At 43.4% G+C, this 134194-nt stretch overlaps 2 protein-coding genes and 1 long non-coding RNA gene across 8 annotated transcripts; all 3 read left to right on the top strand.

Annotated features, from left to right (window-relative positions):
- Positions 1-976: 976 nt before the first annotated feature.
- On the top strand, positions 977-58026 carry PLEKHA1 (pleckstrin homology domain containing A1). Of its 6 annotated transcripts, none has more exons than XM_068548693.1 (13): positions 979-1226; positions 14639-14799; positions 26073-26129; positions 28362-28407; positions 34458-34555; positions 40382-40507; positions 45212-45355; positions 46913-46981; positions 50461-50525; positions 51134-51197; positions 52872-52961; positions 54203-54273; positions 55575-58026. In XM_068548693.1, exons 2-13 carry the CDS (start codon positions 14659-14661, stop codon positions 55783-55785), a joined length of 1182 nt encoding a protein of 393 aa, XP_068404794.1. In that variant the 5' UTR covers positions 979-1226; positions 14639-14658; the 3' UTR covers positions 55786-58026. The 6 variants fall into 6 exon arrangements, with proteins under 6 accessions (XP_068404799.1, XP_068404794.1, XP_068404797.1 ...); XM_068548696.1 differs by lacking the exon at positions 55575-58026 and adding an exon at positions 55499-55520 and having other exon boundaries at positions 981-1226; XM_068548694.1 differs by having other exon boundaries at positions 982-1226; positions 54203-54243.
- Positions 58027-76586: 18560 nt separating this feature from the next.
- Positions 76587-133286, top strand: HTRA1 (HtrA serine peptidase 1). The gene is made up of 9 exons (XM_068548699.1): positions 76587-77172; positions 108614-108713; positions 109127-109331; positions 126140-126334; positions 127484-127516; positions 128892-129006; positions 129620-129677; positions 131159-131254; positions 132572-133286. Exons 1-9 carry the CDS (start codon positions 76602-76604, stop codon positions 132738-132740), a joined length of 1542 nt encoding a protein of 513 aa, XP_068404800.1. The 5' UTR covers positions 76587-76601; the 3' UTR covers positions 132741-133286.
- On the top strand, positions 77216-91043 carry LOC137767515 (uncharacterized). The gene is made up of 3 exons (XR_011074533.1): positions 77216-79935; positions 89232-89367; positions 90909-91043. It is a non-coding gene; the product is annotated as an uncharacterized lncRNA (long non-coding RNA).
- Positions 133287-134194: the final 908 nt, after the last annotated feature.

Consider the following 134194-nt stretch of genomic DNA (forward strand, 5'->3'; position numbering starts at 1 on the left):
TCCTAAAGATTTTGTTGGAGAAGGAAAGGAAGAAGGACACAAACGGAACAAATATTTATTGCGAGCCTAGTGTGCGCCATGCACTGTCCAACTCGTGGCATATAGTCCTTTCCCAGCTCTTTGTGTACCTGAATGATTCTTTTTTTCAGGCTTCAGCTCAAAAATCACTTCGTCAGACTGCCTTCCCTGACGACCCTCTCTAAAGAGCCCCTCCTCCCCCACTATCTCTTTAACTTGCTTAGTTTCTCCATTGCATTAAAATCTGTGTTTATCTTGCTAGTTTAAGGACTAGCTCCCACTACAGACTGCAGACTCCATGAGGTCAGGACGGCATCTATCTTGTTCTCAAGTGTGTGTCTAGTGCCTCTTAACGGGATTTGGCATGGCACGTGCTCAACAAACAGGTTAAATATTTATGAGTAAATATTCATGATAATACATATTTATGTTCCAGCCTTTCGACTAATCGAATACCGACTAATCATTCTTTAAGTTTCTCTAAGCCTCGTGTCCTATTAAGTAGGAGGTGCAGATACAGTTCTAGGGAGAGAGAAATTGTTAGAAGAATTGGCGCGAAGAGCTGTAGAGCGTTTTTCCCCAGGTCACACAGCAGCCTGTGAATTTATACTTCCTGGACTGATTATGGGACAGCTTGCAAACAAATTATCTGCAAACGAATGAAGGCTATTTTTAAAGATCCCTGTGCCTGGAAGTTCTAGGCGGTGACACAAGAGAACCCCGAGTTCCAACCCCGAGCCAAGCCCCGTGGTCCTCGAAAACTACGAATCCCAGGATGCACCGCAGCGCAAGGGCCCAGCGCTCCGCGCGCGGTTCCCCCAGACGCGCCCGAGGCCGCCGCCCCTGAACCAGGAAGACGCCCCCTAACCCGGCCCGCCACGCCTCCTGGACCCGCGCGGGGCCTGCCGGGACTTGTAGTCTCCTCGGGTTGGGAGTGCCCGCTCTGGAATCTCTGCCGCCGTCTGGGGGCTGAGGCAGCGCGGGCACGCGTGCGCAGTGCGCGGGTGGGCCGTCGTGGGCGCCGCTCCCGGCAGCTCGGTGCCTGTGGGACCAGGGGCCGCGGCGGCGCCGGTGCTCCGGGGCGAGGGCCGCCGTGAAGTTCGGCGTGAGGAGCGCGGCCGCGCCGGGGCGGGGTGAGCGGGGCCGGGCTCCGGGAGCGCGGCGCCGGCTGAAGCGAGCTGGGAGGCTCGAGGGACCGGCGGGCGCTGGTAAGTGCGGGCCCGCGGGCAGTGGGGGCGCGGGGTTGCGGGCTGCGCCCCCGAGGCCTCTCTCCTGGCGGGTCGGCCCGCGCGGCTGCACCTGGTAGAGGCCGCGGGGCCGGCTCACCTGCGCGCGCCGAGTTCTGGGTGGCGGGAGGGGGCGGCGGCGGCGTCTTCCCGCGGCTCCTTCCTTTATTGTTTTCCTGACCTCGGTCCTCGGCGGCGTCCGGCCGAGGAGGGTGGGGAGCCCGGCGGCGGTCGCCGTCGCCGAGGAGCCGTGCGGTGGCTCTGCTAAAAAGTACCGTCGCGCCCTCCTCCCGGACGCGCGGCCGGCCAGCTGTCGGGGGATTCCCGGCGGGCGACGCCTGTCGAATGGCTCGACTTCAGGGCTGAGCTCACGGGGGCTCAGCTGCCTAGGGCATCGTCTTGTATTATTTTAATGCGCTTTCACTTTAGGACTCGCCGAGTCAGAAGTCGACTCCGCCCTGTGCCCTAGCATCCTGCAGTATTAGTGCTTTACCCTCGCACCTTAATGGTGCAGTGACCAGTGCGAAAGTTGGAAGTGACTTGTCCAGGGTCACGCAGGTAGGACCAAGGAGGCGACCAGAACCCAGGTCTTTAAGCTTAGAGGCCAGCTGCCAGTCTCACCGCTTTGGGACTATGTTGAGTGGTTTGTGGTTTATTTCAGATGCTTTCTATTGACTCTCCTGGATAGTCCATCAGAGGGGAAAGTGTTGTCATAATGAAAGTCGTGTTTACTCTTTGGTAGAATTCTAGTTATGCTGTGCCCAACAGCAGAGCATTTGCCCCCGGCTGGGCACCTAAATAATGAAACTCGATCGCTCTGTTGGGGGCAGGTCCAAGAGGAGCTTATAGAAGATATAGTCAGGCAATTTGGGCCATTTTTTTCCCCCTCCGATTTCACCTTACAATCCTATAATGCTTGTTTTCTTATTTTATGATTGATCGTTGTTGGTTTTGATAAGATTTTCTTTGCTGTAACGGAGTCGTTTCCGTTTGTCAATTCGTTTTTTTAGCTAGAAAATCTTATTTCCTGTGTGCTTAACGACTGGAACCAATAGCGCACTATGCGGTTTATACCATAGTCTTTTATCCAAGAACTACTGATCTGTCTGCTTTATTTCCCCCCAGGCACTCAACTTACACACTTTCTATGTTAGTTTAATGCCATTGAAACTCTCTACAGCAAAATTGGGGTAAGCTTTATATGATTCGGAGAAAAACTTGAAAAAATCATTTTGTAAAACTAAATGTTTTTTTCACAGAAGAACTTGAAGAATTGTTATTTAAAAAATAGTAAGGTTCATTCTGACTAAAAAGCCTATTGCTTTTCATACTCAAAATTTCATATTAACACATTTGTGGCAAAAGATATTTCCCCAGGTAGAGTTAGTTTAAATCCTTAACTTGGCCATGTCTTCCCAGGGGAAATTACATTTTAGAATATTTATGTATTTAAACAAGAGTATTTAAGCTTAGCAGAATTTGAGTTAATAGTTAATTTATTTTATAGCGCTGTAAACCCTGCAGTGTATCCATTGACAGGATTCTCTTGAAGAGTGTACCTGTATCAAAGGATATGGCCATGCATTTGTCCTTTGTGGTAAGCAGAGGATAACTTGGTGACGTTAAGGATATGTGATTTATATGTATTGAAACTGCTTCATACCTCATTTTATCTTGTTAATTAGTATTTTTATTGTTGCTTTTGAGAAAGGGGGGGAAGTAGCAGGTTTGTATCCCCCTCCCCCCTAGTTTTAGCAATGTAGCAAAATAGGAAAGAGGTGGTGTGTAAATGTGAGTTTGTCATAGACTAGGAGAGACAGTAAAACAGGATAAGTATACAATTGTTAGGAAACTGCCATGAGTTCATAAGCCGGAAGGACTGTTTTAGAATTGTTTAAGGACATGAAGAATAGCACAGAGTTATTTTCTTTAAAAAGTCACTGTGGGCAATACTCACATGTCGGTTGTTAATATATAGGTTGTGATATTGAAAACTCCTAGGAGAATAACTTGGGAAAGATGGAAACATTTTATATTTTTATAGGGCTTTTTCTCAAAAAACATTTAATGCAGCTTTAAAAAAAAGACTTTTATTTAAGCCTGAAAGTTCTTACATTCCTACTGCAAAACCCACAGTTACTTCTACTGATGATAGTTTGTAATCCAGAATGAAATCCATGAAGTAATTTATTAGCATAATTTAAGTCGGGCTTTGACATTGAAGTACTGTTTGATGTTAAATAATTGTTCTTGTTTAAATAACTGTCATTTAAGAATGAGGAAGATAAATAGTTTTCTGAATAAAATGTAGTTAATTATTCAGATGTGACAGTAGTTACTCACACTGCCTTCATTAGACAGAAAATTTCAAGTTCTATAGCAGTAACTACCTCAGCTTTATTACTTTTTCACATGCTTGAGCGTTTTGCTTTTGATAATATTAAAATTAGATTTTAAATTTCAAGGTGATTCTCTCATTTAGCTCTGCAATGACACAATAAAATGGCTTTATTAGGAGATAAATATTAACATTTAGTTTTAATTCTTTTGACCATTTGTAAGTACCTAGCATTTGGAAATTTATTGACGGGTATCAGAAAAGAGTTCTTAGGGTAGAAACTTTCGGTAGCTTTAGATGCTTGTCTGCAATGCTTAATTATTTTTAGAAACATAAATGTATGGAATTTTTTTAATTTAAAAATAAAAATTGTTGGTATTTGTTGCAGCAATAGGATTTTGTTACGCTTAATGAGTGACATTAAACCATTTGAACTCTGAGTGATATTTTTTCCCAGTAGTTGCTGTATGATAAAGAACACGTGAGTTTGTAATTCCTAGAAGATATTTAAGCAAACATGTGCTTGCTGTTTATTTTGGTAAGCCTCTGATTAGTTGAATTGCTTTGATTCAGGAAGATGGTATTTTGAGGATTTTAAATCATAAACATTCTTTGAACTGGAATTTCTGTTGAATGTAAAAGAAAAATCAAAGTCATTTAGGATTTTTTTTAACACTTAAGTCTTTAGAGTCTTAAAAATATTGAAGTCTTAAATACTTTTTCCTACATGGAACCCTTATCAGACTTATCAGTCTGATAATTTTATTCTTCAGAAAGTTGTGGGTTTACTCCTTCGGGTAGCCTAGCCTTTAATAGTTTAACCCTTGAAATCTGGATTCTGGATTCAGTTTAACCTCTTCTTGAAGAAAGGACAATCACAGGCACTTAGAACTGGAAGTGGTCTCAGAGGACTTGTAATGTAGCATCTTGCTGGGTACAGTAAATCCCCCATGGGAATTTCCACATCAGGTGTTCCTCTCATTACTGAGGGCAGTAATGCTGTTCCTTATGTCAGGTTATTGAGCAGTCTGAGCTTGGTGAGAACAAACTTAAGACAGTTATATTTTTCAACATTGACTGCTTTCAACTATGCTTTGTTGGATCTTCCCTCTCTCTGCTTCCTCATGATTTCATGGGCAAATGGTAGCTTTTCTATCATTTACAGCGATTAAAAGCTCCAGTCTAATCTATTTCAGTTTAAACCTTCAATCTCCTATTAAAGCTCCACTCCTCCTTTAACCCAGTATCTGGCCACTTATTCCCTGAAGCACTTGGAGTGGGGAGGGATTGTGGTATGCTCCCTGGATACCTCTTTCTTTTCCCTCTTTGTGGATGTATTTGAACAGAGACTAGTTAGAAGAGGCAACTATTTCTTACCTGTTGTTATTAAAGCCTTTTCTTGATTAACAGTGGCGAGCCATTAATGTCTAGTGGTAGGCTTCCAAACTGGAATTTTTGGTGAGATCTTGCAGGGAGACTCCCCACTGCGCAGTCCCTGGATATGAAATTTGCTGTGGGTAAACCTTTACCAACCTACACTCCCTCCCTCCTCCTCATTTCTGTCCTCTCAGTCTACTTGCTGGTTCCTATGAATGTTTGGGGGTAAGGTGGGTTTCTCTCTGCAGCCAGATTTTTTGATAACAGCAAAACAGCTCAAGTCCAGCTACCTTCTGTAATTTACACTTAATCCACTGGAAACTTACTTCCTTTTGCTGTCAGATGGTGGCCTGCAGCCTGCTTAAGTCTGCTCCCTTTCTGTGCCCTGCCATTTCTCATCAATTCTCTTTGTCCCCCTTGCTCAAATAGGCACAGGGTCAGTCACTCAGTCTGCTTCATAAGCAGACATTGAACTGGAGAAAGAGGTGACAATTTCTCCTTCTTGTAGGCACTTCTGATCTTGGTGAATGATTCTCTTGGGGCCCCCTACCACTGCTTTTGGGTGACCATCACCTTCCTTCTCCCTGAACACTTGGAATACTTGTCGTTTTTTCCCCTCTCTTCTGTCAGCTGCTCGTGTAGAGTGGAATGACGGTAAGACGTTGGTTAGAGTACCCTAGCCCTGAGGTGTGTGTGGGGTGTTGGGGCCAGACTCCACAGATGTTTGATCCTTGATGTCTGTATATCTTAAGCTTTGTGTTTGTTGACAATTTTGGGACAAGACTAGTCTCGTTCAGCGTCTAATCAGGACTTCAGTAGTGAAGTCCTGTGGGCCTAATGAAGTCTCACTGTGCAGAATTTAATTTTTCTTTTTCTTTTGTCTCTTTCTGATTTTTGTTTTGTTTTTATTTTTTTGACTTACTTCATGGTTCCTGACTGATGAAGTGTTAACTGTGTGTGTTAATTTATGAATGTTTGTATGATCTAACTGCCCCCTTAGAGCACAAGTAAAGCTGAAGGATAGATTTTGTGGAGGTTTTAATTACACAGTTTTATCTGTTCTTACCTCATACTAGCTTTACTGAAAGTATAAATCCAAACAGAAATATAGTAGCGAACCTTTTTCCTTCCATCATCTAAGCAAACCAGTCGATTAAATCGTTTGCTAGGCCATTTCTCATCAGATGAGGCAAAAGCGGCTTTCTGTCTGGAAACTTAAACATTAATATTTGATGCAATAATTATGGGTCCCTTAATTTTTCATTCAACAAATTGTTACTGAGTCCCTTCCATGTTCCAGCCACTGTCTTAGGCACTGGAGAAACAACAGTAAATAGAAAAAAAATCCCTGCTCTCATGGAGCCTACATTCCAGTGTGGGGAAACAGACAAGAAATAGGTAAATAAGTAAATGATATTGTTTGTTAGCAATAAATACTAAGGAGAAAAATGAAGTGGGGAAGGGAGATGGGAAGTGGCAGGACAGTTTGGAGCATTTGCAGTTTTAGATGGGACGTCAAGAAGGCTTCCCTGAGAAAGTGACATTTGAGTTAAAAGGCTCCGAGTGGGGAGCTTGTCTAGTGTAGTCGGAGTCAGTGGCTAGATGAGTAATCAGGCGGGGGAACTGGGACAGGTTGGGGTGGGGGGTAGGTGAAGCCTGTATGTCTTTGTAAGAGCTTTGGTTTTTACTTTGAATGAGATGGGGTTGCATTAAAACAGTGGTTCTTAACCTTGGCTGAATGTGGGAATTATTGGGGGAGCTTTAAAAATGTACTGATGCTTAGATCCCATCTCCAGAGTTTCTGATTTAATTGGTCTGGATGCTCTAATCTAGGCATCAGGATTTTCAAAAAACTCCCAGGTAATTTTAATAAGCAGCCAAAGTTGAAGAGATTTGAGCAGAGTGACATTTTATAGTACTGGAGAGCATGGGCTTTAGAGCCAGATTCCCCTGGTTTGGATCCTGGCTCTGCCACTTCCTAATCATGTGACCTTGGACAAGTTATTTTTAAAATCTTCTGTGCTTTGGTTTTCTCATCTGTAAAATTGTTGTTATAAGGATTAAATTAATTTTAAATATTTGCTTGGCAAATATTGAATAAACACTCGAACATACGTTTTAATGAGATCACTCTGACAGCTGTATTGAAAATGGAGTGAAGGGGGCAGGGAAGCCCTTGCAATAATCCAGCTAAGAGGTGATGGTGGCTTGGACCAGAGTGGCAGCAATGCAAATGGTGGGATTCTGGATATATTTAGAAGATGGAGCCAGTAGGATTTGCTTATGGACTGGACATGGAATGAGAGAAAGAAGTCTTGATCAAGTGTGACTCCAGATTTTGCCTGAACAGCTGGAAGAAGGGAGTGACTGTTTACTGAGATGGGAAGGACAGAGGGGAACAGATTGCTGAGGGGGTATATCTGGGCTCAGTTTGCTAAGTGTGAGAGGCCTGTTAGGTAAGTAAGTAGATCCGTAGAGTTGGCAGTTGTATACATGAGTCTGGAGTCCAGCAGAGTGTCCAGGGCTGGAGATAGCAGTATTTAGACCTATGTGAATGAGTGAGCTCACCAAGAGACTGAGTGTAAATAGAGAAGACCATCCCCTGGGACACTACAACATTCAGAGGTCTGGGAGCGGAAATGTTTTTTAAGGTTTCTGATGTGCTCTGGAATGAAAGATAAAAAACAATTATAATTCTTTTTTTTTTTTTTAAACAGCTTGGTTGAGGAATAATACACTCAAAGTGTGTAATTCAGTGGTGTTTAATATATTTGCAGAACTGTGCAACTGTTATCACAGTCAGTTTTAGAGTATTTTTATCACCTTAAAGAGAAACCCTGTACCCTCCCATCTCTAGGCAACTCTTCATTCCCTCCCATCCCCCATACTCCTAGGCAACTACTAATCTACTTTCTGTGTTCATAGATTTGCTCATTCTGGATATTTCAGATCAGTGGAATCATATAGTGTGTGGTCTATTTAGAGAGGAGAAGTGATATCCGTTAGTCCCTGGCTTCTAGATTCATTAGATGCTAAATCATTTGGTAAAGGTGGGGGCTGTAAGATGTCACCGCTGTGAAGATACATATACGTACATTTTCCTCTTTGTAATTGGTGAGAACACTGGGGTGAAATTTTGAGACTGAATATTCTGTTCCCTAACAACCTGTTCTCTAGTGGTATTAGTATTCATTGAAGACTCTTGCTTAAATCAGTGATTATATTGGAATTGCAAAGTGATGATTTTCTATTACTATCATATTTTCAAAGATCATGAGTTCATACTAACTCTAATTCAGATGCATTGTATAGAATTTTTCCTTTTGTTTTGTATTTGTACGTTTTTTCTCTTACTGTGAAAATCTAGGTTCCTAATAACAAAATTTGTTTTATTTTACTTTAAATATAATCATAGCATCAGTATGTTTACATTGTCCTATGATGCACCTGAAGTACTATCATTTACATAAAGTTGTTTCAGAATTACAGTAAGTAGGATTGCTGGTCATAGGGTAAATGCAAGTAGGATTGCTGGTCATAGGGTAAATGCACATGTTAAATAGTGCCAGATTCATCTCAGTAGGGTCTTACCATTCTGCATTCCCACCAGCAGTATAAGAGAGTTACTGTTTTCTTACAGCCTTACTAGTATTGTAGGTTGTTAAATTTTTGAATTTTTGCCAGTCTCATAGATGAGAAATGGTATCTCTGTGTAGTATAGACTCTTTTTGAACTTTTCTCATGAAAAAAAGTTCTTATTAACCTTTCTTTTTGTAATGAAGAATTGTGAACTTCCACAGAAGTAGACAGGATTGTATAACTACAGTACCCATCATCTAGCCCCGACAACTGCCCACCCAGGCCATCCCTCCTTCATCCAGCCCTCCTTCCAGAGTGTTCAGATAATGTTTTGCCTCTGTATGAATAAATACCTCTAAATGATGAGGATTCATTTTCTTAGTAACATAACCGCAATACCATCACCACGCTGAAAAAATATATATCTGTTTCCTTCATATCATGAGGCAGTATTCAAATTTTCAATTTCCTTAGATAACTCAGTGTTGTTGTTAACAAGATTTAAATAAGGCCCACATGTTGTGATTATGTCTTTTCAGGTCTTTTAACTTATAAGTTCTTCCTCCAGTTCCTTTCTCCCTGCTCCCTTGGAATTTATTTCTGAAGAAGCCATGTTGTTTGTCCTGAGAAACTAATTATAGTTTGAATTTTGCTATTTGAATCTCTGTGATATAGTTTAATGTGTTCTTTCTCTGTCTTCTCTATTTCCTATAAATTGGTAGTTAGATCTAGATTCAGGTATTTGTACATTTTTTTTTTTCATAAGTGTTTTATAGATGGTATAAATTCCACAAGGAGACACATGAAGTCTGGTTGTCTTTTTTTTTTTTGGTGTCGGTAGCAGTGCCTACTGTATTATATGTCATTTTGGGATTTTCTTATCATGAGTGAAGTTGAGCGTCTCAATCTGTTTGAGGGTCATTTTTATGTCTTTTTCTGTAGAATGTTCATGTCTTTTGCCCACTTTTCTATTGAAGTTTTTGATATATTTCCCTTGACATTTTTTGCAGACTCTTTAAATGTTAGGGAGATTAACCCTTTGTAATATAAGCTGCAAGTATTTTCTACTGGTTTTCACTTGCTGATCAGGATTTGCCATGCAAAATATTTTTTAAAAAGTTATTTGTAGTCAAATTTATTAATGAATTTTTTATTCTGCTGGATTTTTAAAACTTTTTCGAGTTTAAATTACATACAATAAACTGTATCCATTTAAACTTTACAATTTGATGAGTTTTGGCCATATTGTTGCATGCAGTAGGAATTCCTTTATATTGTAGACTGCTATTCCATTGTATAAACATACTACATTTTATTTATCTATTCACCTTTTGATAAAGGACATCTGGGTTGTTTCTAGTTTGTAGCTATTATGAATAAAGCTGCTACTAATAGTTGTGAATTAGTCTTTGCATGAATATATGTTTTCATTTCTCTTGAGTAAATACTTAGGAATAGAATGGCTGGGTCATAGGGTAGGTGTATGTTTGGTTTTATTGCCAGAACTTTTCCCATAGTGATTGTACCATCTTACATTCCCATCAACAGTACATAAATTCTGGAGGCACCACACCTCTGATAACATTTGGTGTTGTCAATCTGTTTTAATTTTAGCCATTCTGGTGAGTATATATGGCATCTTTTTTAAAAGAAATTTGGCATTATTGAGGTATAATTTTACATACAGTAAATTTTATCTCTTTTAGTGTATAGTTCTATGAGTTTTGACAGATACATGTAATTATATAAGCTCTACCACAATCAGGATATGCAATAGCTATGTTGCCAAAAAAAATTTCTCTCTTGTTCTTTCTCTCTTTTGTTGTTGTTCTCTCTTGTTCTTCTGTCGCAAGCCCTAGCAACTCTGATCTGTTTTTTATCACTGTAGTTTTTGTTTTTGTTTTTTTTAAATTTGTATGCAATACAGCTTACTCTGTGTGGTATTTGAGCCTATTTTTGATAAATGCATAGTTGTGTATCCGATTACAATCAAGATACAGAACAGTTCCATCACTCCATAAATTACCCTTTGAAGTCAGTCCCTCTCACTGATCTGTTCTCTGTCCCTATAGCCGTTTGGTCTGGCTTTTTTCATTTAACAAAATACCCATATTGTGTGTATCAATACTTTGTTCCTTTATCTTGCTAAGTAGTATTCCATTGTATTGGATGTACCACAGTTTCTTCATTTACCAGTTAAAGGACATTTGGTTTGTTTCTGCTTTTTGCCAATTATGAATAATGTTGCTTTAAACATTTGCATATAGGTTTTGTATAAACATAAGTTTTCAGTTCACTTGGATAAATACCTAGGAGTGGCATTGCTGGGTCATATTGTTAAGGGTACGTTTAACTTTCTAAGAAACTGCCAAACTGTCTTCCCAAGTTACTGTGCCGTTTTGCATTCCCACCAGCAATATGAGAGACTGGTCATTTGTTTCACATCCTTGCCAGCATTTGGTATTGTCAGGGTTTTATTTGTTTGTTTTTGTTTTAGCCATTCTAGTAGGTATGTAGTGATATCTCACAGTTTTTATTTGTATCATCTTCCTGACTAATGATGAGCATCTTTATGTGCTTATTTATTTTTTGTATGTCTTCCTTTTTCTTTCTTTTTTATTATTTTTAAAAAACTGTATCTTCTTTGTTGACTTGTCTGTTCAAATTTTTTTGCCTATTTTCCTATTTGGTTGTTTGTCTTATTGAATTGTAATAATTCCTTGCCTATTTTTGGATATCAGTTATTTGATAGATACATGTATACTGAATATTTTCTCCTGTTCTGTGGCTCATCTTTTGATTTCTTATTGGTGTCTTTCAAAGAGCAGTTTTTAATTTTGATTAAGTCCATTATATCAACCATTATATGGTTTAGGCTCTTTGTGTCTTATCTAAGAAATCTTTGTCTACCCCTAAAGTCATGAAGACTTTATTTATATGTATATATAAATGTCTTTAAAAGAATATATCAGTATATATATATGTGTGTGTGTGTATATATATATATATATATTTTTTTTTTTTCCAGAAGCTTAACTGTACATTAGGTTTCTGACCCATTTCAAGTTAATTTTTTTCCACATGCATAGTTAATTTTTCCAGCACCATTTGTTGAAAGACTATATTTGGAATTGATTTGACATCTTTGTTGAAAATTAACAGTATCTGTATGGGTCTGTTTCTGGATGCTGTTCTGTTCCATTGATTTATTATATCTTTTCACCAATCCTACACTATCTTTATTGCTGTAGCTCTGTTGTAAGTCTTGAAATCAAGTAATGTCAGTCTGTTCTTTAGGAAATAGATTTAGCTTTTAGCTTTTCTAGGTTATTTGCATTTCAGTATATATAATAGAACCACCTTGTCAGTTTTTATAAAATATCTTGGAATTTTGATTGGATATATTGTATCAGTAGTTCATTCCTTTCTGTATCTGGGTAATATTCCATTGTATGTATGTACATTTACCTGTTGATGGACATATGGGTTGTTTACAGTTTTTGGCTATTGTGAATAGTGCTGCTATGAACGTTCACGTATAAGTGTTTGAGTACCTGTTTTCAATTCTTTTGGATATATACCTAGGAGTGGACATGCTGAGTCATATGGTAATTCTATGTTTAACTTTTGAAGAACTACCAAACTGTTTTACACAGCTGTTGTACCATTTTACATTCCCACCAGCAATGTAGGTGGGTTCCAATTTCTACGCATCCTTGCCTATACTTATTATTTTCCTCTCTTAATTATATCCATCCAGGTGAGTGTGAAGTGGTATCTCACTGTGGTTTTGGATTACATTTCCCTAATGACAAATAATACTGGGCAACTTTTTGTGTTCTGGCTGGCCATTTGTTTTATCTTCTTTGAGAAATGTCTTTTCAAGTCCTTTGTCCATTTTTTAATTGGGTTTGTTTTTTCGTTGTTGAGTTGTAGGAGTTATTTGTATATTCTGGATATTAGACCCTTATTTGCAAATATTTCCTCCCATTCTGTAGGTTGTTGTTTCATTTTCTTGATGTCTTTTGATGCAAAAAAGTTTTTAATTTTTATGAAGTCCAATTTGTCTTATTTTTTCTTTTGTTGTTTGTGCTTTCAGTGTCACATCTAAGAATTCATTGCCAACTCCATGGCCATGAAGATTTTCCTCTACGTTTTCTTGAAGTTTTATAGTTCTAGCTCTTATATTTAGATTAATTCATTTTGAGTTACTTTTTGTATATGGTGTAAGATAGTGGTCCAGTTTAATTCTTCAGCACGTGGCTCTCCAGTTGTCCCATTACCGTTTGTTAAAGAGGCTATTCTTTCCCTATTGCATGATGTTGGCACTGTCGTTGAAAGTCAGTTAGCCATAGATGTATGGGTTTGTCTCTGGGCTCTCAATTCTATTCCTTTGGCCTGTGTCTTTCCTTATGGCATACCACACAAGTTGACAGTTTTTACCTGCAGTATGTGTTAGTATAGTGTATTAATTTTCCAAGTTTTGATTACATTTTAGAACTTTTTTAGAACTTTGGGTAAGTTCATTAAAAAATTATCTCCAAGTGCCAGATCTGTAATAACACACATGTACAAACTTAATTTATAATTTTGTTTAAAACTTTTTGGGGAACTTTCTTGGTGGTGCAGTGGTTAAGAATCCACCTGCGAATGCAGGGGACACGGGTTCGATCCCTGGTGCGGGAAGATCCCACATTCCGTGGAGCTAAGCCCGTGCACCACAACTACTGAGCCTGTGCTCTAGAGCCCACGAGCCACAACTACTGAGCCTGCATGCCACAACTACTGAAGCTCACGCACGTAGAGCCGTGCTCCGCAACGAGAAGCCACCTCAGTGAGAAGCCTGCGCACCGCAATGAAGAGCGGCCCCTGCACGCTGCAATTAGAGAAAGCCCATGTGCAGCAATGAAGAACCAATGCAGCCAAAAATAAATAAATAAATTAATTAAAGCAAACTTTTTGGCGTGTTTCACCATTTCTCTGGCTGCATACAGAGTAGCGATTTAGATAAGCAGTATATCAGGGTGTATTCTAATTGAATTTTCACTGTGAGTTAAACGAAAAAATAGTTACGTAAATAATTCAACCTGCCGAAAGATGTTGGCGCTGGCTGTAGAAGTACCTTTGGAGTAGGAATAGTCTGCAGATTTGCATCGCATCAGGAGGGAATCACATATCTACAGTTTTTAGAGAAAAATGGATGGAAACACTGCTTTTTATCCAAGCCATGGTTTTTAACTTTAATGAACATAACAAAAATTTCAGCCCTTCAGAATCAGAATATGATATGCCTCTGAAGTCTCCTTTAATCTGTGACTTCTCTTTCTCTCTCTCTCCTTTTTTTTTTTTTCCTGTAGTAATTTATTTGCTGAAGAAACTGGGCTTTTGGTCCTGATGTTTCCCACGGTCCACTTTTGCTGATTGAATACCTGTGGTGAAGTTTAATATGTTCTTCTGTGTTCTTTGTTTCCTGTGAACCGGAAGCTGGACTTAGGGAAATCTAGAAACTTGATCAGATTGAGATAAACCTTTTTTTTTTTTTTTTTTTGTTATATGCTCTTTATTGGTGATGTTTGTGTCTTCCATTCGGGGGCACATAATACCTGCTTATCTCTCTTTTCATGATGTTAGCTTACTTTATTTTGATTCATTTTGGTTTTAATAATACCAAGGGTTTTAGAGTGACAGGATGATGTAAACATTAAGATATAAGCTCTGGAGTCCAAGAATCTGGGTTCGTGTTTTGATTCATTACCTGCTAGTTCACTAATCTTGGAAAGGCACTTGCCCTTCTCAGTGTTACATTTCTTACCTGTGAAATGGGGATGATGATGCCTACTCATAGTGAGAAGTTAAGTAAGTTATTCAGCTGACATGAATAGCTGTCCTTCGTCCGCATCAGTTCTGTACAGCTGCATTTGGTAACCACTCACGATAAGCTTCATTTCAAGCGATTTTTGCCCATGATTTATGTATTCACATTAACCAGCCGCCACCTCATGTTGGAAAGTAGGCTCTTTGTTGAGTAAACCATACCATAGCACATTTTATGCTTGAGGTCCACTGAGAAGTACTTACTGTTAATGTTTTTATTTTACAGTGTAATGTTCAAGCACAGAAATGCCTTATGTGGATCGTCAGAATCGCATTTGTGGTTTTCTAGACATTGAAGAAAATGAAAACAGTGGGAAATTTCTTCGGAGGTACTTCATACTGGATACCAGAGAAGATAGTTTTGTATGGTACATGGATAATCCACAGGTTTGTAAAAATCCAAAGGGTTACCTCTTCAACAGCATACAAGAGTTTTAATTATGAAAGTATTTGATATACTATGGAGGTGTTAGGATTTGTCTTCCTAAACAAAATATGTTTAGATTTATTTCTACTGACTGTATTCTCCTTGCCCTGTACCCCCAACGCCTACTGTGTTAAATAAATTTCAGAAGATGAAACTCAGTTTATTTGATAAAAATTTACGCATGTATTTATGTTTTCCCTTCCTTGGGAGGGACAACTCTTAACTCTGGTAGAAAATTTTTGAATCGTTTAAATTTAAGATACTGTCTCTAAGATAGAGACTACTATCTTTTGGTAAATAAACTACTTAAACGAGTTGACACTCTTGCACATGTATAGTCCTTTTATCTTGTAGTGTCAGACTTGAGTGTTGGCCACTCGTGAATTTGATTTTATTGTTGCTTTGCAAATTATTGGAGGTAAATGTCATATATTAAAAATTAGAATCCCAGTTTTAAGATCTGTGAGTGGCCTTGGATTAGAGATCATCTGTTGAGTAGTTTTAAATTTTCTCTACCTGTGAAACTCTTTATTCAAATTGAGAAGTATGTTGCAAGGAAGCATGTGCAAAGCAAGAGGTGAGTCCCTAGCAAACTTCTAAGCTGATTTGGTCTAGTGGACGACCTGTGCAGGTGAGGAATGAAAAGTTGAGGAGGAGCAGGGACTGGTAGGAGGTTCCATTCTGTTTCACAGAGCAGGAACCAGATCCCCTAACAACTGGTCTGGTATTCTTTTCTCCCCAATACTGATTTTAGGTTAGACAAAATAAATATATGCTAATGCATTTATATTTGTTCATATAGAATTTGAGTTGTAAGGAACTATATTCAATATCCTGAGATAAACCATAATGGAAAAGAATATAAAAAAGAATGTGTATGTATATGTGTGTATATGGCATATAAGTATGCAGCGGAAATTAACACAACATTGTAAATCAACCGTATTTCAGTAAAAAAATTAAATAAAATAAAAAAGGAAAAAAAACAACTAGGATAAATACTAGACAGTTGAAAAAGTAATCAGTTGGCAATACCCTTGAAGGCCACAGGGTACTGAGTAACCCCCAGCAGGACTTTGTGAAAAGCAGGTCCAGTCAGGAAGCAAACATCCCCTCATCCTCTCCTTGGATCTTCTACTTATTGACCTACTTTTGCCCTCTGATTCTCTATAAATTTAGTCCTTGATCCACATGCAGCCTTTCAAATTTTGGAAGAGAATTTGTATTTTAATTCAGTTTATATTATTTGAGTGCTGACTTTGTATGAGACTTTCTTTGCTAGGAACTGTCTTTTCTCTCTCCTTATCCTTATTGAGCTTATTGACACCCTATTTTACTCCCTTATCTCTGGGTGTGACCAGCTTTCTTGGGTGATAGTAACCTGTCCATGCAACTGCATGATTAATACCTTTATTTACTTGACCAGAGTCACTGGGAGAAGCAACAAGTCAGCAGAAATCAAAAGTTCATGTTTACCTTCTTTTTCCTCTTTTTAAAACATAAATCCAGTTCCTCCCTTTTACTACCCATCCCTTTATCTGTGGCACAATCCCTTCCCAAACTCCTTTTCCCAAGGTGGAAAGTAACTTAGCCCCCCTTGACTCCCTCTGATTACAGTTTATTAGATTCCAGTTTCGGTTTTCCTCCCCCATGCAAACCATTGCTCAGTCCTGCCTGTGAGCTCTCCCTCATTTGTCTTCTTAAGGTCTGGCTGACTCGTATATAGTTTCTCCTGAATTTTATTTACAACTCCTTGATTGTTTTTCTGTCTTTATATATAATAGTCTTCTCCTTAGAATTTCTCCTTTTGTCAGTACTTCCCACTTAGAGCTAAAAAGAAGAAAAGTACAAAATAGAATATGTTTATTACACTGAAGGAACCATAAACTTGGATTTCAGAGGGAAGGTGTGATTATAGCTAGCAGAGGGAGTGAAAGTCTTGACAGAGGTGGTAACATTTGAAATTGATCTAGAAGAATGGGTATGATTTTGGCCAAGAGGTGGAGAAGTGGGTATTCTGGTGCTCAAAGAATAGCATGGGCAAGAAATCAAAGTAAGAAACCCTGTAGTGTATTTGGAAAATAGTTCACTTTGGCTATAGCAGGGAGGGTATATGTTAAAGTTTGGACTCAGCTAGATCTTTTTCACATGAACTCTTTTAAAGCCAGATTTCTGTGGTGTAATTAGCCCATTAGTGTTTTTGAATGTAGTATAGCATTTTAAATCTGTCTTTTTATTCAGTTCTTAATAATTTTATCTCTTCATTCCAACTGATAAGAATCTTTTACAGTCTGCATTCTACTGTCCAGTGTATTAGCCATCAATACCACCTTTGTGTCACTTTAAAATGTATTAAGGGACATCTCTTCATGAAAACTTTAGTAAAATGTCTTGATAAGATTATTGTGGTTGAACCACATGAAATTGCCAATATACCACCATTTTGATCTACTAAAAAATGGCAGTTTCATATGATTCAATCTGGTTGCTGTGTTACGTGCTGTAACACTGCTTTACTGATCATAGTAACCCTGATAATGAAAGAAATTAGTTTGGCTCACCTGTCCTTAGGGAGCCGTTCTTCCTCTGATCACTGCTTTCTTTACCACTAACCATTGGTTTAAAAATCCATTGTAGTGTATTACTAGGGATCAATTTGGGGCTTTCTGTGTTGTTGTTTTTTTTTAAATAAATTTATTTATTTATTTATTTTTAATTTATTTTTGGCTGTGTTGGGTCTTCGTTGCTGCACTCAGGCTTTCTCTAGTTGCGGCGGGCAGGGGCTACTCTTTGTTGCGGTGAGTGGGCTTCTCATTGCGGTGGCTTCTCTTGCTGTGGAGCATGGGCTCTAGGCGCTCAGGCTTCAGTAGTTGTGGCACATGGGCTCAGTAGTTGTGGCTCGCGGGCTCTAGAGCACAGGCTCAGTAGTTGTGGCGCACAGGCTTAGTTGCTCAGCGGCATGTGGGATCTTCCCGGACCAGGGCTCAAACCCGTGTCCCCTGCATTGGCAGGTGGATTCTTAACCACTGCGCCACCAGGGAAGTCCCGGGGCTTTCTGTATTTTGTTGAGGGAATGAGAAGTGGTGGAGAATTAATGACTAAGTAGCTTTATTAGGAAGTGAATTTGAGAAAACTTGAAAGAGTATTTTGGCAAAATGAGTACAGGAACTCATGAGAACAAATGGTTTCTTTCCCTTTTTATCTCAAATGTCATATTGGTTTATTATTTCTTGTTCATTGTCAAGTAACAAATTTTGAAACCCACATTTTTTCTGGTTGAACTTGGCAGTAATCGTACCAGTTCGTAGAAACTAGGTATTTTGAATATCATTTTATCTCCCAGCTACTTATATTTCTTTGTACTGTGCCACTATTTAATCTGTGACCCTTTATGTCATGCAGTGATGACATAGTTGCTCATTTCTCTTCCTCACACACGGGATTAGAGCTGTATTCAGCTAGTTCAAAAGAAAAATAATGATTTTGAATGGAAGGATAGCAGTGTTTGAAAAAAAAATCACTTTGGTAGTGGTTAGGAGATCTTGAAGATATTTTAACATTTCATTTTCTTATCCAAAATTTTAAAAAAAACCTTAAACATAAAACATTTTATATAAAAGCACAACCATTTAAAGGTATACATTAAAAATTATAATTTTATTTTATATACATATTTATGTAGATTTAAATTTGGAAGCTTGGACATAGTCTGTAGTTTAAAGCAGAACGTAATAGAGTTGTAGTTTACATAGAAACTACAGCTTTTGAAAAGACCTGTCCCTGTAAACAACAATCAGTTCATGTTTGGGAATCCTAAGTCTTTTAAATGTCTAGGTTTCCATAGAATTAACTGTTTCTGCTAAGCTTACAGAGGTTTGAGAAAGGTACCTCCTAATCATTCCTGAGAACAAGCCCATAGATTTTTTTTTTAATATTTATTTATTTGTGTGGCTGCATCGGGGTCTTAGATGCGGCATGCGGGATCTTTTGTTGCACATCTGGGCTTCTCTCTAGCTGTGGTGCATGGGCTCCAGAGGAGGGTTCCCTTTTCTCCACACCCTCTCCAGCACTTATTGTTTGTAGATTTTTTGATAATGGCCATTCTGCCGGTGTGAGGTGATACCCCATTGTAGTTTTGATTTGCATTTCTCTAATGATTAGTGATGCTGAACATCCTTCATGTGTTTGTTGGCAATCTGCATATCTTCTTTGTAGAAATGTGTATTTAGGTCTCCTGCCCATTTTTAGATTGGGTTGTTTGTTTTTTTGATATTGAGCTGCATGTGCTGCTTGTGTATTTTGGAGATTAATCCTTTGTCATTTGCTTCATTTGCAAATATTTTCTCCCATTCTGAGGGTTGTCTTTTTGTCTTGTTTATGGTTTCCTTTGCTGTGCAAAAGCTTTTAAGTTTCATTAGGTCCCATTTGTTTATTTTTGTTTTTATTTCCATTTCTCTAGGAGATGGGTCAAAAAGGATCTTGCTGTGATTTATGTCATAGAGTGTTCTGCCTACGTTACCCTCTAAGGGTTTTATAGTGTCTGGCCTTATATTTAGGTCTTTAATCCATTTTGAGTTTATTTTTGTGTATGGTGTTAGGGAGTGTTCTAATTTCATTCTTTTACATGTAGCTGTCCAGTTTTCCCAGCACCACTTATTGAAGAGGCTGCCTTTTCTCCATTGTATACTCTTGCCTCCTTTATCAAAGATAAGGTGACCATATGTGCATGGGTTTATCTCTGGGCTTTCGATCCTGTTCCATTGATATATATTTCTGTTTTTGTGCCAGTATCATACTGTCTTGATTACTGTAGTTTTGTAATATAGTCTGAAGTCAGGGAGCCTGATGCCTCCAGCTCCATTTTTCTTTCTCAAGATTGCTTTGGCTATTCGGGGTCTTTTGTGTTTCCATACAAATTGTGCGATTTTTTGTTCTAGTTCCGTGAAAAATGCCATTGGTAATTTGATAGGGATTGCATTGAATCTGTAGATTGCTTTGGGTAGTATAGTCATTTTCACAATGTCGATTCTTCCAATCCAAGAACTTGGTATATCTCTCCATCTGTTTGTATCATCTTTAATTTCTTTCATCAGTTTCTTATAGTTTTCTGCATACAGGTCTTTTGTCTCCTTAGGTAGGTTTATTCCTAGGTATTTTATTCTTTTTGTTGCAGTGGTAAATGGGAGTGTTTCCTTAATTTCTCTTTCAGATTTTTCATCATTAGTATATAGGAATGCAAGAGATTTCTGTGCATTAATTTTGTGTCCTGCTACTTTGCCAAATTCATTGATTATCTCTGGTAGTTTTCTGGTAGCATCTTTAGGATTCTCTATGTATAGTATCATGTCATCTGCAAACAGTGACAGCTTTACTTCTTCTTTTCCGATTTGGGTTCCTTTTATTTATTTTTCTTTTCTGATTACTGTGGCTAAAACTTCCAAAACTTTGTTGAATAATAGTGGTGAGTGTGGGCATCCTTGTCTTGTTCCTGATTTTAGAGGAAATGGTTTCAGTTTTTCACCATTGAGAATGATGTTGGCTGTGGATTTGTCATATATGGCCTTTATTATGTTGAGGTAAGTTCCCTCTGTGTCTACTTTCTGGAGGGTTTTTATCATAAATGGGTGTTGAATTTTGTTGAAAGCTTTTTCTGCATCTATTGAGATGATCATATGGTTTTTATCCTTCAATTTGTTAATATGGTGTATCACATTGATTGATTTGTGTATACTGAAGAGTTCTTGCATTCCTGGGATAAACCCCACTTGATCATGGTGTATGATCCTTTTAATGTGCTGTTGGATTCTCTTTTCTAGTGTCTTGTTGAGGATTTTTGCATCTATGTTCATCAGTGGTATTGGTCTGTAGTTTTCTTTTTTTGTGACATCTTTGTCTGGTTTTACTATCAGGGTGATGGTGGCCTCGCAGAGTGAGTTTGGGAGTGTTCCTCCCTCTGCTATATTTTGGAAGAGTTTGAGAAGGATAGGTGTTAGCTCTTCTCTAACTGTTTGACAGAATTCGCCTGTGAAGCCATCTGGTCCTGGGCTTTTTGTTTGTTGGAAGGTTTTTAATCACAGTTTCAATTTCAGTGCTTGTGACTGGTCTGTTTATATTTTCTATGTCTTCCTGGTTCAGTCTTGGAAGGTTGTGCTTTTCTAAGAATTTGTCCATTTCTTCCAGGTTGTCTGATTTATGGGCATATATAGTTGTTTGTAGTAATCTCTCATGATTCTTTGTATTTCTGCAGCATCAGTTGTTACTTCTCCTTTTTCATTTCTAATTCTGTTGATTTGAGTCTTCTCCCTTTTTTTCTTGATGAGTCTGGCTACTGGTTTCAATTTTGTTTATCTTCTTAAAGAACCAGCTTTTAGTTTTATTGATCCTTGCTATTGTTTCCTTCATTTTTTTCATTTATTTCTGATCTGATCTTTATGATTTCTTTCCTTCTGCTAACTTTGGGGGGGGGGTTTGTTCTTCTTTCTCTAATTGCTTTAGGTGTAAGGTTAGGTTGTTTATTTGAGATGTTTCTTGTTTCTTGAGGTAGGATTGTATTGTTGTAAACTTCCCTCTTAGAACTGCTTTTGCTGCATCCCATAGGTTTTGGGTCGTCATGTTTTCATTGTCATTTGTTTCTAGGTATTTGTTGATTTCCTCTTTGATTTCTTCCATGATCTCTTGGTTATTTAGTAGTGTATTGTTTAGCCTCCATGTGTTTGTATTTTTTACAGTTTTTTTCCCTGTGATCGATATGTAGTCTCATAGCGTTGTGGTTGGAAAAGATACTTGATATGATTTCAATTTTCTTAAATTTACCAAGGCTTGATTTGTGACCCAAGATATGATCTATCCTGGAGAATGTTCCATGAGCACTTGAGAAGAAAGTGTGTTCTGTTGCTTTTGGATGGAATGTCCTATAAATATCAATTAAGTCCATCTTGTCTAATGTGTCATTTAAAGCTTGTGTTTCCTTATTTATTTTCATTTTGGATGATCTGTCCATTGGTGAAAGTGCGGTATTAAAGTCCCCTACTATTGTGTTACTGTTGATTTCCCCTTTTATGGCTGTTAGCATTTGCCTTATGTATTGAGGTGCTCCTATGTTGGGTGCATAAATATTTACAGTTGTTATATCTTCTTCTTGGATTGATCCCTTGATCATTATGTAGTGTCCTTCTTTGTCTCTTGTAATGGTCTTTATTTTAAAGTCTGTTTTGTCTGATATGAGAATTGCTACTCCAGCTTTCTTTGGATTTCCATTTGCATGGAATACCTTTTTCCATCCCCTCACTTTCAGTCTGTATGTGTCCCTAGGTCTGAAGTGGGTCTCTTGTAGACAGGGTATATACGGGTCTTGTTTTCGTATCCATTCAGCCAGTCTATGTCTTTTGGTTGGAGCATTTAATCCATTTACACTTAAGGTAATTATCGATTTGTATGTTCCTATTACCATTTTCTCAATTGTTTTGGGTTTGTTTTTGTAGGTGTTTACCTTCTCTTGTGTTTCCTGCCTAGAGAAGTTCCTTTAGCATTTGTTGTAAAGCTGGTTTGGTGGTGCTGAAGTCCCTTAACTGTTGCTTGTCTGTAAAGGTTTTAATTTCTCCGTCGAATCTGAATGAGATCCTTGCTGGGTAGAGTAATCTTGGTTGTAGGTTTTTCGCTTTCATCGCTTTAAATATGTCCTGCCGCTCCCTTCTGGCTTTCAGAGTTTCTGCTGAAAGATCAGCTGTTAACCTTATGGGGATTCCCTTGTATGTTATTTGTTGCTTTTCCCTTGCTGCTTTTAATATTTTTTCTTTGTATTTAATTTTTGATAGTTTGATTAATACGTGTCTTGGTGTGTTTCTCCTTGGATTTATCCTGTATGGGACTCTCTGCGCTTCCTGGACTTGATTGACTGTTTCCTTTCCCATGTTAAGGAAGTTTACAACTATAATGTCTTCAAATATTTTCTCAGACCCTTTCTTTTTCTCTTCTTCTTCTGGGACCCCTATAAAAATGTTGGTGCGTTTAGTGTTGTCCCAGAGGTCTCTGAGACTGTCCTCAATTCTTTTCATTCTTTTTTCTTTATTCTGCTCTGTGGTAGTTATTTCCACTATTTTATCTTCCAGGTCACTTATCTGTTCTTCTGCCTCAGTTATTCTGCTATTGATTCCTTCTAGAGAATTTTTAATTTCATTTATTGTGTTGTTCATCATTGTTTGTTTGCTCTTTAGTTCTTCTAGGTCCTTCTTAAACGTTTCTTGAATTTCTCCATTCTATTTCCAAGATTTTGGATCATCTTCACTATCATTACTCTGAAATCTTTTCCGGGTAGACTGCCTATTTCATCTTCATTTGTTTGGTCTGGTGGGTTTTTATCTTGCTCCTTCATCTGCTGTGTATTTCTCTGTCTTCTCATGATAATAAACACTAAAAACTATACTAAGATAAACGTAAAAATCAGAAACAAGTCAGTCGTAGACCTCAAACCCCAAGTGTACAGTTGCTTCCAAAGTCCACTGCCTCAATTTTGGCTTGATTTGTTGTCTATTCAGGTATTCCACAGATGCAGGGTGCCTCAGGTTGATTGTGGGGATTTAATCCGCTGCTCCTGAGGCTGCACGGAGAAATTTCCCTTTTTCTTCTTTGTTCGCACAGCTCCTGAGGTTCAGCTTTGGTTTTGTCCCCACCTCTGCGTGTAGGTTGCCCTCAGCCTTCTATTCCTACCCAGACAGGACGGGGTTAAAGCAGCAGCTGATTAGGGGGCTCTGGCTCATTCAGGCCAGGGGGAAGGAGGGGTACGGTAGTTACAGTTGGAACATGGACGAGCCTGCGGCGGCAGAGGCTGGCGTGACGTTGCAACAGCCTCAGGCGCGCTGTGTGTTCTCCCAAGGAAGTTGTCCCTGGATCTTGGGACTCTGGCAGTGGCGGGCTGCAAAGGCTCCTGAGCGTGGGTGTGGATAGTGACCTGTGCTTGCACACAGGGTTCCTGGGGCTGCAGCATCAGCATTAGCGTTTCACGCCCGTCTCTGGGGTCTGAGCTGATAGCCGTGGCTCGCGCCTGTCTCTGGAGCTCGTTAAGGCGGTGCTCTGCCTTCTGTGGGCAGACAGGGAAGGATTCCCCTCTCCTCACACACCCTGAAACAATGGTCTCTTGCCTCTTAGGCAGGTCCAGACTTTTTCCCGGACTCCCTCCCGGCTAGCTGTGGCATACTAGCCCCCTTCAGGCTATGTTCACACAGCCAACCCCAGTCCTCTCTCTGGGATCTGACCTCTGAAGCCCGAGCCTCAGCTCCCAGCCCCGACCTGCCCCGGCGGGTGAGCAGACAAGCCTCTCGGGCTGGTGAGTGCTGGTCGGCACTGATCCTCTGTGCGGGAATCTCTCCGCTTTGCCCTCTACACCCCTGTTGCTGTGCTCTCCTCCGTGGCTCTGAAGCTTCCCCCCTGCCCACCCCCCTCCCACCCCCATCTCTGCCAGTGAAGGGACTTCCTAATGTGTGGAAACTTTTCCTCCTTCACAGCTCCTTCCCAGAGGTGCAGGTCCCATCCCTATTCTTTTGTCTCTGTTTTTTCTTTTTTCTTTTACTCTACCCAGATACGTGGGGAGTTTCTTGCCTTTTGGGAAGTCTGAGGTCTTCTGCTAGCATTCAGTTGGTATTCTGTAGTTGTTGTTCCACCTATAGATGTATTTTTGATGTATTTGTGGGGCGGAAGGTGATCTCCACGTCTTACTCCTCTGCCATCTTGAAGGTCCCAGAAGGTTGATTCTTAATCTACAGTGGAGGAAACTTTCAAAATCAAGATTGTTTTACTTTTACTTTTGAAATCTTATCAGTCTTTACGTTTATATTTATTACTTTTTTCCAGATTCTTTTATCTGATTTTCCCACCTCCATCTTCCGCCTTTATATAATCCATCCAGTTGTAAGATATATTAATTAGGGCTTCCCTGGTGGCACAGTGGTTGAGAATCTGCCTGCCAATGCAGGGGACACGGGTTCGGGCCCTGGTCTGGGAAGATCCCACATGCTGCAGAGCAACTGGGCCCGTGAGCCACAACTACTGAGCCTGCGCGTCTGGAGCCTGTGCTCCGCAACAAGAGAGGCCGCGATAGTGAGAGGCCTGCGCACTGCGATGAAGAGGGACCCCCGCTTGCCACAACTAGAGAAAGCCCTCGCACAGAGACGAAGACCCAACACAGCCAAAAATAAATAAATAAATAGGAAAAAAAAAGATATATTAATTAAAACACAGTTTGATTACAGAACTGCTCACAAAGCCTTCTTTCTTTAATGTTTTCAAATTCTTAACAGTATAAATTCCTTGCTACTTTTGTTTCTTATTTATGTCCTCTATAATTAGGTTCTTAGTTGAAGTTCCTAAACTGCTGTTTCTTTCTTCAGCCCTATATGACTCTATATTATGGCCCAACACAGCCTTTTTCCCATTTCAGTACAGAGCTTCTGGCCATCCTCATCTGCTTGCTGTAGCTCATCTGTTTTCTCTGCCTGGAGTATTCTCTCTCCTGCTTTTTGTGTTTCAGAATTTTTCTTTAATAAAGTCCAGCTTAAAAGCCTTTCATTCTTTCACTGAGTCTTTCCTGATAGCCTCAGCATGAAATGATTCTCCTTCTTCTTAATTTTACCCTTAGCTCTTTTAAGACACAAACTACATCCTAAACTTGTTAAGGGAAGAATAAAAATATTTTTTATGAAAGTGCCAATATATACATTCCCTGAATATGGTTTTAAAAGTATCAATAATTTTTTGGAAAAATGATATAAATGTAGATTAGTTATGGCATAATAAATACTAATATAATTTAAATGAGGGAAAATTCAGTCTTTTTCAAGAGATACATTTGATTTAAAAATTTTAATAAAACAAAGTAACATGTATACTCTTGAAATTTCTTACATTTGTGTTTGTTTTATGTCTAAATATTTTTCCCCATTGCTTTCTGGAACAAAATCTGATCTTGTTTATGAAAAAGAAAAGTTTAGATGCAGTGCTAACAAAATAGCCTTTTAGTTATAAAATGCATTGTGGTGGAACAGACTAGAGTTCAGTTTTGTTATCCATGTTGTCCACTTGATTTCAGACTTAGTAAATACTTGAACTGAAAAGTTAATTTGTAAAGTGTGACATTTAAAAATATCTGATTTCTTAACTTTTTTTAGTGTGTGTAGAACATTTTATATGAAATTAATTTGTAATGTTGGATAATAATTATATATTAATAATCTGTTTATAGAACCTGCCGTCTGGATCATCACGTGTTGGAGCCATTAAACTTACCTACATTTCAAAGGTAGTCTCTCTGTATTGTCTTACATTCATGCATGAATTAAAATCCCTTAGAATGAGAGTGTGAATAAAAGGAGCCATCTCCTCTCTTTGTCATTTAAGATGATGTTCTGGTTCATATTACATTGAAAACAGTACCTGATTACTATGTTTAGGAAGTTCTTTGATAAAATTAGGAAGAATATGGAGTTAAATTACAGGATGTGGCAAATTGAAAAGTTAACATTAACTTTTATGATCAGCTGTATGAACGTCAGAAGGGGAGATTCATCTGTTAACAATTAGGTTCTGTCTTTGGGAAATCTGGAGAAGATTTTTCTAAGTCTGTATTTATTTAAACTGTAATTTTTAATCTCATTACCTTTGTTTGTTCCTTTATGTTTTACTCTCAGGAAAATATGAACCATCTTCATGATAAAAGATGGGGTTTTTTCCCTCATTTGACTTTGTCTCTACTAGCTTGTTTTCTTGTTTGTTGATTTTTCTGGAATTTTTGCAATACTGTTTTTCTTTTCAGAAATTTAGATTTGGTATTAGGTAGTTTTTTCCCTCTTATTGTCTTTTCTTTGTGTTTTGGGAACTGAGATAGATGCTGAGGAACTACTTTTGTTTTACACAAAGTAATAAGCTCGATGATGACTTAAGATGAGATATGAAAAGTAGCAACTCAGTATGATTAATATGCATATACATACTATTATGCATACACTGAGATTTGTTAGCAAAGGTCTTCAACAGAAGAACAATTTACAAGTGTGCCTCTATTTAAAAGAAAGATATTTTGATAAATAAAAAGCTTTGTTATCAGCATCATAATAGAGCTATTCATTCTCATTGACCAAAAAAATTACATATTTAAAGAGAACCATTTTATGTTAAAGCCATATTATGTAAATTTGCAAAAGACAAATATTGTTCAAGTATATCTCAAGTGTTCCTGTAAATTTAAGACATTTAGTAATACTTCAGGGTATCTTACAGCCTAAATTCTATAGAGACTGTCATTAGGAAGCAAGTGTAGAATTCCATTGTAGAATAAATTGTAGATAATTCCGGCCCCCACCTCCCCCTTTACTTGATTGCCTACAGTAAAGGTATACTACAATGTAAATATGCTGCCAGGGATCTTTGACTCTTAATGAAGTGATGTGGAAAGGCCTGTTTTATTGGAATAGGCAGTTGAGGTAGAAATTGCCCATGTGCCTGTATCTTTGCAATTGCTTGTTGCCTGGTCTTTTTAAAAATTAAGGTATTAACTCAGCAAAGAAGGCAGACTGACTGGCCAGCTGCATTCCCCTCCTCCATTGCTTCCTTTTTAAAATATAACCTTCCCTGTGTAGTTCTGTTAGGTTTCATCTCTGTCCCACAACTTACTGAAGTTTGAATTGTACAGCTTGTACTCTACTTTAGACATGCCACTTTTTCCCCAGAATTTATTCCTGGAACAAATTTCATTGTGACTCAGTGCTCAATTTGTAGTTGAGATCAGTCAGGAACCCCAGACTTAGAATTCCTTCTGAAGGTACAGAACAGATGCTGCAGTTGTAAGTTCTAACACTGGGCAACAGCATGGCAACAGTCATGAATGGGCTTCCATGTGAGCTACTTGATTTAAAGGGCCAGCAGCAACCAGGTGCAACTAGTTGCTTCACATTCTAAACGGAACCACGTGCTGCTTTTAGTAAAGGGCGGCCCCATTATCCTAGGGTATTTTAATGTACAAGTGGGGATCCAGTGCCATTTGGATTTCCTCATTGCAGGTTAATGCCTTCTGGATTTTTGGACTTTATTAAATATACAATCTCCCCCTTACCCACTGCCATTTCCTCATGCAGTTCACAGCTAATTTAGAAATACGCAATTTGGGAAGAATTCATAGTTTCTGTGGAGTATTCATTGAGGGTATTTTGAAAATTACATTAAACCAAAAATACGTGTATGTGTGACATAAAACTTAATGGTTTATTTTCAATTTCTTTGCACTACCTTTGAAGAAAAAACAATTTTGTTCAAAGAGAGCATGGAAGTATCATTTGTTCTAAACATCTTAAAGTTGGGACCCATATTCTAAATTTAATTTACAGTTCTTTTTCAGTTGCCTTAAAGTTTAATTTTAGATCTGTGTGCTAAATGTGTATGATTACTGGGAAATCATACATGTGGAATTCACATAGTGTTTAAGGTTGGTTATAGTAGCACATGAAGAAGTGAGTGATTCATCTCTCTTTCTTGTTAGGTTAGCGATGCAACTAAGCTAAGGCCAAAGGCTGAGTTCTGTTTTGGTGAGTAGCCATATTTTATACGTTAGTTATTTTAAGTTAGACTAATATAATTTCATCATATTGTAAGAAAAAACAGTCACAGAAAACCACACAACACAATCCTATAGGGTAATGAATTATTCTAAGGCAAATTCCCTTGAAACTATCATCTGGTGAAGAAATAAAACTGCTCCCCAACCCCTGAAGCCCCTTTCCTGTGTCCCATCCCAGTCACAACCTCCTCCCACTCAGCCCATGTGTAATCATTATCTAGACATTTATAGTGATCACATCCAGCGAGATTCATTTTAAACGCTCTACCTGATATTATTGGATATTCAATACTTAAATAATAGAAAGGATTTAGTTTGCAGCTTATGAGTAATGAGGCGCTTACAGTTTGGGGGTAGGGGTAGTTGAGGGTATTTGATTAAGTGCTCAGTGAACATTTAATGAATGTCTGGTATATGCACTGTGCTTGCCATGGGGCTATGAGGTAATAAGAAGCAATTGCTGCCCTTAAGAATCTCACAGGCTGGCTGTCTCACAGACAGATACAGTACCAGGGAGTTATCATTGCATTTATCACAGGCGGTAGATAAAGCGATGTACGGTCTATTCAAGGAAGAGCTTCAGATCCTTTTTGGGGATCTTGGGAGTGAAGGGAGCCACACTGGATGAGACTAACCTGATCATCCTTTATCACTGGGGAGAAAAGATGGGAGGACCACTGGACAGAGGCGTGCAGGGGAGAAGAACAAGGTGTGTGCAGAGAACTGAACACTCAGTAAAGCTGGAGAGAATGGTGAGAGACTGAAAAGTAAAAAGACAGGAGTCGGGGTGTAATGTGTTGACAAGCGATTTTTTTTTGTTTTATTTTCTGGAAAACGAGAGAAGAGAAATTAGAGAGCATCTAGAAAGTAGATATAAGGTGAAGGAAGTGTTTTTTTTTTTTGTATAGATAGGAGAGCTTGATGCAAGTACATTAGTTAAGTGGCTTTTGAACTGCTGTTCCTAACATAGAGCCTGCATTAGGGGGAAAGAGGAGGGATGAAGAACATCAAAAGGAAAAGCACAAGGACTCGGTGACTGGATATGTGGGAGTTGAAGGGAAGAGAGAGGTGTCAGGTAGGTTTGCTTCAAGGAAAGAAATGAGGGATCCAGGAGAGCAGGTTAGATAGGGTGAAATGTTCGGTAAGGTGTTTGAATGGTGGGGAAACGTCCAAATGGAAATATTCTGGTGACAGTAATTGAGGACTGGATGGAACTTGAAGATCAAGAATGGAGAACTTTAGAATCTGTTAAAATAGTGGGTGTACTTGAAGCTGGGAGAATCGATATGCTGTTAGAGAGTATGTTAGTGGACATTAGCGATGAAAGGGATGAAAATTAAGAGTTTCCAGCTGACATCAATAGGGACTATTTTACATTAAAGTAAAAAAGATACTTCCTGGGGTAGAATTGATGTTAAATTTCTTTGTTTTCTTTTGCTTGAAAAGGGCAGGTTTCTTCTGTAGGCAGTATGTTAGGGGTAGCATCCGATGGCAATCATATATATCCAGTAAGAAAAATGTGATATGAGCAGGATGTAGTATATCTGTTCAGAGAATCCTCTATAATGCTTTTATCACCACTAAGAAACTAATAAAAAGTCATGTATTTATTACAAATTTATAATTTTTGGGTGCTAAATAGGAAAGTGCCTCAGAACCTTGTTGAATGGAAGGCTACTGGGGGCAAGTCAAGCGAGAGAGAACTTTATATTTTAGAGTGTATCATGTGTGTACTCTTGACAAGTCTTTAATGTAAAATCTCAAACATACAGTTTGAAGGGCTAGCAATATACAGTAAAAGATTTGATATTCAGTTATTGGGGTATTTAGAATGAGTGATTTTAGTTGAAACCAGAGATTAACATTAGTTATTTATTGGTCTGCCAACAGTTTATTGGTCCTTTACTATTAGAGGGAGTAAAGATTCATAAAATATTTGCCTTCAGAGAGAGGCACTGGCTTCTAAAATGGAACTACAGCTTCCATTCAAAATGGCAACATAAAGACTTTCGTTCCCTGTTTCCTCTCAGATTGCCCCCAAACAGTGAGAACAAGAAACATCCAAATCATCTTTGCTGAAACTAGCAGATTTCTATAATCCACAGTGTATAAAGATGGAAAGTGGATGGAGGAGGAGTAAATGACTTAACAGAGTAGAAGAGACCAGTGGAAGGTAGCTATTTCCACGTCCTGCCCCCACGCCAGCTCTGGATAGACTAGGTGTTGGCTCTGGTCTGGGGAAGCAGCAAGGAGGAGGGACCCAACACAGGGACTTTGTTTGAGTGTCCATGTAGAAGCAACCTCTGGTCCCTGCCTGCGTCTGGCTCTGGCAGGCAGCCACCCTTCCCCCATCCCAGCAAGGAACGGCATGTGTAGTATCTCCAGAAATAGAATCGGTGAGGCTGTGTGCGTGGGGACAGTAGTCTCAGAGAAGGGGGGGATGAGGCATGAAATGGAAAATGGGAGGATTAAATGAAAAAGTCTGCACACTGAATGCAACTCTTTCCTGTGTCCAGGCCCAGAGCACCAGGCAGCCAGGTGAAGGTGGGGCAAGAATCTGAACACCCCAGAGAAGAGAGCCAATAGGTACTGACAGCTGGGCATTTCTACCAGAGGAGCTTGCTGTACAGCCAAGCCCACCAGTCAGAAACCCTGCATACATTCAAGAGAGCTTCCAGTCTGTTTTTTGTTACCTTGTTTTTAAATATGGTACCAAAATGCAGTCCTGGTCTTGGCCAGCCCAGGATTGCATGACATTTGAGAAGGAAGAACTGTCAAATAGGAAAAAGAACATGAGACAATGCAAAACTCTGAAGAAAAAGTCAAAGAAAGCTAAAAATAAAACAAAGGTAGATAGTAGGAGAGAAATAAGAAAATTAAATTAGAGTTTCCATTAAGAAAGCCAACGTCTGACTAATAGAGAAGGAAAGGATAGAGAAAGAGTAGAGATAGAGAAAACGGGAGAAAATTGGCAAAGAAATATAATAAAACGTCTCATAACCATTTGATCCATAACCATATTTGAACCGTAACCAGTTGATCCTAGGTTGTGAAATGATTTTTGTTTGGAGTCAAGCTAATGTTTATGCTTCAGGTTTTATCCATTTGGTACATTCACTTTGATGGTAAAGACTTGAAATGAAATAAGGGAGTACTTAAGTGAAAAGATAGTAAGCACACAAGCCTCTGCTATGCATTCATTATACACAATGAAACCCTTGCTTTAAAAGCATGGAAACTTACAGGTTTCATACAGTTTATTATTATTATTATTATTAAAAGTTTTTTCCTTCCTTTCCCTGTCCACTGTTCTCCCAGCATTGCTAATATCAGTTTTTAGTAATTTGCTTTACATTTTCCACAATACTTCTTTACTTGGAAACCTCCAAGTGATGATGATGGTGATGATGATGATGATGAAGGTGATGAAGATGGTGAACAAGAATATCTGTTCTATCCCAGGCACTGTGCTAGTTTCTTTACACAGATCACCTCCACCCCCCCAAGGAAGGAATGGGTGGCATTCCACTTCATAGATGAGGAGAACAAGAGTCAGAGATTAAATTCATTTTACAAGATGGTATTGCTAGTAAGTGCATGAGCTAGTCAGGTCTGCCAACTCCAGGCTCTGATTTTCCCCCCTATCGTATCGCTGTGCCTCTTCCTCCCATGAAGTAATGCTTAAAGCACATGATGTTTTATTCAGACTGCAAAGTGTGCTGAGAGTCTTTTTAGAGGTATATTTGCCTCTCTTCTTTCCCTTCAGAGAGATCCTTATATAAATGTCATTTATTCAAAAATATGTGTATTAAGCACTTTATAGCAGGTGTAGTGTATTACCAAGAGCTTAGATTTTTAAAGTCTTGAGATGTTCTAGGTAGCTGCCCAAAACAACATTGAGGGGGAAAATAGCTGTTATGAGGAGAGCTCAGCTTCAGCCTGAGCTGGAAAAAGATTATGAAAGGATGCTTTACTGATTGTTAGAAATTAAAAACAGAAGCTATATATTGACATATATAATAGCCTAGTGAGTTACTAATTTATCTTAATTTATATTTATGACATTTATAATTTCTCCAATCTCTAGTAAGTGATAAAAGAACAGATTTATAGTGTGTTAAATTTCTTTAGGTCCAAACTAATTGATTTATAGCACTTCACAAGATAAGACTCTCATATCAATACAAGGAAGCTCTTGTTTAGTGTCTTGGTCTCAGTCTCAATTTCATAATCTTGTGTATTTGAGAAATAAGCTTTTTTCCCTTGAGGGTTTTCATTACCCCCGTCCCTTAGTCACATTCAACTGAGTGTTAGTATACCATTTAAAATTTTGATGGAGACTTTTGGAAGTTATTTGTATATTTCCAAAAAAAAAAATTGCAACACTGTAGCTATTCAGATGCCTTAGCTCCTAGAATAATGTTTGTTTTTAAAAATAAATCGTGTGATGTATAATTAATAAGCTTTAATTTGAACATTGACTAGGAGTTTGTCAACAACTGTATGCAAGTGTGCTTTGCTTTATAGAAGTCGGTAGTCACTAAAGGAGTATATGTAAATTAAATTGCATAAAAAGTTTCAAATGTATTAAGGTTATAAACATAAAGAAAATGCATAAGTGCTGGAAAAATAAAGCTGTTTATTTTTATAATCTTGAGTTGGAGAGACTTTCTTAATATGATGTGAAAGCTAGAATCATTAAAGGAGAAGGAAAAGAAAAAGATTGATAGACTGGTTCTGATTGATCAGAGATACCATGAACTAAGTGAAAAGACAAATGATAGACTGGGAAAAGTACTTGAGATAAAACAGAAAGGATTAATACTAAAGTTCTTATAAATCAGTAAAAAATAAATGAACAACTCGGGAGAAATTCGGGTAAATTCGGGTAATTCGGGTAAAGAAACAACTCAGAGAAATTCGGGTAAATTCGGGTAAAGAAACTCGGGTAAAGAAAATAAACAGCTCACAAAACAGATGCAGGTGGCCAATAAACATATAAAACTAATTTGTCTCAATAATCAGAGAAATTCATATTTAAACAAGGTATAAGTTTTCACCAGTTAGGTTGACAGAGAGTCAGGAAAACATACCACACTTGGCATTTCAAACCCAGGGCATTTGTTACAGGGAATTGGATAACCAGATGTTGAAAGGCTGAAGGAGCACAAAGGGAATGCTGAAGTAACCCACAAATTAGAACCTGCATGAAGCAGCTGCCATCCCCAGGGCTGGAGAGAGGAAAGTGAAGAGGTGGTCTTAGCAGCTCCTAGGACTTTGTGAGGGGACTGCAAGGCTGATAGAGGGAGCGAGCAGCAGAAGAGCCTGCAGCAGTGGCTGTTGTGTGTTGGCTGCTGCTGGAGGGAGACGAGCAAGGGCAGGACGCTGCATGGGAGTCCCCTCCGCCACCTCCCTCCCACCTTCCGGTCTCCCGCCAGGAGCTCCCATCGGCAGAACATGGCGCATGCTGGCAAGGAAGTCTAGGAAGTCATGTCACAGAGCCTTGGGGCTGAAAACAAGAGGTACTGGTGAGGACTGTTAGACAAGATAGGCCTTTGGATACACTACTGGTAGGAATGTAAATGGATTCAGCCTTTGGAGAAGACAATTTACTAACATCTATAAAAATGTTAAATTTTCTTTGACCCAATAAGCCTATGTTAAGAAATTTATCCTGTGCTAATGCTATCCCAAGTGTGGAGAAGTATATGTATATGTTTCATTGGGATATTTTATATAGTTTCAAAAATCAGAAATAGCCTAAATGTCCATCGATAGAGGATTGGCTAAATATATTGTGGTATTTTTACAGTTACTGAAAAACATGGCCATTAAAAATGAGAGTTCTACCTATGTTATTGAGTGATAAAAGCAGTATCATATATGGTCTAACATTTTGTCAAATTCAAGAGAGTCACAATACTGAAGCTAGCAAGGTTTTTCAGCTGCTGCAGACATAAATTTAGAGGTAACAAGTGCAAAATTTCATGTGTTGTAGTTTGTTTTGTCTCTCAACAGTTATGAATGCAGGGATGAGGAAATATTTCCTACAAGCCAATGATCAGCAGGACCTAGTAGAATGGGTAAATGTGTTGAACAAAGCTATAAAAATTACAGTAAGTATTTGTACTTTTTGTGTGAAAAAACTTTAATGTGTGGATGTGATCTTTACAGTTTGTAAAGATACCTACTGAGTGTCTTCAGCTTACCAGCAGTTTGTCCCAGAGTTACTCAAAGTTTGTTTAAAAGACAGGTTATAATGTGAATGCATTTTCTTGTACATGGTAACTATTGGCCCTTAAAATCAGCCCATAGATGCCTTTTTAACCATTGTGTACCTAATAAGGGTCTATATTACTGTAGATTTAAAAAAAAATTATTTATGATACTTCTATTATTATTTTTTTTAACTTTAAAAAAAAATTTATTTTTGGCTGCGTCGGGTCTTAGTTGCAGCACACCGGATCTTCGCTTAGGCATGCAGGATCTTTCCTTGCAGCGCACGGGCTTCTATCTAGTTGTGGCGTGAGGGTTTTTTCTCTCTAGTTGTGGCATGAGGGTTCCAGAGCACGTGGACTCTGTAGTTTGCGGCATGCAGGCTCTGTGGTTGAGGCACGCAAGTTCAGTAGTTGTGGCGCTTGGGCTTAGTTAACCCGCGTCATGTGGGACCTTAGTTCCCCGACCAGGGATCGAACCTGTGTCCCCTGCATTGGAAGGCAGATTCTTTACCACTGGACCACCAGGGAAGTCCCTTACTGTAGATTTTAACCACTCTTTACAGTAGTGTTTCTAGGGGAAAATGCATGTAGAGTTTTACCTTGAGGTTATGTTTTTGCCCCCAGGGAAGATTAAGAGACTTCTGCCACCTACCCAGGGAATAGGAGTGGCATTCCGTCTCTCCTCTAAGCCGTGACTGGGACTGGCGTTAGGTAGGTAGGAGTTGAAAATAGGAGCGGGACAAGGCAGGCGAAGGGCTTAGAAATGACATATGGGGATAGGGACTGATCTGGAGAGCTGTGGCAAGCAGAGGGTCCTGCCTGCGTGGTCCTTGAGGGGTTTGTCTCAGGCATCGCTTTTTTCCCTCCAGTTCCCGGGCACTTTTCTCCTGTGCTGTAGCTTCCTGCTTCCAACCTGGGCTTCTCTTCTTGGTTTTCTGATGAAATTAATATGTTTTGATTATTTATAGTGTGCCAGGCCTTGCACTGAAGGTTCTACATAAAGTATCTGGAAAAGTGAGACTTAGAAGGATTGAGTAACTTTTATGGGTTAAATGGCTGGTAAGTTGTGGAGCCAGGAGCCACCCCATCTGCTTGACTCTGGAACCTAACCCTGAAGTGCAGCACCTCACTACTTCCTGAAAAAAAGAGCCTCCTTCCTTACTCTTTGACCCTAAAGCAGAAAACAAACTTTGGGGAGAGTTTACTACTGCTGCTGATGAGCAAGTAGGCAGGAACTGTTCCCTGATGAAGCCTCTCCTTCCCTTTCTCCTCTTTACACACTAGTGGAGAAAACACACACAGCAGGCCCGCATGGGAAGTGTGGGCAAGGAGGTCCGGTGTGAGATTTGTGTAAATTGAAGTGTATTTTTACTAAAATGAGGTTATTTACTGACCCTAAACGACTTACTCTTTAAAAACATATTCCCTGACAGTCAGCATATGTTCGTTTCCATTTAAATAAATGATTCCGTATTTATAACACAGCACAATAAAGAGTTAATATAATTAAAGCTGTTCTCAGAGTTAAGTCGATTTTTTATCTTGCACCAGAACAGCTTGTTACCACATGACAGAAAACGGCCGCGCGCTGCGTCTGATCTGTACGTGGGGCAGCAGTTATTTTAGGTTCATGCCGTTTCAGGAAAGCAATTTTTTAAACTGATTCAGAAGTACATTTTCTTAAAAGGTTCTAACTGATTGTTTTTGACTCTTAATAAATAAATATTCCCTATTTGGAAAATTTCTTTAGAACGACAATATGTAGTAGCTTTACTGAATTAATCTGTTTTTTTACATTTGCAATGATAAGCAGCACTGGTTTCTTAGAGCTTTAAGAGAAAAAGTAGTGAATGGTCTCAGGCTTTTTACCATTTGGAAGGTTCTAGAATTGCTGTATCTAATTTATTAATGGTATGAAACCATCTTACACAAGTGACACTTTAAGCTTATTCAAATGCAAGGGAAACTGATTAGGAATTGGGTAATGTTTCAAAGTATGTGGACTTTTAAATAGCTTTTGTGGTCTTGCAGCTGTTACATGTTGAAATTTTTATAGTTTTTAAGATAAATCTGTTGATACTTGTGTTTTTATAATTCACATTTAGAAAATATAAATTTAAGATATAGAAATCCATAGCCAGTCAGCAAAGTGATTATAACTATATTAAAGTGAGTATAGAATTGATAGCACTTACTAAAAATCAGTTTTATATAGCTACACAGTAACTCATGGAATAGCAATGAAAGAATTTCCCATGCTTTAATAAGATACATTTTTAACTTTATTCTTCAAAAAATCTTACCAGTTTTAATTGCATATGCATTTTACACATTTAAGTGCAGAATCTTTAATTTGTCATACTTTACTATGGAAATTGCTGGTGATTTACATGTAGATTTCTTTGAATATTTCAAGTCTACATTTTAATATATGTGCAGTTTACCTTTCTGTGGAGTCACTCCAAATGACATTTTGGTGAGCCTAAGTAATTTAGTAGTCTGCTGAGTACAATGTAATATATAAACTCAAAAGTTTTGGAAATCCAAAATTAGATTTTGGAGGTATGTGGTTTCAGAATAGAGGTCATTAGAGGGCAGTGGGTAAGGGAATGGTGATTATTTATCTACTTACTAATTATAGTACCTTGCCATCTTAATGGACCATCATCCAACACCATAGTTTATGGCTTTCCTTACTTTCATGAAGTCTTTGTTGAGTGTGTGTTGGTGGCTACCATTAAAAAATTTTCCCCCTATTTAAAAAAAAGAGAGAGCAATAGTAGAGGAACGAACCCTGAAGGAAGTATTGATGACTAGAGTTTGGAAAATCAAATCTTTTTTTTTTTTTATAAATTTATTTATTTTATTTATTTATTTTTGGCCGCGTTGGGTCTTCGTTGCTGCGTGCGGGCTTTCTCTAGTTGCGGCGAGCGGGGGCTACTCTTCGTTGCGGTGCACGGGCTTCTCATTGCTGTGGCTTCTCTTGTTGCAGAGCACGGGCTCTAGGCACGCAGGCTTCAGTAGTTGTGGCTCGCGGGCTCAGTAGTTGTAGCTCATGGCTCTAGAGCGCAGGCTCAGTAGCTGTGGCACAGGGGCTTAACTACTCCGGGGCATGTGGGATCTTCCTGGACCAGGGCTCGAACCCGTGACCCCTGCATTGGCAGGTGGATTCTTAATCACTGTGCCACTAGGGAAGCCCTCAATATTAGATTTTAATCTAAAAATTAATGTTTTTAAATTACGGCCAAAATTCTACACTTTTTTTTTAATTGACAACTGGGAGTAGACAGAATAAGCTGAATACAGGACTTTAGTCTTAACAAAAGTATGTGGCCCAAAGTATAAGGCCTTATACTTGTGGTTTTCAGCCTGCAGGTCGTGGGTAGAGCCCTCAGAAAGATCCTAACACCCAAGAGTTTGTTCTTGAATGTTTTAGGTTTCAGTCTTTAAGCCTGCCATTATTCTCCATTTTGTTCATCTATTCTCTAGTCATCTTTACCTTTTCTTTTTCTGCTATTAGAATTTCCTACTGTTAGGATCATGTGCAAATGCTTGCCAAAAATACATTCAAATCTCTCACAAAACAACAATCAGAACAATAAAGGATAGGGAAGCAAGGGAGAGGGAAAAAAGGCAATAGGCAATGAAACCAAGCATGTTCAATGTCTTTGACATTTGCCATCTGTCTAGGGAGGTCACTTTTCTGATTCTCATTAAACAGTTGCCTGACTGGCTTTTTTGGTCCTGAAAATATGTTTATTTTAATGACTGTATTGAGACTAACTTTTCATTCAGAATTTTTAAGGGAGTTGCTATATTCATGGGTATTTTGCATATATTTTTCTTGTTCTTAGGGAATAAAATGTTTACAATTTAGATAATTTTTATTATAAAATGCAATTCTAAGTTAATTGTTGAACTGTAACATTGGAATTACGCTATACTTAGCATTTTATTTTATTATAAGGACAAATCAGAAGCAGTAGGTTTAACAGCATAGGCAAGGATTTGTAATATACTGTCATTTCTAGAAGAAAAATGGAAAAACCAATGTAAATTTTAGTATATTTTTAGGGTGATATTAAAGGTATTTTTTAGGATATTCTCGTGTATGATTAAATCCTCAACTTCTTGAGAGGGAATAGCCACTTTTTATATGGGTCACCTTTTAACAGCACATTTCAGCTAATACATAAGTTGAATAGATAATTCTGTCTCTGGTTTCAAATTCTTTTAATGCTGTTTTCTGTTCTTAAGGATAACTTGGCCACATTGTCAAAATAATTGAAATACATGATACTGTTCATTAGAAAACACTGGGACTTCCTTAGCAAATTGTTTCTGGGTGCAGTGAACTTTATAGCCCTTTCATTCTTAAGTATTTTTGCAAATCTCGTCAAGTAAAATTCTGTCCATTATCATATTGCCTTTAAAAAGCACTCCAAAATGAGCAACCTCTTAGAAAAAAACTCTTAGAAGAATTCAGGCTTTCCCCTCCAGAGTTCATTTCTCTTCTCTGCCTTTCTTGTTTCCTTCTTTCTTTTGTTACTTTTTTTTTTAAACTTAAAAAATTTTTTTTTATTTTGATTTATTTGTTTTTGGTTGCATTGTGTCTTCATTGCTGCACATGGGCTTTCTCTAGTTGCAGTGAGTGGGGGCTACTCTTAGTTGTGGTGCGTGAGCTTCTCATTGCGGTGGCTTCTCTTGTTGCAGAGCACGGGCTCTAGGCGTACAGGCTCAGTAGTTGTGGCGCACGGGCTTAGTCGCTCTGCGGCACGTGGGATCTTCCCGGACAAGGCCTCAAACCCATGTCCCCTGCATTGGCAGGCGGGTTCTTAACCCTGTGCCACGAGGGAAGCCCCCTTTCTTTTGTTTCTGCCCACGACTGGTATTGTAGTTTAAATATGGAGAGAGGGAGGAGGGTTGGCCTAAGGCCTGGGGAGAGAGTCATTAGGGGAAGCATCTAAAGGGACAGGATCCCCTGTCCTCAGGATGTTGCAAAATCTTGGGCAGGAATGGAGGAAAGGGAAAGGTAACAGCACAGAGATGTAATGCAATGTCAAGTGCTCTGATAAACTAGGGATGTAGTATAGTGGTTAAGTGTAGAAGAGAGTTACACAAACTTAGCTAGAACGTGGAACAGCCAGGATCTAAACTTAATGTTCCTGGAACTTCCCTGGTGACACAGTGGATGACACTCTGTACTCCCAATGCAGGGGCCTGGGTTCAATCCCTGGTCAGGGAATTAGATCCCACGTGCATGCCGCAAATAAGAGTTCGCATGCCACAACTAAGGAGCCCACGTGCTGCCACTAAAGAGCTGGCAAGCCGCAACTAAGGAGCCCACCTGCTGCAACCAAGACCCAGAGCAACCAAATTAATTGATAAAAAAAAAATTATGTTCCCTAATGCCCCTGAGCCTGTTTCCTTACTGCTGCGGTGGCGATGCTCCCCCTATGCATAGGGTTGACAGGAGGGTTAAATGGGAAAATATATGAAATAGTACCTGCCCAAGTAAGCACTCAGTAAATGATGGCTGGGTCATAAAGTAGTACTGTGAAAGAAAAATTAGTATGAGAACTTAAAGGGGTATATACATATACTAAAAATAATTTTTATATATGCCAATTATATATAAATTGATGATCAGTTGGAAATTCTGTGATAAAAAGGGTCTCATATATAATGCTTGTTGCAAAATGATTCATTGACTTATTATCTTAGGTACCAAAGCAGTCAGACTCACAACCTCATTCTGATAACCCAAGTCGCCAAGGTGAATGTGGGAAGAAGCAAGTGTCTTACAGAACTGACATTGTTGGTGGTGTGCCCATCATTACCCCAACTCAGGTAATAAATTAATTCTTCTATCGTGTGATGGTTTAACTACTGCATATTGATTTTTGTATTGCTATCAAAAGTCAAAGAGTACATCTTTACTGAATTAATGCAATAATTAATACAAAAATTTTATATTTATTTCTTATTTCAGAAGTATGTTTTTATTGTAAAATATCTGGAAAGCATAGATAAACAACATTCAACACTTTTCATGTTTTCTTCTGAGCCTTTCTTCTGTGTACTTTTGCCCCTAGAAATGGGGATACTTTGTAAACAGCTTTTTTCACTTACATCTCAAACATTTTCCAAGTCATCAAAAATTATTTCATGTCATTTTTCATGACTGTGTAGTAGTTTGGCCATGAATTTATTATAAATTACAAACCCTCTGTTGTTGGACAGAGTTCTTTTTCCTTTGTCTTTCCTTTTTTCTTTTACAAACAGTGTAAGTGTTGTAGGAAGGGGGACCCCTTCCAGGCCCCAAGAGTAGGCTCTTGTCTAACACCCAGAAATGAATTGTCTGAGGAGACACACGTGCTGACAAAGCAAGAAACTTTATTGGGAGGGGGCGCCCAGGCGGAGAGCGGCAGGGTAAGGCAACCCAGGAGAACTGCTCTGCCATGTGGCTCACAGTCTCGGGTTTTATGGTGATGGGGTTAGTTTCGGGGTTGTCTCTGGCCAATCACTCTGACTCAGGGTTCTTCCTGGTGGCGCGCGCATCGCTCAGCCAAGATGAATTCCAGTGAGAAGGATTCTGGCAGGTTGGTAGGGTATATGGACTGGCGTCTCCTCTCTCCTTTTGACATTTCCCGAATTCTTCTGGTTGGTGGTAGCTTGTTAGTTCTATGTTCCATACCAGGACCTCCTGTTGTAAGATAACTCATGCAAGTGGTTACTATCGTGCCTGGCCAAGGTGGGCGGTTTTGGTCAGTGGCTCCCCTAACATAAGTAGGAAAAACCCACTCTTCCTCCTGTGTTTCTCCTGTACTCTGACACTGCTACACTCACAACACTTCTGACACGAGATGAGTGGGTTTTTTCCCCTACACAAGCAATGCTGTGACACCAGCTGGGTGTCCGACAGTTTAACTCAATTCTGACACTGCCTATCTGGATCCCACAGGTGAAGGGCTCAGTCCCCCAAGACTGCCCCTCCACCCCCTTCAGGTGTCAGTCATAAGTCCACGTTGTTACCTGTGCTTCTGACCGATGGGCTATAAATTCGAGGTTCCTGTGGCCCCCTTATTGGGTTCAATTAGTTTGCTAAAGCAGCTCACAGAACTTAGGAAAACAGTTAAATTACTGTATACCTGTTTATTGTAAAAGGATATGATAAAGGATACAGATGAACATCCAGATAGAAGAGGTGTGTAGGGCAAGGTATGTGGGAAGGGGTGTGGAGCTTCCATGCCTTCTTTGGGTGCACCACTCTCCCAGTACCTCCATGAATTCACTAACACAGAAGCTTTCTGAATTCCATATTGTAGGGATTTTTATGGAGGCGTCATCACGTAGGCATGATTGTTCATCCACTCTGTTTCCAGCCCCTCTCCCCTCTCTAGAGAGTAGGGAATGGGGCTGAAAATTCCAAGCCTTTAATCATGACTTGGTCTATTTGGTGACCATCCCCCATTCAGGAGTCCACCAAGAGTCACCTTATTAGAACAAAAGACATGCTGTCACCCAGGAAGTTCCAAGGGATTTATGAACTCTTTGTCAGGAAGCAGGGTCGAAGACCAAATATTAGAACAAAAGATGCTTCTAGTGCTCTTGTCACTTAGGAAATTGCAAGGGTTTTAGGAGCTCTGTGCCAGGAAGGGTGGGGCAGGTGGGGGCAACGAGATATTTTCCATTATCTCGTAAATGCTTTGATGAACATGCTTGTAGCATAAACTTTAGAGCCATAGATAATATTTTTTAAAGGATAAACTCCTGGAGAGAAAATTGCCAAGTCAAAGTGTTTGTAAATACGTGTAATTTTTTAAACCTGTTTTTCTACAACCTGGCCTAGATGAACTAAACAGAGGACTGGAATTTTGAGTCAGTTCTATCCCCAAAGTACCGGTATGCTGAGTTAATTCTTACTCTTGGGTATTATGGAAAATATAAATTTATTTTAAAGTTTTTGATGAAATTAAAACTTGTATGCACTTAAATTTCTTGGGTTGCTATTAAGTGAATGAGTTTGTAATGCAAATTAAATTACTAGCAGTTGAGAAACTAAGAATTTTCAGGCAATTAATTGATATTGCCAATGTTAGGCATTTTCATTACCTGTGTGCCTTTTTGTACTTAGAAGACTTATTAGTTAATTAATTATTGAGTGCTTTCTTTATGCTAGGCGGAGGATATATGTATTAATGAGCAAAAATTCCCTGCCCTAATGGGAGGTTACATTTTTCACCAAAGTTGGATAAAAAATAAACTAGGAATTTGTGTGTGCGTGTATTTACTTTTTTAAAAAAGTGATGATTTTAACCTGTAAGACTTCTGGTTAAGATAGAGCTAGACTAAGCTGCTTTCACCTGTATTATGTCTTGTGTTGATAGAAGAGCTAAGACAATTTGTCTTTAGTTGTATTAAGATATTGTAGTTGTTTGTATCTGTGGCTGTCTTAATTTTGTATAGAATTAAGATTTGTGTTTTAATTTTGGTATCGATTATTCAGTAGGTTCTAAGAGTGTATGGCAGGTGCAATATTAAAAAGATCCCAAAGAATTATATTGCTTTATCATTTTACAATATAGTTTATTTAAAGTAGTATTTACTCATTATAAAAGCATTCAGATAACATTAACAAAATGACATCTCATTTGCATGATTAATTTATTCAGTAACTATTGGTTTAGCAGATTAAGTGCTAGGATTACAAAGTTAAGTACATAATTAGTGCTGTTGACCTGTCTAAATGTAGAACAGATTGAAAATTCCCTAAGATATGACTTGAGTACTTAGTTTTTCTCTCGAGATTTAGGAGTTCTTGAAAATACACCTTTGGTTGATTTGTAGAATAGATTATCACCTGTGTTGTACGTTATAAATAAACAGGAAGCTAATGCTTTGGGGAACATGAAAACCTGAGTATAGTTAGTTTTTTAAAAGCACTGCACTTAACTGTTAAAAAAAAAAATTAAAACTGCAAAACTTTCAGAAAATAGCAAAGGAGAAAATCTTGAGGATCTAGGACTAGGTGAAGAGTTTTTAGACTTGACATCAAAAGCACAATCTATATAAAAGGAAAAAATTGATAAATTGAACCTTATCAAAATTAAAAATGTTTTGTCTGTTGAGGATTAAAAGAAAAGCACCATGCTGGGAGAAAATATTTGCAAAACCGCATATACAACAAAACACTTGTATCTAGAATGTATAAAGAACTATCAAAACTCAATAGTAAAAATACCAAACAGTCCAATTAGAAAATGGGCAAAATTCATGAACAGAGATTTCATCAAAAGATAAAAGGTACCCAGGTGGCAAATAAGTGCTAGGAAGGATGTTCACCATCATTAGCCAGTAAGGAAATGCAAATTAAGACCACAATGAGATACCACCATGTACCTATCAGAATGACTCAACTAAAAATTAATGATAACACAAATGCTGACAAAGATGAGGAGAAACTGAATCACTCATACATAACTGGTGGGAATGTAAAATTGTATAGCCACTCTGAAAAGAATTTAGCAGTTTTTTATAAAAGTAAACTTGCAATCAGTATATTAACCTAGGATTTGCACTCCTAGACATTTATCCTAAAGAAATGAAGACTTATGTTCACACGGAAACAGCATGAACGTTCACACAGAAACAGTGTGAATGTTCACAGCAGCTTTATTCCTAATAGCCCAAATGTGGTAACAACCCAAGTGCCATTTAAGTGGGTGAATTAGCCAGTGGTACGTCCAAACCATGAATACTACTCTCAATGAGAAGGGTCAAACGGTTGGTACAAGGACCAACCTGGATGAATCTCCAGAGTGAATGCAGAGTGAAAAAAGACCATCTCAAAAGCTCACGTACTGTATGATTCCATTTATATTAAACTCTCTAAATGTCAAAATAATAAAGATGGAGAGCAAATTAGCGGCTGCCAAGGAACTGGGGATAGAAGCTCTAAAGGGGTAGCCCAGGGGAGCCTATCGTGAACACTCTGTACATTGGCGCTGGTGGTGGTTACACAGATCTGGCAATAAAATTGCATAGAATGTATATACAGAGACAAATGAATGCATGTAAAACGGGTGAGATATGAATAAGGTCTGCAAAACCTTATTCAGTGGTTTCAGTGTCAGTTTTGATAATGTGCTATAGTTATACAGTTTCCCTGTTGGGGGAAACCGGTTGAAGGGTACATAGGACCTCCTGTACATTGTTTTTTACAACTTCCTGTGAATCTTTATAATTATTTCAAAATTAAAAGTTATACCCCCCCATCCAACACCCCCCCCCAGCAAAACAAAAACCAAAAAACACTGGTGGCAGGACTTTTGCAGAAAAAGAGAAATAGAAATCTGTGGTTTAATCAGTGGTATTGAAAGTTATGATTAAGTATCTCAAATTAATTAGAAAACTCTTTACTCCAAGATCCGTGTTTCTAACTGAACTAAGATAGATTTTAAGATTTTTCTACTAGAATGACACTGTGAACTACAAGTATGCTTTGAAGGTAAACAAGCAAAAAAAGAATATCTTTATTTTGCTTCATTTTAGAAAGAAGAAGTAAATGAAGGTGGTGAAAGTATTGACAGAAATAATTTGAAGCGGTCACAAAGCCATCTTCCTTACTTTACTCCTAAACCGTCTTCAGATAGTGCAGTTATCAAAGCTGGATATTGTGTAAAACAAGGAGCAGTGGTGAGTAGTTTAACAAAATATGTGAAGTAATGAAAAATGAGTATATATTAGCAAACTCTCAACATGGGTTAGGGTTAGGGTTAGGGTTTGCTTTGTTTTGTGACAGATCCAAAGTGAAAGACCAGCTTACTGACCAGGAGTCATCGGATAGAATACGGGTTATTCTGTGTTCAAAACTCAGTGCTGTTATTTTCTTGGTCTGTGGGTGGCTGGATAAGTTAATGCTTATTACCACTAACCTTCAATTTTAAATGAGCTTCCTAACAGCTTAAATTTATTCCAGAAAGTTTTTCTGTTGATTTTTTTACCCCCTTGGGAATGAGTCAGGGAAAGGGAGCTTTAGTAGGGAGATTGGCAGGAAAGGGGAGACCAGGGGAGCAGGGTGTGGAAGGATCACTTACTTGATACAGGGTTGGGCCGACCCCAGTTGAAAACACTGAGACTTTGGGCTACTTACTTAACCTCTCAGGCTCTCAGTTTCTTTTTATGGAAAATTATATTGTAAAACCTACCATCCAGAGGTTTTTTTTGAAAGATGTAAATAGAAAGCACTTAGCATGGCACCTGGTCCTTAGTAAGAGCTATTACGTCTTGGCCCAGATATTCTCACACAACCAGATCCATAATGATGAATTATGGGAAGAGCAAGTAAATTTACCAGTATTTATGAATCCAGAATACCTTTCTAAAATGTGAACTAAATCTATAGACTTTCATGAGAAAATAAACTTCAAAGTTTAAAAATAAATTTTAAAAATTTCTGTGAGTAAAGAAGTACTTAAATGTCTACTGGCAGTTCTGCTTGACCTCACATCACTCCTGGCAAGTCTAATTAGCTTAGGTCAACCAGAGGAAGGTTCTTTCAGCTCTAATTGTTTGATCTTCTTTAGGCTAAGGGAAATGAAGGTAAGGGCTGAAGGTTTTTCATTCTAGCATGTCTACGGGTAAAATCAGAATTCTCATCAGGTCGAGTGTTAATTAGGGCTTTTAAAAAGACATTCCTTTCTTTTTGTTTTACTCTTAAATCCAAAATACTAACTAACCCTTAGAGATATTGAAGTGCTTTCACAAAAACTATACTTCACTGACAGAAAATATTTGTACAAAGCAGATTCACTTTATTAAATATGTGTTGCTTTCGTTCTTAGTATTATAAAGTACCTATAGAAGGATTCATACATTTTACAGATGAGAAGCTTGATGTGGTTTAATAACGTTTCCTGTGCTTGCTGTTGAACTCTTGGTAGCATTTACTTTGTGGGGGATGGGGAAGTGCTTTTTTTTTTTTTTTTAACTTTTAGAGCATGAAAAATATAAGACCGTGTTATAAAATCATACAGTAAGAGCTGAAAGCCAGCCACCAGAGTTGAATTAGGAGTTCAAGGCCTGAGTAGCAAAAGAGATGAAATTTCCTGTATCTCCTCACTAAGGGAGGGTAGTAAGGTTTTCCAGTGCTTGACATTTCTGATTTTGGGTTCATATCAGAATAATTAAGTTGTTACTAACATTTGCCATTCTTAGAAACAGAAGTTTTATATCTGTGTTCATCTCTGATAGATGAAAAACTGGAAGAGAAGATATTTTCAATTGGATGAAAACACAATAGGCTACTTCAAATCTGAACTGGTATGTTGCTGTGTCATAAATGTTGCTTTAAAAATGTTTTACGAGTGTTACGCTGTGGTGATTATATAATTTCTTGTCCTGTTTTCTATTTTTAAAATAATTAAATTCTGGTTTTGAGAGGTATATACAGTTCAGTTTATTTTGTTGTGATGCTTTTGGTTAATGGTATTTTTGCTAAATACATCTTAAATAAAAAGAGTGTATCTTCAAAGGCATTCTACCTTGAAAGAATTAAAAATATCAGAACCCCTCAGTCTACAGATTTCCTCTAAATGGGCATTGGAGGAGGTGGTAGAAAGAATTAAGTCTCTGAAAGTCAACATTTGACCTTCTGTATTTCTGCCTTCTCTTCCCTGCCCTCTCTTGATGTTTTCTTTTCCTATTTCAGATTGACTTTTAAGTTTCTTCATATAAGATATTTTTGTCCTATCTGAAGGTAGAATCAAAGATTGAAGGTCCGTCTTTCATTTGTTTGAGTAACATCCTTATTTAAAATACTCTTGTCATGTGACCTGAGTTCTGCAATAGATTGTTGGATAAATTGAGTGCGATTCTACCTCTTCTTTTTATGGGACATTTGAGGGGGGAACCATACATTTTATTTGAAGGACGGTACCAGAACAGCACTGTCCAGCTGTACTCTGCACTGATGGAAATGTTCCATTATCTGCGTTGGCCAGGTCTACTGGTTACATGCGGCTGTTGAGCACTGGAAATATGGCTAGTGTGACTGAGGAACCTGACCGTATTTAATTTTAAAATTAAAACCGGTTGTATTTAGTATTCATTAATATAAATTCAAATAGTTACACATAGCTAGTGGCTACTCTATTGGACAACAGAGCACTGGAGAATAGGAAGGGAATATTTTAAGATTCATCTCAGGTGTCTGTTCTTCTGGAAAGCTTTTGGACTCTGAATTTAGTGGCTTCTCTTTACATACATGGAACCTGATGCCCACTTCTGTCATAATACTTCCCACTGTGTTTTGTAATTGTTTGCATACTTGTCTTTACCAGTTAATTGCATGAGCTTCTTGAGAGCAAAGATTCTCTTTTGTACCCTTTTATGAACACAGCACCTGGTACTTAGAAAATAATCAATAAGTATTTTTGAATGAATAAAAAAATGACATAGCATAACAAGAATAACCATTTTAGAGTGGGACCCTTTCTTAGACTTCAAAACCTAAGAGCCTCAGTTGGAAGCAGTAGTTTCTTGGTTCAAAAAGTACCAGCCGTGGTGTCTCAGAAGCTACCCTTGTGCTTGGTTGGCAGGTTGATTCGTTGCTTTCAGTTAATGCCAGTCCTCTTGGGAGGAGTCCTTCCTGCACCAGACATTCACTGAGCTCTCCATGGCCCTGGTGCACTGGGAACTGAGAATAAAGAGGGCAGTCAGTGATGTTCTGGCCTTCAGGAGTTCAGTTTTACCAGAGAAATTGACATGTCCCCTTGTCATCCGCAGTAGTTATAATGAGACAAGAACTATTATAGAAATATTTACTATAATTTGAAAACCTGCATGTGGATATTATGCTGTAAAGTTTGAGATGAAAGAATACTTGAACTATCATAGGAGGTAGGGAAATTATATTATGTGTATTCAGGAATATGTTAAGTATTTAGCAAACACAGATAAAGCTGAACACTTTAAATATAATTATTGACCTTTATCAGTTACTAAGATGCACATCCCCTCCCCCCATTTTAACATTTCTGAAATCTTCAGGTCTCTTAGAGTTGCTGAAGGTGAGGGAGCCAGGCAGCAGCTGTGCTGTAGTTGTCATTGCCTGTGTGTGCACAGCACCTTTGAGTAAGATCAGAAGACACTAGCATCAAAACCTGCAGAAAAGGGTGCTGGCAGTTGCAAGAAAATCTCAGGGACACAGTGGGAGATTCTTAGGAAATGCTGTATTATCACCAGTGCTCTTTCTGGCCCAGAGAATAGTATGGAGTGAAAAACACTGACATTGATGGCTCCTAGTCAGAAAGTGAGCTGGGATCTGAATGTGAGGTTTTAAAAAAACCTTAACCCATTTATTTTGCCTATATATTTTTATATATGCTGAAGGATAATATATGATAAAAGTTGATGTTTAAAGTATAAAAGGGCTCTTTTACAAAACCTTTTGATCATGGAAAAGTTTGAACATAAAGTAAATAGATAGAATAGTATTCTGAACCCCTATATAGCCATCACCCAGATCTCATAATTATCAACGCATGACTAGTTTTGTTTCTTCTGTACCACCACCTACTTCCCCCTTCCTGTTTTGAAGCAAATATTAGGCATATCATTTCATCTGTAAATATTTTTGTATGTTTCTCTGAAAGATAAGAATTTAAAAGTTTCTTTCAGTAGCTTTAAAAGATTTCAGCAGACAAGAAAAACTGGAGAAAATATTTAATAACATGTATCGCAGATAAAACATTAATATCTGTAATATGTAAAGAACCTTAAAAATTGGGGGGATCCTTCGTCACCCTGTTTTCCCTCTTTTCCTCCCATCAGTTCCAAACAATTCAGATGTTAATTTTTTAGGCGAGGCAAATCAGTGTAGGTGTCCACGGTAGTGGTGCAGGAGCAGGGGTGTCTGGAGTAGCCCGGTGTGGGCAGTCGGAGCCCAAGCAGAGCGAAGAGGCCGTCCTAGAGGTTAGCTTAAAATGAGTTATTTTCTAAAACTTAAAAAAAAGATTTTGGTTTTAAAAAAGTGTTCAGCCATGGTTTAATTATTTTCTTAGTACTGCATAAAATAATGGTATGTCTTAAACTCATGGTGTCGTTTTCAGTGAAATACAGTATATAGTATTTCATGAAATGTTTACCATAAGTACTGTGCTAAATAGGAAGCTAGTTATATCTTACATTTGAATCTTATATCTAGTTTTGTAACCTTAGGTGAGGTACTTAATATGTCTAATCCTGTTTCCTCAGGTGAGTAATAGTGCATGTTTTCTAGGGTTGTGGAAAGTGAGATAACACATTTAAAACATAGTAGATGTCCTGGCACTTAGTAAATGTTTAATAAATTGTGCTTGTTAAAATGATGTATTCATATAAAAGTGATATTCCTAAAATGACAAATTTAACTCAAAGAAGCTGGGTATTCACTACTCTGGTACCCTCTGTATGAATATAACATTCCAAAATAGGAAGTACTCCACTTACTGGGTATATAGGGGTTCATCGAGGAAAAGTCTGATGGTTAATGGTTTTTAATAAGCTACACTGTCATTTAGCACATAAATTATGTGAACATGGGTTATATGCCAGTTTCCTTGTTTCAAATCACAGTGTGTATCAGGTTATAGTATTTGAGCTATTCTGTTGCTGGATGGTTCAAGAAGGTAGACTTATGTCTTAGATGTGCTTCAGGAAAGAAGCATGATTTTCGCATAGACCTCTACATAAAACAACTAATGCTTAAAAGGATTTTAAGAATATATGTCATGTATCTGTTTATTTGCTTTTTTTGACAGGAAAAGGAACCTCTCCGTGTAATACCACTTAAAGAGGTTCATAAAGTCCAGGAATGTAAGCAAAGGTAAGCACCACCTCTGACTTGGTGCCTGGCGCAACTTATTATTACACAATATATAGTTCCTTAGTTTAATTGATGTACTTACAGATGATATTTTTCTGTGTTATTGCTAGTGGGTTATGCTAAAACTTTCAAAACCTTCAGATTAAATAGAGTATTGAGATTTTTTTGTTTGAAAACTACAAATTAGGAAACAGTTCTTAAGCTTATTAATGGAAAGGACAAAATTTAATGTGAACAGCTATCATATTTGACAAATTGATGTATTATTAATTCTAGTATTTCAGGGTGCTGCAGAACAGAGCTTTATAAGAATGTTAACTGTGCCATTGTTTCTTTGAGCAAACTGATTTCTTCACAGTTGAAAACTTGGAATTTTAAAGTTGTTTTATGAACCTTTCTAAAAATACATACAACTATATAAAATATGTAAAATTTAATGCAAAAATAAATTGGAAAACGATCACTTAGTATTTCTCAATTAAATCAGTATTTTATCTCTAATATTTATTTTCTCATTGACACATATTTGGTACTGGGTAAAGAAGTGAAAGGAAAACTATCAAACAACTGCTATTTAAGTACAATTGGAAAATTTTTTTTGTTAACAGTGACATAATGATGAGAGACAACCTCTTTGAAATTGTAACATCGTCTCGAACTTTCTATGTGCAGGTAGGATACTTCTTTGGAGATTATAGATCCTCCTAACAAGAAATTAATAATTTTAGAGGTGAAATAAACATAAATAAATGTGTGTTGCTCATAAAAATAAGCAAAAAATATGACAAATATATTTGCCAATTTAATAAAAAATGTTATATATAACATTATTGGCAGGTCATATGTTCAGCAAATAGGGGTATTCTTTGCTGTAAGTCAAATGGAATTAAGTTTTATTTGGAGGAAGGGAAATGCTATTTAAGTTAGATGCTAAGTGTGTACTTTCAATTTGGATTATTTTTGCACATATTTTGGAATTTTAATTATATCACCTTTCGGTAATTTTATAAGAAGGGGGGCTCAAATATCCATAATAAAAGTGCACAGTGTATCTTATCATTTCACTAATGGTAGATAGTATCCTATGTTTAAGTTTAAAATACACTTTTTACTTAACACGTTTATTTAGATTAGAAGTTTTTTAAAAGAACATTTGGTTTTGTTTTATAAAAGTTATTACATATGCTTATTGCAGAAACTTTAGAAAATACAGAGAAATATGAAGAAAAAAGTGTTTTATAAAACATATAGAATTCCACATTCAGGCAACCATTTTTTTCTTTTTTTTTCCTTTATTAGAGCATATCTTTTTATAACAAATGGGATTATATGATATCAATATAGTGTTATATCCTATTTGTTTACTATATTATAGTCATTTTTTTCTACATCAAAAATTCTCTGAAAACCTTTTAGAACTATGCTCTCTTACATGAATGTTTCACAGTTAAACTTTCTCTACTGTACTGTTACTGATCACTCATTTACATAGTTTTTGTACATTTACTGTGATTTAATGTGGTAGTGAACATTTTGTGCATAAATTTGCCTGAATTTCTTACTTCTTTACAATACTAGATCGAGTTTCTAGATCAAGTATAACTATCAGAGCATGAACTTTTTTAAACCTCTTTATTTTGCCAAATTGACTTCTAGACTGGTGCTCCTGTTTGTAGTGAATGAAAGTATACTCTATCTTTGCCTACTTCGAGTTTTTCCTTTTAAAAACTCTTTGTTAATATCATTGGTTCAAAAATATTACTTGTATCTTTAAAAATTTTAAACTACTAGATAGTAGAATCCAGAAGTAAAGGGCAGTACCTCTCCACCCCTCTGAGGGCCTTGTTTAATTGGATTAAAGTCATAGTAAGGTTTTTAATTCACATTGGAAGTCATGGTCCTATCAAGGAAGATGATGCTTTGGAATATGACGACTTAGAGTACTGTTAGAAATTATTTTTAGAAAAATAACATATAAAATGATGTCACAGTGGTTTTTTAACTGCACAATTACATAAATATTCATCTTGAAAATTCAGACAATATAGCAGTAGAAATGAGAAGGTCTTTCTTTAACTTCTTCCTCTTCTTGTTTTCTCTCCAGAATTATTCATATTGACACTTTTTGATGTGTCTCATCTTAAAACATTACATGCCCAACTTACATCTCTGTAAGTTACCCAGCAAAACCTGGTTTAAAAAAGTGACTTCTAAAAGTTTTTGGAAACCATTGCCTTAGAATGATTTTGTTGTTGACACTGTTAATTACCAAAATGAATACATTGGATTTATAGACATAGGAGCTGATTTTGAGGAAAAATTGAATGAATCCTTCCTTCCCCTTAGGCTGATAGCCCTGAAGAGATGCACAGTTGGATTAAAGCAGTCTCTGGTGCCATTGTAGCACAGCGGGGACCTGGCAGATCAGCGTCTTCTGTATGTTTCCTGTTCTCTGGGGTGATACTCCCTTGGGTCCCCTGATCCTGTCAAGTTATTTTTCTTCCTCTCCCCCTAATCCTTTCAGTTTCTTTCTGTTTTGAGATTTATCTGCATGTTGACTTTCATACCAATTGGACTTGCAAAAAAATAATGCATTTCTAATTTAATGCTTCCTGTAGTGTTATGTATACATAACTTTCTGTGCATTGTATTGTCTTAAATGCACAAGCAGGGCAACTAAAGAATGAACGTTTCCTTGTTTTGTTTTAGGAGTTCTTACTTGTCAGTAGGTCCAGATTTGGTATAATTTTACCAATTCTTAGTATGGTATTTGGCCTAATCATTTAAGGCACCTTTAGTTGTAGCATTACACAATTTTGTGAAGGTCTCAATTTCCTTTTTACTTCCTATAATTTCAGTTTAGGTTTTTTGCCTTAATAGTGCTGTAAGACAGTTGAGCAGCTTGAACCTTAAATATAATCTAGTGTTCCCAGTCAGTATATTCCATTTCATTCTCATTTTTTACTAGGTTAATTTAAAAGGCTGCTTTTTACTATCTTAATTATCTTTTTGGTAGTATAATAATAAAATTAAAACAGCTAAACAGTCTCAGTAAGGAAAATGTCTTTACTTTTTAATTTGTCATGTACAAGTTCATCATAGGAATAAGATTTAGCTTTGGAATACTTTGGTCACTGATCTCTGATCTGAAAATACAAATTCTACTAAGGAATGAAAAACTTTCAAGCGTCTTGAAATGCAGCACATTGGTCTGCAGAAGGCGGTCTAATGTGGAGCATGACAGCCGCTATTATCTAGACTCACTGATGCTGATAGTCTGCACTTCCAGTATTTTCCTGCATTTCTACTATTGCAGTAATATTGTCTTTTAATCGTTTCTTGTTAGAAATGACTCTAGATCAGTAAATACAAATCCATTTTTCTCACTTTTAAAGTTATCCTTCTTATATCCTGTTTGGAATGTCTCAGAAATTATTTTCATAGGTGTTAATTTTGTAACTGCCTGTGTTTTATGTGACCTTTTCAGCAGTCAAGTATGAGACTCTCTGCAAAAACAATGTCTGTTGGGAAGAGGAAAAGTTGGAGAAGGGCGTTTGTGTTTTGTGCTTTGTGGTGGGGGCAGATTGGACTCTCTAAGCTGTAACTATCAGCGGAACTTTCTCTTCCCCCCCTCCAGTACAGGTTAACTCTAATCTTAGCTTTGCACTGTGTTCCAGATGCGGCAGGCCAGAAGGCTGTCGAATCCTTGTATACAGAGGTATACGTCCAGAACTGGGGAATGCAGCACGTATGTGGGCTCTCACGCAAACGTGCCTTCTTACTAGAGGGCCCGGACTTACTCACTACTTAACAACTGATTCTGGAAAGTTGAGTTAACCAAACTGCCTTCTGCAGTTATCATAACTGACTGTGTCAACACTAACGCAAACTATTTCACTACAGTCATCAGGTTGGATACGGATATTAAAAAATAAATAAACAATGAAAAAAAAGACAACTTTACTAGTTTAAAAAGTCATATCTACTAAAGCTTAATTTACTGAATTGCCACAAGAGTTTCAATTTCTGTATTTCGTGTATTTTGAAATTTTTTATACTACACCACTTAAAATGCACCTTTGTGCTAACAGTTTGCTCAAACTCACGGGTGCACATGCATTGGATAAACTCTACATTAGTATAGTGTGCATGGTATATTAAATCTCAGGTGAAATTTAGCCATCTAATGGGAATCTAGAGTGTTTTAGTGGTTTGTAGCACTTTGTTTTCAGAGCCACTAATGTCACAAGTGAACACAATATATTAGGAACTATATGGCAGTGCATTTGGAATGGTCATATTTCAGGCTATCTTCAGATTTGATTTAGTTAGAAGTGTATTGAAATTAATATTCACAACTGAAATTATTTCACCACAGTTTTAATAAATGCTTAAATATGTACCCTTCCCTGCCTTTAACATCTTAAGCCATATGAATGTATGCCATATGCAAAAATAAATAAATGCAATTAAATAAGAAGTGAAAAGACTATGATATTATTGGTTGCAGTGAAATTCAGGGAACCAAAAACTTAAGTTCGTGAGGCTGCCAGACAAAATAATAAGTTTGAAAAATGTTGAGTTCTGCTTATTAAAGAGATAATGGCCTTTTATTTTTATATTCTGCATTTTCATTTTTTAATCTTTCTAAAATGTGTGGAATAATTCCTAGTGTTTATTGAGAATAAACTCTTAAATAAAATGGTAAAGCTGGTAGGCCCCCTGTTAAACACAGTTCAGTTGCAGTTGGCACACTGCATTCCCGTTTAGGCTGACTGAGTCTTCAAAGTGTCAGAGCTACCGAGTTTGGCTTTGGTGGCAGAACTGGTTTCTTAGTGGGAATGGTTGTTGGCTGTCATCGCTCTAAACTCACTCCTAAAAATGCATTGCTTTGGGAAGGAACTTGCACCTGTATGCTGCATGGCTCATGCTTCTGCTCTGTGTGTGTGTGTTTTGTTCTGTTTGTTTTTCAGAGAATAAAGTCTCACACTGAGTTACTAGCCTTGCCGTTAATGATTGCCCGTGTCTGACCAGCACCCCTCTTTGCAGGAGCATTCCCGCTGTCCTTCCGAACCCAGACACGCGCTCCTCTCTGCCAGCGCCACAGCAGCCACCCCGCGACCCACAGCCTCTCGCAGCGACTCTCTGGTCTCAAGCTTTACCATGGAGAAGCGAGGATTTTACGAATCTCTTGCCAAGGTCAAGCCAGGGAACTTCAAGGTCCAGACTGTCTCTCCAAGAGAACCAGCTACCAAAGTGACTGAACAAGCTCTGCTAAAACCTCAAAGTAAAAATGGCCCTCAGGAACAAGATTGTGACCCCGTGGACTTGGATGACGCAAGCCTTCCAGTCAGTGATGTGTGAGATGGAAGCACGTGGAGCCTGACCCGCCTCATCCGCCCTCAGTGTCCTTTCAAGAGGCTTCTCGCCAAAGATGATAAAGGGGAAAGGGGCTTTAATGCATATAGTATACTGCTTCATCGATGTTCTCTTTATAAGCTGGTAAGCCAAGAAGCTAGGGCATGGCCAAACTAAATGCAATTTCTTTTAAAAAAAAAAAGAAAAAGAAAAAAGCCCTAAGTATCTCAGTATCAGCTGTCTGAAGCTTTGTTCTCATTGGGATGATAAAAGTGTGTGTGTGATATTTTTTCCAAGTGAATTTGACAATTTAAATGTTTCACAATTTAAAACATGAAAAATGCTTATTAATTATTTTGGTTGTTTTAAAAATGCTACTGTGACTTCCAATTAAATGTTCAATCTCTACACATTCTTACCAGTTAATATTATTGAATGAAATATTGCCAGACAAAAATATCTAAACTCATGACGTCTGTGGTGCTGTAAAATTTATAGTACAGTGTGGACAGTTTTGAAATGATAGCCATTTTTGATGCTCTGGATCTCACGGTGAGCGGTGAGTTTTGCATAGAGGATATTATTGGACTGTTAGTGAGGGTCGTGTGTTGTACTGGGGTGGGGAAAAGGGGAGAATTAGAATTCAAACAGCCTATCTCGGACATTTATTTGTAAAAGCTTAATCAAGACGTGCAGCAGTCATTGCTTTATTCAGTGAAAATTATTAGATATGAAATTTCTTGGAGATCTGATTTTCTTGTCAGAGTTTTGTAAAATAGTTCTTATTTCTATATTTGGATCAGTGAAAAAGACCTCAAGTTTATGTGTAAAGACATACTGCCCTTAGTCGTGCGATTGTAACCTCTGTGTTTTGTCACTAATAACCTGTATTCAAGTGCCTGTGTTTTTTCATCTTGTTTAGGAATATTTTGAGATTAATGTGCTCAAAACTCCTACATGATTGGTTTTAAACAATTAGGATAAAATTAATTTTCAGTAGCATAGGTTAATGTGCTAAATAACATACCATTTTGTGTTAGAGATACCAGAATGTTGTTGTTCTACTATCTGTGCAATATATGTTTTAAAACACATATTTGACTTTACATTTAATCATGGAGATATCATAAATATAAGCACCTCTCTAAAATATCGTTAGTTTCAGGTGTTGAGTAATAGACCAGTTTGACCAAGTACTGTTTTTACGGTTCAGTCTTAAACATTTGCTTTAAGAAAATAGTCTTGAATTTCACATGCTGCTATTTTTATGATATTTTGCCGTATTACAGTACTGTTTTGTTTTGAATTCATAAATGTCACTGTTTCTCCTTTTCATTTTCTAAGATGACTTCTTGTTTGAGAAAGAGAGGGGAGGGTGGATTTCTTATTACAGTGGTGGGGTCCAGAGGTTACTATCTATTATACTAGAATTATCATAGCATCACTTTAAAAATCCGAATGCATCAAGAATGCACCACTCAACATTTTTATTCATAAGCTAATATTTTTAGAAGTTATATTTAGGTTTTTCCTTTTTTGCAGCTACATTTGAGAATGATAGAATGAAAAGGTTTTAAGTAGTTATCACTTTCTCTGCAGATATATCCATTACAGCAGCTCTTTTAGAAAGCTCTTTTTTCATGAACACACCTAAGAAATCTTGTGTAGACAGTTGGCTATTTCAGGAGCCTAATGCTGTTTTCTTTGGTACAGCTTCTACATTGCATGTTCATTTTAATATTTTGGTATTGGTAATTTGATATATTCCATAGTGGCAAAATATTAGCTCTATTTTGGGACTTTTTATAGAACTACCCTTGTATAGAATAGCATAGGGAAATGGTCTTGTGATTGTCAGAGTCTCCTAATATTTATCTCAATACTTTTATAATTCTATGAAAATTATTTAATTATTTTAAAACTTATACTTTTCCTGTAAATATGTCCCATCTGAATTGTCAAAGAATTACTTTGAATACCTTAATATTTGCTGCATTTTTTTCTGTATATATAACATGTCTTCTTTCAGAATGAGAATATATGTGTGCTTCCCATTGTTTACTTTTATGTCTGATATCTTTATACATCAAACTGGTTGAACACTGTAATGACTTGAGAATAAACTGCTCAAAATTAATTCTAACTTATTTCTCATTTGGTCTGGTTCAGTTCTTGTGTGAACAAGTAAATAGAACAAGTACAAAATGTGTTTGGTTAATTGACTTGAATTTAAGGACAGACATTATTTGGTAGACTTGGAAGGGTATAACTTGATATGAAATTGCACAAGGAAACATGAGTCTTTTGGGGAAAAAGAGCTTATTTTGGTTAATTAGAAAACATGTTTCCAAAAGCAAAATCAATTATGCTGGCTTCAAAGCATCGTTTGAATCATCCAGGCTGCTTTTGCAGTGTTTGGTTATTGGTTAGATCGGTGTGACACGACTAAGGATGAGTGCAGAGGACATACTGATCCCCAGGTGAGCTGTAGACCTGCAGTCATAAAAATGCCCTGTTAAGTATTACAGGCTGCTTCTTGCAAACCCACTATTAGTAACAAATAGTTCACACTTGCTGTGTATCCAGCATCTAGTAATAATGCAACTGGATAAAGGATATCTGTCTTGGTAGTTTTTATTAACTGGTGCAACTTAATTTTCTTTCCCTGAAAAGTATTTTAAATGTTTTTATTTTTTTTTAAAAATGTGGAAGTTCTAAACTTTGTTGCTTTCACCAAAAAAAAAAAAAAAAAGATCCCTTTCTCAGCCATTTTTTTACTTCTAGTTAAAGTAGTGCTGTGTCTTTATCAGAAGTTCTAACAGTTGGTGAGGCAGGAAATGTTTGTGTAAAAATGGAATGACATACCAGCTTAGTACCAGACTTGGTAAGAATCTTCCTTGTCATGGGAGGTTTGACAGTCCACATATGACGCAGCGAAAAATACACTTAGATGGGTTCGTATTTTCCATTTGCAAACTTCCCTGTTAAGCAGATCCAGAATTGGTTATTTGTATATGTTGTTTATTTTTTAATGACTTAACGAAAATTGTATTTTTGTCAAACCTCACATAAGACATGTATTGAAAATAGTGCTGAATTGGAGTTAACATTTACAATTTTGACTGACAAAATCCTAGCGTTTTATTTTTATGACATAACGTGAATCGTGCCTTACTATGTTATATTCATGAAGTAATAGTGCCACCTTCTGGTTACATCATTGTTAAATTTGAAATCTCACTTTATTTCACTCACAGAAAATTAGAGAAGATATGTAATTGCCTAGGATAGTTTGGAAATTAATATAAAACTTAAATCAACATTTGTGAATGACTTCTTTAATAAACCTTTTATTTGGAGATAACTGTAGATTCCCGTGTAATTGTAAGAAATAATACAGGGCTCTTGTATACCCTTTACTCAGTTTTACCCAATGATAACATTGAAAAACTATAGTAAAATAATATAACCAGGATATTGATACTGATATGGTCAGGAAACAACAATTCCATCATCACAAGGATCTCTCATTGTGGCCCTTTTATAATCACATTTACCTCCCACTTTACAGGTTTGGAAATAAAAGTCACTTGTCTAAAATCACACTAGGTTTACAATCCAATCTTTTTTATTCCAAGGTCTGGGCTCTTAACCATTATGGTACTGCTGCCTCAGTAGAAGTCTTGAAAATCATTCTTTGTTTATATTGTACTATCTCCAAATTATTAAATGAGTTGAATTTCCATTCAATCTATTTTCAGTATTTTTCAGAACCATAATATTTTAAATGATAGATTCTTTATACATGCATTTAAATTTAACATTTGAGAATCGATAGTAGATAAATATCCTGATCACAACCTCCCTGAGAGATTTTTTAACCCTGACATTTTACATGTAAATTAATAAGGTTATCAGAATAAGGATTTTAAAATAGCTTTATTTTAGGATGCCAGATTCTGGAATTGGAAGGAGTTGCAGAAACTGGTTATAGCCACTGGGTATAGGGTAAGAGTGAGGTGTTTTTCCATGTGAAGAAACTTTTGACCTTCTGATGAGGTCTTGGGTCAAATGGGTGTCTTCAGTGTACAATATGCCGTGCACAGGAAACCTAAGAAAAAGACACCCACAAGGAGTTTGCTAAAAGAAATATAAAGTGTAATATGTGATCAAATCAGTCATGGAAAACTACACATCCAGAGACTGAGATGGTAATGGTGGAGTGGGTAATAAGAGAAGCATAGTGATGGAGGGGATTTGGAAAGGTCCCAGAAGAGAAAAAGGGCCTTATAAGTAAAAACTATGTGACATGACAATAAATTTGGAAATGATGATTTGGAATTTGAAGTATCCAAATTCGTGCATAAAATTTAAATTGTTCTCTTGAAGGTTCATTGCCTCTTTCTCCCTTCGAAATGACAGTACTTTTACCTGTCATACTGGTTTTCTTCAGCATTGGTCGGCGTTGGGGCAGGAGAGAATGAGTGGGTGGGAAATGCGGGGAACTTTCCATGATTTAGGAACTTAACCACATCAAAACTCACTTTTGCCTGGCTTTGGTACCGTCACGATGTGGACTTAATCTCTTCCCAGTGGAACCTTATTATTTCCAAATAGAGACCATTGGTCCCAGTGACATCTTTTCCTTTGTGACTTTCATATGCACCATGTTCCATGTCATGGTTCATGTTATCACTCGTGTTATCCTTTATTCGCACTCTCCTTTTGCCTGTCTGTATTTCCAAAGTGGAAGATTTCCTAATGGATTAGAAATGGCTAGTGAAGGGAAGTGATGCTTTAAGGATAACGGCAAGTTTTTTGGCCTGGACAACTGGAAGAACAGAGAGCCCTTGAGCTGAGGTGGCAAAGGTTGCAGGTAGAGCGGGTTTGAGGGCAAAGGTTGCGATTGCAGTACTGAGTGTGATGGTTTGAGATGCCTATTAGATACCAACGAGAAAGGTCAGGAAGGCAGTTGGATATACAAATTTGGAATTGAGAGAAATCTTTATTGGAGATAAAAATTGGAGAGCCTTCAACATACTAGGTGCTATTCAAAGCTATGAGGCTGGATTAGAGAGGTGAAGAAAGGAGAAAAGAGGACCAAGGAATGGACAGGGTGCTCCCACATTAAGAGCTCCGAAGAGGAACTGGCGGTGGAAAATGAGAAGTTGTGACTACAAGTCAATTGGAAGCCAAGGGCAGAAAATGAGTCAAGGAGGAGGGACTCAGATGTGTCAAATGATGCTCACAGGTCTAGTAAGAGGCCGTGGAACAGCTGAAAAAGACTTGGAATTATTCCTCTAAAGAGTTGGTGAACTTTCCCTGTGAAACCTGTCGGACCTGTTTTGCGGGGCTACATTTGACAGCTTCCTCATGTCCTCTATGAAAATTGATGCGCTTAGGTTTTCTATCTTTTCTGGAATCAGGTTTTTTTTTTAATTTTTAAAAATTATTTACTTATTTACGTATGTATATATTTATTTATTCATTTATTTATTTTTGACTGCGTTGGGTCTTCGTTGCTGCGCGCGGGCTTTCTCTCTAGTCGCAGCGAGTGGGGGCTACTCTTCGTTGCGGTGCATGGGCTTCTCATTGCGGTGGCTTCTCTTGTTGCAGAGCACGGGCTCTAGGTGCATGGGCTTCAGTAGTTGTGGCGTGTGGTCTCAGTAGCTGTGGCGCATGGCCTTAGTTACTCCGCGGCATGTGGGATCTTCCCGGACCAGGGCTTGAACCTGTGTCCCGTGCGTTGGCAGGAGAATTCTTAACCACTGTGCCACTAGGGAAGTCCCTGGAATCAGTTTTAATAAATTATATTCCTAGAAAAGTATACATTCTAAGTTTTCAAATGTATTTGCATGGAGCTGAGAAAAACACACAGTGTGAGAACTCACTTTGTCTTCAACTCGAACTAACATGAACACTTTGTTTATATGGCAAGTTGTGATATCATCTGATTTTTACTTGGCACCAAGGTGATTACAAGTGCAAACATGGGCACCAGAATAAAGTGGTGCTACTCAGGTATAAGGAGACCATCTAAATCAAATGTATGAGTTGTCTAAAAATTAAAATTCAAGTGTGACATATGTAATTTCTCATAAAGAATCAGTGATCCCAGGAGAACAAGTCTGGGTTTCCCATTTGAGAAACAGTCTCCTTATGGAAAGTGTTTAAACTTCTTAGCTTCAGGCGCTTACATTTCCACCTTCTCACACAGTGCTTCTTGTATATCCTACACGCCAGTTGACGGAACCATTCTTTGTTTCCTGATTTTCCTACCTCCCTGTCATTATTCGCGCTGGTCCTTCTGCCAGAATGCCACTTTCCTGATCCATTGTGCTGTTTAATCCCACTCATCCTTCCATTTCCGCTAAGATGCAACTTCCTCCTTGAGATGTTGGACTTGCTTTCTCAGCTTCCCCACGGCACAAGCCACGTTGGCCCCAAAATACCGGATTCCCTCTCCCTTCCTGTGCCAACATTCAACTCAGTTAATTGGAACTGGAATGCATTTTAAGATTTTGTGCTTGAACTCTGGGCTGACTGTATAGCTTTTACTCTCACCGCTGCAGTCTTTTCAAAACGCCAGTGACTTCAAAATTTGGAAGAGATTAGAAAGTGGAAACAGCCTCTGTCTAGCGGTTTGTGGATTAGATTGGCCCAAAAGAGAAGAACATAAGACAGAAAACAAAATTTAAACAGATCCTGGTAGTGTTGGCAGCTCTGTGAAAGTGCTGCGAGAATGCGTGGTCTCAGCAGTCACTCACACCTGTTGGAGGTCCAGGGTCCCTTTCACGCTCATCCCATTCGATTTTACATTGAAGTTTGGAGCACCCATAACCGCCCCATTGCTCTTCTGAGCCTGCAGTGGGAGAAAGTGAATTCTAGTTCCCGAAAGCAGTGGCTCTCAAAGTGTGGTCCGCAGACCAACAGTGTCACTGTCATCCGAGAACTTGTTAGACGTGCAAGTTATCGGCCCCTCCCCAGTGCTACTGAATCAGAGCCTCTGGGGATGGGACCAGCAACCTGTTTTAACGCCTCGTAAGTGATTCCGGTGCCCATAGAGTCTGAGGCCCGCTGCCCTAAAGCATCCATTGCGTGTCGTGAATTCTCTCCTAGGCATCTCCTTAGGAGAGCTGAGAAGATGGTCACCCGTATCACCATCTGTGTTCTGGGGTTCAGTTGAGGAACCCCACTGAGAAAGGCTGCCTGCGTCCACCTGCTTTGAGAGATTACACTCAGATGAGAATTAAAAGTTTTCTGTATTTGATATCTTCTATAGAGACAGAATTTTATCAGGAATCTAGGAAAGGTGCTTATACCATTTAACTCTGAGCCTCCTGGCAATGGAAGAAGCAGATGTTGAGTTCTGTAAGTCTGTTGTTTGATGCACAGAAGCATGTCACCTTTACTCAGCCAGAGAACCCTTTTTTTTTTTAAATTAATTAATTTATTTATATTTTATTTTTGGCTGTGTTGGGTCTTCGTTTCTGTGCGAGGGCTTTCTCTAGTTGCGGCAAGCGGGGGCCACTCTTCATCGCGGTGCGCGGGCCTCTCACTATCGCAGCCACTCTTGTTGCGGAGCACAGGCTCCAGACGTGCAGGCTCAGCAATTGTGGCTCACGGGCCTAGTTGCTCCGCGGCATGTGGGATCTTCCCGGACCAGGGCCCGAACCCGCGTCCCCTGCATTGGCAGGCAGACTCCTAACCACTGCGCCACCAGGGAAGTCCCCAGAGAACCTTTTTGGCATTGAATATTCAGAAGCTTCTGGATGGATGGATGTGTTACAAGGGACACTGAGTAAGATGGGATCAATGTCCTGAACACTAGCACAGGAGTCTGTCCAGTTTTCTCTAAGCTGTTAGTATTAAAAATCTATTTCTTCCCACTGACTTGAAATAAGACTTTTATCAGTGTCTTAGTCAGCTTGGGCTGCTACAACAGAATACCTTAGGCTGAGTGGCTTATAAACAACAGAAATTTCTTTCTCACCATTCTGGAGGCTGAGAAGTCCAAGATCAAGCTGTTTTAGTGTCTAGTGAGAACGCTTTTCCTGGTTCATAGGCAGCTGTCTTCTCGTTCTGTCCTCACGTGGCAGAGGGGCAAGGGAGCTCTCGGGAGTCTCTGATGGGGTGAGAGTGGAGCCCTCATGGCCTTATCACCTTGCAAAGGCCCCATCTCCCAGTACAATCACCTTGGGGGTTAGGTTTCAAGATATGAACTTGGGGGGGACACAGACATTCAGGTTATAGCACTCAGGCAGTAATCACTCAGAGTGGAGTCCATTTCTGAACTTCCTATAACATGAATATGGATATTTCTCTGCCAGAATCATACAATATGAGTAATTGTAGTTAACAATATATTTTAAGATCATAGAAATGTTTTTCTATTCAAGTTTTGAAACTCTGAATCTTTATCTTGGAGTTCCAAAATATCTTACTTTTTAAAAATTGGAATTACGTCAAGTTTGTAGTTTTGTGAGGTGCCCCTGTTACAACTGAGATGTGATAGTAGCTGTGTTGGGTGACTCTGTGGGCAGGGGGTCTCCCCACCGGGGATCTTCCTGGTAGCTGTTTGCATTTGGGGGAAGGAGGTTTGCGGAGAGGAGGCCATGTGCGTGCAGGGAGAGGAAGGCTGGGTGGAGGCTCTGGACACAGAGGAGCCTGTGAGTAACACGTGCCTTTGGAGACAGGATGATAAGAAGTGGCCCTTCTTCAGGACCAGGTGGCAGAGTGGGCACAGAGAAGGGTGTTCCCCCTGGTTCTGTGGAACCCGGTGTGGACACGAGCCGCAAACCTGACATCTGCCAGGCCATTGGTCACTTCAGTCGGTGAGGTGCTGGGGGCTGGCTCAGGAGAGCCAACTGTTGAATTTTGGGGAATTATGCAAGCTGGTTGTCAAACAGCCATTATTGAAAATTAGACATAAACTTACAATTACAGAAATTACATTAGGAACAAAGGTAATAAAAAAACTAAAAACTCATCACTTCCTGGTTGTTTTACTGCATCTAACTATTACCCATGCTCTAGGGGTTATTTACATCTACTGGACCTGGGTGGTTGATGGACCGTGTGATGCTGTGCGCCCTGCCTCTCCTTCCAATTCCGTGTTCAGTGATGTTACACTGGCAGTGTGACGTGCCCACAGGGGGAGCATTTACACCACAGAAGCTGGCAAATTGGAAGTTACAAATTAAGGCTTGATTTATTCTTTTACTGATTGTCTAAATGAGGGGTTGGCAACTTTTTCTGTAAAGGGCCAGATAGGAAACGTTTTAGGCTCTGCAGGCCATAGGGTCCATGGACTCTTTATTTTTACTTTTCAAATTTAGGTCTATGATCCACTTTGAATTACATTTGATGTCTGTATGGGACCTATGTTCATTTTTTCCCCCCATATGAATAGCCAATTAATCCAGCACCATTTATTGAAAAGACCCTATTTAATTGCAGTTACGCCTTTGTGAAATCAGGTGACTATTTGTATGAGTCTGATTTGGGCTCCTTCCTGTTCCATTGATCTACACTTTCATCCATATGCCAGTACCCAGCTGTCCTGATTATTGTTAAATTATGTTGTGATTCCTAAACACCATCTTCAAGGGTATCCTGGGAGTTGCCACCTCTGTAGAGTTTGCAAGGCCATTTCCTTGTGCCAGGACACAGAGAACTGGCCCCTAGGGATGGGGACAGTGAAACAGGGAAAACAGAAAGGGAGTGGATAAGCCACGTCCAGATACCAAAAGAGCTTATCTAAAGACTTCAAGGTTTTTTGTTTTTCAAAGATGTATAGATATCTTGGTGGATTAAAAAACATAGAAAAGCATCCTCATTTTAAAATGTCAGAAAATATAGATTTGGAACAATCTGTAATCTTTTTGTATTCATTCAGTGCTAAGCACTTGGTACACACTCTACCATGTGCCCAGTGAATAGAAGGCAGTCATGGATGGAGCAGACGCTGAGCTCAGAGGAGGGAAAAGGTGGGTTTGAAGTGCCTAAGGGACTAGCAGTGACCCCAGGAAGGAGCACAGCCCAGGGTTGAGGGGCCCTAGGAGAGGGGCCCTCGGCTTTAAGGAGAGCACGACTCGGGAGGTTGCCCCCTAACAGGGCTTTGGCTTTCTTGACCTTTCCTTCCTTCATTTTAATACTCTCTCCCCTAGTATTAATGGTTAGTGCAAAAAATAAAAAGAAGCAGAAACTATCACCCATCACCCATCACCCCTCTACACAGAATGAACCACTGTTAACACTCAGGTTTTGTTCCTTCCAGGTTTAAGTCTGATGATTATTTTTTTAAACAATCAGGAGCAAACAGCATGCACAGTTTTATATCTTGCATTTCTTGTTCGGTGTATAAGTAACCCCCTGGGTCTTTCTTCTGTTTCCTCTCGAATCTCAAGCCAGGGAAATTGGGCCATTAGTGGAGGATTTCCTGAAATCTCTTTGAATGATCACAAGGGTTGGGCTCGGTCTTCCTGAAATTGAGGGTTCTGGTTTTTTCTCCCTCCACTCCTATCAAGCTGCAGGTCTTCACGTCAGGAAGCCTAGTGTAAACGCAAGAGACTGAGTTTTCAGTCTGATTTCTAAAAGTGGTGGTTCTTCTTTTTTTTTTTTAAAGGAATAGAGAGTCAATTTAATAACTGGGTGCTAGGCACTGGGATAGGCTTGAGCACCCAGAAACTGTCCCTAAGAAGTGGAGTCCAGCAGGAGAGAGAGAGGCAAGTGTCCATGGTGTGAGGTGATTCTATGGAAGGATGGAGAAGGGCTGTGGCTGTGAGCCCAGTGGAAAAGCACCTCGGCCGTGACTCATCACGGATAACGTGCTGCTGGTGCCCCGCCGCCACCATCCGGGAGTACCGACAGTGACAGCGGAGGTCCTATCAAAAACGGACCCAAGCTGAAGGGAAGAGTGTAAATGAAAATCAAGATGAAAATGTATTACTTCAATGCAATACCTGGCTTCTGCTGCAAGCGAGCACCTCTAACTCAGCCAGTGTGCGACTTGTGTCTGCTCTGTGGCTGGCGCCGTCTCGCTCAATGGGCAGGCCAGGTGGCTGGTCCAGGCAGCTCCCAGCCTGCTGAAGTTGTAGGGGGGTGGCATGGGGTGACCCATCCAAGCACAGTTTGGTTGACTAAATAAGGGCTGTGGATTAGACAAATGGAATTCCCAGTGCCACCGAAATTTGGATCTCTAAGGACATTACCCTGGTTATAGAATAACTGGACGGTTTAAACATGTGTTCACATAGCATCACTACATAGGAACAGCCTGTGGTTCTCAGCCCGGCTGCTCATTGGAGTCCCTGGAGGGCCCTGAAAACTAGACACCAGGGATGCTCAACCACACCCCCTAGAGGGGTTTTTAAAAACAGTTTTATTGAGTAATAATTCAAATAGCATACAATTCACTGTAGAAAAGTGTAGAGTTCAGTGGGTTTTAGTATGTTCACAGACATGCGCCACCATCACCACAGTCAATTTTTAAATATCTTCAAAATGAAGCCCTGCATGCTTTAGCCATTACCTGTCTATCCCCTCATCCTCCCCACAGCCCTAAGCAACAACGAATCTACTGTCTGTCTCTGTAGATTTCCCCGTTCTAGAACTTTCATATGAACGGAAGCCTATAATACGTAGTCTTCTGTGACTGGCTTTCTTCACTCAGGGCAATCCATCATCAGGTAATCCCAAGAAAGATCTTGTGAATCTTTCACAAGGATAATCGATGTTGTAGCATGTATCAGCACTTCATTCTTTTAATGGCTGAATAATATTCTATTATATGGACATGGCACATCAATTGGACATTTGGGTTATTTCCATCTTTTGGCTATTATGAATAAAGCTGCTTTGAACATTCATGTACAAGTTTCTGTGTGGATATATGCTTTTGTTTCTCTTGGGTGTATACCTAGGAGTGGAACTGCTGGTCACTCTGTTTAATTATTTGAGCGACAGCCACTCTTTTTCAAAGCGGCTGCACCAACTTCCATTCCCACCAGCAGTGTATGAAGGTTCCCATCTCTCCACATCCTTGCCTTCTCTTGGTCTCACCTGGCTTTTTGATTCTAGCCACCCTAGTGAATGTGAAGTGGCATCTCATTATGGTGCTGATTTGTTGATGACTAACAATGTTGAGACTTTTTCATGGGCTTGCTGGTGTTTATTGTTTTTCCTTAAAAAAAAATTTTTTTTTTGGAAATAATTTTAGGTTTAGAGAAAAACTGCAAAAATAGGACAAAACTCTTATTTACCCTTAGCCCAGATTCCCCAGGTGTTAACCACATGTGCTTAATCATTCTCTATCTCTGAAACATTTAAGACTAAGTTGCAGACATGAAGGCTCTTTACTTCTAAATATTTCAGTGTGTATTTTCTTAAAACAAAACAAAACAAAAACAAAAAACAACTTTCCCTTTTGCAACCACAGTAAAATGATCAAAACCAAAAAATCAACACAGACTCAATACTATCGGTTACTGATTTTATCCAAGTTTTGCCAAATTCCTGGGTACCAGCATTTTTTTTTTTTTAAAGCTCCCCAGGTGATTCTATTGGACACCAGGGATCTCTGTCACCTCCTCTCGCCGAGGAGGACCATTAAAGCCAGGGAGGAGAACGTCCTCCCTCAGGTCATTAACGATTTAGGAAAGAGTTTTCAGGGCACCCATCCTCTGGGGCACCTTCGTGTGACTTGGGAAAAGACGCCTCTCCCAGAGCTGACCCAGGTGGGCAGCCGGCTTGCGAGCAGACAGTACCTTTGTCGTTGCATCGTACCCCCTGCACCTAGCGCAGGGCGCATTCTCCATCCAGGACTGGCTGTAGCCAAGGAGGAGGGGGTTGGGGGAGAGGCCGGCCTCCTGAGGGCCTGGGACAGCCAGTCTGTTCTGCTTAGTTGGTTGTGTGCCCTTCATTTCCGCCCTTGGAGAGTCTGCGCTTGACATCTGAGTGGGGAGGAGAGGGAGCTGGCTGCAGGCAGAGCGGCAGACTCTTTCTTTGTTGCACAATGTGAGCCCAGCTGCTAAAATCCTAGCTGAACTCGATTTGCCTACCATTCGCTCTTCTCTCCTGCCAGAACCCTCCCTCTACTTCCCTATCCCTCAGGCCCGCTTCCACTCTGGTCCTGGTGGTCTTTCTAACACACAAATCTGACCACATCCCATTCCTGATTAAAACCCCATCCCTAGATGAAGCCCGAGTTCCTCCATCCTCAATAAATGGGAGCAGTGGCCGTCTCTGCTCTGCTCTTCCCTACCTTTGTTTAAGGTCTACAAAACAGAAACTCCCGGGGGCTGGAGCTCAGCTATCTGAGTTTTTACCAGCTGTCCAGGAGCTTCTGATGCACGCTCAGGTTTGAGACCCCCTGGCCTAGTAGCTATGGTCACAGGGAGGTCCAGGCAGGACCAGCCCTTCTCTGGTTCAAGTTATTCAAAGCACACGTTCTTTACAGCTGGTGAATCAAGAATATCGACAAATATTTCCAATGAACCTATTCTGTGCCAGACAAAGGAAACAGGAAGATGGCCTGGGTGGGAGAATGTGACTGGGTGACAGGAATCCCAAAGCCCGTGGAAGGCCATCTGGGTGGCCCCTTGAGCTGGTGGCAGGGCTTGGGGTTATACTGTTGAGAGCAGAGACCTCAGCTGTCAGCGACTTCTGGTCCAGGTTTTTAGAGTAGACATGGAGAAAGCTGCATAATTCTTTTATATTCTCACAGCTTTACACATCTCATGGTTCCCATTGGTTTAAGGATTTAAAAAAAAAAAACTAAAAGAAAAAATCACTTGGCCATATATGTAAGAAAACAATTCAAGTTTGTAGAAGAAGAATCTGGGCCTTCTAGGTCAAGTTGGTTTAAACTTTGATTTCCAAGCACCTTAGAGATCCTATTGATAAATAAACTTAGTGAATGCTTTTTAACGCTTATAGAACTTTGGCACTTTGAGGATAATTTAGTGTCTATATAACTAGATGGTGAGATAACTCAAAGGTTGAAGCCCCCCCTCCCTTTTAAAAAGTCTTTTTACGAGTACCTTTAAAATTCTGGCTCGTAATTTCCTTGAGTCAAAGTTGAACAATCTTTTGTAAAAGACAGCATGTTCTGTATGGGAACGTTTCCCCATATAGGTGAAGGGGTCACATATGGTTCCCATATGGGTGAAAGGGGTCAAAATGTACAAACTTCCAGCTATAAGATAAATAAGTCCTGGGGATGTAATGTACAGCACGGTGTCTACAGTTAATAGTATTGTATTACATATTTGAAAGTTGCTAAGAGAATAAATCTTAAAAGTTCTTATCACAGAAAAACATTTTTGTAACTCTCCATGAGGATGGACAGATGTTAACTGGACTTACTGTGGCCATCAGTTCACGACATATACAAATACCGAATCATGATGTTATACACCTGAAACTAATATAATGTTATATGTCAATAGCACCTCAGTAAAAATGCATGCATCCACACCAATACCTGTTTGCACTAATACGTGCAAATAAACAGATACACAATGAACCATCAGAATGATTGAGAGTGGGATGGATGTGGAGAGATGGATATGTGGATAAAAGAGAATAAATAAATACATAAAACAAGAGAGGGACCTTGAATAGAAAAATATAAAAAGTATGATTTACTCAATCCTGTGCACCTGAGGTCCAAAATAAATATATCAATAAAAATATGAAATATCCTTAAAAAGACTACACGTTCTAAAAAAACCTCTTAAATGTTAAAAAATATTTTCGTAAAAAAACAAACAAAAGACCCTTTTCTGAAGGCAGGTCTTGTTTTGTTTTGTTTTTTCCAATAAGTGCTTTTTCCAACTGATTTCTGAATGATATTTTCCAGGGTTCATTTTGTGACTAACCCAAGGGGGTAGCAGGATGCTCCCTTCTCTACCTAAAGATGACATCATCAAACCACCACCAACGGGGTTTGCATTTCTGCTTGTTTTCTGTGACGTGGTGCTGGTTTGTGTTGACTCATCCAAACTCCTTAGTAAGGCATATGAACTTTCACAGTCTTGCCCCAAGCTCCCTTCCCATGCTTATTTCCTACCTGTCTAGACAAAATGGGCTCCTCGTTGCTCTTTAAACAGCCTTGTCTTAGTTCTGTGCCTTTAGACATACTTCTTGTGCCTACTTTCAAATGTCACTTCCTCCATGAAGCCTTTTCCAGTGTGGCTAGGAAGAGTTAATCACACACAACTGGGAGGAGACAGAGTGACCTGGGTACCAAATCTCACCTCTAACACTCATGACCTCGATAATTTACTGGATTTTTTCCAAGTCTCAGTTTCCTTGCTTATTTCAAAAGCAAGGTTGTGATAACAATACCTACATTACAGGGTTGTTGTCAAGCTTGTATATTTAAACTGCTGGGAATCTGCCGATGCTCAATAAATGCTTGTTCCCTTTCTCTCCTCAAAAAGAAAAAACGCGGACAATCTTGCCTAAAAGGCGGCATGCTGTACATGTGACCTTGTTCAGCATTTCATGTAGCTCCTGAATAACAGAAAATCGACAAGCTGTCATTCATTACAATTTGGTGCCTGCCTGTGGGTCTATTTGAAACTGTGTCTGTCTGATATTTGGTCATTGAGAGTGGAAAAAATTGGCCACGCACCTTGCACTTTTAGTTTTCTAAAGCAAATATACTGGAAAGAGCTAATTAGTGCAAATGTGGACCGTTGGTCTTCTGCAGTTGATTTAGGCGACAGGCTAGTCTAAATTAATGAAAGGTCTGAATTAGATATCTTGAGGGCTTGAAAGGAAACAGAGCAATAGCCAGGCCTGGGATTGTTTTCTAGAGGGGTCCTTCTTTAATTAATAGCCGTGAATGTTTTGTGACTTGATATTAGAAATCTTAATATTCCTAAAGTGCTTCAGAAGTTCTCCAGAATATTTTAGACATCCATACTGTTTGCACTATCTCTGAAGGAGGGGTTTGCACTGAAGAAATCATGGCTGAAATGAACTAACTATTACAAAGCAAATGGAATCTCTTTGCTTCTTATCCTATTGGGTTATGCTAACTGCATCTTCAATATAATTCAAAGTTCTCCTTCACCTAAAATCGAATAATGTATCTATAGTTTTAAATGTCTGTTACTGAATCCACTTTTTTTTTTTCAGTCTACCATCCATACTGCAGCAGGGTGATGTTGCCAAAACACAGCTCCTTAAAAGCCTAGTGGAACTTATCAGCATCAGTGTAAGCCCAGCTTCCTTACGAGGACAGCTGGAGCCCTTCCCAACCTGGCCCCCTACTCCAGCTGCCTCTCCTGCCCACGGGGACCCCTTTCCTGCCTGTAGCCACACTAGAATTTTCCCAACTAGGCGCACTCGTGATATCACGCCCCCTTCCCCACCCCTGTGGACGATGTGCTTCCTGCTCCTCCCCATCCCTCAAGATGGAGCTCTGTTAGCACCTTTCTAACGCCCCAATTTGCCCCTCACGGAAGTCCTTCAACCCCCCTGCATTTGTTTTCTTGTCCCTCTCTCTCCTGAGTAACAGGCGCTAGTTTCATGCGCCTCACGGAGTGCGTTCACGTGGCTGTTTACAATTAAATGAATTAAAATGAAAGACAAGGGCTTCCCTGGTGGCGCAGTGGTTGAGAGTCTGCCTGCCAATGCAGGGGACACGGGTTCGAGCCCTGGTCTGGGAAGATCCCACATGCCGCGGAGCAACTGGGCCCGTGAGCCACAATTGCTGAGCCTGCACGTCTGGAGCCTGTGCTCCGCAACAAGAGTGGCTGCGATAGTGAGAGGCCCGCGCACCGCGATGAAGAGTGGCCCCCGCTTGCCGCAACTAGAGAAAGCCCTCGCACAGAAACGAAGACCCAACACAGCCAAAAATAAATAAATAAATTAATTAATTAAAATGAATAATGCTTAAAAAAATAAAAATATAAAAAATAAAAAATTTAGTTGGCGGTGACCATCTGGGACAGCAAAAGTAGAGAGAGCCTTTCCATCACGGCAGGAAATTCTAGACTTTGAGCTCCTGCGGGGCAGGGGCTCCATCATTCAACACCACATCTCCGGTGGGCAGTAGAGTGGCCACCACATGGCAGACGCTCAAGAAGTTTCTCCTGAACCAAACCAAACCGATCGGACGTGAGACTGTCTTCAGAGAAGCAGGACCAGGGCGTGCCTGTTGTCAGGAGGTCACCGCCTTCTGACGGTGGGGTGGCGGGAGGTGATGGGAGCGTGCCTGGTACTGGGAAGGGAGCCCAAACCAGCTCAGAGGTCATCTTTTATCTGGGTGGCATGTGCCAGCCAGGGTTCTGTTACTACAGAGAGAGTGAGAATGGGCGCTACGGGGGAACTCAGGATACCTGCCGCCCTGGGACCAGAGGGCAGCCTAATTTGAGGGCATTTTCGGGGAGAGCATGGGGCATGAAGTCTGGACTTCATTTGACTGTGATTGAGAGACCGGGAAATTAGGGGGTAGGGGACTGACAAGACTTTAGGAAGAGCCAAGAGTATTACCACTCCTCCTTAGCTTCTGGTCCTGCGGATGAGGAAAGGCAGCAGGGTCCTCACCACTCTGGGTCCTTCATGCACTTGGGTGGCCCCGTGGGAGATCCTTCTCCTTCTGGGAAGCGCAGCCGTGGTTCCACTTCAGAAGCCGCATTTCCAAACCCAGGCTTTGGCAGCCGTGGTGTTTCATTGTTCATTCTCCATGCATAGGCTTGACTTTGTTCAAAATGAAAGCTTACATGTTGCAAATCTGGCCTGCAGAGGGGATGGCAGGGAACTCGCCTGTGTGGCTTCAGAACTGTCCCCTTTTCTCTGGAAAAGTCCTCTCTAGGAATCTGTGCCAAGACCTGGCGAGTGAGAAATGACTTTTCATGATGTATTCAAAAAATGCATCTTTTAAGAAACTGTCTTTATAAATGGCAGCTGAGGAGGAAGAAATCAAAGAGAGAAAGAGTAACCCTTTCAGTTCAAAAGCATTATTTCTAGATATGGAGATGCTGGGACAAAGGGAAGGTCAATGCTGGGCCCCTGAGGCCAGGTTTCACCTGATTTATTCTGTGTTCTTCCACACGTGCCCTCTCGTGGACACACGTGGCACACACACCACACCCTCCCACATGGACGGTTCAGGGCCCCCATAATCCTTTCAGTGGGACTTTAATTTTCTAACTCAGAGTCCGTGGACTTGTTGGGCCCCCTGGATCAAGCTGTCTCCTTGGCGATCCGCGTTATCCTCAGAGCGGGGGGGGGGGGGTGATCGTGATGCGATCATGGTCTTTCTGAAACCTTGGGCATTTCCAATACCGCTTCTCAGCTTCTACTCGGTCTTCCTTTCCTCCCTCAGTTGACTCCTCCTGATGAAACCACCAGCATGGCTTCCAACAGCAGGGAGGTGCTATCTTCCTTCGCTAGGAGTACAGCCCTGTGGCCTATGTGGCTTGCATTTCTGACCATCACAGTCACAAACACCTCTTCTAGGTTGTGAACCATCACAGGAGTGGTTCCATTGCCAAAAACGCTCTCAGGTTAGTTACTCCAGGGAGACCTGTTGTCACGGCCATTTTCCTGGTGAAGGTCCCTGAGGTCCTTAAGCAACTTACAGAAAGCACAGAATTAAGGGCCAGAAGTGGGATTTTGAATCCAAGCCCATCAGATGACATGGGTCCTGCCTGCTTCACTAGGTCACACTAACTCACACGGGAGGGGAGGAAGGGCGCTTCAGGTAGAGAGGAGAGCATGAGCAAAGGCAGAGAAACCTTCAACAGGAAGGTATGTTCCAGAAAATGCAAGTTATTCAACTCTGGGGGAGCAAAGTGTGTGTGGTGGGGGGATGGAGTGGAGAACGGGGTGCGAGCGTGATGGGGACTCAGTGGGACCCTCAGGGACTTATTCTCTGACAAGAAGGGAGCTCGGATACGTTATGGTCATGTTTTGTTCTGAATCATCTAGTTCACTCTGCAGTCCGGTCACTTGGCTGGAGGGTAGGAGGATGGGAACTTGCAGGCACAGACTGTTTAGAAGGTGCTCTGTCTCCATCACTCTTAACTTGTGGTGTGACCTGGGGAGTCACTTACCTTTCCTGGCCTTCAGTTTTCTCGTCTGTAAAATACAAGTATTGGATGAAAAGGAGTTTTCACCAATTTATCCACCACCGCAGGCCCTGTTTATCTCATCTGCTCACTGGCCTGCAGCGGGGAGAGTCTTTCTATTTCCTGATGGACTTTGCTAATTATTCCTTTCCTGCACCCCGCCCAGCCCCTTTTTGGGTAATCACAGCCAGTCAGGCCCTCAGGGCCTCTAATCAGCAGAGGTATCACCCTCCTTTGGTATCCAGGGCTGAGTGAATTCTGAGTGAAGGCCTCCCTTCCCACAAGAAGGAGGTTCTGGCTTTAGGAAACACTGCCGTGGGGTCTAGGGACACAGGCTGGGGACCAAGACATCTTTGTCATGACCCGGGTTCCTGGACCTCCTGCTTCCGGGCTCTTGGTCCCAGGGACCCCTCTGGACCCTGGACGCTAACATGCCTCACATTTGGGAGGTGCTTTGAGCGGGGGTTACACATATTTGGATTTTACGTTTAAACTATTTTTGTTGGAAAAGTACCGCGTGCCCAAGGGAACCACCCAAACACAGAAGAATAGTGAAAAGTCGCTAAGCCCCCCGCTAAGGCCGGTCATCTCAGGCCCGTGCCCACCCGCCCTTGGGAGCCTCTGCCCGGCTGGCCGGGCCCAGGGCTGCGTGAGCCCGCCTCTTACAGGGTCCTCCGGCTCAAGCTCTGCCCACCTGCCGGCCTGGCACCGCCAGGGCACGGGGACCCACCTCAGGGTCGCCCCTGCTCCTCCTGACGACGCCTAGACTGGCGTCTGTCCCAAATGATGCACCGAAGACTCTCAAGTGGGAGATCAAAGGCGAGCTCTTTTATTCAATAACAACGTTTTGAGAGAATCACGCATGTGGTGAAAAATTCAAACAGTACAACGCCCCTCTCCCACCCAAGACTCCCCCCACCCCGCGCGTTAGCAGCTTCTCGCTTCTCCTTCAGGAGCTATTCTGCGCATGTACAAGCACGCATCCTGCCCATAACAACTTTTTAAAAGAATCTGACTCGAACGATTATATTCTAATTACTTAGGCTCTTTGCTTTTTTCACTTAACGGTGGATCTGGGCGCTGGCTTTCTGCCAGCCCCGCGGGCCCCGCCTTCTTCGTAGGGCTGCACAGGGTCTACGGTCCCGGTCGCGCGTGCCGAGCACGGGGGTCAGTTCCAGAGAGATGCTCGTCCTCCTCCTCTAGAGCGCGTGACCGGGGCCGGCGGTGCCACCGCCCGGGGTCTGGGCAACGGCCCCTCCCGCGGCCGGGGCGGGTCCCCAACTCGGCAATTTGCGGGAACTTCCCCGGGCGCTCGCGCGCCGGGCCACCGCAGGTTCCCCCGTGCAGAGCCTCTTTTTAGTTTTAAGGTCGCGAATCGCGGCGAGGGAAGCCGCGAGAGGCGGATACGTGGGAAGCGGAGACCGGGAAACGGGGCCCCGCGGGCCGGCGGGCCCACCCGCGAGCCGCCCCGCCCGCGCCCACGAGCCCCGCCGTGCCCCGGCGCGCCCGCCCTGCCCCCGCCGCGGGCGCTCCCCGGTCCAGCCGCCCGCCCGCCCTCCCGCCATCCGGCCGGCCCCCCTCCCGGGCGCAGTGCCCGTCCCCAAGGCGGCTCGTCACCGCCGCGAGGCCAATGGGCTGGGCCGCGCGGCCGCGCGCGCTCGCGCCCGCTGGCCCCGAGTCCCTCCCGCGCTCTCCCCGGCGCCGCTCTCCTGCCCTCGCCCAACCCGCCGCCGCCGCCGCCGTCGGAGCCGCCATGCAGCCCCTGCGCGCCCCGTTCCTCCCGCCGCCGCCGCTGCTGCTGCTGCTGCTGCTGCTCGCGGCGCCAGGCGCAGCCGGGTGTCCCGAGCGCTGCGAGCCCGCGCGCTGCGCTCCGCCGCCGGGACACTGCGAGGGCGGCCGCGTCCGCGACGCGTGCGGCTGCTGCGAGGTGTGCGGCGCGCCCGAGGGGGCCGAGTGCGGCCTGCAGGAGGGCCCGTGCGGCGAAGGGCTGCAGTGCGTGGTGCCGTTCGGCGTGCCCGCCTCGGCCACGGTGCGGCGGCGCGCGCAGGCCGGCCTCTGCGTGTGCGCCAGCAGCGAGCCGGTGTGCGGCAGCGACGCCACTACCTACGCCAACCTGTGCCGGCTGCGCGCCGCCAGCCGCCGCTCTGAGAGTCTGCACCGGCCGCCGGTCATCGTCCTGCAGCGCGGCGCCTGCGGCCAAGGTACCTGCACTCCGGGGAGCTCCCCGCTCTCCGCGTCCCGGCCCCGACCTGCCCCCGCGGGACGGACGGGCCGGCAGAGGGGCAGCGAAGCTTGGCGGGGTATTCCGGGCGCCCACTGGCCGGGAGAGGCGGGCACCCGCCCCCGCGGTGGCAGCGTTGCGCGGGCTCCGTCGGAACCGAGCTTTGCGCCTAGCCCAGGGTCTGTTCCGCGCGCGGCGGGTCCTGGACGTGCCCTGTCCAGAAGCCCGGAGCCAGGGTGACGGGGCATCCCGCCCGCTGGCCGGCTGCTGGGTGCCCCGCGGGGAACCACACCGCGCCAGGGCCTGGGGGACAAACAAGACGGGAATGCGGGCATAAAGAGAGTTGAGAAGTTCGGGGCTGAAAAAGGTGCCTTGTGCTGCGTGAGTCTGAGGCTTTGGGACCACAGGGTCTAATTTCTGTGGCTTTCCCTTCTTTCTCTGCATCTGCCCCCCCTCCCCTTTAAAATTAACCATGCATTCATTTTTATTTCGGACACTGTCGTTGAAAACATTGACTTTTTATTTGAAAGGGACGGTGTTGCCCGTCAGGCTCCCCAGTTTCCCCAGATGACCTCCCCGCCCCCGCCGCCCCACCGCCCTGGCCATGCACCAGTTTAGGCGGTGCAGCGGCGTTGCTGCCGCCTTGCTTCCCGTGTTTTGAGCCAACCCCACAAAAATGAAACTGGTTCTTTTTGAACAAGCTGAATGTGGTTTTGGATCACAGAAAATGCAGACGCACGGGTGAGGGGAGAGGGTTAGGGATGAGGAAGAAGTGTACCCCTCTCCCTCCTTAAGCATCTTTTCTCTATCAACAAGACCCATCCTGGCAGGGGAGGTGGTGGTGATGGGGCAAAGGGTGGAGCAATCGTCTAACTCTCTCGCGGGACCTTCCAGAGGGATGCTTCTCCTCTCCAGTCAGAGAGACCGTGTGGAAAAACAATACCGAGTTCAGCTACGGCCAATCCAGCGGTGTGGGGATGGGCCAGCCCTGCTTGGCAGTACACTTGGTTGCAGCCACACGGTGCCTCTTCACCGCGGGCAGTGCGTGGAAAGGGAAAGAGGGGAGCCCAGCGCAAGGGGCTGCTCTAGGTTTTCTTTGTAGGAAAACGGTCCAGCACTAGGGCCTGGCACAGGCTGGCCGACACAGAGAGGAAGGTGCCAGAGCACTGTAGGTGAAACGGAGACTGTGTATTCCGCCAGCACAGGAGCAGGGAGCCAGCCTCCGTGCTCAGGAAACAGCCTAATTAGAGGGTGGAGGGAGAGATATTCCAGAGAGAAGTGAACCTGCAGAGTCTGAGATATGGGCATGACAACGCATGCGTATTGGGTGCCCACTCTGTGCCCCAGTCCGTGTGCCTGGTGTGTTACACGTGTGACTGCACTCGGCCTTCACAGCCTCGAGAGGAGGGAGCCTTTGCTGTCATTCCCATTTTACAGGTGGGAGAACTGAGGTTGAACTACTTGCCCAAGGCCACTCAGCTGGAATTTGAACCCGGACAGCCTTACTCAGAAGCAACCCAGTGTTTAACCCCAAGCCTGGGGAAGGGAGGTCAGGCTGGGTAAAGGAAGTTTGGGGAGGGCCCGAAGTGCATCCCACGTGGAGTGCGGGGGTCGGGTTGAGCCAAGTCTTGTTTGGTGAATAGATTGGTATGACTGGGGATGCTTGGGATGGGGGGCATCAGGGGTGACCCAGCTGGTGGTGCAGAGCCCCAGGGCCAAAGTGTTCTCAGATGTTCTTGAGCCAGGGCAGCTCAAAACAAAAAAACCAAACAATAACCAAAAAAACCTGGGTAGGACGAAGCTAGCAGTAGAATGCAGAACACGCCAGGGCACGGAGTTCGGGCTAGTGCAGTAGTTTGGGTGTGAGGTGATGACTATACAAAAAGCACATTGTGTGTTTTTGTCAAAAACAAGCCAGCTGTCACTGTAGTCTCGCTGCGCGGGGTCCTGAGTAACTGGCAGTATTCAAGCACCGAATTTATTGCCAGCGAGGTGGAGTCTCTGAGTAAGTTTCAGGTCATTAATAGTCGCTGTGTGTGTGGAGGGAAACAGGTCCTCTCCCACTGGCTGTCAGGCCCACAGCGGGCTCCCAGGAGAACCAGCGAGGGGACAGCCACGGAAGGATGAGCGTGGTGGCCCAGAAAGGAGAGAGAGACAGAGGGTGCAGAACTGTTCTCCTCTGTCCTTCTTTCTTTCTGCAAATATTTACTGAGCTCTACGGTGCATCCGGCAGTGTGTGTGTGTGTGTGTGTGTGTGTGTGTGTGTGTGTGTGTGTGTGTGTGTGTGTGTGTGTGTGTGTGTGTGTCTGCCTGGCACATAGGAGGCACCTGGCAGATGCGTGGGGGGATGTTGAATGAATAAGTGAACGAAGGAAGAAACCAGAGGTGCTGGGGATACACGGCCACCCAGTCTTTCCTCAACAGAAGGTTTCACTTTTGCCGCCCTTCTCCCCCCCATCTAGCATTCCACCCTTGACTTCCTGGAGGTACCTCTGAGGACAGGAGCCTGGGAGCCAAGACTTCATTCAGTCGAAGCCCCGCCCACAAGCAGGTCACCTGATGTCATTGTTAACTGCTGTGCATTGGCCGCCTGCTGCAGCTGTGAGGCTTGGCAGGAGCACTCTTTTAGCTGGAGTGCCCATGCGAGGCCTTTTGGAGGAGGCGCTGGAGGCCTGGAGTTGGAGCGAGCCGTGCGAGGACGTGGGGAAGGATCGGCTCCCCGATTCACGAGATCACGAAGAGGGTTTGTCTGGAGTGGAGGGCGAGGGCAAGGGAGGTAGGACAGGCTGCCGAGCAGCATTCGGGAGCCACAGTGGATCCTGGGATGGCGGAATGTGCCCCCGTTCGAAAGAAAGCACTTTTATCTGTAAGCTGTTTCACAAAGACTTCAGAGAGGGTGTCTAATCATGGTTCTGGAAATGAAGGCAAATCCTCTATTTCAGAAATCAATGCTGCTGTCAGGGTTTGGATGGGAAAGTGTCCAGTTATACCAGAGATCAAAAGAGCCGTCGTCTTCCACCAGGGGCAGTTTGGATTAGCTTAAAGCAAAAACTCTATACTGGTCAGGGGATTACGGAAAAAGAAAGGAATTGCAATTACTAATAGTCTGATAATAAGGGCTAACATATACTTCGTGCTTGTTCTGTGCCAGGCCTGTGTTAACCCATTTGATCCTCCTAGCAACCCTATAAGGGGCGTGCTGTAATCCTCCCCGGGTTACAGCTGGGAGACAGAGTCACAGAGCAGTACCTTGCCCAGGACTTGAACCCGTGCATCTGGTCCACAGCCCATTCATAAGCACTCTGTGCTGTTGACAGAGAAACCGAGATTATAAGCCAACCCCAGCTAAGCCGAAGCTAATAGCTGGAATAAACAGAGCTCCAGATGGCCGTGGCCTTGAGATGAAACAGAAACAAAGGACACGTCACAGTTCTCACTCCGCAGGCACAGGAGTCTGAGGACATGGTTGCCCCCAGTTGCCATCAAGGCAGCCCTAGCTGAAAAAAAGGCAAAAAAGCAGAAGCGGCTGTAGCAGAGATGCGTCCAAACCAGAGCCCCAGGCCCCAAACTGCTCTTGGGCAGAGAAAGGCTCCTCCGGATTCCCAGACACTGCAAAAAACTAGCCAGGATGTGTAGCAGATTTCTGCCAAAAAAAGGACAGGAAGCCAGAAAAGAGGCCTGAAAAAGGCTCCTCAAGCATCAGAAGCCTAGTCCTTTTCTCCTCCTAATACACTCTTCAGGAAAGCTACCCGCCCACCCCCACCACCCCCCAAAAAAAAAAACCCAGCAGCCCCAAGCCCAGAGGTCTCCAAGCCCAGGAACTCCTTGTCCTGGTCTCACCCCAGGCCTGACGAGGGAGGGCTTCTGAAGGTGGAGGCCGGCCATGCATTCCTGGTGAAGAACCACCACTGGCTTAGATGTCTTTTGAATAGTTTATAAGGCTTTGCTCACTCTGGTTGGTTATCTTCTTTTGTTCTCAGTTGGTTTTGCTAAAGAGTTAAAATATTAAGGTTTCGTAAAATTAGTAAGCCAAGTGTATAGAAGCCAAGTGTCTGAGTAACTTCATTCCATCCAGAGGAGCTGTAAATAGATTGCATTAGCACTTAAAATAACTGCATTCAGTAAGTGATTATGGCGGGGACCATGAGCTAACTGTGGTCTGACGTCCGACAGCCTCGGGACTGCAGGGCTGGATTCTGAGTCCATTTGGAGTTGTGTGATCCTGGACGCTGTTCCGTGCCTTGGATTGAGAAATCAGACTTTTCCATGAGCTTATATTTCAAGTGAATAAATAGCTGTGGTGAGGCTTAATTTGAAGAAGAAATCAAGCTTGACAGTGGGTGAGGGTTCCTTGGAAGGCCAGCTGGGGTGGAGGGACTGACAGGCCGAGACTGCCTCTGACCCTGCCTAGGCTGTTACCTGACCAGGTGATCGGCCCCCGAACCCTCAGAGCCTCAACAGTGAGGGGATTGGACCAGGTGATCTCTGAGGGCTCTTCCAGCTGGAATGGTGTGTGATTCTTGGAAGAAAACTAGTCTCTGAAGAATTGTGGTAACCTCATCCTTGTTTTAAAGCCTGGGCTGGCTTCTTTAAGAGTTATTTCTTTTTCTTAAGTTTTTGATGGTTAAAACCAGGGTTCAAGTTGAACGCCTGTGGCCCACTTGGGTCTGGTTGCCTCGTGCTGCAGCTTTGTGCTAGCTGCTGTAAGTCCCCAGATGACCACTGTGGTGACATGCCCAGCCCCAGGAGGTGAGCTCCATTGAACCTAGTGGCCCTTGCTGTTTCCCAGGGGCTCCGAGGCTGGGCTGCACGTATCCTCTGGAGTGAGTTCCCTCCTGAGCCCGTTCTCCTTCCTTCCCCATCTTCTCTGCCGTTAACAAAAAGAGAGGAAATTACTGTCAGCAGAGAAAATGAGAAGTGTAGCCATCCCAAAGTGTAGCCATTGAAGAGGCATGTCTGTTGCTGCTGGAAGGGCAGAGTTCAGCTTTTGGAATCAGTGACATGAGTTCTAAGTTAATTCAGAGCATTTATTGAGCACCTTCTACATACTTAGAAGGTCCAGATAGAAGGAATCAGAGGTGAGAAAGGCTGGGTAGCCCATGATCTCAAGGAGTTCGTAGTAGGTCGTATCACACCCGGCTTAAGGAGTGAGATCACCACTTTCTGAAGGGATGACTTCTCGTATGTGACTTAAACTCTCTAAGTTTCAGTTGCCTCATCAGTAAAATCATTATAAAAACAATGGTGCATACATACCTATGTCATAGGATTGTTGAAAGATGGAAACACCTCATTATATGAACTTAGTGCTTAGAACCGTGCCCAGTGCGTTACTAGAACTGGATCAGTGTTAGCTATAATAATAATTATCATCATCATCATAATCATTATCACCATCATCATCATCGCCAAGGAGTCCGCTCAGTGGAGGAAGCGCCGTAATGATGTCTCCCTGGGGATAAGGTGCGTGAGTGGGTTAAAGAAGGCGTCACGGAGAAGGACGGTGATGCGGGACCTGTGTCCTGGAGGCTGACTTGGGGTTTGCCAACAAATGTGTTAGAAAAGCTTCTCTGGGCAGAGAGACTCACACACCACGTTGTCTGTCGTCACCCTTGGAAACCCCCAGGCGTTGTCTGTACCATCTGAGAAGCGTGTGACTTCTCTTGAATGAAGAGCTGCATGCCTGGAATGCCTGGGATTTTACAAATGTCATCTCATTAACCCTTCTTAGAGTATGTGACGCGCAGGAGAGAGCAGCGTATGGCAGCCCCAAGACCGTCTTGAATGATGCTTAGTTTGTTTGCCATGCTTTGGGAATTCCTCACAAGGAAAGATTTGTCACATCTTGAGGTAAAAAAAATAAAAAGTTTGGGAGCCCACGGATACCCTATTATTTTCGATTCCTAGGACAAATTGTCAAGTCAACGTGTTCTGTAAAAGCAGTCCTCCACAGTGTCACGTGACAGCAGCTGGTCCCTCACCAGGAGATGATCATGCTTCCTCGGGCACATGGTGGTTTCAGAGGGCGTATTGTTGTGGCTGGAATTTTTTGATAATTTTCAAATTTGAATAAGCCCTGTCTTAATGAGTCAGAGCCTTGTGCAATATTTTCAAACCTCAGGAAACATCTTTTTCATTAGTTGTGCAATCAAATCTCAAGGAGAAGAGGGTAGGCCTGTCTGCCTGCTAAACTGTTTTATTTTATTTTATTTTTATTATTTTTTTTCTGAGAGTTTGGTGAGATTTGTGGTCGACTTCCCTTTCACATAGTCTCGGGCGAGACTTTACTAGATCATCCAACAGCTGAGTCATCTCACACCCCAGGACTAGGAGAGCTCTCTCTTTGGTGCCAGTATTCCAAGTGGCATCCCTGCTCGGTGGGGATGGATGGACACAGAGGGTTCTGCCAGTTGGGGTTGTCCAGGCCGATGGCTGCCAACTGGATACAGAGGAGGGAAGGCTCAACGTTCAGCAGTCACGTGTGCTTTTCTCTGGCAGAGAGTGAGCTAGCCCGGGGGGGGGGGGGGGGGGACAGGGGCAGTGTTCTCCAGGACAGCCAGGTGGTAGGAAACATCAGTGGGCAGAACAATGACCAGAAGAGCTGCCACCACTGGGTGCTTTCTGGGAGCTGGGCACTGTGCTCTTTGTGTTATGGGCCAAACTTGTGCTTCCCTCACCGCCACCCAGGGAGGGAGGGGCATCATTCCGTTCTCCAGCTGAGAAGAGATAAGGCTCCAAGAAGTGACTGATAATTGTCCAAGGCTACCCAGTAGAGGGAGGTAGAGCCAGGATTTGAACCGAAGTCTGCCTCACTCCCAGATTATTCTTGAGATGTCTTTGACTCAGGTGTTACTTAGAAGCGTGTTATTTAATCTCCAAATACTTGGGGGTTTTCCAGCTCGCCTGCTGTTATTGATTTCTAGTTCAGTTTCACTGTGGTCTAAGAACATGCTTTGTATGATTTCTCTTCTTCTTTTTTTTTTTTTTTTTTTTTTTGGTCTTCTTTTAAATTTGTTAGGATGTGTTTTCTGGTCAAGGATGCGGTCTCTCTTGGTGAATGTTCCATGTGAACAGCAGAACCTTCTGCTGTTGTTGGGTGGAGTGTTTCATAAACATCAGTTAGGTCTAGTGGACTGATAAGGTCAACTATATCCTACTGATTTTCTGCCTGCTTGGTCTGTCAGTTCCTGGAAGATGGGTGCTGATGTCTCTGGAGTCTATTCTGGAGCCCTGAACTGCTGTCTCCTTTATGGCCTCCTAGTCTTTGGAAACCTGGGTTCTGACCACACAACCATCTCTGTGTCTCCACCACAGAGAGCGTGTGCTCTTTACCAGGGAGGCTGTGGTCTGCACGCTGAGTTTTCAGGCTAAGTTTCTAGTGAACATTTACTGGTCAAGAAATGGCCTGAGTTGGGATTTCTTAGGTCCTAGTTTGACATTTCTCCACCAATTTGACCTTTTTGGCTCTGGAAAATGTAGCCCAATGTGGTTCAGCCCTCGTTGGAAAAAACCCAGGAGGAGAAGTCTGATAATAGCACAGAAGGTATAGGAGGAAGGGCAAGAGTTTGAGACCATCTAGAAAGGCCCCATGCGCACTGATCCCTGAAAAATACAGCTGTGCCCTCACCTTCCACAACCCATCTCTAACCACATCAACTCTCCATTTTCATGTTTTCTGGGATTTTGTGGACAAGGACACCTCCGTCCTTGACGCCGTTGACTGGCCAAAGACACCAGTTGGCTGTGGACAGAACCCCAGCCCATAATATCTGAGTGTGGAAGGTTCTCGCAGGTCCCATAACCCAAGCCTTCACTTCAGAGAGAGGCACCCAAAGGGAACACGACTCTCACAACATGCTTAGCTCATCGGGGCAGGAGGATGGTGGGCCAGTGTGGGCTCTATCCTGAGGCCCAAGGCAGAGCCCTTGAGCCCTTCCCTCCTCAGCTGTACTTTCCTGCTAAAGCAGGGGGTTATTTGGGAGAGGCTGGGGTCCATGCACACGATTCCCATGAGGCAGAAACAGTGGGTGCTTTCACTTAGTCTCCCATTACAAAATGATGCTAAAGAAAACTCCTCCCCCACTCCCGCCAAAAATAATCTCCTTGGGTTGGAAGATGACCAAAAAGCTATCCATATAATGACTGACTGCTCCTCTCAAGAGTTCTAAGCACCTGTTAATGCCCTTGAACCATAATTACAGTGCTCTTGCTAAAAAGAAAAAAATTAGTATAAATACAGTGGTGGACACACCAGATAAATCAGGGCTGAGATGCTTCAGTGTCTTTCAAGCTGTGGTCTGATTTTCTTTGGGACGAATATACCAAGATTTTCCTCTCTCGGCATAAAGACTCTTTTTAATCTCTTTTCACCATACTGTTTAGACATCATGGGAAATGCATTTATACATTTGATGGCATACTGCACTATGCCAGTTTTTGAAAGTTATAAATATACTTTAATCACATCAAAAATAAAAGAAGAAAAAAGATTCAGGATTCCACCATTATTCCAGCAGCTTCATCAGTTCTGTCCCGAGCGTGACCACCATTCGGTTAACTAGCCCTTCTTTGTGTCCATTTGGGCCACGTTTGCCCCCAAACAAACATTTTTGTGTTCATGGTTATTTCTGAATCTAGGGTTATTCTTTTGGGATAGAGACGAAGAAGTGCAATGACTGGATGGAAGGTTAAGTTTTTTTTATGGCCCTTGGTGTATGTTGCCAAATTATTTTCCAGGGGGTTGTTCCCATATCCGTTGCCGTCAGCTCTAGAATTACCCACCTCCTAAGTCACTGACAGCTGGGGCAGAAGAAGCCAAGAAGAAATTCTCCCGAAAGAAATCCTTCAGGGTAAATGGAATAGGATGGTAGCAATCCGGTCACTCTGCTCAGTCAGTAAATTACCTGGTCTGTCTTGAAGTGACTTTTATTCCCAGATTGACTGCTTTTAGGAGATAAGCAATGTTTGGGGGTAGAATGAGAACTTTTAAAGTTTGATTTTACCTGCGGATGGAGTTGTAATTATAGACTGTCTGACCTAAAAGGGTCAGGTCGTCAGGTCATCTGGTCCAACACTTGGGTTTTCATTGAGGGGCCAGGACCAGTGAGGGAATGTGAAAGCCCGAGGTCATAAGCCAGGCTGTGACAGAGACTCTGAGTTCCTGGACGCCCAGCCCACGGCTCTCTGCACTCAGCCTCCCGGACGCCAGCTCTGTCCAGGATGCAGGAGGAGGCCAGACTGTTTGTGCTTGTTTGGAAAAGTGAACAATATGTTTATTTGATTGTTTGGTTACACGTAGACCGAAATACAACTGGAGCGACACATGTAATATACAGTTCTCCAGTAGCCACGTTAAAGAAGTAAAAAGAAACAGTGACTTTTTTCTTTTTTTTTTTTTAATGCCGTTCTATTGAGATATTATTCACATACCATAAAATTCACCCTTTTAAAGCGGATAGATCAGAGTTTTTATATACTTACAGAGTAGTGTAACTATCATCACTGTGTAATTCTAGAATACTTTCATCACTCCAAAAAGCAACCCGGTACCGGCTAGCCGTCACCCCATACTTCCTTTCTGCCCTAGGCAACCACTAATCTGCTTTCTGTCTCTATGGATTTTCCTATTCTGGACATTGGACATTTCATATAGATGGAATCATACATTTGTGGTCCTTTGTAACTGGCTTCTTTCACTGACCGTAATGTTTTCAAGGTTCATCCACGTTGCGTGTGTCCGTGCTTCATTCCGTTTTATGACCGAATAATATTCTGTTGTGTGAACGTAGTAAGGCCAGACTTTTATTTTATCTCCTCTTCCTGTTGCGGAAATCCTAATCCCAGCCCCAGAAGTCACCTTGAAAGTGACTAGACGGCTGAGGTGGCTCAGAAGAAACCGGAGCACAGGATGCAGGAAGCCAGCCTGGAAAATAAGAATATTCTATAAGGATGGGAATTACATACTGAAAGGAAGAGATCAGGAAATGCCCTTTTCAGATTTATTAGATCATACAATGTTTTTTTGGAGCTGGAAAGGATGTCGGAAATGGTCTAGTCTGCCCCTCGTCTTACTGATGAGGTAACTGAGGCCCAGAGAGGGGAAGTGGCTTGTCTTGGGTCTTAAGACCCACTATTCACTTCTCACTTGAGCCAAAGATTCCTTCTGACTTTTGTCTCAGTTCCCGGACGGCGGGTACCTCTCAGGAAGAACTGTCCCCTTCCCAGACGGCGGGTACCTCTCAGGAAGAACTGTCCCCTTCCCGGACGGAGGGTCTTGGTTCACCATCACATCGCCCCTTCTACTTTCCCAAGCCCCAGGCCCACCCTCCCCAACCAGGGGCTACAGGAGGGTGGCTGCTGACAGCTCAGGAGTGTGTCCCAGACCCTTAATAAATGGGCCCGTCACCTCCCAGCCCGCTGCTTGAGGCTGGAGGCTTCGGGAGCCTGCGCTGCCTTGGCCACTTCAGACACAACAACCAGGAGGAGATGGAGCAGGAAGGGAACCCAGCTGAGAAATCTGGGAAGGTCAAGACTGGAGCCAGATGCTTATCAGGAGGAAAGTTAATAGTGTTTTTGTGAGCCGAGCAGTCAGCTGTTTCCCCAAAGATAATAATAGACACATCATTGGGGTGTTCAGGAGACTTCTGAAAAAAGAAATCGTGTGGTGGAACTGATTGGAAACTTTTTTTTCTAACTTTTTTTTCTAACATCCAACAGGTCAGAAAAAAACTATTAAAGGCAACAATACCCAGCAAACCCAAGCATTCACCACGAGTATGCAAGCGAGGACTTTTTTTTTTTTTTTTTTTTTTTGCCAGTGAGACTGAAAAGCGGTTATCAATGACAGGCACCTTTTAACATAGACAAATTGTTCTGGAAAAGGCATCTTTTACCAGTAAAGCTGAAGCTGCAGAGAACTGGGCCGTGCTTATGAGTGACAGCCAGCTGGCCGGGTGCCCCCTGAAAGCTGTTCCTCCTCCAGAGAGGCTGTCTTAGACTTGTTTGGGTTGTCTTTCCCCTCCTTCACTTCACCTGCCCGAGCCTTTTCCAGCATCATCGGCGGCAGCCTGGTCCCAGCCCCTGCAAACAGTCACTCGCTCAGGGCCCATGGATATGGGGGACAGGTTTGCAGTCTGAGGCCTGGCGTCAGGCGAGCTTTTCCCACTCTGAGCCGTCTGAGAGACTGCACCGGAAAGCCAGGGGCTGCCAGGCCTTGGAAGTGCCAGTGTGGGCTGGAAATTGAGGCCAGGCTCTCGGGCTCCTCCCCCTCTTCCTCCTTTATTCATTAGGAGCAGAGAAATGGGTCACACGTAACTCTCCTGAATTTTACTTCTTTATTTCTCTGCAAAAGACAGAGAGTGTAGTGGTCCATCATCCAATTATGCATCTTTAAAAAAAAATAACAGTTGCTACCTGCGAATTCAGTTTCTTTTGGCAAAAGTAGGGCTGAGGGCCTTTGGCCATGGGAAGCTTGATTCCAAAGCTGTGTCTTTTCTGCTTCGATCTGTCTCACTTAGATTTGCAGATGGTGGCCCTGATGATGTACAGGACTTTCAGGTGGATTTTAGACCTCAGTCGGCTGCCTTGGCCACGGCCAAGTGATGCCTCTCTTTCCTGAGCGTTTTCCCTGCAGGGTTCAGAGAAACCTAGCTGCACGGGCCCCTCTGCCCTGGAATCTGCAGCCGCAGCACCGATTAGAATGGGGGTCTGGTTTCCTGGAATGTGCAAGGTCTCGCTTCTGTTTCTGCTGTCTCCACGCTCCAGGCCAGCGTTGGGCCAGACGCTGGGTTGGAGCCGTGGCTGACAAGTTTCCTTGGAATTTAATGGAGTGGGACGGACAGAATGCAGTCACTCAAACTGAAAGCATGGAGAAAATGAGTCTCGCAGGGCATCTCTGCTGCGGTCACTGAGTTATGCTTTTTTTTTTTTTTTCTCCCACAGGCAACCGCTCTTGCAAAAAGGAGGCCCCATCCCCTTTGCACTTCATGCATCCTTAGCCATTAGGGACCTGTTTAAATTGGTTTCTCTCCTGACCCTCAGGGAGAAAGCAGTCAAAGTTCAGCAGAAGAGGAAGCGTTCTGTGTTTCTCTGCTGTCCCGGCTCCTTTAACTGCAGCCTGCCTGCTGCCCTGTCTCCCCCTCAGCTGGTCTGGCCTTCTCCTCCTGTGCCCCTCAAGGTAATTCTAGAATTCATCATGCAACCTCACAAAGAGAGCCTTTCTTAGTGAAAAGTCATTCCCGTGCCTTCCCTGGATGTGGACCAGCCCCTCTCCCAGCTGCGCAGTGTCGGGTTACTTAACCGCCCTCTTCCTGGCCCTGTCTCCGCGCGCCTACACACCTGGCACAGGTGTCTTACTCGGCCTGGGGTGCCTGCGCTTGGCCAGAGTTGTGGAGGCCACCTTCCAATCCTGCCATCAAAAGTCGTGGCAGTAGTGGGATTGCTGGGTCGTATGGTAGTTCTATTTTTAGTTTTTTAAGGAACCTCCATACTGTTCTCCATAGTGGCTGTATCAATTTACATTCCCACCAACAGTGCAAGAGTGTTCCCTTTTCTCCACACCCTCTCACTGGGCATATACCCTGAGAAAACCATAATCCAAAAAGAGTCATGTACCAAAATGTTCATTGCAGCTCTATTTACAATAGCCAGGACATGGAAGTAACCTAAGTGTCCATCAACAGATGAATGGATAAAGAAGATGTGGCACATATATACAATGGAATATTACTCAGCCAGAAAAAGAAACGAAATTGAGTTATTTGTAGTGAGGTGGATGGACCTAGAGTCTGTCATACAGAGTGAAGTAAGCCAGAAAGAGAAAAACAGATACCGTATGCTAACACATAGATATGGAATCTAAGAAAAAAAAAAGAAAAAAAGGTCATGAAGAACCTGGGGCAAGACGGGAATAAAGACACAGACCTACTAGAGAATGGACTTGAGGATATGGGGAGGGGGAAGGGTAAGCTGGGACGAAGCGAGAGAGTGGCATGGATGTATATACACTACCAAACGTAAAAGAGATAGCTAGTGGGAAGCAGCCGCATAGCACAGGGAGATCAACTCGGTGGTTTGTGACCACCTAGAGGGGTGGGATAGGGAGGGTGGGAGGGAGGGAGACGCAAGAGGGAAGAGATAACGGGAACATATGTATATGTATAACTGATTAACTTTGTTACAAAGCAGAAACTAACACACCATTGTAAAGCAATTATACTCCAATAAAGATGTTAAAAAAAAAAAGTGTCAAATTTAGAAAAATAAGTAAATAAATAAAAGTCGTGGCAGGACCCGCCCGCCGTTCAGGGTAAAGCTCAGTCTTCCAGCTTCTCTCTTTCCACGGTGCCAGTGGCTGGCCTCCCCACCCGCTGGCCTTGGCCTGCAGCCCTCTCATTCTCTCTGCTCTGTTTTATCCCCATCAGAAGGAGGGGGACCTTTGGCTCAGGGCAGTGTGGTGCCCAACGCTCCCATCCCCCTACTCCCACACCCCAGCCTCACCAGGCTACACCCCAGCCTCACCAGGCTCCTCTTGGCCTCTAGGTAAAGGTGCCAACAGTGAATGGAATGGGACTGGTGAGAACAGACCCCTGGGCCCGTGTGGATGATGTGCCTGGCGTGTAATCATTTCCTCCTGGGGGGTCCCCTCTGGATTTGGGCCTGGATTTATTTACCAAGCAAGTAGCCTCTTTGTAGTTACTTTTAATCTCGCCATACTAGGGACAGAGAAATATTCAGATGTGACCCTGGGACCCTCTGAAGATGAAGAAGAGGACAGCCTCCAGCGTATACCCCCATGACAATGCATTCTGAGGTATCGCTGGTTTCTAGGCCTGAATCTAGGCTGGTCCTTGGAGGATGGGGTTCCAGAGACGGGACCTCATATGGGGAGCTCCTGCTCGGGGTGCCTTGGCTGTGGGAGGGTGGCTGATGACAGGCGAGGAGTGCATCCCAGACCCCTTACTCAACTGAGCCATTCCCAAAGGCTATTTTAAGTTTTCATGACACCCCACTGGAAGCCTGCTGTGTTTGCTCCTTTATTTACAGTTTCTGAGCCTGTGGGAGACTGGCTGGCTGTGAAGAGAAATTTCCCAAGGCTTTTGGGCAGGACTTTGAGTTCAGAGCAGTTGTGGGTCCAAGCTGGCACCTCAGGGGTCATTACTTCTTCTGGTCCTTCAAATGAAAATGCGAATATGTTTTCCATTGGCTTTCATTTCTAACCTCCGTACAATGCGTATGTGCCCTTGCCTTCAAAAGAATGTTATTTCTTTTGTCACTTATGCCCAGGTCCACACACGGAAGGAAGAGAGGGCTAGACCGGAAGTGTCAGGGGGACTGGGGCCGTGCAGGAGGGAGGCTGCCCTGACCAGCCTGCCACAGTCCTTTGGCAAGTAGACCCTGGACGAATCCAGCCATCACTTTGGCTGAGCTTCTTTCTTCCCATTTTGTCCTTTCCCCTGCATCTTGTCGACTGTCAGGATCGGGCTGTGCTACGATTAGTAGTCTTTAGAGTATGACTGTCTTTGCTGGCATTTAAAGTTGAAGAAATTAGGTGAAAAATCACAAGTGAGTTCTTCCCTTTCTCTGTGGAGCCGAGAGGGACCTTGGAAGCCACCCGATTGAGCCTCCGTATTTTAAAGAGGAGGAACCTTCAGCACGAGGGGCTTGCTGGGGTCGCACGGGTTGCCTCACGGAGTGTGAGCTGTACCGGGCATCTTAGATCACAGGAGGGGGGTGCCTGCCCCCTAGCTTAGGGGACGTTTCCTCGGCTCCTATAGACTGACTGCCTGTGGGCTCCTGGGCTCAGCCAGATTAAGGCAGCATCTCCATCAGGTCCTGAGCAAGTGTGATGCTTCTCAGTATTTCATGTGCACTTTGGGTTTTAAATCAGATGAGTTTGGAAAGCAGGCAGGGCCGGCTTCACGGGTGTGCCACCACCTCAGGAGAAGCCCACCCCTGGCTTAATGCTCTGCTCTGACCAGCTTGGAATTCTTAATAATTTTGGAACAAGGGGCCTCCACGTTTTCCTTTTGCACTGGGCTCTGCAAATTATCTAGCTGGTCCTAAATGTGGGACAGTGCCTTAAAATGCCAGTGATTTGATCAATCTGCTCCTGCAACTGATTTGAATTTTGAGAACATGCTGTTCCCGTTGAATAAAGGAGGATTTCTTTCTTTTCCCTCGAATATACTGTGCTTTGTTTTCCCAATTAGCCCTGCTTACCAACTCTGTTGAGAATTTGGAGAGCGCGATTATTCTTGCTGGAAGGGAAGGTTGCGTTGTTAATCCTGAATCCTGGCTCTGAGTTCTCAGGCCTGGAAGTGGGAAGTGTGTCCCCACAACTGCAGGAGCTGCGGGGGACTGGAGGCTGGGTGAAGGGGCTGGGACCTGGAAGGGAGGCCACAGAGGCAGAGCAAAGAGTCCCGCTGGGGAGCCAGACAGATGGCCCCCGCCTCTGCCGCTCGCCAGCTCTGAAGCGTTGAGCATCGTGCTTGACTTCTCTGATCCTCTGTTTGTTTCCCCATCTCTGTAGACTGGAGGTAAGATCCTCCCTGCAGGTTTGCAGGAGTGGAGAGTGTGCATTAAGGAATCTTGGGAGATAGAGCTGGGGACTCAAAGCCGCGTGATGGAGGGAGTTGTAGATGAGACAGGAGATGGGGATGTCCTTGGGGGTCCTGCGGTAAGTTCATGCACCCCAAGTGGCAATTACTCAGGGGAGACACCGAAAATGGGCCAGGCCTGCCCGAATTAGAATGTAGAAGTGGGATTCTTAGAAGTTTCAGAAGTGTGGGAGGAGCCTTTTGGAGGTGTTGCGATGTACCGGGGAGGCTGAGCGCAGGGCTGAGAACTGGGAGGTGATAACCCAGCTCGTGGCCTCGAGACGAGCATGGGGTTTAGTGCTTTTTGTGCTTTTCTCATTCAGGACTCCCAACTCCCAGAAGTCGTGGTATTATCTCCATGTTGCAGGAGGGGAGACTGAGGCTTGGACAGGGAGAGCCGCTGCCTGAAGCGACACAGCTGTGAGGGGCAGAGAGTCAGGACTGGAGGCCAGGTCTGCTCTGGAGTCACTCTGGCATTAACAAGGAGCCTTGCGACCTTACCCAGCCTTGCTGACCCCGCTAGGAATGTTCTGAGGTTGGAGTTCAGCTTGCCCTTCCTGTCTCTCCCAGACACACTGGGTTTGTGAACCTGAGCTGCTAAGCTGGGGTGGGAGAGGGTGGGCAGCTCTGCATGGAGAAGGGACAAGGGACCAAGGGATGGGGCCGAGGGACAGAGCGTCCAGATCCAATTCTAGGACAACTGTAGCCAGATGTGGAGCAGGGGCCACCCTGGAGGGCTGCCTTGGTCCTTCTACAGTGGAAACAAACTTACGGTTACCAAAGGGGAAAGGTTGGGGGGAGGGATACATGAGGAGTTTGGGAGTAACGTATACACACTACTATGTATAAAATAGGTAAACAACAAGGACCTACTGTATAGCCCAGGGAACTACACTCAATATTCGGTAATAACCTATAAGGGAAAAGAATCTGAAAAAGAACAGATATATATAGATCTAGATGTAGATAGATATGTATAGATATGTATAACTGAATCACTTTGCTGTACACCTGAAACTAACACAACATTGTAAATCAACTATACTCCAATATAAAAACAATTAAAAATAAAAGTGTATCCATGGCATGCTGGCCATGGTGACTTTTTGGTCACTGAGAGTCCTGGCCGGCAGAGGCAGTGTGCCCTGTAGGTGTAGCTCAGGTGTCCTGCTGGCCTGGCTCGGGCATCCCCCTCTTAACACTGTGAGCCAGCCACGTGCTCTAGGGGGTCAGGGAGCCACGAGGGTGGGACCCAGGCCCGGTCCCTGGGCAAGATTTGGTACTCCCACCTACCCCTGGCAGGTCCAGTTTTATGGGATCTGAAACGTGGACAATTAGGGGCACCCTCTTACGAAAAAGAATTCACAATTATGAATACAGCAGTAGGCATGGAAATGATTCCTTATTTAGATTGAGAAAACAAACTGCCACAAATTAAAAGTTTTTAAAGTGGACAAATTCTACAAACTCCACAAAACCCAGAAAAATGTCATGATGTTGTTAGTAACTACCAGATCCACTTTCACCTTTAAAATACTCCTCCCTGCCGCCCCCCTGTACTTTTTGGCTGTAGATTCTTTGATCGCCTTTTCGTGTGACATATTTTGTAATGTTTCCTCTGAAGAGAATAGAATTATTTCTTCTTCTTATTGTCATTATTATTATTACTACTACTATTATTATTAGTCTAGTCTTTCCTCTGGCATATTTCTCCACTACCCACATACTTCCAGGCCAGATCACCATACTCCACACAACCTGTGGCCTGCAGTAGGGGTGCTGGCAGGGTGGCAGTAGCAGTGCCCCTGGAAACCGTTTCTGTCCCAGGATAGATAACTAGAACCAGAAGTGACTTCTAAGCACATAAATTAAATGCAAAGCAAAATGGTCCCTCTAGTTTTACTTTCCTCTTAGCCACATCCCCAAATGCCCACAGCACTCCGACAGGACAGGAAATGTGTGACAGAGGGAAGGAGACAATGGTTTCAACCAACTGCAGTTTAAATATTTCACTTCTACAGATTTTCCAAAAGCGTTTGACAGCTGAATGCTTTGCTAGAGCCCTCGCAGGGCAAATGCGGGCAGGCTCTAGGGCAAAGCCTTGTTTACCTTCACTCTAAATCCACTTATGCTTTGGATTATTGTAGCTGTGCTGGGATTCAGGATTATCCACTGGAGAGAGCCCAGGAGACCTGGCCAAGGTTCCCAAAGCTTCATGGTTTGTGGGCACCCTTGATGTCTCAGTAATTTTTCATGGCACCCCCTAGGCCAAAAGAAGGATCTGACAGTTCCATTTATCAAGTACTATAATTAGGTCCCAACACCTTAATAAGTTTTTGTGTCCTTGTAACCTATTAGTCATTTGACAAAAAAAAAAAAAGAAAGAAAGAAAAGAAAAATGATATTTTAATCTCATTATTCAATAACCACAATTACTTACAAGATTAATACAAACGATCTTTGCACACCTGTTGGGAGCCACACAGCCTCTCAAATCTTGGAATCAGATTGGACACTGCCACCCCACTTCCAGTTCAACATTGATTTTTGTACAGTACTTTCTTTTAATCACAGCGACCACCAGAAATCCAAATTCACAAAATATGGAATCATCAAAAGAATGTAGTGCAATCTGATTTTGAAACCGTGAATTGCCTAGAGCTCGTTCTCAAGGTGTCTAACAGATATCAAGTATCGCTGTGTTTCCCCAGAAGATGTGAAATATCCTGTGAGTTTGCTATGGCACTCAGGGGTGGTTCAGGGCAGAGTGAGAACAAATGCATTAGGACGGGCAAGACTTCTTTCTTCTTGCTTCACCTCTCATCTTTACCTGACATTTTTGCCTTAAAGATGAATGAAACACACATTTTGATGTATTTAAAGCACATGTGCGATTGTGTGCTAAATCTTTTGAGACAAACACAGATAAAAGTCCGTCCTTTGATTCGTAGTCCCCTCGTGATTTTCATTTTCACTGCAACAAGTTTTCTTCAGTGTGATAATGTATGTCAAGTACTTAACTTACTGCCTGGCTTTTTTTCAGTAAACACTTAATAATGGAAGTGTCTGTTAATTCTGATTCTGATAATAATCACTGAAACTTTTCAACACTGTGTGTGTCTCTCTTTCCTCATGTAAGTAAGTTGTTGAAAGTAGTTAAGAAGTATCATCTGTAAAACTCCAGAGATGATGGTTCCAAGGAAGCAGCATTTGTGGAGTTTTGTGCGTGACTAGTAGTTTATAAAGGGGAAAGATGAATCATTATTATCTTTGGATGGGAATCTGGTAATTTTAAAACTCATAAAATTATAGGAAATGGCTGCTCTTAATGGGTCATCTGTTGTGTTTAAAATTATTAATGATAAATATTTATTAGGGAAGTGGAAAGATCTGTCTTTGTAAAATCTTGCGACATCATTCTACTAATCCTAGTTGTTCAGAATTTTTCTGTTTAAAATCACGTAGTACGTCATTCAATTTTCTCTTTTTGGAAATTATTTTGATATCCTAGGTTCGTTGCTTTCCACATAAATTTTAGAAATAGCTTATCAATTTCTACAAAAACTCCTGCTGGGGTTTTCACTGGGAGTATGTTGAATCTGTAGATCAATTTTGGGAAAATTGATAGCTTAATAATAGGGAGTCTTCTGACCCACGAGTATGATGTCTCTCTCCATTTATTTAGGTTTTCTTTAATTTATTTCAGCAGTTTTGTAGCTTCCAGTGAACAGGTCTTGCACATATTTTATTCAACATTTTCCTAAGTATGTAATATTTTTGATGGTGTGTTATAATTGGTATTTTTTAAAATTTCAGTTTCCAATTGTTTACTGCTAATACATAGAAATACAATTGATTGTGCATATTGACCTGTTATCATGTGGTGTTGATAAACTCACTTATTCTAGGTAATATATTTATAGATTCTTTTTCTATGTGGACCCTTATGTCATCTGCAAATAAAGACAGCTTTATCTTCTCCTTTCCAATCTCTATGCCTTTAAATTTCTTTTTCTAATTAATTATTCTGCCTAGGACTTCAATAAAATATTGAATAGAAGTGGTAAGAATAGATGTCCTTGCCTTGTTCTCATTTTTAGAGGGAAAGCATGTAATCTTTCACCGTTAAGTATGATGTTAGTTTTAGGTTTTTTGTTGATTCCTTTTATCAAACTGAGGAAATTCTCTTCTATTTCTAGTTTGCTGAGTATTTTTTTATCATGAATAGGTGTTCAATTTTGTCAGATGATTTTTTGTGTCTATTGAGATGATCTCTTGGGTTTTCTTTTTTAGTATGTTAATTTGGTGAATGATGCTATTTAGTTTTCAGATGTTACACCAACCTTATTTATCCTTTCCTGGGATAAACCCCACCTGGTCATGATATAGTATCCTTTTTCTTATATTGCTGAATTCTATTTGTTAAAAAATTTAAGAACATTTAGTCTGTGTTCATGCTGGATATTAGTCTATAATTGTCTTTTATTTATTTATTTATTTGAATTTTATTTTATTTATTTTTTATACTGCAGTTTCTTATTAGTCATCAGTTTTATACACATCAGTGTATACATGTCAATCCCAATCTCCCAATTCATCCCACCACCACCCCCTCCCCCCCACCGCTTTCCCCCCTTGGTGTCCATACGTTTGTTCTCTACATCTGTGTCTCTATTTCTGCCCTGCAAACCGGTTCATCTGTACCATTTTTCTAGCTTCCACATATATGCATTAATATATGATATTTGTTTTTCTCTTTCTGACTTACTTCACTCTGTATGACAGTCTCTAGATCCATCCACATCTCTACAAATGACCCAATTTCGTTCCTTTTTATGGCTGAGTAATATTCCATTGTATATATGTACCACTTCTTCTTGATCCATTCGTCTGTCTATGGGCATTTAGGTTGCTTCCATGACCCGGCTATTGTAAATAGTGCTGCAATGAACATTCGGGTGAATGTGTCTTTTTGAATTATTGTTTTCTCTGGGTAAATGCCCAGTAGTGGGTTTGCTGGGTCATATGGTAATTCTATTTTTAGTTTTTTAAGGAACCTCCATATTGTTCTCCATAGTGGCTGTATCAATTTACATTCCCACCAACAGTGCAAGAGGGTTCCCTTTTCTCCACACCCTCTCCAGCATTTGTTGTTTGTAGATTTTCTGATGATGCCCATTCTAACTGGTGTGAGGTGATACCTCATTGTAGTTTTGATTTGCATTCCTCTAATAATTAGTGATGTTGAGCAGCTTTTCATGTGTCTCTTGGCCATCTGTATGTCTTCTTTGGAGAAATGTCTATTTAGGTCTTCTGCCCATTTTTGGATTGGGTTGTTTCTTTTTTTAATATTGAGCTGCATGAGCTGTTTATATATTTTGGAGATTAATCCTTTGTTGATTGATTCATTTGCAAATACTTTCTCCCATTCTGAGGGTTGTCTTTTCGTCCTGTTTGTAGTTTCCTTTGCTGTGCAAAAGCTTTTAAGTTTCGTTAGGTCCCATTTGTTTATTTTTGTTTTTATTTCCATTACCCTAGGAGGTGGATCAAAAAAGATCTTGCTGTGATTTATGTCAAAGAGTGTTCTTCCTATGTTTTCCTCTAAGAGTTTTATCGTGTCTGGTCTTACATTTAGGTCTCTAATCCATTTTGAGTTTATTTTTGTGTATGGTGCTAGGGAGTGTTCTAATTTCATTCTTTTACATGTAGCTGTCCAGTTTTCCCAGCACCACTTATTGAAGAGACTGTCTTTTCTCCATTGTATATCCTTGCCTCCTTTCTCATAGATTAGTTGACCATAGGTGCGTGGGTTTATCTCTGGGCTTTCTATCCTGTTCCGTTCATCTATATTTCTGTTTTTGTGCCAGTACCATATTGTCTTGATTACTGTAGCTTTGTAGTATAGTCTGAAGTCAGGAAGTCTGATTACTCCAGCTCCGTTTCTTTCCCTCAAGACTGCTTTGGCTATTCAGGGTCTTTGGTGTCTCCATACAAATTGTACGATTTTTTGTTCTAGTTCTGTGAAAAATGGCATTGGTAGTTTGATAGGGATTGCATTGAATCTGTAGATTGCTTTGGGTAGTATAGTCATTTTCACAATATTGATTCTTCCAAATCAAGAACATGGTATATCTCTCCATCTGTTTGTATCGTCTTTAATTTCTGTCATCAGTGTCTTACAGTTTTCTGCATACAGGTCTTTTGTCTCCCTACGTAGGTTTATTCCTAGATATTTTATTCTTTTTGTTGCAGTGGTAAATGGGAGTGTTTCCTTAATTTCTCTTTCAGATTTTTCGTCATTAGTGTATAACAATGTAAGAGATTTCTGTGCATTAATTTTGTATCCTGCAACTTTCCCAAATTCATTGATTAAATCTAGTAGTTTTCTGCTGGCATCTTTAGGATTCTCTATGTATAGTATCATGTCACCTGCAAACACAGTGACACTTTTACTTCTTCTTTTCCAATTTGTATTCCTTTTACTTCTTTTTCTTCTCTGATTGCCGTGGCTAGGACTTCCAAAACTATGTTGAATAATAGTGGCGAGAGTGGCCATCCTTGTCTTTTTCCTGATCTTAGAGGAAATGCTTTCAGCTTTTCACCATTGAGAATGATGTTTGCTGTGGGTTTGTCGTATATGGCCTTTATTATGTTGAGGTAGGTTCCCTCTATGCCCACTTTCTGGAGAGTTTTTATCATAAATGGGTGTTGAATTCCGTCAAAAGCTTTTTCTGCATCTATTGAGATGGTCATATGGTTTTTCTTCTTCAATTTGTTAATATGGTGTATCACATTGATTGATTTGCGTATATTGAAGAATCCTTGCATCCCTGGGATAAATCCCACTTGATCGTGGTGTATGATCCTTTTAATGTGTTGTTGGATTCTGTTTGCTAGTATTTTGTTGAGGATTTTTGCATCTATATTCATCAGTGATATTGGTCTGTAATTTTCTTTTTTTGTAGTATCTCTGCCTGGTTTTGGTATCAGGGTGATGGTGACCTCATAGAATGAGTTTGGGAGTGTTTCTTCTTCTGCAATTTTTTGGAAGAGTTTGAGAAGGATGGTTGTTAGCTCTTCTCTAAATGTTTGACAGAATTCACCTGTGAAGCCATCTGGTGCTGGGCTTCCGTTTGTTGGAAGATTTTTAATCACAGTTTCAATTTCATTACTTGTGATTGGTCTGTTCATATTTTCTATTTCTTCCTGGTTCAGTCTTGGAAGGTTATACTTTTCTAAGAATTTGTCCATTTCTTCTAGGTTGTCTATTTTATTGGCATAGAGTTGCTTGTAGTAGTCTCTTAGGATGCTTTGTATTTCTGAGGTGTGTGTTGTAACTTTTCTCTTTTCATTTCTAATTTTATTGATTTGAGTCCTCTCCCTCTTTTTCTTGATGAGTCTGGCTAATGGTTTATCAGTTTTGTTTATCTTCTCAAAGAACCAGTTTTTAGTTTTATTGATCTTTGCTATTGTTTTCTTTGTTTCTATTTCATTTATTTCTGCTCTGATCTTTATGATTTCTTTCCTTTTACTAACTTTGGGTTTTGCTTGTTCTTCTTTCCCTAGCTCCTTTAGGTGTAAGGTTAGATTGTTTGAGATGTTTGTTGTTTCTTGAGGTAGGATTGTATTGCTATAAATTTCCGTCTTAGAACTGCTTTTGCTGCATCCCATAGGTTTTGGATCATCGTGTTTTCATTGTCATTTGTCTCTAGGTCGTTTTTGATTTCCTCTTTGATTTCTTCAGTGATGTCTTGGTTATTTAGTAACGTATTGTTTAGCCTCCATGTGTTTGTGTTTTTTTACATTTTTTCCCTGTAATTGATTTCTAATCTCATAGTGTTGTGGTCAGAAAAGATGCTTGATATGATTTCAATTTCCTTAAATTTACTGAGGCTTGATTTGTGACCGAAGATGTGCTGTATCCTGGAGAATGTTCTGTGCACACTTAAGAAGAAAGTGTAATCCGCTGTTTTTGGATGGAATGTCCTATAAATATCAATTAAATCTATCTGGTCTGTTGTGTCATTTAAAGCTTGTGGTTCCTTATTAATTTTCTGTTTGGATGATCTGTCCATTGGTGTGAGTGAGGTGTTAAAGTCCCCCACTGTTATTGTGTTAACTGTCGATTTCCTCTTGTATAGCTGTTAGCAGTTGCCTTATGTATTGAGGTGCTCTTATGTTGGGTGCATATATATTTATAATTGTCATATCTTCTTCTTGGATTGATCCCTTGATCATTATGTAGTGTCCTTCCTTGTCTCTTGTAACATTCTTTATTTTAAAGTCTATTTTATCTGATATGACTATTGCTACTCCAGCTTTCTTTTGATTTCCATTTGCATGGAATATCTTTTTCCATCCCCTCACTTTCAGTCTGTATGTGTCCCTAGGTCTGAAGTGGGTCTCTTGTAGTCAGCATATATATGGGTCTTGTTTCTGTATCCATTCAACGAGCCTGTGTCTTTTGGTTGGAGCATTTAATCCGTTCACTTTTAAGGTAATTATCGATATGTATGTTCCTATGACCATTTTCTTAATTGTTTTGGGTGTTTTTGTAGGTCCTTTTCTTCTCTTGTGTTTCCCACTGAGAGAAGTTCCTTTAGTATTTGTTGTAGAGCTGGTTTGGTGGTGCTGAATTCTCTTAGCTTTTGCTTGTCTGTAAAGCTTTTGATTTCTCCATCGAATCTGAATGAGATCCTTGCCGGGTAGAGTAATCTTGGTTGTAGGTTCTTCCCTTTCATCACTTTGAACATGTCATGCCACTCCCTTCTGGCTTGTAGAGTTTCTGCTGAGAAATCAGCTGTTAACCTTATGGGAGTTCCCTTGTATGTTAGTTGTTGTTTTTCCCTTGCCGCTTTCAATAATTTTTCTTTGTCTTTAAGTTTTGCCAATTTGATTACTATGTGTCTCGGCGTGTTTCTCCTTGGGTTTATCCTGTATGGGACCCTCTGTGCTTCCTGGACTTGGGTGGCTATTTCCTTTCCCATGTTAGGGAAGTTTTCGACTATAATCTCTTCAAATATTTTCTTGGGTCCTTTCTCTCTCTCTTCTCCTTCTGGGACCCCTATAATGCGAATGTTGTTGTTTAATGTTGTCCTAGAGGTCTCTTAGGCTGTCTTCATTTCTTTTCATTCTTTTTTCTTTATTCTGTTCTGCACCAGTGAATTCCACCATTCTGTCTTCCAGGTCACTTATCCGTTCTTCTGCCTCGGTTATTCTGCTATTGATTCCTTCTAGTGTATTTTTCATTTCAGTTATTGTATTGTTCATCTATGTTTGTTTGTTCTTTAAATCTTCTAGGTCTTTGTTAAACATTTCTTTCATCTTCTCGATCTTTGCCTTCATTCTTTTTCCGAGGTCCTGGATCATCTTCACTATCATTTTTCTGAATTCTTTTTCTGGAAAGTTGCCTGTCATCTCCACTTCATTTAGTTGTTTTTCTGGGGTTTTATCTTGTTCCTTCATCTGGTACATAGCCCTCTCTCTGCCTTTTCATCTTGTCTATCTTTCTGTGAATGTGGTTTTTGTTCCACAGGCTGCAGGGTTGTAGTTCTTCTTGCTTCTGCTGTCTGCCCTCTGGTGGATGAGGCTATGTAAGAGGCTTGTGCAAGTTTCCTGATGGGAGGGACTGGTGGTGGGTAGAGCTGGCTGTTGCTCTGGTGGGCAGAGCTCAGTAAAACTTTAATCTGCTTGTCTGCTGATGGGTGGTGCTGGGTTCCCTCCCTGTTGGTTGTTTGGCCTGAGACGACCCAGCACTGGAGCCCACCTGGTCGTTGGTGGGGCTAATGGCAGACTCTGGGAGGGCTCACGCCAAGGAGTACTTCCCAGAACTTCTGCTGCCAGTGTCCTTGTCCTCACGGTGAGCCACAGGCACCCCCCGCCTCTGCAGGAGACCCTCCAACACTAGCAGGTAGGTCTGGTTCAGTCTTCTATGGGGTCACCGCTCCTTCCCCTGGGTCCCGATGCGCACACTACTTTGTGTGTGCCCTCGAAGAATGGAGTCTCTGTTTCCCCCAGTCCTGACGAAGTCCTGCAATCAACTCCTGCTAGCCTTCAAAGTCTGATGCTCTGGGAGTTCCTCCTCCCGTTGCCAGACCCCCAGGTTGGGAAGCCTGACGTGGGGCTCAGAACCTTCACTCCAATGGGTGGACTTCTGTGGTATAAATGTTCTCCAGTTTGTGAGTCACCCACCCAGCAGTTATGGGATTTGATTTTATTGTGATTGTGCCCCTTCCTACCGTCTCACTGTGGCTTCTCCTTTGTCTTTGGATGTGGGGTATCTTTTTTGGTGAGTTCCAGTGTCTTCCTGTCGATGATTGTTCAGCAGTTAGTTGTGATTCCGGTGCTCTCGCAAGAGGGAGTGAGAGTACGTCCTTCTACTCCGCCATCTTGAACCAAATCCTCTTTTTTTTTTTAAATTAGAAAAGACATTTCTTTTGGCCACATGGCATGTGGGATCTTAGTTCCCCGACCAGGGATTGAACCTGCGTTCCCTGCATTGGAAGCACGGAGTCTTAACCACTGGACCACCAGGGAAGTCCAGTCTATAATTTTCTTATAATATTTTTGTCTGGCTTTTATATTAGGGTAATGCTGAGTTCATAAAATAAGTTGCGCAGTGTTTACCTTCTTTTTTGAAGAAAGTTTGTGAAGTATTAGTATTGCTTCTTTCTTAAATGTTTGGTAGAATTCGCCAGTGAAGCTGTATGGGCCTGACATTTTCTTTCTGGGAAGGTTTTTAACTACAAATACAACTTCTTTAATAGATATAGGATTATTTGGATTATCAATATCTTCTTCAGTGAGCGTTGATAAATTATGTCTTAAAAGAAATCTGTCCATTTTATCTAAGCTGTAGAATTTATGTGCATACATTTGTTCATGATACTTCCTTATCGTGCTTTTATTGTCTGTAGGATCTGTATTGATGCTCCCTCTTTGATCCCCTATGTTAGCCATTTTTGTCTTTTCTCTTTTTTTCATTAATCAGGAATGTAGAAAATACCTTACTTTCATGTTTCTGAATTCTGAATTGCCATCTTTCTGTAAATGGCAGGCTGTTACTGAATGCCAGCCAATTCCGGCTTTCTGTATGATAATGGAGTAGCTAGAAGGGCCATGTCTCGACCCCGCTTGAGACTCCCCATCCTCATTACCTTCTGCCACATCAGTTCTGGCATAATTAAACAAGGCCCTCACTTCATAGAGGGAGTTATATTCGTCTTCTTCCGGTGAGGTTGGTTACTCCATGGGAATTTGAGAGTGCAGCTGGGCTTCAGTTCAGGCTAGACTATTCTGCTGACACAGTCCCTGTCTCCCAGTGGCTGCAGGCTGCTCTTGTAAGCTGGGGAACAGAGGTGCATGTCAAAGCCAGAAAAACTGGCTTACCACACACCTTCCCCTCGATCTCTGCCTCTGCACTGGTGGCCACGATGGCCCTGTTAGGAGGAGCCTCTAAGACATACACAAATTTGCCAAGGTGCGGAGAGTGGTTCTCTGGACACTTTCACCGCTCCCTTTACTCCTCTGCTGCGCCACTGAGGTAAGTGGTGCTCACACCTGTCCAGAGCTGCCTACTGAGCGGCACTTCCACCAGTTCTCTTGTTTTTTTATTTTTAAACTATGCCATACCTTGGCCAAGCACTTCATCATATACGGTAGCTCATAAAATCAGCATCAGAAACACATGGAGGTAGATGTTATTATCATCACATTTTATGGACAAGGGAAGAAGACTTGGAGGAGTAAGGTGACATACTAAGGTCACATAGCCAGTAAGTCCCGTGCCAAGTGTCACACTCTGATCCTTCTGAGACCAGAGCCTGTGCTCTTACCTATCCTCCCCATGCTGAGTGGCCTGGATGCCCCAGCCTTCCATCTGTCTGCATCACTCGGAGAGTGGGTTGTGGCAGAGCCAGCCTAGGTCCATCTCTGGAATTCTCTACCCGAGTTGACCCCTCTGGAAGGAAGATAGTTGACCCACAGTTGAAATCACAGCAGATGGGGCCAGCCAGGGTTTCGAAAGACCATGAGGCAGCAACAGCTTCCTTTAGCTTCATGGACAACCTTTTAAATGGAGTAGGACCCTAGCATTGAGCCAAGCTCTCTTAGCAACACTTTTATTCCTCATTCTGAAATTGCATTTGGAGAAGACAAACACTTTTTTGGTTTGACAGTTTGCCCATCTTTGGACTATTAGTTGATAGTTCCTTCAGTCCAGTTGTTTCTGCTCTATTTATTTCTCCCGTTGACACAGACCCACCAATGATAATAGAGGTCACCCGTTGCTTTTTCATCTAAGCTGCACAATTAAGGCTTGTCACTTGGGCTCTTCAGTATGGTCTGTGCTCCCACTGTTCCTCCTTTCTGTTTATTCATCTGCAGAATTAGGGGAGTCCTGTGCCCAATCTCAGATTCCACAATCTCCTTATCTTGCTGTAGCATGTTGGAGTGAGGGGGAGAGACAGGGATTCGATCATAGAATGTTGGAGCTGGAATAGACTTCACAGCTCATTCTAGAGGTAGTTGGCCCCATTTTACAGACGGGGAAATGGAGACCACCCAGCAGACTGCAGATGGAACCTGGGCCTTCTAGCGTCCAGGCCAGCGTCCTTCCTGCTCTCCCACATTGCTGTCCCAGGTGGACAGACCCTGGAGCCACTTTCTCTAGTGTGTGTGAGGAAGCAACTGCTTCTTGTTTTAGCTGGAAAAACCCATGCTCACTTTCATTCCTGTTGTGAGCAGATTCTCCCAGGCTTATGTGGGAAGTAGAAAGAGGAAGCAAGTGAATGATTTTTAGTGGCAAGACTCTAGTAATCGTCTTTCTTTTGAGGGTCTCAGAATCTCCACACTTCCCTGGGGGTTGCTGGTCTTGTTGGAGTTAAGCCTCCTTTTGGCCTTTCCCAGGGAGCTAGTCCGAGGGAGCCCAGATGCATTTGTTTACAGTTGTCTCTGGGTGATGTTCACCAGGTTCTGTGTTGGGAAGGAATGTTCCGATCCCCTTATTTATATCTCCTGTTGGAGAATGCAGGGAGGCACACCAGTTAAATAACCACTACCTGGAATCCTGGAAGGGCAGCAGATGTGTTATGTGGAAAAGTTGTAGGTTTGCTCAGATTTTTCTGTTATTTATACACTCTGTGAAGAAAATTTAGTGTCTCTAGAGAAGTCATTTATAGTCTCTGAGCCTCAGTGTCTCTAAATATAATATGGGAACAATATCTGATTTTCCTCTTCCACAGGAAGGGTACCATAAAGAAGGCTTTTCTTTTTTTTTTTTTTTAATAAATTTATTTACTTATTTTTGGCTGTGTTGGGTCTTTGTTGCCGCATGCTGGCTTTCTCTAGTTGTGGCGAGCAGGGGCTACTCTTTGCTGTGGTGTGCAGGCTTCTCATTGTGGTGGCTCCTCTTGTTGTGGAGCGCAGGCTCTAGGCACACAGGCTCAGTAGTTGTGGCACACGGGCTTCAGTAGTTGTGGCGCACAGGCTTAGTTGCTCCGTGGCATGTGGGATCTTCCCGGACCAGGGCTCGAATCCATGTCCCCTGCACTGGCAGGCAGATTCTTAACCACTGCACCACCAGAGAAGCCCCAGGAAGGCTTTTCCGATGATACCACATGAAAGGGTTCTGAAAGCAAAAATAATAAAAATGATGCTACCATAAATTTGTTGAATTAGTTAGTCTTGCTTAGTAGTTGCAGATCTTTTTCTGCACCTTACAAAAATCAAGCTACGCAAAAAGAGAGCAGATTCCAGCCCTGAAATAAAGCAGCTCAGAGCCCAGTAGCCGTGACAGAGAGGGGCCCTTTGTTCATCGATGGTCTCTCACTTCCAAGAAGGAAAGCTTGGGAGAGGCAGGCTGGTACCCGGGATGTCCCTGTGCCCAGGGGTATTGAGCTGGGGAACTGAGGTCCCTGGTGGGGACACACAGCCCAATCTGTACAGATGCTGCGGTGCCACTGGGGGCGCCTGTGGACATGCAGCTCTGAGAGCCACAGAAGACTTGAGAATGTCACAGCTTTCACAGCCCGGCACCTGGAGAACGGCTATACCCCTGGCACAGAGGGGTGTGTGTGTGTGTATGAGTGTATGTATCTGTGTATACGAGTGTAGCTGTGTGAATGTATGTATGTGTGTGAGTGTAAGAGCGTGTGTGTATACGAACGTGTTTTGGTGAGAGTCAGAGTCTGTATGTAAGAGCGTGTGTGCATGCGTATGTGCGTATGTGTGTGGATGTGTTTATGTGTGTGTACATGTGAGTATATGTATATGTGTGTACGATCATGAGTGTGAGAGTGTGTGTGTGTGTGAGCATATATTCATGAGTGTGTAAGTGTAGGTGTGGGCATGTGTGTGTGTGTGTGTGTGTGTGTGTGTTGGGGACACAGGCCCTTTGGTTAGCGAGGGGCAGTTTTGCAGGCCTGTGGTTTCCTCTTAAACTTCAGCCTCCTTGCGAATCCCCCTGTGTGAATGGTGAGGGAGGTGGACCAGTGCTGCTCAGACCATCTGTGGTGAAGGGTCAGGGTTCTTTTCCTTTTATTTCCTACTCATCATGGATCAGTACTTTTGTAAAATACGCTAAAAATGAATGACTACCAAAATATAGTTTAAAAAGACACAAAATATCAGCCCCAATTTAAAATTTTTAGATGCAAGAGGCATAAGATTTCTCCGTCAAATTTCTCTGAAGGTTTCTGGAAGCTCCCTGTGAGTTCCTGCATGGGGCCAGGTGGCAGCGGGGCTGGCAGAGCTGCTGGGTGCAGCCCTGTGCTCGACCCACGGGCCGAGGCGGAGAGGAGGGAAAGGAAGGGGTGCGGGGGTTCTTGGCTGCGGACTGGCCTGGAGCCCCTCTGCTGTTCAAGCAGAGAGACTTGTTCAGGGGTATCAGCAGGTGGTACGGGTTTGGGGTCAGAGCAAGAGACTCAGGCTGCCTCTGCCACCCGTGTGCCCGCAGAATGGGGGCTCCCAGCCCCTGAGTCTCCAGGAGCTCATTTCTGAGTCAGATGCCATGGGTGTGCACATCGGGCTGGTGGTAACTAACTTTTTGCCTTGCTGGGAGACCTACAGACCTACAGTCAGATTTGTGATTGATAGCTTTGTCTGAAAGGAGCTTTGCAAATGCCCACCATACGGGGGTTCCCTAATTACAGTGCATATGTTTATAGAGAGAATTATGGTCATTCGATTTTCTCTTTTGTTTTCCCAGCAGAGTCAAGGCATCTCTTGTGTCTTTTGGCCTGGGATGTCCTGGGGTTGGGGAAATGGAGTGAGTGCTTAAGATGTGGTGGGAAGCTGCTCTGGGGACAGACAGCGGGAAAGACACCATCTGTGCCTTTGCCTTAATGCTTTTTCATAGTAGCCTTTTAAATCTGTAACATTTGATGGGCATCTTGTCAAAAGCAGCCTCAGCCCTCCCCTCGACAGCGGTGGTGTGCTGAGACGGGCGGCTGTGTGGTGCTGCGGGAGTTGGGGAAGGGACACTGGTGGACGGTGCCGTGTCAAGGTGACCCTCGGGCGACCAACTCTTTGGAATAACGTAGGAGGCCCGTGTATCTGCTGGTGCCTCTGGTTCAACATTTTCGAGGTGAAACTATTGAGAGCAAGGAAGCCAAGCCAAGAGGTCATCTTTGGTGGGTTTTGCCGTCTTATCTGAGTGGGTATTTCCTCAAGAGCCAGAAAGATCTTTGCAACTGAGCCCAGTTGCAGAGGGCTCTTGTCCTCACCCTCCTTCAGGTTTTTTGGCTTTTCTAACCTATATCTTTCTCCAGGTGACCACAGCACAGAGCACAGCATCTTTAAGTGTCTTGTCTTTGTTTCTGTTCTCAGGGCAGGAAGATCCCAACAGTTTGCGCCATAAATACAACTTTATTGCCGATGTGGTGGAGAAGATTGCTCCTGCTGTGGTTCACATCGAACTGTTTCGCAAGTAAAGAGAGCCTTCCTTTTGTTCCATGGCCTCTGAAGCTCCCACCAAAACCACTGCCATTAGCAAAACATCAGAGCTATTTAAAGTGTCACTGAATATAGTCCTACAGGAAGATAAGCATTTCTCCCTTGGGATGTTTTCCTGTTTGACTACTTAAATCTACATTCTTGACCCTTCTAGATGTTTTAAGAACCTGTGGTTCTGAAGAGATTCCCTAAGAATATTTTCTAAGTGGAATGTTTGGATGCGTATAGAAGTCAGTCTAACGTTCCATTTTTTAAAGTTAAATAAAGCCAATGTGTCAAGTAACAATTGCTAGATGCGTGCTGCTGTTACAGAATCAGTTCATCAGTGTGTCTCAGAGCTGATCTGAAGATGTTTCAGCCTTAACCAGGTACTTTTTTTGGTTCTAGGCTTCCTTTTTCTAAGAGGGAAGTGCCAGTGGCCAGTGGGTCTGGGTTTATCGTGTCCGAAGATGGACTGATTGTGACAAACGCCCACGTGGTGACCAACAAGCACCGAGTCAAAGTTGAGCTGAAGAATGGCGCCACACATGAGGCCAAAATCAAAGATGTGGATGAGAAGGCCGACATTGCACTTATTAAAATTGACCACGAGGTAAGTGTGTTCCCCACCTGCAGGACCAAATTCTCAGGTGCCTTGACTGACATTTGGCTAAATCTGGAGAGGTCAGAAGGCACCAGAACTCCCTGATTTCATGAGATTCTGAAGCGGGACCAAACCAGTCAAGTCTGGTCCAAAGGAGAACATTTAGGAGATGCTGAGTGTGACCTGGGGTGGGGGAGGGGAGGGAGCTCATGGAAGCTTCTTTAATAAGCAGGCTATCAGGTGAGAGTTTTAACAGTAGTGTTTTCAATTTTTATAAAAGAAAGCAATAGGTTTATAAAGAAATTAGTAGGTAAGCAGTGAAAATTGAGTTTCCCTTCCATTCTTACCCCTGAGGCAACTGTGGCTACAGATTTCTGTTCATGTGTGCACTCATCACGTATAGAGAATTTACTGGGTTTTGAAGTTAGCCATCATTAGCATGTGAACAGCCACTCTGAAAACAAACCAAGTCTCCCAAATTGGGTTTTTGCAGAGTTACTAGGTGTGTTTTAAAACAATAGTCCACACAAAAAAGTTTTGGAAACCGTGAATTAAAACAAAGCTAATGGATTTCGTCCTCATAGCACTTCTCAGAGCTTTTCATATGCTGACGTGCATATGACTCTCCTACAAAAGGGTGTGTACTCCAAACTACAATTTTCTGAGTGTAGATTTTTTTTTTTTTTTTTAAACTGAGACACGAAGAGCTCAGTTTGGGAAAAGGTTTGCTTTCTTTTGAAATATTCTCCATGTAGGCATTTTTGTTCTGTTGATTTGTTTAGCAGAATCTTCATACCTGAACTTAAATCCAATTTTTTTAGACCATCAGCAATTCCCACTCTTTGGTACGTTAGTGATGGAGGTTTGTTTTGCTATGTGGCAGGTGCCTAGAGAGATGGTGTTTTCTGGTTTCTCCATGCCCTTGTCATTTTCCAGACTTTATCTGGAAAGAAGAATCAGGCTAGGCTGGAATCTTATTTCTGGCCCAGGAAAAGATCATAGACCAAGAGCCAGGAGGGATCTTCTTCTCCGGCTCTCTGTACATTTTACTTGATCTGAGCTGTGAAGTCAGACCCAGGTGGTACAGCATAGGCTGTTTATGTTTGTGTTGTTGATTGGGACAGAAACAGGCTCTGTGCCTGGTGTAGGTAACTAGGTAACTGGCCTTTAGCGAGGTCTCAATTGCGTATTATTTCTGTTAGGTTACCGTGGAATTTCTGTAACAACTAATCTTTCAAAATGTGTTTATCGGTCACAGTATAATCATAATAACTTCTACTTGATAAGCTCCAAAGCTGGACCAGGCTCTGCTTTCATTTGTAACTTTCACTTAATCTGCACGATAGCTGTATTATTGCCATTTTATAGAGGAAGAAACAGGGGTTCAGAGAGCTTAAGTCACCTGCCTGAGGCCACACATCTAATGCTGTGGTGAAGTTATAGCCTCCGAAGCCGGCCAGGCTCCCCAAGTGCCCAAGCCCGTGACCGTTATGGGAGGGATGCAGCCCGGCCTTTTGGTGTGATGGGCTGACTCAACTTTAAATAGCCAGCTGGGAGCCTGGCGCACCCCGGTTTAGGTTCACACTGCTTGAAAGGTGTCCAGGATGTGGTAGTCTCACCGGAAGGAAGCGACCAGAATAGCATATCCTGTGGCCACACGCAGGACTTCTCAGCTCCACCGAGCCCTGGGTAAGCAGCCAAACTTGCAGGCTGTCTGCAGGCAGGGCGCTGGTCTGGACGCTGCGTGAGCTGCCCCCGCGGGCTAACTTCATGTTTGGCACGCGTGGGTGCATCCCATGCAGCTGCTCTGGCCGGGGGATATTCTTTTCAGCTTTTGAGCCAAGGTGGCGAGTGTATTCTTCTGTCATCCCTGGCATGTCCCGGCAGGCTGTGAACCATCTCGACAGACCAGCTTTGTAAGGTGTTTCTGACCTGGCTCTTGCTGTTCCCGGGAGGCTAGCCTTCCTGCCAGCAGCACGCTATTTGAGATGCGTTTCTAGCCCAAGAAAAAGGAGCTTGAAAATTTAAAGTCGAACTAACGTGGCCTTTCAAAAAAGAATCAGAAATGAGAGGATATTAAATTGCAGACGCCCACACAAGAGACTGGTTTCCACTGACTAAACTACTTTTTTTTTGCTGATAGTAGTTGGAAGTGGGGAGAGTAAAAACATCTCTTCCAGCTCTTTCCATTTTGTTCCCTTAGTTTGATGATTGATTATTTAGGAGAGGGGGCCGGGGACTGGCTTGTAATGAGGGTCAGTTTGGAAGGAGCCTCTCACCTGGGTGAATACAGATGTGCCCGAGCACATGATAAATGTGCCGGCAGCGCTGGGGGTTGAGGTGAGCTTGCCTCGCGCTGTGTCACCTCAGCAGCAAGAAACAGGGCAGGAAATCTCAGAGGAGGCAGAACAGAACCAACAAAAATTGGACTTGAGGATCGAAGTCATTCCGAATGGCGCTTGCCGTGTGAGGTCAAGGCCCAGCCTCCCCAGGGCCATTTGCTAATAACCCAGTGGAACAGGTGTGACCGCCCCCCGCATACACGGGCCCAGTGGTTAAGTTGGTCCCTTATAATCTGGGCCCATTTCCTCCCCCCAGCACCAGGATTTCACTTGAAGGGCTCTCCATTACTTAAACAGCCATCCTCCTTCCTGAGCGTGCTATTCTTGCCACTTTTAATGAATGGAAATTACCATGGACATCTGTTGTCACTGCCCACTTCTCACCCACCCCGTTCCCCCTTCTTCTGGGAGCAGAGGCCAGCATCTCCTTCGGGGTCCATTTCTCCCCCACTGGAAAGTCTTGAAGGGGCCACCAGTCATGGCACCCCACCCTCCGGGGCCAGGTGGACACAGGACCCATCAGACCAAGCAGATCTTCAGCTTGGAGCAGCAGCTGGATGCCACCCACAGAAAAACAACATGGGGGAAGCTGGTGTAGCCTCTGCTGCCGGGACCCCGCTGCCCTCTGAGTTCCTGCCCTTTCTGAGCCTGATCTACCTCCTTTCCCTTCCATTTTGCAAGCCCCACCTCACATCTTCCGTACACCTGCCTCGGCTTGAAGTTGCCAGAGACGTTTCTGGGCTTGCGACCAAAGGAATTTTTGCTTCTCACTGCTGAGCAGACACATATGCACTCACTTTCCCCGCTGAGATTTGAGCCGGGGAGAACCTTTGGAAGAAAGCTCACTGAGCAGAGCGGCTGCCTTACCCTGGTCTGCTGCTCCCACCAAGCTGGAGAAGGAGGCTCTCCCCCTGCAGGCCTATCCCCTCCAGCCACAGCCGGCCCGGGCATCTCTTTCTGGGCTTCTGTCCTAGGATTTGCAGCTCCCCTTTCCTCAGGACCATGGCTGGGACCAGCATTCATCAGGGGAGGGGATGCCAGCTGCAGGAAGGAAGGACAGCGTGCATGCAAACGGTTTAATAGAAAGCAGCTTTGAGGGCAGACTAGTTCAGCCTTACATAAAAACGGTTTCCAAATGTGCTGAACATGACACCGGCCGTGTTTGCAGAACATTTAAAAATTTTCTCCAAAGGCAGCATTTTGTCTCTGCAGTTTTTTTGCTGAGTAGTTCAGGGAGAGAGAGAGAGAGAGAGAGAGAGAAATATTTGGTTTCTTTAGGCCAGAGTGCAGGACAGAAATCCTGGGGATGTACTGAAGAAGGTGAGAGAGGCAAGTTACTTTTGTCCCAGCTGCTTTTCCGCTGTGTTGATTAGGAAACAGGCAGGAGAAGATCATCTGTCCTCCCGCCTTGATGATTGCAACTTTCAGATCGGGTCCTGTCTGCCCTGTGTAAACCCCTTCACACGCTCTCTGTTCTTAAAGAGAGATCGTAACTGCTTACAGGGCCTTGGAGGGCCACCCAGCCTGACGGGCGCCCCACTCTACCCCGCACTCCTCCCTCTGCCCCTCCCCATCTCTGCAACCCCCCCCCCGCCCCCCATGCAGGGCTGTTCTCCTGGGGCCTTGGCCTTCCCTCCCTGGGGTGTCCCCATCCAGCTCCTCCATAGGTGACCTTCCTTGTCCTTCAGGCCTTGGGTTAAATTCTGCCTCTGCCCCAGACGGCCCTTCCCTGACCCCCTACCCCGGGGAGCGCCCCATGTCCCAACCTCCCCTCATCACTCTGGGGATGCAGAACCCCGGAGGTGATCACATTTCATCATTCATTTTTCCCTTCTCGCCTCCTCATCGTAACTCACAATTGTCTTATTTCCTTGTGGATTTCAGTTTCTCTCTGCTGCTGGAGTGTGAGGGGCACACCTGTCTTAGTCACTTGTGAGGAGGTAGAGGCTCAACGGCAGTGTCCTGGGTATGAATCGCAAGCCCTCTGCTCAGCAGCAGGCAAGGCCGGCCGCCCTGAGGGCTGGGGGAGCAGGAAGGCACTGGGCCTCCTGCAGTGATCCGCTGCCCCCTTTCCGGCGAGGAGGTGACCACGCAGCAGGTTGGTTGCAGAGCGGCAGCCCCCAGAGTCCGAGGCCAGTTCTCATCTGATCCCAACGGCTGCCTGGGGTTTGGACGGCGTGTTGCTTTGCTGGGGCCCCCGTCGCTCTGCGGTCTTTGGTAACTCAGAGCCCTGGTGAGGTGGTGAGTTTTCCTGTGGGCGCTTTTCCCTGACGCCAACACCCAGGGGAATATTTGGAAGCAAGCTGGTCGAGGCTTGTGAGGTGGTTTTCTTCCCTCACTCCCAGACCTGCATCCGTCCTTGGCTACCTTTGGGCCAGATGCCACCTATGGCCCTGTTTGAAGTGGCTGAAGAGTGACACCCCTGGGCACGGGGGCTGCTTTGTGGGCAGAGGGTCCTTTTCCTGCTGAGCTGGCTCTGGTCTCTCCAGGCCTGTCTCCTGGAACGTGGCCTGCTTGCAGTGGATCTGCCCCGACTTCTCTGAGTGAGGAGGGTCCAGGTGGCCTGGGGACGATGGTGGGGGAGGGGAGTGGCGGGTGCCGGGTGTGACTCATGCCCCTCTACTCCCCCACCCTGCGCCCAGCCTTCAGCCAGTTCCCCTCAGACAACCTGATTGTCAGAAGGCGCTGACTCAGCCGCCTGAGCTTGTCCAAAAATGAATCAGATAACACAGAGCCTGTGCTGGACCGGCTCCCCATCTTCGGGAGTCTGTAACTCATCCTTGTAAAGTAACCAAGAGCTGGAATGCTGCTTGCCCTACCGTAGTTACCCTCGTAGTTTGCTTCTGTGTTTTTCCATTTGAATTCTTTTCCCCACTCCCTCCGTCCTGGTCGTTTTGTGGTCTCTCCTCTTGTTCTCCCTGAACTGAGAGGCCTGCATTGCATTCGTTAAAGAGGCCCCAGATCCTGTCGATGTAACGAGGCTTCTGTTACCGTATTGATTTTTACCATTTTTAGGGGGATGCAAATCAGTATTGCATTAGGTGATGTCAATCCAGGCGCTGGCGTGGAAGCCGGCGTTTTTGCTCTGGGCCAGCCTTTGTCCAGAGGCTCATGGGACGAGGCTGCTCGTTGTTCTGACTGCAGCTACTCGTGGAATGTGAAAATATTTCAGTTCCCCAAACTATCAAAGCTGGAGCCCTTGTGTGTTCTCTGGCCCCATTTCAAGAGCTTAGCTGATTGTTAAGGAAATTCTTTGGCTATGTTTTTCTCTTAATATGGTAATGCTTTTTTTCACTTTGGCAGACTCTCTTCAGGGTATTCGACCAAGATGATTATTTATGGTTCTGACAAAGCAGTTGGGTTGTTGGGACTGAATTTGTAGGTGCCTCATCGGGAATGTCCCCTTCACTGAGGAGGGAGGGCATGCATTGCCAGTTTAGTGAGTGTGTAGCAGTGTGTTGGGGCCCAGGGTTGGCCAGCTGTGGCCTGCAGTCCAAATCCGGCCCTCCATCTGCTTTTGTAAATAAAGTTTTATTGAAACACAGCCATGCCCACTTGCTTATGTATCAGTAGAGTCTACAGCTGCTTTTGCTGGACGGCAGCAGAGTAGAGTAGTTGGGATGGAGACCACATGGCCCGTGAAGCCAAAAGTAGTTACTCTTTGGCCTTTCACAGAAAAAGTTTGCCAACCCCAGTGTGAGATGATTAACACCTCGTTCTAAAGGAGTGAAATGTGCTTGGACCAAAATATGCTCTTAAGACCCAAGTGAGGTGAAGCACGAGGTCACTACAGGGGAAAGGGCAGAGAAGCTGATCTCATTCGCTCTTGTGGGGACTGTGCTTCTTTGCTGAAGAAGGTGCTTCGGTCTTGCCAGATTAAGCAGAGAGAGGCCTTAGTGTTGACCATTTCTCTGTAATATAGGTAGAGAGGAATTTTGTGAATTTGAAGATGTTTTCCAAATTATTATTCAATTTTAAATCCTAATGATCTTTTAAGGTCTCGTCGGTTCATTCTTTCAGTTATTCCTTATTCATTCACGGAGTCTAAATATTTATTGAGCATCTGTTTGACCAAACACTGTGTTAGGTGCTGAGGATGTAACAGCAATGGGCAAAAGCCATGGAGCTTACGGTCTAGTGTGGGAAACAGGTAAACTGGAATAAATATGGTGGTTGGTACAATGAAGTAACAGATAGAAGAAGCAGGAGAAGGCACTGAGGCTGGGGAGACCCTGAAGGTAGTATAGGCAGAGAAGCTTATCTGAGGAGGTAACATCCTGAGACGTGGAGGACAAGCTGAGACAAGCTGAGACGTGGAGGACAGACAGAGCCAGCCAAGGGGAAGAGTGGGGTACCTAGAGTTGCTTAGATTTCCTTTTCTGCCCATCCTGAGGACCTGGACCTTGGGCCCAGTGCAAACTTATTTCCCGGTGAGTTTTTTAGAGCCTCCAGAACACAAGCCAGTGCTTCTGGTTAGCTGGTTCCTCTGCATATTGTCCATGTATCTTATTGGCCTTGGTTCTTTGGGGTTCCTGATCGTACTCTGGAAAGCTCCAGTTTCTTATGTAGCCAATCTCCTGAGGGTCTAGAAGTGCAAAGGGTTCATAATGAGCTGGTCACCTCTTATTCATGGCAGGATGGAGGCAGTTTCCCAAAACTGGTTTCCTAAAACCAACCACTTTCTATGGCAAGGCAGAAATAAGACATTCTGGTGAACTGAGGACTGACTATTCTAATAAATGTGCTAAGCAACAAGTCACTTTTGTTAAATAAGGCACCAGAATCTGATAATGAGAACATATGACTCAGGGTATTTCCCTTTTTGCTTTGGCTGCCAGGCAGCTCATAGAAACCGTTGGCCCTCTGGGTAGAATATTTCCTATGCCACCATTTTATGTCATAAAGAGATATGAATTAACTTATTGTAGTAAGCCCTGTGTCATTGACCATCTCAAATTATTTTTATCTAGAGGAGGTTATATGTCTTTAAGAATTTTTTAGAATAAATTTTACAAGAATGATATATCCTGCATATGGAGCCACATGAGCTCTGAGTGGTCATGGGTAATGGTCACTGTGCCTTCAGTTCAGCAGTTACCGAGTGGCTGCTGTGTGTTGAGCACTGCACCTACCAAACAGAGTGAGACCACAGCCCTTCCCTTTGCGGAGCTGGTGGGTATAAGTTGTCCCTTTACCCACCTGAGCCCTGAGCCTGCCACCGTATAGACGGCTGAAAACCAGGCTGCATCCGGAGTCCTTACCCAAACTGAAATGCCAGGCCCTGGCTAACCCCAAGGTTAGTCCAAACATTGGACTAATCCCAATTTTAAGATCCTGATGGATCTTTTAAGATCTGATTTGTTTATTTGTTCATATATTCACTTTCACATCCAATGATTTTCATAAATATTTATTGGCCAAACAACGTTGTAGCAGCAGTGGCTAACTTGAAGTCGCCAGATAAAAGTGGAGGGGCTGATAGATGAGAAGACAAGAGTTACACTTGATGAGATGGTGTTCCTCCTACCCTCCATGCCACAGACTATATACAGTCACTGGCTGTCGGGCTCCCGTATAGAAATGTTGACATTTCTATATGGGAATATTTGAAATTGCCAGCGTTTCTTGATGTAGCTTAAAGGAGTCTAAGTATCATGGTGGTGTGCATAAACAGTGAGGGGGAAGTTTGCTTCATTAGCCCTTTCTCTGTTTTGTTTTTTCGTAACCATCCTCTGTTCCTTTTCTCTCTTTCCCTCCATCTCCCCCACTTCTCTTGTCTGTCCCACCTGAACATCCCCCCGCCCTGGCCACCCTCCCACTCATCCCACCTCTTCCCCTCCTCCCCTCCCTGTATAGCAACGATAATATGTCAGTCTGGGGAAGCGGATGGGGGTAACTTGATTACACCGTCCTTCCGAGTTCTGCGCGTGTTGTGATCTCGGTGCTGTGTAGCAGATCCTTCCTGGCCCGGCCTCTCGGCTCACCTGCTCACTGCAGCCACCCTCCCTGGGTTGTACCCTTGACCTTGTCATCACTGATAACCTCTACGCGCTCTAATCTGAATCCCAAGCATCTCAGTCTTGGTCCACCTCCTCCTCCCCCGGCGCAGCTGCTTTATGGGCATGTGACCTGTGCCCTTACAGACCCTATGCTCAGAACGGAACCCCGCTTGAGGGTTTACTGCTCTGAGGTCTTTGTTTTAATTTTATCTTTGAATTTGTGCTTTGCAAGTGAAGTCTGATGAGACAGCGGAGTATGTGCTGAGGCTTAGAGCCTTGGCCTCCGCACTGTTCCTTTTCCTGTTGCCTTCCTACCTCCCCAGGATGGGTTCTTGGCTTCCCTGCTCCTCTGGCCCCTGGGACCTCTGACCCCGCACAGCAATCACTGCCACCCTCCTTCCCCCAGGGAGTACAGGCATGGGGTACATACACCCCACAGCATCTTGGGCAGCGGGTGTATGATGCCACAGGTCATTCTGCCGGCAGCGAGGCAGGGCTAAGCCTTTTCCACCCCATCCAGGTACCTAGTGAATCCTGGTGCCGAAGGAAGTTGCGGTGCCCTTGGGGGTGGTCCATCCTCTGTGGGTTGGGGCAGTGAGCTCTTGGGATGGGGAGAGACCTGGCTCTACTACCCTGTCCCTGCTCGGGCACAGTGCATGGGTCTGTCCAGTAGCTGGTGAGCAGAGCACTGAGTCTGAGTCTCCTGGGTCTGCACTCACCCCATGAAAATCTTTGTGCCCCAGGGAGCGTGACACTAAACAGCAAATAAAAACATCGGGACAGATGAAGAGAGAGAGAGAATATAGAAGGAAAAAAAAAGGCTTTATATTTTAGTACCTTTAATGGCACTTTCTATGCACTTTATGAACAAGGGGTCTCCATGTTTATTTTGTCCTGGGCCCTGCAAATTATGTAGCAGATCTGTGGTTCATCTGGGTCCACCCAGCTGCTCACATTTCCCTGTCCCTCAGCCCCTCGTGGGCTCACTTCCCTCCTTCCCCAGGCGGGATCCCTGTGTCTCAGGCAAGTCTTAGCTGCTAACATCCCCCTGAACTCTGTGTTCTAGTTTGCTGTTCCTTAGGAAGCACGCAAGTTCAATGGCACTGCTTCTTGCTGTGTATGGGGGACGCGCACGGGAGACGTGCTCTTTTCCCCCATTGCATATTTTTTAAAGAAAATGAAAGGTTAGCATAACTGTTTCCAGAAGACACATTGAATCACTTAGTTGAGTCTCAGCCAGTTGCTACAACATTAACCTTTGAAGCAAACTTCATCCAGCACACAACACCAGCCTGCAAGCCCCAGCCTCTCGAAAGCGGTGTGCTGGGCAGCTGGCGGATACAGTGGCTTCTGCAGATTCAGCAACAAAAATATTTTTGTAACAGGAGCAGTTTATACTTTGCAAGGAAGAGAAAGAAGTAGTTGACTTGCCTCATGAGGTTAAAAGAAAGTTGCCAATTTTTCTTTTAGTTTTATTTGTTCGTTTTATTGCTCTTCTCTCCAAGCTTTAGTGAATGCGGTTGCAACGAGAGGAGCGCTCAAGGGCTTTTAGGCCAAACCCAGGGTGGCCAGAAGCTGAAGTGTTGATGGATCATTGTTTTTAGGTCCGCTCTAGATGATTTCTGGCTGAGCCAGCGTCTGGAGAATTCCAGGAATCCCCTTTCCTCTTGCGGCTGTAAGAGTTTGCAGGGATCATCTGACCTCTTTGCGAAGTTGTATGGAAAGAGATTTATTAAGGACTCTGGTGCTTGTTTTTTTCTTCTTTTTTTTAAAAATAAATAAATTTATTTATTTATTTGTATTTATTTCTGGCTGTGTTGGGTCTTCGTTGCTGCGCACGGGCTTTCTCTAGTTGTGGTGAGCAGGGGCTACTCTTTGATGCGGTGCGCGGGCTTCTCACTGTGGCGGCTTCTCTTTGTTGCGGAGCACCGGCTCTAGGCGCGCGGGCTTCAGTAGTTGTGGCTCGTGGGCTCTAGAGCGCAGGCTTCAGTAGTTGTGGCGCATGGGCTTAGTTGCTTTGCGGCATGTGAGATCTTCCCGGACCAGGGCTCGAACCCGTGTCTCCTGCATTGGCAGGCGGATTCTTAACCACTGCGCCACCAGGGAAGTACGTCTGGTGCTTGTTTTGATCTCACCAATTTAACCATTGTCTGCTAATAGGTTTTTTTGTTTTTTGTTTTGAAATCTACCAGGTCTTCTGGAAAGATCCCTAATTGTCAGAGCTGGGATGACTTTGGACATCACCAGGCTCGACTCCCTTATTTTAGAAGTGATAAAACTGAGACCCAGAGAAGTCTGTCAAGTGGCCCAAGGTCAGAGTGAGTTAATACAGATGTCCTGCTCCCTGGGGCTGTGTGCTCCCAGTCTACGCGGAGGCTGAGGTGGTGCTGTGTGTGTGTTTTGTCTGTGTCTTCACTCTACACCACCCTCTGTGGATGCTGGAGGATAAGCCCATAGCAAGTCATCAGCCAGGGCCCTTACTCAGCACAGGCCTTTTCCTCCCTGTGGGAATCAGCAGTTGTGATGCCCCTTCAGGGGGAGCCCAGGCCACACAGCGAGCCCGTGAAGCAGGCAGCGCCACACAGCCGGGGCTTGTCTGAGGGTAACACCGTGGCCTGGGCCCTCACCCTGAGCACGTGTGACCTTGGCTTCCTCTGGCTGGCCTCTGCTCTGATTTCCTTCAGCTCCCTGGCCCTGTTGTGTGTCATCTCTGCTCCCGTCTCCTGCCCCTGCCCCGTGGCGAGGTGTGGCACAGAGAGGCTCTTTTTTGGTGGCTGGCTGTGCACCCTGAGCATCTGGGCAGTGAGCACTGGTGAGAACACCTGGGCTCTCGGTACCGCCACCACCAGCTGCAGGACCGTCGGTCCCCTGGTGAGCGGAACGGGCACTATGCCCGTCCCATCTGCCCATGGGACAGAGCACAAGGCATGTAGGGCATGAGAATAAGAGGGAGGTTTGTCTACACCAATGAGGCTCTGCTCGGACCACTTGTATGTGTTTCACGCTGACTGCCCTGGAAATGTGTGACCATTGCTTTCCTTTGAAGCGGACTTCTCCTCTTGCTCCCCACCGCCAAAAAAAAAAAACCCTGCATGAAGGAATACACACTCACAGCTGTTTCCAGACACGTATTAGGATTACCACTGTAAAAGGAACCATTTTTTCCTAAGCTTCGGTGGACTCTGATGGTGGCCCAGCACGCAGCCCTTCTCCTCCCTGCTGGCACAGCCCTGAGTTTGTTTTAGGTCCACTCCTGACCCCCCCATTCCTAACTCAGGCAAATCCTGAGGGGCTAAGGCAGTCACCAGGGCTATGATCCCCCCCGCCTAAGGGTGGTTGAGGATAACGTTATGACCAGACAGTGGCTGATGACCCACGAGGAAGAATGTGCTGGGCCCTTCTGGATCCTTAGCTCTTCTGAAGAGACACACAAGGGAGAAAAGAGTCTATCACTTCCAGTGGGCATTGCTCCATCTTTATGTCATGCCTGGAATGATGGTGGCCCTCCTGTGACCATGAGCCCAGGCTGCCGTTGATCAGATGGAAAGAAGGCAGGAGCTTCTTCTTGACGTTGTCGTTGAGCCTTTGAAGTGATCAGCCCTGCCATCACGCCCTTGGGCAGGTGGATGTTTACTCCATTTTGCATTGGGTTTTTTGTTACTTGCAGCTGAAAAAAACAAAAAACAAAAAAAAAAACTAATTGATGCACCCAAATCATTTTTAGTGTTGATCTATATTTAGCCTTTATGGAAGATTCTAGGCTGAGCTGCCCTTGGGGATGGAGATGGATTTTATCTCTTTTTACTGCTGTGTATTCTGCTGGCTTGTGTGTTTCCCCCCCCACCATCAGACAGTAAGCCTGGAGGGCACGGGTGGGTTTCGTTGATCTTTCATGTTCCCTGTGCCAGGCCCGTCCTCAGTGAATGCTTGTTGAGAAAGTTCTCTTTCATGTAGGCAGCGTTTTGTGGGAGCGGTGATGCCAGGCCTGCTGGTTGTTGTTTGTTTGTTTGTTGGCATCTAAACGAACGGTCAGAGCCTTCTTTAATCATGCTACTCACCAGCCTCTTCCAGGTTTTAGCAGTAAATCTGTCACACAATTAGTATCCTGCCTACGGCTCGTAGTTAGTGGTTTAACTCGGACATGGAGTCCACACTCAGGACTCTGACACCCTCGTCTGGGCTGTCTCCATCGACCTGGCTGGCATGGCCGATGACCCGGTTGTTCTCGGGATCCGTGTTCCCTTCCAGCCCCTCTTGTTGACTCTGCTGTGAGGCCGGCATGTAGCACAAGTGAGTCACTTGCGAACCGAGGATGATGTGCCTTTCAACCTGGACGTCCCCTCTTTCCCACTGGCCTCCCAGGCTCCTCCCTCTCATGAACAAGAGCATGACCTTGAGAACGGGCAGTGTGATGGACTCACTTTGGGACGCCCCTTGTCCTGGAGGGATCGGGGCAACGTGAGCTACACGCTCTCCTGGTGGGGCGCGAGGGCTCCTGCTCAGCTCTGATCCGGGGCCTTGGGGTTGAGCTTCTGCCACGTTCAAGCTCCCCATCCCGGCTTTGCTGTGTACCCGACTTGCATGTCACCTTCCCTCCCCGCCAGTGGTTGGAGAATCTGGAGACAAGGAACAGGAGCCGCACGCCCCATTCTTCCTCCTTCCCACTCTTGCTCCTCCCGGCGGCCAAGTGGAGGATGGATGTCTGCGCCTTTACTTCGTAGGCGTGTTGCAAGGCTCCTGCAGGATGCTGAGATGTGGGCTGTTAGGAGAGGGTCGGGCGTCTCCAAGACGGCCTGTGGCTGGGCCACTTCACAGGGAGGCTCAGACGGAGTGTCTGCCGCAGGGAGCCTGGAGCCGGCTTTGATGTGGGCGGCCTGGGAACCAGCCTGCGGACAGCAGCGTGGGGTTAAACCAGGAACGGGTGGCCCCAGGGTTTCCCACCCGCAGGTCAAGGCCGAGGCGTGCCTTGGCGCTTCCAGCCGTATCTGCTTTTCATCTCCCCCCCCCCGAGTCCCCCCGTGGAGCGTGTGTCTAGACAGCTGTGGAATAAAACGCTCAATTGCCGAATAGGAATTTGGCCAGCAGAGGTATAGCTGCGCCGAGCAGACAGGCCCAAGGTGAGGAGGGAGGCTGAGAATGAGCCCCACTTGGGTCTGGAGCAGGCCGGAGAGCCTGATGCTTGTGCGGCCCGCTGGCACCTGCGGGAAACAGGAGCCAAATGGCCCCCAAAAGGCATTTTGACCTCATGAAGGGCTGTAAATCTGGCCTGGCCCACATCTCTGCCCCACATCACTCTCTTGCAAAGATTTCTGCCTACAATTAGAATTCATGTTAACACCTACAAGGAGTGAAGGTCTGGGAGGTGGGAGACCTGTTCTCTCGTTTAGCCAGGCTGCTCGTGAGCTGTGAGGAGTCACTCCCTCTCTGAGCCTCAGTTTCCACATCTGTAAGATGGGAGGAAACATGCCCCAACTGCCAAGGGGGTCATGAAAGTGCTTTGTCACCTGGGAGGTAAAATGTCACCTGTGTCATTCCTTTCACGTCAGTCCAAGCTTCATAGTTTAAGAATCCCCCTTGATATGTGTCCACTTGCTTATTTCTGTCTTATGATTGTCCTTTAGAATCTAGGAGATGTTTGAGTGAATAAAAACTTAAACAAGGTGATATTTGGTGTTGCCATCGGTGCAGGTTTGGCTAAATGACCACTTGTGATCTGAATTTCTTCCCCTTGTGTTGAAGTGAGGATTGGTCCTCGGGGAGACTCTGGGCTCCTATCACTGGTGTCCACTTGTCCAAGCCTGCATGGTTACTACAGTGTGGTGACTTCACTGCGCTGGAGCCAAGCTCATCCACAGGCTTCTCTGGGCCCCGTTACTCGCCACAGGCCTGTTCCTCCCCAGTGAGTGCAGCCAGCCGAGTGACAGGCCCTGGGTGTTCTCCTTCCCTCCTGGGGGTCTCTCCCCTCCGTCCTCACAGCTTCTGCCCCCCAAGAGCGTGTGCCTCCTTTTCCCATCCCCTGGGCCTGAGCTCAGACTTGGAAGAGGGGAGTTCCAGGGAGCGCTGTCTTTGGGCCCCTGTGCCTTCTAAACCCCCTGAGATGCATGGGCCTGGGTCTGGCCCCCTTCCTAGGGGGTGGAGGTGGAGGAGCAGGGGTGGGGGATGAGCAAATGCTAATTCAGACCTCCGCAGTGAGTCCTGCCCTGTAACTTTCTGATGTGGTTCTCGGATTGTGGCTGAGCTCATGTGGGCTGGGCCCGCCTTTCTGTGTTTGAACTTGAACTCTTGCCTTGAAGCTGGTGAAAAGCAACTGTAATCTTGGGCAGCCTGGCAAACCCAGCCCAGGAGCCTTCGCCACTGTGTCCCCTTGCCCACCCCCCAAGCCCAACCCTGAAAGCAGTCCCTGGGCTCTGAAGCAGTGGTAGTGTCCCTGGCGGGCCTCCCCCAGAGCGGCCAGTGCTCGTCCCGGGCCCTGACTCCTGCCCACCCACCCGCTGTGGCTACTGGATGAAGTCATTCCTGGCAGGGGCGGCTGGCACGGGCCCAGGGTAAACAGGCCATGCTGAGCTCGTTGGCGTGCTTCTGGATGAGCTCGGGGAGTGGGGACTGCAGGCTGCCCCCTCCAGAGCAGTACCACACACGCCAGCCTCAGGCGACCGCAAGGGCAAAGTGTCACTGTCACGGCAGGCCTGTGCCACCAGCCTCCTCCTAGGTGGAGGGCTGGGTGACACACGCTACTTTGTGGGAGTTTCGTTGGTGGGGTTTCCCGCACTGAGTCTGCACAGACCCTGATATTAATAACAATAACCAACACATCTGATGCTTACGTGTCCCAATTATATGATGCTTAACTGAGCCAGGTGCTCTTCAAAGAGCCGTTCAGGTCTCAAGTCGCTTAATTCTCACAGCACACCAATGAGATAAGTGTGCTGCGTTATTCCCATTTTCCAGATGAGAACACTGAGGACCAGAGTGGCTGTAAGCTCGGGCCAGGATCTAATCAGGCCGCCTGGTCCCAGGTCTGTGCTCTTCACTGTGGTGCTCTTCTAGGCTTCTCAGTACCTGTGATCTGAGGGGCATCCTTTCTCATGCAGCCCCTTAAAGTTTTAGGTCTTGGATCCCTTCTTCAGTATCCCTTCTTCCGCCTTGAGTTTTCTGAGCCAGCTTGTTCCTGACCAGCATCTGCCTTATTTGGGGTCAGAGGGGGTTCTTTGTGACTCAGTACCTTGTGGTGGATGAGAGTCTGGGTTCGGGGTTGCACTTTTAAATCCCTGGCCGGTCTCAAGTCACCCAGTTGCTTGGAGTCTCAGTTTCTTCATCTGTTAAATGGGCCCAGTGATCTCCCCATCTCATCAGCTGGTGTCTGCTTCATCCCTGGCGAAGGAAGTGCTAAGTAACCGCTGGTTTCCACCCCCTGCACCCTCCCAGCCTCCTCTCCTCTTTCCTTCTTTTTCGAGGTGGACGAACATGAGGGCTCTTACCTCGCAATTAGCACTGGGCCTGGGCCAGCTCTTTGCCTTCTGGGCTGGTCCACACTGTTCAGAGCAGCTGCTCATTTTGTCTCAGGAAACAAAGGAGAAAGGAACTCGGCGGTTTGCCTGGCTCCAGGGAGGAACGGAGGGAAGAGAGCTTAGAGCCTTCTCAGACCGAAGCCCAGCTCCCAGCCCTAGTGACGAGAGCTGGCTTTATTTTGTCTAGTTTGGGTTTGAAGAGTAGTTTGGGGCTTCTGACTCTGCCTGGCCTTCACAGGGCACTGGGGATCAACCAGGCTTTGTTGGGTTTATCAGCCCGCCAGGGACGGGAGCAGAGGGGGTTGATGGAAGGCCTTTCCGGGCAAGGAGAGAGCCCAGCTTTTGGGTCTTGGCGTCTCGGGGCCCGGGATGCCTTGTTGCCCCCAGCCCCACCCCTGCCCCTCCCCAGGATCGCATGTGCTTAGCACAGAGATGCACCGGACGGAGTCAGGGCAGCTGCAAGCCCACAGAGCTCCTGATTCTTCAGAACCCAGGAGGGATGTGCCTGTGATAAGTGGGGACAGATCCACCCTCTCCCCTCCCCCCAGGGGTGTGGGCTCTGGATCCTTCCCTGTGGCTCTCTAAGAGTGCTGCAGTCAGGCTTGCCCCCAGTCCTAAACTCGTCCCCCTCTGTCTCCTGGCCTCCGGCTTTCAGAGCGAGTCTGTGCTGATAGCTTCAAGATGTGCTGAGACCCTGAGTTGGCCTCCAGTATCCGTCCCACGTCTTCCTTGGCGTGTGGCAGCGGCAGTGCGCCCTTGACTTGCAGCAGCTTACGAGGAGGCACTGATCATCTTGGGTGGGAGGGAAGATGGTCCTCAGCCGGGAAGGGATGCTAGGCCTGACCTCGGTTTCCTGCAAGGCCTGGTGAGTATGAGCGGTGTCTCTTGCTTGGCATTCCATGGCATCTGTGCGTTTGTCCGTTCTGTTCACTTAACCACACGCAGCAGCGCCAACCTTGTGTTTCCAGGGGAAGCTGCCCGTGCTACTGCTCGGCCGCTCCTCGGAGCTGCGGCCCGGGGAGTTTGTGGTGGCCATCGGAAGCCCGTTTTCCCTTCAAAACACGGTCACCACGGGGATTGTCAGCACCACCCAGCGAGGCGGCAAGGAGCTGGGGCTCCGGAACTCGGACATGGACTACATCCAGACAGACGCCATCATCAACGTGAGCCCTCTCCGCTGCAGGGTCGGGTGGGGTTTTGGAGAGCTGGGCTGGGCTTAGGAACCAGGGCTGGAGTCAGGATCCTCAAGGTGCTTTCAAGGAGCCCCTAAAGCAGGTGAGGCAGAGGGCTGGTCCTCAGCCTGTTGGCAATCTCCGGGGACTCCTGTGACGGGGACTTGAGATTTGCCAAAGTCTGCAGCCCGGAGGAGCTCTCCATGCCCCCGGCAGCCCTGCCCCAGGGTCAGCCACCCCTGGCTGGAGCTGCTTGTTCAGCTTTGTGGCAGGAGGGGTGCTCACCTCAGCACAGGCTCTGTAGCCCCCAGAGGAGTTTGCATTGCCTTGTGTGGGGGGGAGGGGGCGCAGTCTGTGCATCAGGCCGACCCATTCGATGTCTAATGAGGTCAAGAATTATCACACACAATCTCATCAATGGAATCTTTAAGTCACATTTTTCCACTTCAGCTGTTTCCCTATAGGATTAACGTTTCTAAAAAGCATTTCCCCCTACATCTATCCAAGGATTATCACACACAATCTCATCAATGGAATCTTTTTTAAGTCACATTTTTCCACTTCAGCTGTTTCCCTATAGGATTAACGTTTCTAAAGAGCATTTTCCCCTACATCTATCTAATAAATAAGAAACACAGCGTGTTTTGTGCACTCGCTGCCTCTGGTAGGCTTTATTCCCAAACTTTCTTGTGATCTTCATGAAGTAATGGAAATAGAGCAAACCATGTGGATTTCCACACCAAGCAGCAAAGTAGGGGTCACACAGATGTGGGGGGGGGGCGGCTTTGAAGATTTGAAATACTGTGATACTGGAGCAAGTGGGCAGCCAGCCTATTGCCAAGACAAGGAAGATGTGTTGGGTGTTTTGGGAATTTGTAGTTGGCCTCTGGGATTCAGAGCAAAAAAAAAAAAAAATCTATCCATCTACCTATCTATCTATATCTATATATATATCCCATTTATGGCACATCTAAAACTTTCTGAAAATTGTTTAAGGTCCTTTTTTTCCCAGAAAAATATTAGGTAGACAGGAAAAAAACTCTGGCAAGAACTTGCACTCAGGGACCTGCCAGGCAGGGAAGTAGATTGGACCATGTAATGACATAAACTCATAACCTTTTAATTTTTGCTTAATTTCAGTATGGAAACTCCGGAGGCCCATTAGTAAACCTGGTAAGGCCTTTTAAAAATCTGTGTACATGTCTTTTTTTTCCTTTTGGTTTCTTTTCAGACATGAACTTGCCAAAGCACATTATCTAATTCTTTTAAAGTGAAATCTGTGACTGTACTGTACCTTGCAAATTACTCTTCTTATCTTTTCTGGAAAGAGTAAGGCATGATGGGAGTTTGGATTGGAACTGCAATGCCAGCAGACATGCTTATGTTTCAAAGTTACAAGTAAAGGCATTGGAATTCAGGTCCAATCCAGGAGTGGTTAAAGGAGTGGGTCTTTATTTTGAAGGTGTCAGCAGTTCTGGCCTGTCCCTACGCTGCCTAAGGAGCTGGCGTGGCTCATCCACAAGGTTTGTCTTGGCCGGGGGCCCTCCTCTAAGACCAGGCTGGAATGAGGAGTTACCCCACTCACAAAGATGTCACCTAAGTTTATATTTTATTTAAGCAAAAAAGGGAAGCCTTAGAATCAGACAGAGCCAAGGTGCAGCTCAGGGTCACCCATCCCAACTCTCATTTACAGGTGATGAAATCGAGGCCCTGTTTAGCAAAGCGCAGGATGGCAGTGCCTTCTTGATGGTCCCTCTGAGTCGGGGACTGAATTCTCAGCGCTACGGGAAATGTGCAAGAAGTGACTTAAACTCTCCTGGCAGTTTTCCCTTCTAAGTCCGAGTTGAACGACCCTTTAACGATAGTGTTCAGAATAATGGTTGGATGGTGTGAGGCAAGACCGTTATACCAGGATTGTTTCCTAAGGTGTGGCGTTCACTGAACTGTGAATTTATCTTGAATTGAAGCACACCCTGTAGACTGGCTTCCTCCATGATTTGAAGCTAGTCTGTGACAAGCAGAGGCAGTGAGATGCGATTGTGAGCCCTCTGCCTCCCCCGAGTGCCCCCGAGTCTGCTCGGAGGTGAGGCTTTGTTTTCCTGATGATGAAGTCTGTCCGCCCTAAGCGCTAAGGTTGTTTCTCCCTGACGTCAGCAGAGGAATCTTAAGATCACTGGAAATGGGGGAAGCAGGAAGGTGTGGACAGCCATCTAAAGGACTCCGGCTGGGGCTTTTGGAAACGTATTCCATGCCAAAGGAGCAAATGTGCATTTTGAAACTGTCTATTGCTGTGCTTTCGGCGTGGTGATCACTCAGCTCTGAGTCGAGTGGGTGTCGATTCTTCCGTTGCTGAGATTGGCTTACGCTGCCCAAGTCAGGCCTCTCCCTCTACGACCCAGGACCCCCCTTCCTCCAGCTCCCCCCACCTCACACATTTCTCTGAAGAATCTCCAAGGCTCCTTTCTTGCAAATTCTCCACTCTCTATCGGTGCATATCTTCAGGTGAACCTTCATGGATTCAGTAAGCTGTTTCCATCTTGCTTTTCAGGATGGTGAAGTGATTGGAATTAACACACTGAAAGTGACAGCTGGTATCTCCTTTGCAATTCCATCTGATAAGATTAAAAAGTTCCTAACGGAATCCCACGACCGACAAGCCAAAGGTAGAGCAAGGCCCAGGCAGCCCTCGGGAGATTTAGGCCTGGGGTGCCCCGGGGGGACTTGGGTCAGGGAAAACGACACCCTGAAGGTCAGAAGGGAAAGGACGCTTAATGCACGCTATTAAGCCCGTGGTATTAGGTCATAGGTGTTGGACTATTTTCGACCTATGATCATGAATGTGTCATATGGTTCAATCTGTTATGTACCAGGCATGATCCTGGGTGATTTCTGTACATCATTTCACTTCATTATTCATTATGTCATTTAATTCCTTTGCTTGATCAGGTGGGAATTATTAGTCCCATCTTACTGATGAGAAAACTGAGATTCCTGGAGCTCATTCATTCCACAAATGTTTATTGATCCTTCTGCTTGAGTCAGGCTGGGGGTTTGAGGCTCAACAGGGTCCCTTGCAGGGGTGATGTTTACCTTCTACCTGGGGAAGAGAGGAGGCAGGTAGGGTCCCAATCAGGATTTGAACCACAAGCCGGGCTCATCCCCCTATGGTCCTGACTCTACACGGCAAACTGGGGGATTGAACCCCATGGCTCGTGGTGTACCCGGCACAGCCGCCAACTGGGCTGACCTTCTGTTGTCCTTTTGTTGTCACACCAGGCAAAGCCATTACCAAGAAGAAGTATATTGGCATCCGAATGATGTCACTGACATCCAGGTGGGTAACAGAATGTCTGTGTCTGTCTGTGTCTTAAATTTAAAACAGACCTGAACTTCAGAAGACTCTCACTGGCACCCCTAAAAGGGAAACCTTACTCTGCTTCAAGACAGCTCAGTTTCTGGTTAAAGTTAAGTAACATTAGGAAAGAGAGGAGGGCCATTAGCCTTGGCCTCTTGTTTTATCCTTCATGTTTGTTTCTGGGTTCTGAGCAGGTCCTTCCTTCTGGAAGATTCCACTCTTCTTTGAAGGCAGACCTGAAGAGCCGGGGTGTTCGTCACTCCCCCATGCCTTCCTTTCACCACTTGCTCTGTTGAAACTCACATTCCAGGAGTGCCCCAAACACCTCCCTCAGCCCCAGAGCGCCCTGCCTTTCCTTAGCTCTGCCGCCTGTGGCCTGAGGCTCCTGGAATGCCAGTCAGGCCCAGCATGACTGATGGGCTTGTTTTTCCCGAGCTGGTGGACGTTGTGGTATGTGGCTGCCAGACTCATAACATACTGGTATTTTAACCTTGATGAAAAAGTCTGGTGTGATCGTAGGAGTCCTGGTACCTAATGGCTTGGTTGAAACTCTTGTAGGTAAAGTTGGCAAAGAGCAGAACATATTGATATAAATATTAATATATTAATATTAATATAATATAATAATATAATATAATATTAATGTAATATTATATATTAATATATTAATTATTGTAGTTAATTAGCTATTAATTGTGAACACACGACTATAGTTTAGACACATGTAATAAATGGTGGTACCTTTCTCAGCTGGCTTGCCAAGACTAAAATGTGCATCAGGTCTTGTCTGGGAACTCTGAGAGATGAAGGCGTAAGGAAGGAATATGGGCCCTGGGGTCCAGCTTCCGGGGTTCTTGTCCCAGCTCTACTGTTTTCCTGGTTTGTGACCTTGGGATGACTTGACCCCTGAGTGCCTCAATTTCCTCCTCTCCGGAATGAGGATAGCTGTGCAGGCATGTTAGTATGTGGTGAGGACTGAGTGATTTCATGCGTATCAAAGCTTGGATGAATGGGTGGTGGCAGTGGTCACTAGCCGTGGCGACCCTGCCCACTCTTTATCATGTGCTTGGCACTGGGCCAGGTGCTGGACCTAGATGGTCTCATCGGGTCCTCACGACAACCCCATGTCGTTATCCCTGTTTTACAGGTGAGAAAACTAAGGCGCAGAGAGGTTAAGCAACTGCCCAAGGTCACACAGTCAGGAAGCGGCAGAGCTGGGGCTCCAAAGCAGGCCAACCACTATATTGTACTGACTCCTTAAGTGATAGCTACTATCAGTTAATAATAATAATGATACAACACTTCCCTTGCTGTTATCCAGTAACTCTAGGAAAGAGGCAATCTGAAGCAGAATCAAAACCCCTGGAGGAATTTTACGTTAGAATCAGGGAAGGAGGGGAAGCCGGGCAGGAGCCCCGTTGTTACTTGACATTAATACAGGTGCTGTTTGTCCTGAGCAGCAAGGCCAAAGAGCTGAAGGATCGCCACCGAGACTTCCCAGATGTGCTTTCAGGAGCGTATATTATCGAAGTAATTCCTGATACCCCCGCAGAAGCGTGAGTTAGAATGATTTTCCCTTTTCCTAATATCCTTGTGTTTCCTGAAGGTAGGGGGCAGGGGGCAGGGGGCTGTTCTTTTCGTATCAGCTCAGGTGATTGTGAGAATCCTTGACAAAATGGTCGGACATCCTTGGTCCATCCTGCCAGTCAGGACTTCCGACCCGGTTCATCTCAGGACTCATCAGCAAAAGGTTGCTTCCGATCTTCAGAAGTCCTCTTGAGGAGGGGTATCAGATGGAAAGAGTGATATCGGACTTGTTATGAGTCTCCAGAACAGGCCTGGCTGGGGAAAGGGGCTTGAAGGAGCAATGTCCTGGAGACCTCAAGCAGTGGTCCTGTCCTAGGCTGCTGGATGCATCTCCTCCTGAAGCCTTCGCTAATTATGTCTGTTATCAATCAGGCCGTACTTATCCACACCTCTAGAAAAATAACCCAGGGAACGTCAAAATAACATGAAAAGAAGTAGGTCAACTAACAATCAGGGTCTGTTACCTGTATCGACGAAATATCCAGAGAGAGGTGCTAGACCAGGGAGGGGCCAGCAAAGTGTTTCCTGGGGACCAGATCTGGAAGAATAGATTTTGCATTTTTAAGTGGTTGAAAAAATTTAAATGAGAACGGTATCTTAGGACACATGAAAGTGATGTGAAATTCGAATTTCAGTGTTACGTAAATGAAGTTTTACTGGGTCACGGCCATGCCCAATAGATTATACATTGTCTGTCGTGGCTTTTGGACTACCACGGCAGAGTTGAGTTGTTGTGATGGAGACCATCTGGCCTGCAAAGCCTAAAATATGTCCTGTCTGGCCACGTACAGAAAAAGTGTGCTGACTCCTGTGCTAGACCGTTAAGAACCATAACCGCTTGTTGGACACTGTCATACAGAAGAGCTACAGCCCCAGCAACAGCACAAAGCAGGTGTCTCACAGTAGAGCCATCAACTCATCCCTGTAGGAGCTGCAATCTGAGTTGTAACACCCATTACAAGCAAGTTGGCCATGGTCCTGGTACATGGTAGATGGTACATCCTCATCTCCTTTGGGGTCCATCTATGATAAGATCATACAAGTGCTGGTAGGCATTTCTACAATGGACATGATTGATGATGTGGCCTAAAAACCTCAAAAGGAAATAATGCAACCCATTGGTGGTTTAAGCCAGTCTCACATAAGTTAACTATTACCCCACCCTGTTTGCTCTGGGCTTTTAGGTCCTAAATTGTGCCTCTGTCGATGTAAAGTCGATCACCTTTCGTGGCAGTTAGACCAGGAGGAATGGAAACATTACAATCGCATTTCCCTTTGTGTTGCAGTGGTGGGCTCAAGGAAAATGATGTCATCATTAGCATCAATGGACAGTCGGTGGTCTCCGCCAACGACGTCAGCGACGTCATTAAGAAGGAAAGCACCCTGAACATGGTTGTCCGCAGGGGCAATGAAGACATTATGATCACCGTGATTCCCGAAGAAATCGACCCGTAGGCAGAGGCATGAGCTGGACTTCATGTTTCCCTCAAAGACTCTCCAGTGGACGATGCGTGATGACTCTGGGCTGGTGGCACTGGATGCCCAAGACGCTTGACCGCCATGTTGCTTGTTCAGCAGAAACACTGGCCAGCAGAATCCCTCTTGATAGGTCGTAGGCAAAGCCAGTGTAACGTTGCAAACCCGCAGGCAGAAGCTCGCCCTTCTGTATCGTATGTACGCGGTGCGCTTTTTCTTGCCAGCTTGGACTGCCCCTGCTCGGACAGTCAACGTTTGTCTCCTTCTTATCGAGTCATCATCTTAGTCCCGCTAAGGCTGTTGCTATAACGTGTAGGTAAGAGGAAGGTCCCATGGGAGCCAGGATGGTACCAGGCATGTTTATGCTTTCCTCCGAGTCAGCATCCAGAGGAGGGAGATGCCGAGACCACGGGAGGGTGAACGCTGGCTTCCAAAATGGCCAAAGTTGCCTCTTTTAGGAATCTCTTCAGAACTTGGAGCACAGTGTCTTGGAGTGTGAGCTATTAAAATACTTCTCATACTTTGCTTTCTGGCGTCCTTCTTTGCGGGGAACGGCTGGCTGGAGTCTCTTTGAATTGATTATAATGTCAACAGCCTGCTCATTACACGGCGTTGTCCGTGCGGGTTGAGCTTGAGGTCGCACCATTTATTTCAATATCATCCCAGAGGTTTTACCAGTGCTGTGAACACCGTGCCTGGCCACCCTGGCTTCATGAAAGAGGCCTGAGGTCAGTTGCCCTTGAACCTGGAGCTTTTCAAACTAAAGAGAGGCTGTTAACTCCGCACATCGTGCAATAAGTCAGCAAAGATTTTCTGGACCTCTGCTGTGTGCCAGGCAAGGCACAGGGCCGCGGGTAGAGGGGTGAATGCAGAGTTCGACCCCAGCGCTTCTGTTGAGAAACTAGGTCTCTTTCCGAAAGGGAGATCGTTCAGGAGACCAGGATGCGACCCAAGAACAGTCCTTAGTCTTTAGAAAGCACAGGTTGAAGCTGATTCCAGCTGTCTGGGGCTCTGAAATAGATCTTAAACCTTGTGGGGTTTGGAGCAGGGCTCCCGTCGATGTGTCCTTGAACAGATGCGGCCTTAAGCAGCTGTGGGCACTTTTAGCTCCATGAAAGCTTCCAGGAGTTTGGGAAGCTGGACCCATGAATATGGCGGCCAAACTTTAGCTTGGAAGTTTGCACAGGCCTGAGTGCCTGCGGGGAAGCACCCACCACAGAGGACCCTGCTTACACCCAGAGCAGAGCCTGAAGGCTTTCTAAGTGTCAGCAGTCAAGAGAGGGGCCTCGGACAGGAGGGAGGTTCAGTTCTGTAGATTGAGAGCTTAATCCTTCCTCGACCACGAGATCTCTATGAGCAATTCGTAACTGGAGAGGCTGTGGAAGGTGAAAGGCCGCAGTGAAATGGAGGCGCAGCAAAGCCAAGCCCTCATC

Source organism: Eschrichtius robustus, chromosome 7 (assembly GCF_028021215.1).
Source record: "Eschrichtius robustus isolate mEscRob2 chromosome 7, mEscRob2.pri, whole genome shotgun sequence".
NCBI lineage: Eukaryota > Metazoa > Chordata > Mammalia > Artiodactyla > Eschrichtiidae > Eschrichtius > Eschrichtius robustus.

Excerpts from the sequence above, each read along its gene's own strand:
- PLEKHA1 (XM_068548692.1), top strand. The coding sequence starts at position 14,659 with ATGCCTTATGTGGATCGTCAGAATCGCATTTGTGGTTTTCTAGACATT. Across the intron at positions 45,356-46,912 it reads GTGTAAAACAAGGAGCAGTG|ATGAAAAACTGGAAGAGAAG; the intron begins GTGAGTAGTTTA and ends CATCTCTGATAG. Across the intron at positions 52,962-55,574 it reads CTGGCAGATCAGCGTCTTCT|GAGCATTCCCGCTGTCCTTC; the intron begins GTATGTTTCCTG and ends CCCTCTTTGCAG.
- HTRA1 (XM_068548699.1), top strand. The coding sequence starts at position 76,602 with ATGGGCTGGGCCGCGCGGCCGCGCGCGCTCGCGCCCGCTGGCCCCGAG. Across the intron at positions 108,714-109,126 it reads CACATCGAACTGTTTCGCAA|GCTTCCTTTTTCTAAGAGGG; the intron begins GTAAAGAGAGCC and ends TTTTGGTTCTAG. Across the intron at positions 131,255-132,571 it reads CCTGATACCCCCGCAGAAGC|TGGTGGGCTCAAGGAAAATG; the intron begins GTGAGTTAGAAT and ends TTTGTGTTGCAG.